The sequence below is a fragment of the Lissotriton vulgaris genome, chromosome 6, assembly GCF_964263255.1.
Source record: "Lissotriton vulgaris chromosome 6, aLisVul1.2, whole genome shotgun sequence".
Taxonomy (NCBI): Eukaryota; Metazoa; Chordata; class Amphibia; order Caudata; family Salamandridae; genus Lissotriton; species Lissotriton vulgaris.
In genome coordinates, this window is record NC_141694.1 from 1051507114 (window position 1) to 1051651292 (window position 144179).

General features: G+C 46.7%; 1 pseudogene; it reads left to right on the forward strand.

Moving 5' to 3' along the window:
- Nucleotides 1-8323: 8323 nt before the first annotated feature.
- Nucleotides 8324-69162, forward strand: LOC147708398 (uncharacterized; annotated as a pseudogene).
- The last annotated feature ends 75017 nt before the right edge of the window (nt 69163-144179 follow it).

Below are 144179 nucleotides of genomic sequence, written 5' to 3' on the forward strand. Positions count from 1 at the left end.
CATCATTCCACACCATTATCTCAGTCTTCGAGGCGCTTACCTCATAACCTGAGACTTCCCTGAATTCCAAGGCTAACTTGATGGCTGCAGGAAACGCGGTGCTAATCTCTGATGTCATTATCATAACATCGTCCATGTAAAAGACCACCCTCTTTTCCCAATTTCTATAGATAAAAGGCTTGACGGTATTGTCCTCTCCTAATTTTTGAGCAAAATGCTCAATATAGAGATCAAACAACAGAGGGGATAGAGGGCAGCCCTGCCGTGTTCCTCTTGTAACTGCAAAGGGCTCAGACAGGCCCCATTTACCAATACACAAGCAGTTGGGCTATGGTACAACAGTTTTACCGCTCTACGAAAACCCTCACCCACGTTGAATTTAGCCAAGGCTCCCGACAGGTACATTCAATTGACCCTGTCGACGGCCTTGGTGGCATCCAACGTGAGGATAGCCAATGGGATGGAGTCCTTGGTTGCGATGTCTATAGCACCTATTAGGTCGGAGGTTAATTCGAAAAGTTCGCGACCCCTGACAAAACCCTTGTGGTTAGGATGTAAAATATCGGGGGCAACCTGGCCCAACCTATTTGCTAGAAGGGATGAAAAGATTTTGTAATCTGCTTTCAAGAGGGGGTGCGAGGCGTTGGTACCATCGATCCCAACAGCGCACCCCACTTGCTGGTTAGTCTTGGTGTTTCTCTCGGCTGAGAGGGACACATTCACCAGACGCCTTGTTGAGTTCACCAGAGGGTTGTTGGGCCATCTTCGGCCACAGGGATAGAGACCCTTGTGTTTGCGGCCACACCCGGTGATAACTACTTTTGCCCTAAAGAATTATTCATTTATTTCCTGTGTGGAACAGAGGAGAAGAGTGGTGCGATAGGACTCATATGTGGGATATTAACACTGAGCCTCGCAGTCCATCAAAAACTCAGCACATGTGAATACAGAACTATTGTGTGTTCATGTTTCATAGGGGGAAGTAAACCTTTGTGTGAAGCTATAACACGAAGGAAATTACACGCCTGCATTCTCCTTGTGGGCTCTTAATTTATGCAGGGTTCATTATTCTTTCCTTATTTCATTTCTTCAGGAGACATGAGGGGTATTGCAGTATTGGAACAGAGAAGTACCCATATTAGGAGAATTGTTGCATAGTAAATGGTATGTGTCATATGCTTTCACATATGTGTTTGGACTTGTGGTTACTTAGCAGAGAACCTTGAATGTGTTTTGTTTTATGTTCACAGTTGGGTATAGTTCCAGATACCTCCTCAAACAACTGTCTCCATTGGATTTGGCCTGTTGTATTTTCCTTTACAGGTATAGGCTACGCGCCTTGGGGGTTATCTTATAAAGGGCTTAAGGAAGGTGACATTTGTAGATTTAGGGAGGTAGGGTGTTCTAATTCCCTGTTCTTTGTCATTTCAGATCTCCCTCCCCGCTGTCCCCTTCCTTTCCCGCGACGTCAGCATTGTCTCAGTTGTCTGTATTCTTGCATTCGGACTCTGAGGCGGTTCAGAGGGGGCGGGTATTGGACTCTCAGCACTGCCCCGAGGAAGACGGAAAGCGGAGCCTGATAAGGACAACAAGGAAGGGAGATATTTCTACCACCAGATTTTTATAGATCTCAGCTGGCAAGCCATCAGGGCCTGCAGCCTTGCCCCCCTTGCTGCCCTGTACAGCCAACACGGCCTCTTCCTCTGTAATCACTTTATCTAAGAAGGGACTTTGTTCAAAGGATAGTGATGGTAAAGAGATACCATCCAGCCATCTCTCTATACTATCCAAAGTGATGTTCCTGTCCTCCTGATAAATGCTCTGAAAGAAGTCTTTAAAGGCTGTTCTAATATCTACATCCGAGAGAAAGGTACCTTGACTCGTTGTAACAGAATCTATGATGTTACGTGCCCGGTTATCATAGATTCTGTTACACCGAGTCAAGGGAAGTAGATACTGAGACGTCTATCCACCTATTCTTCTTGACCAACTCGAGCATCTCAGCCTCAATTAAGTGTGTCTCCTGGAGTATAATGACCTGCGCATCCGAATCTTGCAGATATTGTACGATCCTATTTGCTCTTGGTTTGGTGCGCAGGCCATTTACGTTCCAGGAGAGGATCTTAAGATTGCTCATGAGTCATAAATCGTGCCTTGCCCACTGAGACCACTGAATCTAGCTAAGAGAAAAAAGTCAACTATCCTTGTTTTATCTAAAATATTGTCAGAAACCAGTCCGGTAATGAGGAAAATGTTATGCTTTTTTACCCAGTCCCCTTCACCCCAGTGCCCCAACCCCTCTTCCCCCCTTCTCGCGAGAAACCCTCGTACAGTCTAACCGGATCAGATCTGGTTGGTGATACCCCCTACCCTACCCAACCCCCCGCAGAGTGAGTATTAGAACAACATTTTTTTATATCTTCTTATTTTCTCAGTCATTGTTTTTCCTTTTTTTCCCTTTAATTGGATTACCCTTGTTTGTAAAGGCTCATATTACTTACTATTACTTTAACTACCCCTTTTCTTTAGCCCCCTGTATAACCTAACCTAATCATGATGTACCAAACTAGAAAAATTAGATAGCTAGAAAGCTAGATAGCTAGAAAGCTAGGAAGCTAGAAACATGCAGGGCCTTAGACTATTGAAGTCATATCTCTACCTTTTAACCAGAGCCTCTTTATCCCCCCCAAAGGACATCAGTAGCTCATCTGCCGCCTGAATCGAGCGGATATTAAACATCTTGTTGTTAAACATAATTTTCAAGGCGGCGGGAAAGCCCATCTGGACTGTTGCGCCTAGTTTCCGGAATGCACCATCCTCCTTCCCAGTTCCCATTGCTTTTCCAGAGTTGCCCTGGATAGATCGGATCATTCTGGAAAGTGAACCCTTTACCTGTTAAGGATTTTTGCCTTAGGGCTAGGTTGAGAATTTGCTCCTTAAGAGCGTATTTGTGGAAGTTTACTAAGATCTTTCTTGGCTTAGTCCTTTGGGGGTTACGCCTGAAAGGATCTCTGTGCATCCGTTGGATGTCTTTAGCTAACTCATCTTCGGATTGATCCAGGTTCAGAGACTGCTTTAAAAGCGGAATGATGAAGCATTTAATATCTGAACCCTCGCTACCCTCCGGTACGTTCAGGATTAGAATATTATTGCGCCTTGCATTGTTTTCCAATATTTCCATTCTTTCCGCTATTTCCAGATCCTCCTTCTTGAGTTTCAGTATATCTTCTTTTTCATTATCAAGATGCAAAGATAGCCCACCAACTGTCTCTTCTAAAGCTTCAGTTCTTGAGGTGAGACCGTCTATTTTGCTGTCTAGGGATTCACAGTAGCTTCTGATCTCTCTCTGGTTCGGTGCAGACTCTTCAAACCCCCTTTTAATGTCAGCCGATAAGGTAGTAAACATGAGCTGCAAGGAGGCAACTGAAATGCAAGTAGTGGAAGTAGACATAGAAATGGTATCACTACCGCCTTCTATTGTGAGAGGAGTGTCAGAAGTTCCTTGCAGCGAACTGCCAAGGTTTAGCTGCACCTCCCGAGTTTGCCCCTCCTGACCTACTAGGTCTTGTTCTGTGCTTGCCCTGCTGCATGAATCGATAGCGGAAACTGCAGGTGGTGGACTGAGGGAACCCAGATTGATATTACAAGCTGCATCACCTCCCACCATAGTCACCTTAGTTAGGGGACCCAACGGTACCTCTACCGTAGAGACGCTTAAACCAGTTGGAGGTACTCCAATTTAAGGATTAATATGAGTTATTGACATTAAAATACATTCACAAAGAGGGATATGTTTCCAATCACAGAATGTTCCAAATAAGCTTAAAAGTGGAATCAAAAACCATTTGTCTCCAAGCCATGCAGTTCTGTCATCTGCACTTCTCCTTTTTTTCCACAAGACCAGTTCAAACAGGAATGGCAAAATATCTAAGTTTGCAAATGTTTTCCACATAATTATGGCTTTGCCATATTTGCCACATAATACATCATCAGCTACATAATATGGCGATTTTATCTAAAACATTGTTTGTAGCTCATTCATATCAAAGTTACAAAAAATGTGACTTTGTTTGCTGCGAAGTAGAGGGTCCTTTGCAAAGGTTGACTGGTCACCTTTCTCACTGATGCATTTCAATATTGCACTGCTATTAATGAGGCCAAATCTTTGCAGAGACTTCTATAAAAGTATGTGTAAAAATGTCAAAATAATAAAGTATCAGAAAATGTACCGCATTACGCTGCAGCCTTTTATTGCTGCTCGATTTAGTCAACACTGCAACATAATTTTGTTCTCCATTGCTGTATAATTCTAGTGGCCCTAATCAGGCAGCCCATGTTAAAAGTGCTTGTGCATGAAGCAGAGAGACCGTGTAGTTTGCAAACTTAGTTTGGTGTGCGTGCAAATCCTGCATTGCTGATCCCTGGTGAGTTGCATTGCTACTGCTGAAACAAGGCCAATGGAGGTACCAATGGGTGATTCGGACTGGCCTCAAGGGTCCTGTGAGCTCAATGACATAGTACCAAAAGAGAGTACACAGTTCCCCAGAATTAAAAACTCTGTAGACAGTTGAAACCAAAGTGAGTGAAGGCACATAGGAGGGGAATCCTCCTTGTTGGAACTAGAGTCCTCACACACCCAGCAAGCTAGGTGTCATGCTTCATCATAAGGGCTCGCTCCTCGTCGGGTCAGCGTTGCAATACCCGACGGGCACACATAAAGCGGCTCTTTAGCGGAGATCTTTTGTTCCTGTTGTATGGTGCCGTGGGTGTGAGGACTCTAGAGAAAGAAATGAAGGGTGTAGATGTGTATAAGTGGTTAAAAAAGGTTGGGTTATCCACACTGGACTTTAATAAAGTGGTGACCCACCTCACTAAAAACAAAAAAGAGTGGCTGTTTTCTGGCTAAAGGGTCCAGGGAAGCAGTAACCTACTCTATATAGCAATGGTCGACATGTTTCATGCAATAATGTTCAAATCGATACAGTGCATTTCTTCAGGACTGAACCAAACTATCTACACTATTGGGTTTAAGGTGAGGAATGTTCACACCCGAATGTTCAAAGGATAAACATGGGATCTCGCCATAACTGAAACCCCAGTCAGCAGAAGCTGACGGGGAAACCGTTGAAGCAGACGCTTCTGCTGACTGGGGTTTCAGCCATGGCGAGACCCCATGTTTATTCTTTGAACATTAGGGTGTAAACAGTACTCACCTTAAACCCAATAGTGTAGATAGTTTGGCTCGGTCCTGAAGAAATGCACTGTATTGATTTGAACATTATTGCATGGAACATGTCGACCATTGCTATATAGAGTAGGTTACTGCTTCCCTGGACCCTTAAGCCAGAAAACAGCCACTCTTTTTTGTTTTTAGTGAGGTGGGTCGCCACTTTAGTAAAGTCCGGTGTGGATAACCCAACCTTTTTTAACAACTTATACACATCTACACCCTTCACTTCCTTCCCTAGGGCCCTCACACCCACGGCACCATATAGCAGGAACAAAAGATCTCCGCTAAAGAGCCCCTTAATGGGTGCTCGTCGGGTATTGCACCGCCGACCCGACGAGGAGCGAGCCCATATCATGAAGCATGACACCTAGCTTGCTGGGTGTGTGAGGACTCTAGTTCCAACAAGGAGGATTGCCATCCTTTGTGCCTTCACTCAATTTGGTTTCAACTGTCTACAGAGTTTTTAATTCTGGGGAACTGTGTACTCTCTTTTGGTACACTGTAGTCAGGGCACGTACACTGGACCCGGTAAAACAGCCCTCTCTGTCCCTCTTTTTGTTAGAATAGCTCAGTGACAGAGTCCCTTTCGCTCTAGGGTGTGCTGCTTCGTAGGCTTGCTCGCAAAACTGAAGGTGAACTTCAGTATCGATTATGGTGGCAGGCCTTCAAGGTTTACGTGCTGTTGCCACCGGTAGTGTTCCACTGGTGGTGCAAAGACATCAGGGCTTCAAAGAACTAGTGGGCCTTCTAATGTCTAGCATGGGAATCTCCTCCTTCAGGAGAGTGGTTTGGAGGACTGGTCATGAAGGCTGAATCTGTTTCCCTAGTTCCAAATTCAGCAGCTCTGGCCATAGTACCACATTCTCTCCTACAGTGAACACCATACTGCCCCAATGAGAGAAACTTGCATTGCCAACTACAACCCAATTGTGACCCGCTTTAAACCCCGGGATGTGACTCAATTCAAATTATGCACTAGACAAAAGTAATATGCTGCCAGAAAATAAGTAAAAATGTCCTGGAAAAAAAATCACTATTAGGGATTGCAAGATTAAGTAAAGCTTGTGAAATGTAAGCATGAACAAACATGGTTACCTTAATGCTTTTACACTTATTATTCAGAAATGAAAAAGTGTGTTTGCCTAAAAAGTTAAGGACATGACTGCAGGGCCCAGAAGGGACCCGTTTCTATGCCCATTGCTTATACCCTAACAAAACATAAGCAGTATGGGTTAAAAAGACCACACCCCTGAACATAGACCTGCAGTACACGTTTTATAAACTAAAATAAGGAAAACAGCTGATAAGGATCACATTAAACATTTTCCACTGCTCGAATCACCAGGTATTCCATTACCACCAGAAATGGTGCACTTCCCCACCTAGGGAATACATGCTGTTCAAAGAAAGAGGAGAAAATGAAAGCAGCACTTCACTGGCAAACTCTGTAAAGTGAAAGTAGTGTGTTTGGGTGTGAATAAAACCAATCTGGCCATTTTGCAGCCACTCTGTCTTGCTTTATTTAGTTATTTTTCATATTTTGAACCTTTTTTCTCTTTGTCCCAAGACTGCACTTTGAAATAGAAAGATTTCAGAAAAAGACGGCATTTCCAGCAAAAAATGTTTCTTTCTCTTTTGGATCCATTTCACAGAGGAATGAATGAAGGAAAGGTGTAACGTTGTGTTTACTTAAATATGCACTTTTCCTTTAAGATTCTTGCATCCCTTCTCGGGGACACTTCTTAGAACAAGAATGTTATATAGTTCTTAGAACATGAATGTTACTAGATTCTAGGTCAGTTATGATCTGGAGCTGTTGGTGGATGAGGCGATTAAACCATACTGGAGAACTTCACTTCGTTTCTGTTTAACTTATTTGAGAATACACCACATTAATATTGGCGACGATCCTACCTCGACGACGCCTCAACACACAGCCTTCAAAGAATCCATTTTCCTCCCCAGCGGCTGATTTAAATGAGAAGGAAGCGTTGTCTTCCCAGCGGCAGTTTAAGTGATTGAGAAAGGCGATCATCGAAACAATGGTCCGGTGAGGAGTACAGCGGGAGGATACTTAGTCATAAGGGGACTTTTTTAAGATAAAAGGAAAGAGTAACGCGCTTCGCGTTAACACTACAGTTTGGACTTGCTCGCGCTGCTCGTGTGAAGCCGCGCGATTGTGTACGCAATGCGTTCCAGCTTTCCTGCGTTTCAGTGACGCATTGCGCATACGTGCGTTCCAGTGGCTTTCCTGCGTTTCAGTGACGCATTGCGCATACGTGCGTTCCAGTGATGTAAGACGTTCTGGGCCCTTTGTGTTCCACGGGCAGACTCGGCTTGCAAAAGAACGTCTATTACTTGAACGTTCCCCTCGACAATGGAATAAAGCCTTGCTCTGAGAAACAGAGAAATCCATTATTTTAACGTTCTCCATGTTTATTTTCTCCTCGACAATGGAATAAAGCCTTACTCAAAAAAAAAAAGAGAAATACATTGTTTTAACGTTCTCCATGTCTATTCCAGTAAAGAACAGTGAATATAGAAACTCACAATAAGAATAATAGCTATGTTCTACCAATAAAAAAAAGGAAAATAAAACAGTACAGTGCTTAAAAAAAAAGTTATCTATACATGGCAATATCTATCTGAAGACTAGTATTGGATATTGGATACAAATAAAATCACATAGTAAAGAAGAATTTTAGAAGGAGACCCAATTTAAAGATTTAAAAAGAAAACGAACACAGTCTGCATTCCAATTCAAAATTTATTTTATTTAATTTTATTTTTCAAAAAAAAGAGAGTAAAATGCAAAATGTAACCCAGCCTGCGTTCTTTTTGATAAGTCCTGGTGAGCCAAACGTAAAATGGCAGAAATGGAAGAAAATTTTTGCAAATTATGCAAGAGTATGTGGCACAAATTTAAGTACAGAAAGAAAACACTCATTATTATTGCACTGCCTAGGAGGAGAAGGTCAGGATGTACTAGAACACCTACCAGAACTCACAGCAGCGGAACAGAGGAACTTAAATGAGTATGAAATAGCCATAGAACAGTTAGATCGTCATTACCTCCCAAGGTTGAGCACGATAATGGAGAGATACCATTTTGGACTAAGAGGTCAAAAGAGGGATGAGTCAGTTGAGGACTATGTATCTGCTCTAAGAAAATTGGCTTCGTCATGTAAGTTTGGTCAAACGCTGGAGGAAAGGATCAGAGATCAGTTCGTATTGAAATGTGCTCATGACAGTATTCGTAAGGAACTATGGCTGAAAGATGAACCACCTTTGGAGGAAGTACTTGTAATTGCAAAGAAGGCTCCATGCTTGTAGGCATTTGTCCCTGGCTTACCTACATATGTATTCACTGATGCAAGTGATAAGGGTTTGGGAGCAGTTCTAGTTCAAAACAAACATGGTCATGATTCTTTAATTGCCTGTGCTTCCAGATGTCTTCGTGGTCCGGAATTAAACTATTCCGTTATTGAAAAGGAATCTTTGGCTATATTTTGGGCACTCAAAAAATTCAAGAATTTGGTTTGGGGAACTAAATTCATTGTCAAGTCTGATCACAAACCATTAAAAGAAGTTTTTTGTAAAAAGGGATTAGATTCTATCTCTTCAAGAATTAGAAGGTGGATAATATCTTTACAGGAGTTTGACTTTGAAGTACAATATTTACCTGGTGTGTCAAACAAGGCTGCAGATTGTTTCTCAAGGTTGGTGAGAGGTGATAATTTATGTTGTGATGAGGAATACATTGATGAGGATGACTTTCCTAATGTTTGTGAGGTTACAGAAGGTGTAGTAGGAAAAGATGAGTGGAAGGAAGAATTGTTAAAAGATGAAGAGCTTGTTAGAGTATTAGACTTATTAAAGGAGAATAAACGTCTAGACAAACCTTGGTCTCTAGTCTCCCAGGAGTTGTCCATTTCTGATGGTATGTTGACTCGTGGTTTGAGGCTTGTGCCTCCTTCTTCTTTGAGAAAAAGGTTATTGTTACATGCTCACTCTGGTCATTTGGGCATAGTAAAAACCAAGGAGATGATACGCACTCAATTTTGGTGGCCAGGTATGGATTTAGAAATAGAACGCATGGTCCGAGATTGTGTTGAGTGCTGCGCAAGTGACAAAATTTTAAAAGTCAGACAAATGCCAATGGTTTGTAGAGATTTACCCAATCATCCCTGGGATGAGTTAGCAATAGACATTTTGGGTCCTCTCTCGGGAGTATCTGATACTCCTTATCTGATTGTTTTAATTGATCTATATTCCCATTGGATAGAAGTTTGTGCTGTCAATGACATAACATCAAGTTCTATTATCAAATTTTTATCTGATATATTTATGAGGGAGAGTTTTCCCAATAGCATACTATCGGATAATGGTCCACAATTTTGTTCCACCATGTTTGATGATTATCTTAGCAAATGTGGCATAGTACATAAACGTTCATCTTTATACCATCCGGAAACAAATGGTGCTGTTGAGAGGGTCAACCGTACGATAAAGGAATGTATTCAGTTAGCTAGAGCTAGTGGTTTGAATTGGAAAGAGGCTTTAAAGGAAAGGATTGATGCATATCGTTGCTCCCCTCACGTAACCACTGGAAAATCACCATTTGAACTATTCAAGGGTAGAGTTCCAAATACAATGTGGTGTCCAGGTTGGATGAATCTGAAAAAGGGGTTTGTTGATAATCGTGTTGGTGCTTGGAGAGAGAGAGAGATAGAAAAGCAAACTTGTAGGAAAGCATATTTTGATACGGTTAAACATGTCAAGTTTCATGACGTTAAGGTAGGTGACCTGGTAAAAATAAAGACACCTGTTGGGAGAAGGCCTTGGTCGAAATATAGTAATGTCAGGACTGTCATTAAAGTTTTTGGTAATGCAATCAAAACACAAGATGGGAGGATTTGGAACAAAAGTCGTGTTGTAGTTGTTAAGTCAAAGGACATTGCTCATACTGTCTGTGATTCTGACTCAAATCTTCTTGGCACTATCAATCATTCTCCATCCTGTTCCAACCTTTCACCTAATAATCGTGGGAGGAGTCAGAGATTACGTAGTGCTCCTATGTACATGAAAGATTATGTGTAGACTATGTTCATTCTTTACTGCATTCGTTAATTCTTTTTATTTCTTTTTCTAATTCAAGTTTTTGGTGTTATAAGTTATTGTAAAGAAGGGAGATGTGTAATGTTGTGTTTACTTAAATATGCACTTTTCCTTTAAGATTCTTGCATCCCTTCTCGGGGACACTTCTTAGAACAAGAATGTTATATAGTTCTTAGAACATGAATGTTACTAGATTCTAGGTCAGTTATGATCTGGAGCTGTTGGTGGATGAGGCGATTAAACCATACTGGAGAACTTCACTTCGTTTCTGTTTAACTTATTTGAGAATACACCACAAAAGGCAGTGGCGGGTCCTCCCCTATGGTGGAGGAGCGTCGCCCATTGCCTGATGGAGATGTGGTAAAATCTAATTACCCATGCTTAATTTAAACGGTAAAGTCAATACGAATAACTCAGATACATAAGAGGCAAAATCCGTGATATTGAGGTTTACTCAAAAAGGGTTTTATTCCTTAAAAAGGAATTGGGTATTTGGCTCGAGCCAAGGTGGCATACCATTCCGTCACCACATAGGTTCGGGAAGGGACTGACAGACAACATTTTATTGACAGTTATTCATATATATAGTCAATGCATTACAATACAGGCATATGCAGAAGGCGTAACAGCTGAGAAGAGAGATAAAATGCTCATACGTAACAGAAAAAGGCGTTGCAATAGGCGTGCATGAAGGCGTGTACTAGAAACGTCATTTATCATGAGGTCACAAGTAGGTGGATCCATAAGAGAATCCTACAGTGTCAGCAGAATTACATGGCAGAGATGCGCGCGCAGCAGCATGACGTGCGATTGACGTATAACTGGAGGGCGAAGGGGACTTGACATTTAGCTCTGTAAGTGTAGACATAAGTCTGGGATGTCAGATCAACCTAATCCCAAATCGTATCTGATATCTTATGTTTAAGGAACTGTAGTATCTGGAAGGGAAAGGTCTCTCGGACGGAGGCTTTTCTATACTGGTTGTGAGTGCGTGTATAAGCGTCTTGTGTCTACGTGTCTGCATGAGAGGTGAGGGGGGCATGGGCCTACCATGGCAACGGAGTCTATGAATTACTTGCACGGAGACAGAAAGGCCGGGCCCATTGCCCCGGCAGCTGGGAGGATGTTTACTTGAACGACGAGACAGGAATGTATTTTCGAGGAGTGGAACAGATAATTCAAAGGTTGAAGACAGTCTTGGCAGGCAGAAGGCTTGGTTAAGCGCCGTGAGCCGCGCAAGAAGTAAGGCAGGGGTCACTGGTACAGAGGCAGCCTGGGCTGAGGCCTTTAGAGTCAGAAGGCAGGAAAAAGAGGCTCGATGACAGAATTAGGGCCTACTTCGCCAGAGCTGAAAAACGTGTAAAGTATACCACAAAAAGACGTTGGCATAGCATATTTAGAAACTGAATATTCAATCCGTTCATGGCGGATCTGAAAGAGGACATGTTAAAGATGGACGCAAATGCATTTGCGTCTTCATAGCTGGCACAGGAGGGAAATTACATGCACTTCAAGCTAGTACATGGAGACGGTGGGGTACGCGTTAGGGAACATTACTTGACCAAAAATTTACATTTCCTCCTTCCCTCCTTGTTCCCTACGGACCCTTCATGATACATCGATCCTCATGAATCGATCAATCTGTTCACGTAACATCATTTGCTCTTCTTTCTTCTTTTCGCGTTTTGAATGGGAATTTGAATGCGGAATGCATGATGTGGCGCACAGGCCACAAATCGCCGGCCCACATTGTAAACACAGGCAGCAACTGAATACTATGAGAAGGGCAATGCCTAGGAAGGATAGGATCTTCCATCCCCAAGCGGTCAACGTTGTCCAAAACCAACCGGACCAAGTCCAGGTGCCTGGATTCTGGTGTATCAAACTTGCAATTTTATGAAGACGTGTGATAGCTTTATATACAGTGGGCGCGTTTTCTGGAATGAAAACACAGCAACTTGACCCGATGACCTTACAAGCTCCACCCCTATCTGCCAAGATGACGTCAATAACGAGACGATTCTGAAGAAAAACAACCCGCATGGCGGACTGCTCCTCCGTTAGGTTACCTAGAGCTGAAGTGGTCTCATTCACTACTGCTTCGAGAGTTCTGGTTAATCTGCGTATCAGTTTACTATTAAAAACAGCACCTAGATAGGGGAAGAAACCTTTATTGAAGTCTGTATATTGCTCCCATGCCGTTTCAGTGTAATCGACAAGCGGGAGATCTCTTCGGAGTCGATGATTTACTAGATTAGTATTTCTATGATAATCAGGAGGGGCTAGGAAAACAGGTGGCAAAAGGAATGCAATGTAACAGGTACCATCCCAATCTAGAGGTAAGCGTATGTATGCGGTATGGCCACAAACAAAATAGGAATGACGTGAAGCTCTAAATGTAGATTTGCCTTGGTCACTGAATTCGACCACAGTAGTGCATTTACTATGACCTAAGTGTACTGAACCATTTTTCCGGACACATAACTCGCCTGTGACTGGTAATACTGTCATAGCTGGTATGGCGGGTGCAGCTTCAGATTCAATAGTTAGAATCATGAAATTAACGGTGTAATTACCTAACCCATACACTTCATTTTCTAAATCAGTTCCTGTCCCAACGGGAAGTCCCTCCTTGTCAGGGTAGCAGGCTTTAAGCAAGACTAAGTTCAGGTTTCCCCAAACCCAGCTTCCTTCATATACAGCAGTATCAGGATCTAGGGAATTAATCAATTTAAACCATGCGCCACATGAACCATTGTGAGTGAACGGGTACGGAAAGAGGGGCAGAACTCCCTTGTATTTCTGATAGGGAGGGAGTCGGCCACATATCCAACAATTGGTAGCGTTATTAGTCTGATGGGAGTGATGTAACATACTAATGAAAGTGTTGTTGCGCAGCGCAAGTCTGTAAGACAATTCATGGGGGGGTAATTCACTAAAAGAATGTTCAGCAGTGACGTTATAAGCAGATTGTACATGCTTGAAAATAGGGTAGTAGATGTGCAGCAAGATACTAGCAGCAATAATCAGAAGGCTTAAGAAAAACATAATCAGCAGCGTCACTATACAGTGACTACGAAGTGATTTACAATATGCACGCTTCTTTTGTTGTCTTTGTCTATCTCTCTCTCTATCTCGATCTAGGGGATACATGTCAGAAACTAATTTAACCGATTCACCTAGGGGAGGACTTAAACAATTAAACTGTCTGACTTGCTAGATCGTAATTTTAGTCTATATTCCTCAGAGGCGGTTTTCTCAACCAAAGGGAGTTTTGAATCAGTTTGTGTAGGAGGGCAGGGCTTAGAGTCCAAGTCCGAAGGAAGTCCGTGGAATTTCTTGACGTGGCTGGAATGCAGCCACCATTTCCTGCCCTCAATCTTTACAGCTGTCCTCGTTGTTAGAAGAACCAATTTCGGGGTTTGCCAGCGGGGCTCCAACGGACTTCTCCGATCGAAGTTGCGCACGAAGACAAAATCCCCCGGGACCACTTCATGGGGTTTCACCTCGGTGTTGTCGGGAAAGGCTGCAGCTACCTGTGAACGACAAGATTGTAGTGCAGACATCAAGGAGGCAAGGTAATCTGTCAGCATAATACAGTCAACATCTGTAATTTTACGTGGAATAGGCGTCCCCCACATATTTGGTGGCCTTCCAAAGACCACTTCATACGGGGATAGCCCAGTTCGAGAATGGGCCACCATCCTCATATAGAAGAGGGCAACCGGCAAAGCAACTATCCAGTCAATACCCTTCTCTCTACAGATCTTGGAAAGTCGGATTTTTAGAGTCTGATTATGGCGCTCCACGAGACCTGCTGCCTCGGGATGCCGGACACAGTGGAACTTCCACTGATAGCCTAACAGGAGTGTAATGTGTTTCACAAGCTCGGATGAGAATGGCTGACCGTTATCTGAGTACACGATACGGGGCAAACCATACCGTGGGAAGAATTCACGAACCAGCTGCTTGGCAGTGGTCGGAGCAGTATAATCTGGGACTGGGTATGCTTCTGTCCATCGGGAAAGAGCACATACGACTACGAGGACATATTTGAATCCTCGACAACGTTCCATCTGGATATAATCCATCTGGAGGACTTCAAAAGGGTGTTCGGGAGGCTGAAATCCACCTTTCTCTACGGGAATGCTTTTACCTGGATTAAACTGACCACAAATCATGCAAGTACGTACTTTCTGCTTGGCTGCTGCTCGTAAGTTATGATTGGACCATATGTGTTGAATACTGTCGAGCATTGCTTTCTCTCCTAGGTGTGCAGGACTATGTATCGTGTTAATGATAACCTGAACCATAGAGTCGGGGAGAAACCATGTAGATTTTCCCTTCGTCATCCATCCCTGGTCTGTTTGGATCCCTCCTAGTTCAGTCCACTTTTTAATTTCATCTGGCGTGGCATGTGTTTGTATGTCAATTACATCACGTGCGGGATCCCTGACTGTCATGCAGTGTGTTGGTACTACTGTTTGTGTCTGGTCAGTTACATGAGTATGGTTTTGAGCAGTTTGCTTTGCTGTTCGGTCTGCCAGGTCGTTACCCTGGGAGATGGTATCGATAACTTTTGTATGTGCCTTACATTTCATGATAGAGATTTCAGTGGGTAGATGTATTGCATCTAACAGAGCTTGAATGAGGGGACCATGTTGGATGTTGGCACCGTGAGAAGTTAAGTAACCTCTCTCTCGCCAGAGGACTCCAAAGTCGTGAACGACTCCGAATGCATAACGTGAATCAGTATATATATTGACTTTCTTATTCTTGGCTTGAATACATGCTTGTGTCAGAGCGATGAGCTCTGCTGCTTGAGCTGACAAGGTGTCGATACAATTGGTTTCAATAACATCGGTGTCCGTCGTGACTGCGTAGGCTGCCACTAATTCACCTGTCTTTGTTCTCATACATGAACCGTCCACATAAAGTGTCAGGTCTGGATCTGATAATGGAACATCTGTCAAGTCTTGTCTGGGTTTTGTTGTAATAGTAATGACTTCAATACAATCATGTGCCAATGGATCTACTCCATTGAGTGGTAATAACGTGGCAGGATTTAATGTGCTGCAGCGTCTAATTTCTATGTGTGGTTGAAACAATGTCAATTCGTAACCTGTTAATCTTGCTATGGTCAGGTGTTGGGTCTGAGTTCGATTTAAAAGGACTTCCACGGAATGTGGAACCTGTACTGTCAATGGATGTCCTAACACAATGGAATCACTCTGTCTAATTGCTAAAGCTGTCGCTGCAACTGATTTCAAACACGCCGGGAGGGCCTGGGCTACTGGATCTAATGTGCTAGAAAAGTAAGCACACGGTTTGTGTGAACCTGCTTGTTCCTGAGTGAGGACTGACAAGGCAGTACCTTCACGTTCTGTGACAAAAAGCGTAAAAGGTTTACTGTAACATGGTGTTGCTAAAACAGGTGCTTGACATAGGGCTTTCTTCAAGTCTTCAAAAGCTTGTGTATGTTCCTGAGTCCAAGGGAGGACAGTCGAAGTCGCTGCCTCCTGTGTTGTCAACTGAATGCTAGGAATGCATATTGGGGAATCCATTGTCTGCAGTATGAGGTGAGGCCTATGAAAGCCCGCACCTCCTTTTGTGTTTTGGGTGGTGACATGTTTACAATTAACTGAATGCGATCAGGAGTGAGCTGTCTCCCCACTTTGGACAGCAAGTGACCCAGGTACACAACTTGCTGAACACAGAATTGCAGCTTCGAAGGGGATACCTTGTGCCCCTTGTCCGCCAAGAAGTTCAAAACAGTCAGTGAGGCATGTTCACAATCGGGTTCGCTTCGAGCGGTGATCAGCAGATCATCGACATATTGAAGCAGGGCAGTGTTAACTGGCATGTGGATACTGTCGAGTTGTTTTTTCAACGCTTGACTATAAATACTGGGGCTTTCTGTGAATCCTTGAGGTGCGCGTGCAAATTTGAAAGATCGTCCATTTAAACTGAATCCGAACAAGTATTGGCTTTCCGGATCGATCGGGACACTGAAGAAGGCGTTCTTGAGGTCAATTACAGTGAAGAACGTCGCTTCTGAATCAATAGCTGTCAGTAACGAAGAGATATCTGGGACTACAGGATACTGCGGCACAATGCATTGAATAAATGCATTTATTCAATTCGCGCAGATCAATAACTAATCGATAAACAGGTGGTGCATTTGGGTCAGTACGTTTAAGAACTGGAATAATAGGAGAATTACATACATTGGAGTCAGTTTCCACAACCACTCCTTGTGCAATCAGCTCGTCAATGATTCTCAGTAAAGCCACTACAGCATCTGGAGGTAACTTGTATTGTCGAATACGTGGTAATATCACTCCTGCTTTTAGTGTGACTCGATATGGTGTAATGTGCATACAACCTACATCAGTGGGGCCTTGCGCCCACAAATGTGCAGGGACATCCTGTAACCTGCGATCCATGTCTCTCAATACATAATGGCCTTTGAAATCTCGCAAAAACAATCGCACTCCTTCCGGAGAACAGCATATAATAGCTCCTAGAGCTTTCAATGTCTTTATGCCTAACAGGTTTTCTGGACATGATTTTGTAAGCAATAAATCTGTAGTCCGTGTCAAAGGACCAACTGCAAGAGGAAGAGGTTGTGATACCTCATTAATAATGGGTTTTCCTGAAAATCCAAGGGACACGTTCTGTGAGCCTGAGAGGGGTGCCCCTGGTACTTCATTGTGACTTATCGTGGTTCTGCTTGCCCCTGTATCAATGAGAAACTTTCTGTCTTTTCCAAATACTTGACTGTGTACATAAGGACCCCTTTGATCTACAGGAACCTCAATAAGAGGCAAGCGGAACTCCCTCTCCAGGCTGTTTCATGTGTATCGTTGATAATCGGGGTAATCATTTTGTGCATACTGGTACATCTGCTGTGTCGTGTTTTGTGTTGCGGTGATAGGCTGCTGTTGTGGTATCGCTACGGTCTGTGATGAAGCTGGCATAGGCGGAATATGTTGTATATTCTGGGGTACTTGTTGTTGAACCTGATCTTGTCGGGGTGGACGCGGTCTCTCCTTGGTCTTACCCGTGGCGATATTATGTTTCAGAACTGCACAATCGTTTATATAATGACCTGGCTGTTTACAATAGTTACATATTCCCTTTACAGGAACCATTGAATTACCGGGCTGGGTCGCACCCTTTTTGTGACCGTCGGCAGGAACCGACTGAGCAACTAACATTTTCATTTTCGTATCTTTCATACGTCTTTGTTCGTGTTCTTGTTCTTCTCTAAGTCTATTTTGATGGTACTGTAACATTTGTAACATTTGTGAAGGAGTATTAGCTTGCCAAGTGCTTTCTACTTTCATTACTCTGTTCTTAACCTGCGGCAGGGAATTCTCGACTAATTTCGTTACAAAAAGATATGGATATGACTAGCTACTTGCTTTCAGACCGCTATTAATACCAAAACACTTCTCAAATCGGGTGTAGAAATCACTAGTGTCTTCATCTGGTTTCTGTTTGCAGGCTGAGATTGCACCCCAATCTTCCTTTTTCGTACTCAATAAACGTGGCAATACTTGTACTAACAGCCCTGGTAACGCCTTGACTTTGTCTCCAAGCCCTAGGCCTGGAACTCGAGTATTTTCTTCATCTTCTAATGCTGCCCAATCAATCTTTGTGTCTCCCACCTCCCACTCTTTTTCTTTGAGTTTCTCGTATATACCTGGAGGCAGTAATACTTTCAGTATTTTCATAAGGTCTGGAAAAGTGTAATCGCCCATTAATAACATATCCTTTATTTCACGGTGAAAACCTGCGGGATCTTTATCATGACTAGGTACTAATTTCTTCATCTCCAATAATTCTATTTTAGTTACGGGCGCGTATACAAACACGCGTCTAAGCGTATTGTCTGCGTTCTGTACTGGGTGCACTTCTCGCAACGGATTCTGTCTGTCCATGTAATACATTTTTCTTTCCATGACATGTGTTGAGTTAATCTGTGGACATAAGAAGGTACTATACTTGTGACGATGTTCTAGAATTATTTTAATTAGATCAGTACCCAGACCACTCCATCTGTTCATGAGCAGTTCTATTAATATATCAGGAAGAGGGCCTGGATCGGAATGTTGGCTTCTATACAATAAGAGCAGGTGTTGTATCATGTATGTACCAGCTAAACGCTGTTCACTTGGTGTCAGGTTCAAAAACGTATGTGCTAACGCATCATCACCATATTTCTCAGAATTGTCAGCCCATTGCACGGCTGACCTGGCTAATTCTTGTTCGTCCATAGAATCGAGTACATGGTACCCCATTCGTTCTTGAAGTACTTTATCAGTGGCCTGGAATAAGTGTTCGGGGGTTCTCGGATTACACATGGCTTCCTGAAAAATCCTTTTACTTTCTGGGCGTACTGGGCGCATTGAATTATTGAATGGTCTTCCTTTACCTACATAAGCTATCATTTCTCTAGCCGGTGTCTGTGTTTGCTCTGGTGTCTCTGCTTGATCGTCCTCCTCCTCCTCCGAGGATTCATGTTTGTCTGAATCTACTTCCGGTAGTGGCTGTCTTTTCTCATGCATTTTATTTATTGCAGTTCTGATTCTTCGGTACATATTTTCTATACAGGCCTGTTTATCATGATTCCCATCTGCTATATTCTGGCCCCACCTGTGAAGTGCTTTTACGTCATCCGGGTTCATACCCGGCCTATCCACTTCTCTTATGAAACAGTTTATAAGAAACCGTAATATCTTGGCTTGAGTATCTACTTTCTGGTAGGCCATGGCCTCCTTAATACTTTCAGGCCCTACTCCTGTCTGGACAAACCGATATATTCGATCTAGATGATCTATCATTCCAGGTAGTGTTAATAAGAAGTTCGTGACTCTCCGCAATCGTACTGATGCGAGCAACATTCTTTCATCATTCTTTTTACCAGGTACTGGATCATATCTACAGTCTGCAAGACGATCTCCATAGATGGTAATATCGCCTGTTCTAGGTGTACGTTGTTGTGCTTGTTCTCTAAAAGTCATCCGATGGGTGGGTGGCGGGGTCTGGAAACCTACCGCCCCTCCGGACGCGCCACCTGAGGCGCCGGCTCCGAAGGGGTTAGTTGGGGCCATATCAAGGGGTGCGGGTCCAGGAAGAGGTGGAAGGAGGATTGGAAGACCAGGAGGAACAGCGGGAGGAGGAGTAGCTTGTCGGGGAGGCAGGGGCTGACCATCTTGGCCGCCAGGCGGAGGTGTGCGTGGCGGTACGGTATTAACATATGCAGGAGCTACATCGTCTAGATAGGAAGAAAGGAAAACGTCCTTTGCTGTTTTCTGATGCTTTTTAGTCGGGAGCAGTGGGGGTGGTAGGTTTGTCGGGATTTCCGGGGTGGCTTTAGGCAAACCCTCAGTCAAGAGGGGATACATGCCATTCATGAGTGTGTTTCGCTGTCTGTCTACTTGTTCTAATTTTACTCGGATACCTTCCTCAACTAATGCGTTTTCTCGGGTCTTTTCAGGCTCCTCCTTCTTTTTCTCTTCTAGTCTGTGTGCTTTTTCTGTGCGCCTATGCGATTCTTTACGCCATAACTCAATGGCATCTTTCTGTGACTGTCTGGCTTTCTTTTTCCATAATGCTTCCTCTACTCTCATGATGCAATCTGCATCCCATGTCCCAGCAGCGGGCCATCTCTGATTCTCTGATAGGTCTTTAGTGTAGTCCACCCATAAGTCGAGAAATAAAACGGCATCTAGGCCGTGCTTGTGGTACATAAAGTACCCTGGAGTGTCCCTGGGTGGAATGGGGACGGCTTCTTCTAGTACCCCTTTTCTAGTTTTTATTTGTCTTAACTTGGAGAATAACGGCATTCTGAAATCTAGCTACTTGGTTCCTACTCAGATATGAGCACACTGAACAAGGACACAATAATCACAATAAAGAAGATCGAACATTCACTCATACCACGACATTTGAATGACACATTAAAACATTTCAAAACGAACAACGGTAATTATAATAAACCTACTAACTGCGTGAAACTGGATGTACTGCTAAACAGTACAGATACACTGCTAAACAGTGCAGACCAGGTCTGTGTACCCAAACCTGTCTTGACCGGCACAAACTAATGCGCACGTCTAGATGCGTCCCTAGCAACGGTACTCACCGGGAAGCACGGAAACAGAAGGCCTCGGAAACCCTGGACTGGACTGGATTCGGACTGGATTCGGACTCAACTAGTGACGCAGATACTTCGGAACATCGGAACCTGGTGGGCCTCCGTATACCTCGGATCTTGCTCTCTCAGCTAGGCTCTAGTCGGGATCCTCCGCACTCCTCACCGCCTCGTCTGGGTGTCGATCGCAGCCTCAGTCACCTCCGTTGGCCTGAGGGAGATACAGGAAATCCTGCGGGTACGCGTAGTTGTCCGTCCGGCTATGGCAGGGGGCCAGGCCTGCAACGCACCGCCGGCGCGTGAGATGGGGGAGGGGTCCCTATTCGGGCGCCAGTTCTGTGGTAAAATCTAATTACCCATGCTTAATTTAAACGGTAAAGTCAATACGAATAACTCAGATACATAAGAGGCAAAATCCGTGATATTGAGGTTTACTCAAAAAGGGTTTTATTCCTTAAAAAGGAATTGGGTATTTGGCTCGAGCCAAGGTGGCATACCATTCCGTCACCACATAGGTTCGGGAAGGGACTGACAGACAACATTTTATTGACAGTTATTCATATATATAGTCAATGCATTACAATACAGGCATATGCAGAAGGCGTAACAGCTGAGAAGAGAGATAAAATGCTCATACGTAACAGAAAAAGGCGTTGCAATAGGCGTGCATGAAGGCGTGTACTAGAAACGTCATTTATCATGAGGTCACAAGTAGGTGGATCCATAAGAGAATCCTACAGTGTCAGCAGAATTACATGGCAGAGATGCGCGCGCAGCAGCATGACGTGCGATTGACGTATAACTGGAGGGCGAAGGGGACTTGACATTTAGCTCTGTAAGTGTAGACATAAGTCTGGGATGTCAGATCAACCTAATCCCAAATCGTATCTGATATCTTATGTTTAAGGAACTGTAGTATCTGGAAGGGAAAGGTCTCTCGGACGGAGGCTTTTCTATACTGGTTGTGAGTGCGTGTATAAGCGTCTTGTGTCTACGTGTCTGCATGAGAGGTGAGGGGGGCATGGGCCTACCATGGCAACGGAGTCTATGAATTACTTGCACGGAGACAGAAAGGCCGGGCCCATTGCCCCGGCAGCTGGGAGGATGTTTACTTGAACGACAAGACAGGAATGTATTTTCGAGGAGTGGAACAGATAATTCAAAGGTTGAAGACAGTCTTGGCAGGCAGAAGGCTTGGTTAAGCGCCGTGAGCCGCGCAAGAAGTAAGGCAGGGGTCACTGGTACAGAGGCAGCCTGGGCTGAGGCCTTTAGAGTCAGAAGGCAGGAAAAAGAGGCTCGATGACAGAATTAGGGCCTACTTCGCCAGAGCTGAAAAACGTGTAAAGTATACCACAAAAAGACGTTGGCATAGCATATTTAGAAACTGAATATTCAATCCGTTCATGGCGGATCTGAAAGAGGACATGTTAAAGATGGACGCAAATGCATTTGCGTCTTCATAGCTGGCACAGGAGGGAAATTACATGCACTTCAAGCTAGTACATGGAGACGGTGGGGTACGCGTTAGGGAACATTACTTGACCAAAAATTTACATTTCCTCAGAGAGGCAGCAAACGAGAAAAAAAAGATCCTCTAGCATCGTTTTATTTTTTGTTTTCTGGCTCTGAGCCAGCTTGTGTATGGAGGGGCGGGGCATGGGAGGGGGGAGGAGGAGTGCTTTTGCGCTCTCTAAGTACGCATATGACTTTGTCCGGCTCTTTCAGGCCGGCCAAAACACACATGTGCACTTAGGTTTCTCCAGCCCGGCTGCTGAAATCCCACAAACTCCATGACCTGAGCAGAGTGTCTTTCCTGCCTGCTCAGGCCAATCCCTGCGCTACTCTGCAGCACAGGGATTGGAGGGGGTCTGTCTCAGGGGCTGCTGGGATCTAGAAGGAGGCCAGCAGGAGCGACATGGGCAGTGGTGTCAGGTACATTTTAAAAATTGTTAATATTAACCAGCCCGCCCCGTGCTCGCTCTTCCACCATCCCGTTTCCCCCACCCGCACAACCACCCTTTGTTAGTGGCAGCCGCCACAGAGGAAAGGAGAGGAAAGAGAGGGTAAGAGCCGTTTCTTGAAGTCACGGTTTTCATTCATCAAGTGAGGAGTGAGACAGAGACAGAAAGAGAAGGAATAAGAGGAAGAAAGAAAGAGAGGGAAGAATGGTAGCTGACAGTGACTGAGCAGGTGTATTGAACAATGTACTTGTCTTCTCTGGGCAAGAAGGCAGAGACAGTGTCCTTTTCCTTCTTTGCTCTCCCTGCCTGTCCCCGAACGGACAAGCCTTATCTATAGGCCTTGGCTATTTCTGTCATCCTGGGACACATTTTTAAAACAAAAATAGTAGGAGTGCTATTAAATGGAAAACCTAGGGCCACGCCGTGCCCTGCCTAGCCTGCCAAATTCGACCACTCCTGGCACCACTTAATCCGAGCGCATGACGTGAATGGGCGATGATTGGGTAAATACCAGGCCAAGAGTGGCCCGTCTGCGCCTCTCACAGCCAGGAAGAAGCTGGACTGGTTCGCCCCTCGTGGCTCTGTTACTCAGCAGGTACAGAGAGGGCCTTTTTTCTTTGTCATGCTATGAGTACAAGAAAAACAGTGACTCCATGAGTTAGCAAATCATGTCTCCCAAATAATGATGTGATGAACTTTCTATCTAGTGCCATGAGGGTGATTAACAGGGAGATTAAAGAAGTGGACGAAAGACTTGAAGCAACTCATAAAACAGTATCTGAGTTGCAGGGCTCCTAGGACGACTCAATGATGAAGAACAAGAGGGATCATGATCAGAGTGAGGACCCTCCTACGTCGAAAAAAGGGTCAATGCCTGTGTTTTGGAGTCTGCGAATCATCCAAGACCCGCCATCTTTCACAGTCAATCCTCCCCCAGACGAAAGAAAAAAGAATTTGAGAAGTAACCTGACAGACTGAAAGAACATATGGGAAGGTTATGTCAAAAAACTCAAGAAACTGGCGTGGCTATGTAGGACAAAGAAAAGAGGGCCTTTTGGAACTCCAGTCTAACATTATTATTATTAAGGAAGTTAATGAGTTCATGACCACCATCACAAGGAAGATTATTGATTTTTTTCCACAGGGTCAATATCAGACTATGGACAATGGAAAATAGGGTACTAAGATGTCATGAGGGGGTTGCTGAGGAAACAGGAAATACCATGTTAGCTTCCTTAAACACAGAGAAGGTTTGTACAGTTACTGGTCTGCCCAATTAATACAAATGTTAACAACACCAGCCCGCGACAGGATGCGGAAAAGCCTAATGCTATGTGTACCCCTAAGAGCTCTTCAGTAGGTGCTGCGGAGTTAAGGCGGTTGCATACTACCAATGAAGGGACGAGGGTCCATGTGAGTGACCAAAGTTCCCAGAACAACAATCCGGTCACACCAGATTTACTACTACAAGCAACCCTCCCACGTTCTGGTCCTAACAAATGTCCCCCTGCCACAGAAATTAAAAGTTGAGAAAGGGTTGCAATTAAAAATAAAGCCATGCAGTTGATGGGTAGAAGGATGGGCCTACACTATGGCCTATATAAGGATATTATCGTGGCGTGCAGAGTATCGTGGATTGGGACGGGTGACAAAACAGGCATGGGGGGGGGACTGTGTGATTTTTAACTTTCTATCGCCATTACTAGTTGAATTTCTTCTTTTGCGGCTAACTGGCACTCAGAGTTTACATGCACAAACTAGTGTTGCCCCTCTAGGCTTTTTCTATAAACCTGTACCATCCATAGGGCTGACATAACAGCTGATAACCCCAGGGTTTGGAACTCGAAGCAGGAGGGATTTAGGGTGGTTACCAGCACCAGATTTTCATCCTTAAATGTCAATGAAAAAGTCGAATGACAATGTAAAACTATAAAACTATAGGCGGAGATGGTTGGAAATAAATATATGACCCAGGGTCACTGCTGATCTTGGAATACTTAGCTTGCCTTGTATTCTGGGGGTCTCTAGGGAAGGGGAAACAGAGTTGACTCCTACTGTACCTAAGCAGTCAATTTGCGTGCCAGAGAGGGGGTGGGGCTCCTACTCAGAGTATAAGGTCATCGCATATATATGTGAGCCTACCTAATTTAGAAAAAAAATCTGTTTTGGAATGTAGCCGGACTCAAGGCTAAATTGGCTAACACAGATTGGTTGAATTGCATTGCCAATTTTTCTATAATTTGCTTTCAGGAAACATGTGGCTCCGACACGTTTATGCAATTTATAATACACTAGTAGAACTGGGGAGGGCGGGGGGGGGCAGAAGGTGGCTTTGTACATTAATTTTAAGCATCTTACCTTGACCTACTATAAATTATTCGGGGTGTCACCAGTAAAGGGTCTCTTATTTACGATAAATAACTATTATAATAATCTTTTTTAACAGAATAGGAGGGCGGTGGTAGAAGAGCTAAAGAGTGTTTTGGAGACATAGGCATAGATTCATCAAGCAAAAATCCGCTCTCAAAGGGGCAGATTCTGAGAATCTGCCCCTTTGCGACCGGTATTTTTGCATTTGGGATGCATCATCCCAAATGCAAAAATCGCAATTTAAGAAATCGCAAAATTGCGATTACTTAAATTGCTATTGCATTTAAGTTTAAAAAATAGCGATTTCGCTAATAGGGCTCGCAAATTACCATGAAGTTGAACTTCATGGTAATTTGCAAAAACTTTGAAAAATGCACTAAAGTGCATTTTTCAAAGTTTCATGTTGCGCACACACATGCCCTAAGGGCATGTGTGTGCGCAACATATGTGCACAGATCAATTTCAGGGGTGCAACAGGGTGTCCTTTGGACACCCCTGCACCATTGAAATCGCATTCTCAATTTGCAATTCGCTAATTGTGATTCGCAAATTGAGAATGTTTCCCATTCATTCCTATGGGCCTCTAGGCCCATAGGAATGAATGTGGGGGTAATCCCCAATTGCGACTCACAATTTGCGAGTCGCAATTAAGGAATTTTAAGATATCGCTATCCCCCAGATGCATCAAGAACTCATTTTGCTATTCCTCAATAGCGAAAAATAACGATTCGCTATTAAGGAATAGCAAAATGCAATGCATGAAGAAATCCCTAAAACATAGCGATTTCTTAAAATTCCTTAATTGCGACTCGCAAATTGCGAGTCGCAATTGAGGAATACCTCTCCATTCATTCCTATGGGCCTAGAGGCCCATAGGAATGAATGGGAAGACATTCTCAATTTGCGAATCGCAATTAGCGAATCGCAAATTGAGAATGCGATTTCAAGAGTGCAGGGGTGTCCAAAGGACACCCTGTTGCACCCCTGAAATTTATCTGTGCACATATGTTGCGCATACACATGCCTTTAGGGCATGTGTGTGCGCAACATGAAACTTTTAAAAATGCACTTTAGTGCATTTTTAAAAGTTTTTACAAATTACCATGAAGTTCAACTTCATGGTAATTTGCGAGCCCTATTAGCGAAATCGCTATTTTTTAAACTTTAATGCATTGCATTTAAGAAATCTCAATTTGAGATTCCTTAAATGCAATAGCAATTTAAGTAATCGCAATTTTGCGATTTCTTAAATTGCGATTTTTGCATTTGGGATGATGCATCCCAAATGCAAAAATACCGGTCGCAAAGGGGCAGATTCTGAAAATCTGCCCCTTTGCAAGCGGATTTTTGCTTGATGAATCTATGCCATAGTTTTTAGTGATTTCTTCATGCATTGCATTTTGCTATTCCTTAATAGCGAATCGTTATTTTTCGCTATTAAGGAATAGCAAAATGAGTTCTTGATGCATTTGGGGGTATAGTGCCATAATGAGGACACTGAGACATACATCATCTGGGGTGGCGACTTTCACTCTCATTTATGCAGTATACTTGCAAAATAAGTTTTTGGCTACCTCTAATAATAGTACATTTCATTCATGACGAGTACAGGGAGGCAATACAAAAGTGTTTTATGAACAATTATCACGCTTTTGCCATTGAAGAATGTGACCTGCCTTCACATTTTTTACCAATGTTCAAAGGTCAGGTGAGGGGTCCACATTTGACTTTATTTTGGTGATGGAGAATTGTAGACCTTATGTAATTAACTGGAAAACCCACATAAACTGTGCAAGTGACCCCACTTCCTTAACATCAGTATTCAAGTGGGAAGCAAGGATGTGGTGGTGACCCACAGCATTATGTGGAAGATATTGAGATGTGGAGTAATAATAGAACTACGGTGAAATAGTGCAAGATTAATCCTGTGGGTTTGTCGTAATTTGACAATGGCCGGGTTAGCGCTTAGCTTTGCTACACGTTATTTCCCTTAACTTGGCCTTACTCGAAAACGCCATTTTGTATGTTACGGCGGCCATTTTGGGGAATGAGCGGCCTCGTGGTCAGCATGCCCTTTAGTCCTTTGTCCGTGCCACTGACCACTCGAGTTTGCCCAGCAACAGGCTATTTTTAGTAACGGTCAAGCCTGTGCATGCGCAGTTCTCGTTGACCAGTCACCCCTTAGGAATGTTCCGCCAAAACTGACCAGCGGAGTTATAACCCCTCCCATGAGTTGGCTGTGTTCCAAAAATGGCCATATATGTACCTAAACTCTGTAAACCTTGTACCGCCTATTTTTTATTACCTGTAAATCGTATAAAAGAAGGATTCGCACCAGTGTTCGGTGTGATACTTCTTGCATTACCGAAGGGTGCTGTAGGAATGTACCACCACCCCATGGGGTCTTAATAAACTTGTCTTTTGTACTTTTCAGTTTCCGTGCCAACAGTTCTTTGGTGTAAGTGGGTATTTCTGCGGAGCATGTAGGCCTTGGGAACCCAATACCACAAATTGGCGACCACGAAGGGACTCATCGGCGACTCGGATGCCCGAAGGAGAGGTCGTGACGAAGGATTGGAAACTCGCCATGGACGCGTACGCTGCCACTGAGTGACCCGAGTCTTGGCACCCACGGTGTTTTCTTCCCTTCCTTCTGATCTGACCTTCCAGGTGGCGCCGGTCTCCGACTGAGATCCTGATCGTCTGTGTTGCTGTACAGTGCCCGTTTGGCTGATTCGATTAAAGACCTTGGCAGTTGGAATCTGGATATTTGAGATTTGGGTAAGATTTGTGATCGGTAAGGTAGTCTACGGACGCTTACTGAAGTTCTATGATTGTGACTATGATTTGAGTTAGCTAACATTTTGACTTTGTGAACTTTGAATATATATGTGTAGTGCACTTCACATGGGCAGGCATGTAGAGATGTTTCTCTAATTTCGTTTGTATTCTGAGCGGCACATTTGTGTGAAGTACTGTAGGTGCCATTTTTTACGGTATCACTCTTTCGTGGTACTTTTTGAACATGCCTGTTTTAAGCACACTCCGAGGGATGTGCTGTTTTGGAAATGGTACCACAATTAGGTTAGCGGAATCCCAGCCGGCTCCCCCAGAGGGAACTCCAAACCGTGAGATGTATGTTAAATTTGGCCTTCCCCCTATACTGTACAGTAAATTATGGCATAAATACACTAGAACTGATCCCGAGTTGCAATGGCCACTACATGGGTCGTTTGATTTGCGAAAGGTTCAGTTTGTGGAGCAATGTTTGTTTCAGCGCAGGTCTAGACAGGATATGTTTGATTGTGTACGAATGTGGGAGAAAGAGGTGCGTGAACGTATGAAGCGTAAAGTTGCCTTGGCGGACAAAGAGCAGCGCAAGGCTGCTCGAGATAAAGCTTTACAGCTTGAGGAAAAGGAGGCGCAGGAAAAGAAAGAGAGGGAGGCACGGGAACGTAATTTGCAAACGACCGGTCAATTTCCTATTCGACGACTGCTTTATCCTGTCCTTAATAATGAAATTGATGATTTTTCGTTACTAGATCGGTCTCCGCCTCCGTACGTTCCTCCTACGGCTCCGATTGAAGATTCTGGTGATGAAGAACAGGATAAGTCGGAAAAAGGGGATAAGTCAAGTGTCAGGTTATCTGCGGAGAGATCCGCGGAACTGCGTAGTTGTGCTCGGAAATTGAATTTAAATCATATAACTGTGTCAGACGTTGTTACCGAAAGGGGTAAATGGACAGAACGAGAATTGATGTGTTTTTTGAATACTTTTGCCGATTAAGTTTGTTGGACCTAGTTTACCCAAGTCTACATAAGGTAGCTTGGCACAGTAGTGGCTACAGCTAACTCAAGGCGTTGGTTAAGTACTTACAAGTCTCACTCACAGTAACTCAGTGATGAACCACTAAAATAAAGACACAACACCACTGTTTGGAAAAATACCGTTACCTTTTATAAAAATAATATGCTTTTCTTGTTATACTTTTTAGTCAGGGATAAAAGACCATCAAGTTACACCTTGTACATGAAATTCAGATCACACTTCAATATTTTTCCTGGTCAGAATTTGAGAATCAAAGGTACATTTAAGGTCTGTAGTTATTCAGGTCACAATACACTTCACTAATAAATTTACAGAAAGGAAAATGCAGTCTGACAGTGCAATACGTTTTTAAAGACTCATTAGCAGGTACATTACCCCACAGCTCTTAAGCACTGCTCAACTCAACAGAATGACCTGGTTGTAGATCTTCACAGCATTACCCACCAGTAATGTAACTAAAAGGGAAGACACAATAATATTAGCAAGGTACCCCTCACTCTAATTTACAGGCACACCTATCTGGTAGAGGTTCTACTTCTTCAATTATCAATAAACTATAAGGGTTTTTACTCAGGAACCCTGTGGTTCTCTGCACAGCTTCCACCTCTCTTTTCTGAGCCAGTTATTGATTACTTAAGCCTGGTTTAGGCAGTTCAGTAGCCCGCTTCCTGAAGTCAGGCTTCTCTGGTCTGTTCAGTCACTTGCGTGGGTCATAACCCCACTGTCCTGCTTCCTTCACCCGGTGCTGCCGCCTCCCGTTCCCACACTACCCGGCTTACTTGTAGGCTTGTAGGCGTGTCGCGCTTGGGTCCTCCACACGCGATGGAGCCTGGCAGCAGACGGCTGTTGGGGGAGGTCGGGGAAGGTTTTCCTGGCCCCAAGGCTCCCTACCGCAACGTCCGCTGTGGCGCTTCTGCCTCCTCAGGGGGGGGGTCGAACACCTGAAGCTCCGACGCGGTCGGCTTCCTTGTTGACGCGACCGGCTCTCAGGCGGCACTACTCCGCCGGGCATGCGCGGAAGCGCTCGCTCTTCTCCCGCCTCCGCACTCACTCCAAGGAAGGACGCTGCTCTTCCGGTGACGCTGCTCTCCCGGGCCTGCCCGATCCTAGGCCCCTCCTGCCTCCACAGAAGCGTTCGCGCTCAAGGCATGTGCGGCAGCGCTTCCTTCTCGGATTGACACGGCTGGTGCCCCCGGGTCCCACAGCCGATCGCAGCAGCGCCGCTGCTCCTGGTCAGTCACTTCTCACTCCGGCCTCTCAGGAAGGATGTGCACACACGGCGCCCTCGCTCCTCAGGTCGCTAGGGTGCCACAGACACCCGCCTTCAGTACAGCTGCTCTACAGCACCGGTAAGCGCAGCGCTGGGTGTGGGAAGTCAGGGATACCCTCAGTTAAGGGTGTCCTGAGAGGATTCACTGGGGCTCCAGTGCAGAAGGATCTTCTTCCTCAAGTAGCTTACTGTTCTTATCAGCAATTGTTGTTTTGAGAGAGGGATCGGTCAAAGGTTGAAGGGGGAACAATCCTCTGAAGAAACTGTCAGCCTCAGAGACAAACTAGCTGCTCTCAGTGTGTCCACCTCCTCTCACCACTGCCTCACTCCTCTACTCTGGGGTCAGCACAAAATGGCTGCTGGTCACTGGCCTTATATAGGGTGGCCTGAGACCTGCAGAAGTCTCTAGTTAATTCCAGAAAGTTCCCTAATGTTATCCTATGGACCTGTCCTCCAGTAGTGTCCGTTATGGCAGTTGGTGGACACCATTTTAGGTCTCTGGAGATCCCTAGATTTTCAAGGGGCTGACTAGGCCTCACAAGTTATGAGGGAAAAATGGCGTCATCGCCAAGGAACACCTAGCCCCCTGACAGCATTAAAAAAATTCCTGATGGACATATGTAAAAATAAAAATAGAAACTCTGGGAGTTCCACCCTAAAGTCCATTCCCTGTAGGGAGATGGACCACCTTAGCAACTTGGGATTCTCCCCCTTCATTTGCATCAGCCAACGAAGGGGGCGATGGTCAGTCTGAACTAGGAAGTGCGAGCCAAACAGGTATGGCCGCAGCTTCTTCAGAGCCCAAACCACCGCAAAGGCTTCTCTCTCAGTTGTACTCCACCTCCTTTCCCTGGGGAGTAGCCTTCTGGACAGGAAGACCACTGGTTGATCCAAGCCCTCATCATTTAGCTGCGATAACACTGCCCCAATGCCATGTTCTGACGCATCTGTTTGGACAATGAATTCTCTAGCAAAATCAGGGGCCTTGAGAATGGGAGCGGAACACAATGCTTGTTTCAAGGTCATGAAGGCTCGCTGGCAAGCCTCCGTCCAGACTACCCGTCGGGGTTGCTTCTTGGAAGTAAGTTCAGTGAGGGGTGCCACGATAGTGCCATACCCCTTCACGAAGCGACGGTAGTATCCAGTGAGGCCCAGGAAGGCTCGGACCTCTGTTTGAGTCTTGGGGGGCTCCCAGGCGATGATAGCCTCAATCTTTGCCTGGAGGGGCTGCACCGTCCCTCTGCCCACCAAGTGACCTAGGTACACCACCGACCCCTGTCCGATCTGACACTTGCTGGCCTTGATTGTCAAGCCAGCCTGTTGCAGGGCATGAAGAACAGCTTGCAGATGCTGCAAATGGTCCTCCCAGCTGCTACTGAAGACAGCAATGTCATCCAGGTATGCAGCAGAAAAAGCTTCCATTCCAGAAAGGACCCTGTTCACCAGCCGCTGAAAAGTGGCAGGGGCATTCTTGAGCCCAAAGGGCATCACACGAAATTGGTAGTGTCCCTGAGGTGTAGAGAAGGCTGACCTTTCCTTCGCCTCCTCGGTAAGGGAAATCTGCCAGTACCCTGAAGTTAGGTCAAAGGTACTTAAGTATTGAGCAGCTCCCAGCCGGTCAATAAGCTCATCCGCCCGTGGGATAGGATGTGCATCAGTTTTGGTTACTGAGTTCAAGCCTCGGTAATCCACACAGAATCTCAACTCAGGTGTGGTGCCTGGTGGGGCAGCTTTTGGTACCAGAACCACCGGGCTAGACCAAGGGCTTCCAGAAGGTTCAATCACTCCCAGCTCCAGCATCTTGGCGACTTCACTCTTGATGCTGGCCTTCACCTTGTCCGACAGCCGGTAGATTTTAGACTTCACGGGTGGGCTGTCTCCTGTGTCCACGTCATGGGTACACAGGTGGGTCCTACCCGGGACAAGGGAGAACAGAGAAGAAAATTGCTCCAGGATCTGGCGGCAATCACTCTGCTGTTCAGGAGTTAGGGATGGCGAGAGAATTACTCCCTCCACCGACCCATCCTTTTCTTGGGACGAGAGTAGATCAGGGAGAGGTTCGCTTTCTTCTTCCTCTGCTCCATCGGTTACCATCATTAAGACAACCTCGGGCCTCTCATGATGTGGCTTGAGGCGATTGGCATGCAGCACCCTGTGGGGCTGCCTCGGGGTCTTAAGATCCACCAAGTAGGTGGACTTCCCCTTCTTCTCCAAAACCTCAAAGGGGCCTGTCCAACGGTCCTGGAGGGCATTTAGCTCTCCAGGTTCCATCACCCACACCTTCTGTCCAGGCTCCAGTTCCACTGGGTGAGCGTTGTGGTCATACCACTCTTTCATAACTGCTTGGCTGGCCTCCAAGTTGTCTGAAGCTTGCTTCCACAACTTAGCCATTTGGCTCCGGAAGGCCAGCATGTAGCTCACCACGTCCTGGGGAAGCTTCCTGGGAGTCCGTTCCCATCCGTCTTTCACCAGGCTGAGAGGTCCTCGTACAGGGTGCCCGTACAAAAGTTCGAAGGGGCTGAAGCCCACTCCCTTTTGCGGCACTTCCCTGTAAGAAAACAAGAGACAGGGTAGGAGGATGTCCCATTTCCTCCGCAGGCTCTCAGGTAGACTCCGTATCATACCTTTCAAGGTTTTGTTAAACCTTTCCACAAGACCATTGGTTTGTGGGTGATAAGGAGTGGTAAACCGATAGGTAACTCCGCACTCCTTCCACATAGCCCGCATGTATGCTGAAAGGAAGTTAGTCCCCCTGTCGGACACAACCTCCTTGGGGAAACCCACTCGGGTGAAGATCCCCATCAGGGCCCTTGCCACCACAGGTGCAGTGATGGTCCTCAGAGGTATTGCCTCTGGGTACCGTGTGGCATGATCCACCAAAACCAGTATGAACCGGTGACCAGCTGAAGTTGGTGGATCCAATGGCCCCACAATGTCGATGCCCACCCTCTCAAAGGGGGTGCTAACGACAGGTAGTGGTTCCAGGGGAGCTTTAAGCTTCACTCCTGTTTTCCCACTAGCTTGGCAGGACACACACGTCCGACAATATGTATCAGACGCCACTTTCATTCGAGGCCAGTAGAAGTGGGGGACAAGCCGGGCAAAGGTCTTGTCCTGTCCTAGATGTCCTGCCAATGGTATCTCATGAGCCAGTTCCAGTAGAAAGGCTCTAAAGCATTGAGGGACCACCAAGGCTCTGGCTGAACCATGGCCAGGTGCCTTGGGCTCACTGTAGAGGAGTCCATCCTCCCAGTAAATCCGGTAGCTTCCTTCAATGTTTCCTGCTGCCTGGGCGTTGGCCTGTTGCCGCAGCCCCTCGAGAGTAGGACACTCTTTCTGAGCTTCACAGAATTCTTCCCGGGAAGGACCTCCCTCCACATGCCATTCAGTAGGGATGGGTAGGTTTTCCAGGGAAGCAACATTCTCCCCTGTGGACTCCAGATCCACCTCCGCAGGTGGTCCATCTGTCTCACGAGGTGGAGATGTCGAGGCAGGGTCCTCCGGCCTCCTGTCCTTCTCCTCTCTGGCAGCCGGCTGGGCCATTGTTCCAGGCTCCAGCGTAAGTAAACTCCCCCTTCGGGCAGTCGCTGACCTTGTGCTGACACAAGTCCAGTCAGGGGGTCCCAGCATCTCAGAGTGAGTCTGGTACTCCACCCTCCTCCAAGCATTGTGCTCCATATCATTCCCTAACAGGCAGTCAACAGGCACGGCAGGGCTTACGGCAACTCGAAGTGGACCTGCAACCCCTCCCCACTCAATGGGAACCTCAGCCACAGGGTAGTGGCCCAATCTGCCGTCAGCCATTACGGCGGGATGGAGTACATCTGGGATGACCTGCTCTGGAGACACCAGCTGACTCCTTACCATAGTCATGCTGGCTCCTGTGTCTCTCAGAGCCTCCCCTCTACGGCCATTGATGGTGACCCACTGCTCATACTTAGTAGTATTAGAGGGCAGTTGGGTCTTTGGAACCATCTCCTTATCTCCCAGGGACACTAAAGTGACACCCGCCCGCTCCCCTCCATTAACCAAAGGGATCTCCTCCCCGAGCACTACACTAGTGATTCCCGGGGCTTTTCCTCCAGTGGGAGGGGGTGGTCTTTTTGGGCATCTCACATCTCCTTTATAGTGTCCCACACCACCACACTCAAAACAATGAACAACCCTTGGCTGCTGGCTTTGGCCAGGGGTAGGGTTGCGAGGGGGGTTACTCTTAGGGATGAATCCTCTGCCCCTTCCTTGCGAAGTATTTTGTGGCCCTTTTGAGAACTCCCTCTTAGTTTCCCCTCCCTCTTTCTTCTGGGGGGCGCCCTGTCCTTGCTTCTGGGAATTCCCTCCAGTCCCCTTAGTCGACACCCGGGTACTAACCCAGATGTCCGCCTCCTCAGCAAGCTTCCTGGGGCTGGTCAGCTTGCTGTCCACCAGATGCTGTCTTAGTTCGGGAAGACACTTCTCGAGTAGGTGTTCCTTGAGTATGAGGTCATATAGTCCCTCATAGTCTCCTACTTCGCTGCCTCTTACCCAACCCTCCAGGGCCTTCCTGGAGTAGTCCAAAAAATCTACCCAGTTTTGCGTGCCCAGCTTGTAGCTGCCCCGGAACTTTTGCCTATATTTCTCAGGGGTCAACCCAAACTTCCTGAGCAGCGCTGACTTCATAGCCGGGTAGTAGGTCTGTTCACTCTGATCAAGGGCCAACAAAGTATCCCTGCCAGTGGGGGGCATGTATTTGTATAACCCACCTCCCCAGTGGACTTCCAGAATCCCATGGGCCCTCAGCGAGACCTCGTAGGCGGCTAGCCATTTAGCAATGTCGTCACTGGGTACATAGCAAGCCATAATATCTTTTGGTAGGTACGGTCTGGGTTCCCTGGTGTTGGTCTGGATATCGCTGCCACCATTCTCTGGTTTGGGGGTTCGTAAATTTAGGGCTTGCAAATCCATCTCTTTGATGGTCCGCTCATGCTCCAACCTCTTTTCCTCCCTCATCATGTCCATCCTGGCTAGTTCTATTCTCATCCTCCTCTCCTCCCTCCTATCTTCTAACTCGGCGTCGGTCAGGCCCCTCTCTGACACACTACTGCCCACTCTGGAAGGTGTTCTAGGACCTGTTACAAGGTTCTCCCCTCCCGCCTGGTACAGTGTTGCGGTCTCCAGGACAGTGTCCTTGTCACTCTCCTCAGGATCTATCTCCTCCCCGGAATGAGCCTCTACCCATGCCCGGATACTGGTCAGCAGCTCAACTTTTCTGGCGCCTTTCTTGAAAAACACCCCCTGCTGCTGACACCATTCCTTCAATTGGGTCACAGTATAATTTTCCAGCTCTTCCACATTTATCTCCATTTCTATTTGGAGTATAAACTGCTACACAGGAGAAATCCACAAAGTGACCTGGGGTCAACCTCCACCCACCGCCAGAAGTCAATTTAGAAAAATCAAAATTTAAATTAGGAGGGCCGCAGGGAGAAAACTCCAGGTGAGGTCTCGTGGTTGGCACTGCGTTACTAATAAGTGAGTGTAAGTACAAATCCGTTATCCCACCGCTGAAACACCAATTATGTTGGACCTAGTTTACCCAAGTCTACATAAGGTAGCTTGGCACAGTAGTGGCTACAGCTAACTCAAGGCGTTGGTTAAGTACTTACAAGTCTCACTCACAGTAACTCAGTGATGAACCACTAAAATAAAGACACAACACCACTGTTTGGAAAAATACCGTTACCTTTTATAAAAATAATATGCTTTTCTTGTTATACTTTTTAGTCAGGGATAAAAGACCATCAAGTTACACCTTGTACATGAAATTCAGATCACACTTCAATATTTTTCCTGGTCAGAATTTGAGAATCAAAGGTACATTTAAGGTCTGTAGTTATTCAGGTCACAATACACTTCACTAATAAATTTACAGAAAGGAAAATGCAGTCTGACAGTGCAATACGTTTTTAAAGACTCATTAGCAGGTACATTACCCCACAGCTCTTAAGCACTGCTCAACTCAACAGAATGACCTGGTTGTAGATCTTCACAGCATTACCCACCAGTAATGTGACTAAAAGGGAAGACACAATAATATTAGCAAGGTACCCCTCACTCTAATTTACAGGCACACCTATCTGGTAGAGGTTCTACTTCTTCAATTATCAATAAACTATAAGGGTTTTTACTCAGGAACCCTGTGGTTCTCTGCACAGCTTCCACCTCTCTTTTCTGAGCCAGTTATTGATTACTTAAGCCTGGTTTAGGCAGTTCAGTAGCCCGCTTCCTGAAGTCAGGCTTCTCTGGTCTGTTCAGTCACTTGCGTGGGTCATAACCCCACTGTCCTGCTTCCTTCACCCGGTGCTGCCGCCTCCCGTTCCCACACTACCCGGCTTACTTGTAGGCTTGTAGGCGTGTCGCGCTTGGGTCCTCCACACGCGATGGAGCCTGGCAGCAGACGGCTGTTGGGGGAGGTCGGGGAAGGTTTTCCTGGCCCCAAGGCTCCCTACCGCAACGTCCGCTGTGGCGCTTCTGCCTCCTCAGGGGGGGGGGTCGAACACCTGAAGCTCCGACGCGGTCGGCTTCCTTGTTGACGCGACCGGCTCTCCTCAGGCGGCACTACTCCGCCGGGCATGCGCGGAAGCGCTCGCTCTTCTCCCGCCTCCGCACTCACTCCAAGGAAGGACGCTGCTCTTCCGGTGACGCTGCTCTCCCGGGCCTGCCCGATCCTAGGCCCCTCCTGCCTCCACAGAAGCGTTCGCGCTCAAGGCATGCGCGGCAGCGCTTCCTTCTCGGATTGACACGGCTGGTGCCCCCGGAGTCCCACAGCCGATCGCAGCAGCGCCGCTGCTCCTGGTCAGTCACTTCTCACTCCGGCCTCTCAGGAAGGATGTGCACACACGGCGCCCTCGCTCCTCAGGTCGCTAGGGTGCCACAGACACCCGCCTTCACTACAGCTGCTCTACAGCACCGGTAAGCGCAGCGCTGGGTGTGGGAAGTCAGGGATACCCTCAGTTAAGGGTGTCCTGAGAGGATTCACTGGGGCTCCAGTGCAGAAGGATCTTCTTCCTCAAGTAGCTTACTGTTCTTATCAGCAATTGTTGTTTTGAGAGAGGGATCGGTCAAAGGTTGAAGGGGGAACAATCCTCTGAAGAAACTGTCAGCCTCAGAGACAAACTAGCTGCTCTCAGTGTGTCCACCTCCTCTCACCACTGCCTCACTCCTCTACTCTGGGGTCAGCACAAAATGGCTGCTGGTCACTGGCCTTATATAGGGTGGCCTGAGACCTGCAGAAGTCTCTAGTTAATTCCAGAAAGTTCCCTAATGTTATCCTATGGACCTGTCCTCCAGTAGTGTCCGTTATGGCAGTTGGTGGACACCATTTTAGGTCTCTGGAGATCCCTAGATTTTCAAGGGGCTGACTAGGCCTCACAAGTTATGAGGGAAAAATGGCGTCATCGCCAAGGAACACCTAGCCCCCTGACAGCATTAAAAAAATTCCTGATGGACATATGTAAAAATAAAAATAGAAACTCTGGGAGGCTAAGGGGGACAAAAATAAATCATAATGGTTAGAGTCTCCCCAGAAGCAGACAGGTCTAACAAAGTTGTTACTCGATTTCGTAAACATTCAGATACTTTAGAACCTAAGGCTGTGTCGGTTCATCGTGAGAATTTGGATAAAGGTGTATTTGTTCTTGCAGATGTCGATACCTTTTTCAAACAACTGATCCAGCTACGGGATGAGACGTCCAGGTTACGGGAAGAAAAGAAAAAGGATAAGGAGTCCGTGCCGGGGTCAACAGAGCAGTCTAAGGAGTGTTCTCTCCGGGGTTCAGATAAGAATTCTAAAGTGCATGTTATGCCTATGCGTGAAACTGCACCTTTGTATGTTCCCCCTAAGGGGGACGGTACAGATGAAGATAAAACATCGAAGGATGCAAAGGGGTACTTTGTATATAATTGGGTGTATACGCCTTGGAATAGAGCAGATGTTATGGCATTAAAAAATGCTTTACCCGATCTTCGTAAAAATCCAGCCACATTCTATGAAGGGGTGGAGGGGGCCATTTCTTCTTGTGTTATGACTCTTGTTGATATAGATCTATTTTTTGGGTTAATTCTTCCGCCTGATATGTGGAGGTCGATTCGTAAAACTAATGATCAAGCGACGTTTGGGGCAACTTGGAAAGAACTAAACCAGGCTGACTTAGACAGGGAACCTGCATGTAAGCCATGTGATATGATTTTAGAACTCCCAGCGGCTATTTTAACTAAATTAAAAACACTTGTTCCTCCTAAAAAGATTGATTGGACTATGTTAGCTTCGTGCAAACAAAAGTTAGATGAATCGGTATCAGATTTCTTTACACGTTTCGAAGAACCTTTCACGATTACAGTGGTCAATCGTTAACAGATGATACGGGTAGGCATCTGTTTGTAGATAAGTATGTGGCTAATCTCCTACCGGAGATTGCAAAACGATTAAAAGTGAGTGAAAGTTCCTGGGCCATGGCGAACCCTGCGTCTTTGTTAACTATGGCTCAGTATTATGAGCGGCAGGAATAAGAGGCTAAAGAAAGTGCAGATAAGAAAACGAAGGAATTGAAAACAAAGGTGATGTTGGCACAGGTTCGCGGAACGCAATCTAGAGGTGAATGATAGAGGTAGGCGAGGAGGGAGTAACGCGTCGTACGGTCGTACTGACATAGCGGAGGACCAATGCTCCTATTGTAAGGAGTTTGGGCATTGGGCTGAAGATTGTCCGGTACTTGGTGAGCAGCGTAGTCAGCGTGGTCGAGGAGGTGGAAGGTCGAGAAATAATTATTCAGGAGTGAGAGGTGGCAGAAGTGATCGTGGTAGGTTTGAAACGAGGGGCCGTGGTCAGGATGAACGAAATGCTTTCGATAGTCGAAATCAATATCAGATCTCGGAGGGTGAGAATGTGGAGCATCAGGATTACGTGCATGCATAGGATTGCGTAGGATGGGGTACGGAATCAGTTGAAGTGCCAGTAGATCAAAGAGGTCCATATGTATCAGCAGGCATTTTGGGTTCTACTGATCAGTTTTTAGTTGACACAGGAGCTACTCGTAGTGCTTTGTCCAAAAACTTGGTTCCAAGGGCTCCCCTGTCCGGCGAAACGATAACATGTATAGGGTTTGATGGCACACCCTCTCCTAGCCCATTATCACAACCTCTTGCACTTTGCATTGACAAATTTTTCAGTTTTGGTCCATTTTTGTTGTCACCTCACACCCCAGATAACATTATGGGCATTGATTTGCTCAAATACTTTCGAGCAACGATACGCTGCGCTCCCGAGGGAGTGCGAGTTATTTTGAATGACAATTACCCAGACTCAGACAGATTTTGTACTATACAGGAAATTGAAGCATTAGCCTCTCTCCCTCATACGTTGTGGTCGACTTCAGATACGGATGTGGGACAGATGCTTATTCCACCTATTCGAATTACTGTCAAGGAGGGAGTACTTTTGCCACGTGTACCTCAGTATAAGATTTCTAGGGAAGGTGAAATTGCCCTGACGCACATCGTTCATGATTTGATTGTTGCAGGAGTAGTGGAGGAAGTTCCTTACAATGTCTGTAATAGCCCTATTCTCCCGATTCTTAAGAAAGACACTGACGACAAGGTCTATCGATTTATTATTGATTTGAGAGAAATCAACAAAATTGTCATCCCTCAATATCCCGTGGTGTCTGATATCACGACATTGCTTACCTTGGTCCCTCCAACAGCGACGACATTTACTGTTATTGATCTCAAAAATGCATTCTTTTCCAGCCCCATCCATCCCGATAGCAGATATTTATTTGGCTTTACGTTAAATAATAAATCGTATAGATTTTGTCGTGTTCCTCAAGGTTATACAGAGAGTCCTAGCATCTACAGCCAGGCTTTAAAGAGACAGCTTGATTCTTTCGAATTGCAATCTGGAGTGGCCCTTATACAGTATGTTGACGATCTCCTATTGGCCGCAGACACGTATGTACAATGCGAGGAGAGTACACTTGCTTTGCTTTTCTTTTTGGCTCAGAACAACCATAAAGTTTCTAAGAAAAAGCTTCAATATTGTAGACCCAAGGTGACCTACCTCAGTCATCTTTTGTCTAAGGAGGGGCGTGCATTACCATCAGATCAAATTCAGGCGATTTTAGATACACCAGTCCCCCGTACTCAGAGAGATGTACGCGCCTTCATAGGATTAACGTCCTTTTGTAGACAGTGGATCATGGGGTTTTCGCACATTATAAAACCTTTGTTAGCGTTACTGTCCAAAACTACACCAATGCCCCTTGAATGGACAGATGTCAGAATGCTTTTGAACAATTGAGACAGGCCCTTTGCTCTGCACCCGTGTTAGGTACACCAGATTACACAAAGATTTTCACATTGTACGTGCACGAGAAAGATGGGTGCGCGCTATCAGTGTTAGTGCAAGCACATGGGGACAAGCAGAAGCCATGCGCGTACTTCTCAGCCATTCTTGACCCTGTAGCACGAGGGTTACCTGGATGTTTTCGAGCAGTTGCAGCAACAGCAGTAGCTATACGGCAGAGTGAGGGAATAGTGTTATCGCACAAATTGTTGGTGCTAGTTCCCCATGCAGTAGATGCCCTGTTAAATCAAACAAAGACTCAATATCTTACGAGCGCACGTTTAACAGGATATGAGCTTACACTTTTGGCGCCACATATCACACTGAAAAGATGTTCTACCCTGAACCCTGCCACTTTATTGCCTTTTCCAGTCGAAGAGGGTCAGGAGGAAAAACATCACGATTGTGTTTTCCTGACTGAGGAACAAACAAAGGGTCGTGTCGACTTGCAGGATATGCCACTTCCAGATGTGGATGGGGAACTGTGGGTTGATGGATCGTGTTTGAGGCTGCCAGATGGCACGACTTCCGCAGCATATGCGATCACGACACTTAAGACAGTGGTAGAAACAGCACGAATACCACAGAAATCGGCTCAAGCAGCAGAGCTGATAGCCTTGACAAGAGCCTGCGAGTTGAGTGCTGGCCTATGTGTGAACATCTACACAGACAGCCGGTACGCCTTCGGAGTAGCGCATGACTTTGGCTTACTCTGGAGAGAGCGTGGGTTTCTGACCTCTCATGGAGTACACATTATGCATGGAGAACTAGTGCGTGATCTCCTAAACGCGTTGCTTTGCCCAAAGAAAGTAGCGATAATTAAATGCAGTGCACATAAAAAGGTCACTGACAAAGTGGGACAGGGCAATGCCTTTGCAGACAATATAGCACGACAAACAGCTATGTCTCGAAATGACTCCCCCATGTATGTAGCGAAGTCACAGGCCGAGCGATGGCATGATGTTAGAGCCGAGATACTAGACATCCAAAAATCAGCGACTGAAGCAGAACTTGTCACATGGGCAGCGGAAGGGGTATTGGATGATGAGGGTTGTTGGAGGAGTAAGGACATGGAGAGATGGAAATTGCCTGCAGCTTACTTGCAGGCGATGGTTCAGATGACACATGGGTTAGCACATGTGGGAGCTCTTGCAATCACTCGATTGTTAACACGAGTTTGGGAGCATCCCGAGATTGCCAATACTGCTAAGAGAGTAGTGCAGACCTGTTTGATATGTTTACAGCACAATCCTGCAAAAGGGACACATACTCCGAAAGGAGGGTTCGTTCCACCCTCTGCACCATTCGAGGTACTTCAAATGGATTATATCCAGCTTGAGCGCTGCAATAACCTTAAGTATGTCTTAGTGGTGGTGTGTGCTTTTAGCAAATGGGTCGAGGCCTTCCCCACGAAAGATAATACAGCTTTGACAAAGGCTAAGGTTTTGCTCAAGGAGTACTTCCCTTGATTTGGAGTTTGCAAATTTTTGTGGAGCGATAATGGTCCTCATTTTGTTGGGAAAATTGTGGAATATGTGCTAAAGGGACTGGGGATCCAGCAGAAGTTCCATGCTGTGTTCCACCCTCAGTCAGCAGGTCTTGTCGAGCGGTACAATGCCACGTTGAAATTGAAACTGGCTAAGATTGTGGCGTCCACGTCATTGAAGTGGCCGGATGCCTTGCCGCTAGCATTGCTCTCTCTTAGATCAGTGCCCCACTCTCGAACTGGCCTCACACCGTATGAAGTGGTGTTTGGAAGGCCTATGAACATATGGGGAGTTCCTAAGCCGCGATTGTTACATGATGTGCCTTGTATAATGATGAACGATTATTTGGCACGATTAACAAATGATTTGCTTTCCATTCATCAACAGGTTCGAGAAGCGCTCCCTGATAATTCCATTGGAGAAGCCCATAGTCTCCGTCCTGGGGACTATGTGATGGTGAAATCGTTTGAGAGGGCGAACAGCTTGGAACCGAGGTGGCGTGGCCCCGAGCAGGTCCTCTTGGCGACTCGAATGGCTGTGCGAGTGACCAACAGAAAGCGGTGGGTTCATTCAACTCACTGCCGCCGTGTCTCTTCGGACCTGGTGAATCCTACTGTGCTGTCCGACTACAAAGAGATCTTGGACAAAGACAAGAGCCCAGCTGTGACGTCGGCCGAATCTGAGGGAGCCTTCCCGGACCACACTGTTTCTGGACGACAACGCTACGATCTGCGGCCAAGATAGGAAGAAGATTTTTTTTTGTGCGAGACTGGTTGATTACCGCTCTGGGGTTTGTGAAACGGAAGCCGGGAATCTCAAGGGGGGGGGATCAGTTCTGCCAAGAGTAGCGACACCCGTCTTGACCCTGGAGAAGAAAACAACGGCTACCTCGGAGCTCAGCACCACTGTTTTTAATTTTCGTAGTTGTATATTTGAGACATTGTGAACTTTTGAACTATGGCGTCTTCAGCATCACGAGACAAGAGAATTCTTGGTGCCATCTTGTTTGTATTGACAATTGTGGTGATAGCAGTAATAGCCTGGGTAGTAGAACTTGTGGTGCCTGTACGAGAACATTTGCTGCCGACTACCCCGGCTCCATCTGAACATTTTCACTTCACCTTACCCTACCATGAAGAACGGCACCAACAGACTTACCTGAACAATAGCTTCATTCAGATTTTGCATCATACTCATAATATGACGAACACTTCTAATTGTTGGGTGTGTGGGATGTTGCCTGGACATCAGAAGAAAGGGGGCACCCCGCTCATCCCACTCCCGTTTTCCCACAATGGTTCCTGTAAGAAAGAGGTTCCACAAATTGAAGGTAACAAGTAGTGGTTTATTGGAAGAAAGATCCCATCCACAGGTGAGCATCCAGCCAGCATCAAAGTAGGATAGCAACTGCTTGTGGATCAAAGCATAACATTCCATAAGAGATTCCAGTGCCTCATGACATCAGCACAGCTATGTCACGAAGCACAAATACACAGAACCACGATGCCACACATCTCCCTTCTAACACTAATGACAAAATTACAAAAGAAAATGGGTAAATATTAAAGCATAAATCACACAGTCAAGTAGTCTTTTAAATACTCAGGAGAATGGGAAACCCTTGCAGACTTGCGAAGAGATGAGGAGGGTTCGTCTCTAAGAGTTGGACAATGACGACTGCAAGAAGCCTCCACAAGATCATTACTAACCACCACCACCCTGTTCAAGTTCCAAACACGATGATCTGCAGTTTTGATGGCATTTTTAAAAACTTTGATGACACGAATAGGCTTCCTAAAGGTAGCAGAAAGAGCCTTATTGTTTTTGCAGGGATTTTTAACAAGTACCCAATCTCCCACTTTGACAGGCGTGACTTTTACAGAATTCCTTGCATCAAAAATCCTTTTTCTATCCTCAATTCTAGAAGATTCACGCAACATCCAGTCATCACAGACATCATGTGGACATGGTTGTAGATCATTAACCCATGCAGGTACTACAAGGGTATTGGGAGTACGAGACCTAAAAAGTTCAAAGGGGGTCTTCCCAGTAACAGCATGGGGAGATATCCTGTAAACCTTAACCTTTTTAAAGACATCAGTCCTCCAATCTGTGCCAGCAGACTTGGCCATTCTGATGGTTTCTTTGAGAACACGGTTGAATCTCTCAACCATACCATTGGTTTCTGGGTGGTACAAGGATGACTTTTTGTGTTTAATACCTTGCTCTAACAGAAAACGTTCCATCTCTTTAGATACTAATTGGGGACCATTGTCCGTGAGAATGGTGTTAGGAATGCCCTCCCTTGCAAAAAGTTTGGTTAAGAAAGCCACCACATGCTTAGTCTCGATGCCACGAGTTATGGCAATTTCTGGCCATCTGGAAAAGAAATCAACAAGGACAAGAACATACCACTCACAGCCAGCTGACACAATGGGCCCCAAAATATCCAAACCAACCTCTTTCCAGGGTGCATTCGGTCTGTCTCTAATCACCATAGGTTGGACTTTAGGTTTTGCCACCTTCTCACTAAGAGCACAGTTAATGCAATCCCTAACTTTACGTTCCACTTCCAAATCCATATTTGGCCACCAATATGACCTCCTCAAAATCTCTTTGGTTTTTGAGAGTCCTAAATGGCCAATATGTGCTAAAGAGATAAGCTCGTCCCGAAGAGCTAGGGGTGGAACTAATCTGGTTCCCCTAAAAAGTAAACCATCTTGTTCCGAAAGCTGATCTTTGACATGCCAAAATTTCTCAAGGCCTTCATTGGATTTAGGTTTAATTTTCCATCCAGTCATTAAAAGTTTAAGAACTTCCACAAGAACCAAATCCTCCTGAACCATCTTCAACCACCTGTCTTTATCAATGACAGCCTCCTCTACAACACAAACCATCTCATCGTCTTCATCACAATCTTCCTCATCATTAGCCTCAGAACTAGGAACAAGGCGAGATAACGCATCTGCTACCTTGTTTTCCACCCCAGGTAGGTATTTTACATCAAAATCATAATCTTGCAAACCAACAACCCATTTTGTGATCCTACCAGACACAGCATCAATACCTTTTTTCTTCAAAATTTCACAAAGCGGCTTGTGATCTGTCCTAACCTCAAAGGTCGTTCCCCATAATAAGTTTTTAAGTTTCTTGACTGACCAGTAAACAGCGAGAGCTTCACGCTCAATCACCGAGTATCGAGTTTCAGCTCCCTTTAAACTCCTTGACAAGAAAAGAATGACCCTCTCAGTGTCCTCAAACTTCTGAACCAATACGGCACCTAAACCCTTCAAACTTGCATCAGTAATCAAAATAGATTTCTCAGAGGGGTCAAAACTGCTTAATTTCGGGGCAGAGGCTAACCTCTCCTTGATGACTTCAAATTCATGTTGACATTTTTCTCCCCAAACGAAATCCACTCCTTTCTTCAACAAATATCTCATGTTGGCACACAAAGAGGCAAAATCTTTCACAAACTTACTATAATATTCAGCAAGTCCCAAAAAACTCATCAACTCTTCCTTATTCTGTGGGGAAGACAACTTAGAAATGGTAGAGATCAAATTTTCTTTAGGTAAAATTCCTCCTTCAGTAATTGTATGACCTAGATAGTCAATGGAGGTCTTTCTAAACTTACACTTCTCAATCTTGACGGTTAACCCTGCAGCACATAGTCTTTCTAAGACTGCAAAAAGCCTAAGATCATGCTGCGAATTATCTATGCCAAACACAAGAATATCGTCTTGGTATACTCTGACACCCTGTAAACCTTTTAAAACCTTTTCTAATGCCCTTTGAAAAACCGATGCGGCTGACACTAAGCCAAATGGTAGTCTGACAAACCTAAAAGTGCCATAAGGTGTTACAAAAGAGGTCAAATCTTTTGAATTCTCCTCTAACCTAATCTGATGGTATGCAGACCGTAGATCAATGGTGCTAAAGATCTTGGCACCCTTGAGTAACATGAGCATGTCTGCAATCTTGGGTAAAGGATAGTGATCTGTAACCACACACTTGTTAAGCTCTCTTAAATCAACACAGAGACGAAGAGAGTTGTCCGATTTCTTAGCTGCAACAATCGGGGCAACCCATTCCGTTCCTTCTACTGTTTCTATAATGCCTCCCTTGACAAGCTTGTCAAGTTCAGCTTTAACTTGTTCCCTGACAGCCACAGGTACATTTCACACCTTGCAGCAAACAGGTACAGCATCCTTCTTCAAAATGATACGATGACAATAATCATTCAGGCACCCCAAGTCTTCAGAAAAAACTTTAGGAAACCTCCCTTTCAACTCAGAGGTGAAATCTTGAGAGACCAGTGAGATAGTGTGAGAGGTAGAAGGGAAAGGTTCTTTTAATACAATGGGAGGTGTCGAGTTTGGATCAAGCATCACCCCCAAATCCTTGAGAGCAAACCAGCTTATTATGCTATCCCCCTTTTGAGAAACATAAATTTTTGCTTTGGCCAATCTATTCTTATAATTGATAACACCTTCACAAACCCCAAGTAACTTAATGGGTTGTCCAGCATAGCCAAAGGGCCTTATGTCAGGGCGGGACAACTCAAGCTTTTGCCCTAACTTATTCAAGAAAAATTCTTTTGCTACAATAGTGATTTTTGCTCCAGAATCGAACAAAACTTTTGTGGGGAAACCTTCTACTAAAATCTCGTCAGAAGGCGAATTTTTTGCTTCTTCAGCACTTACAGTCTGTATACAAATTTGGCCACAATCTACATTTTCAACTGGATTGCATTCATTTTCAAAATCATAAAATATCTCATTCACTCTACCTTTGTAGTTTCCCCCTTTACAACATGAGGTAAAATGTCCTTTCCTTTTGCATTTACCACAATACGCCTTCCAACCTTGACACTGTCTATCCGTAGCAAAATGTCCCATTTTACCACACCTATAACACCTTACTTGGGAGAAATCAAGACCGTTCTCCTTTTTTTTATAGGGAATTTTGCTTGAAACATTTTCATTTCTAGATTCCTTCTGGTGATTTTCGCCTACTCTAGGAGTAGATTTTACAACACTCACTGTTTCCTTAGTAGTTTTGCTCTCACCATTTTTTTTAATGACTTCCACACACTTGATAGAATGTTCTATCCTCTTTGCAATAGTAAGAACCTCTTCTAAAGAAGGTTCATCCTTTTGCCATAATTCCTCCCTGACCTTTTCAATATAGCATCCAAGCATGAATTGATCTCTTATGTGTTCATCAAGAGTCGCACCAAACTTACACGAAGAAGCTAACTTCCTTAAGGCTGTAATGTAATTTTCAATTGTCTCTTCTTCCATTTGTGTTCTCCGACCAAAATGATATCTCTCTAATATTGTACTGACTCTAGGAAGATAATGTTCATCCAATTTTGCAATACATATTTCATATTCATTTAAAGTACTATCATCAAGGTCAGGCAAATGATCGAATACCTCTTGTCCTTCTGCCCCCAAACAGTGTAAAAGTAAAGCTGTCTTTCTTTCAGCACTCAAGCTAGATCCACATACTCTCGCATACCTTTCAAATACTTTACGCCATTTTTTCCATCTGATAGGTGGATCCCCAGGTGAGGATAAAAAGAAGGGGGGGGCAGTTACATTTTGCATATTGTTGTTATCAACAAAAGAATACAAGAGAAATAAAACACAAAAATAAATAAGTAAATAAATATCAAATATGTGTGTGTAAGAGTAAGTGCACACAAAAGAATAATAATAATTCGTAGAGAGTAGTGCAGAGGAGGTATAGTGTGAGTGTGTCACAGTAGGAGGACACACAAAAGCAGTTCAAGTATAATGTGTGTGTGTCACAGTAGTAGGACACACAAAAGCAGTTTCAAGTATAGTGTGTGTGTGTCACAGTGGCAGGACACACAAAAGCAGTTTCAAGTGAGTGTTTTCCGAAGGTAAATAAAAGTTTGAAAAGTCAAAACAGTACCTTTAGATTGTCCTTCACTGAAAATGTGGCAATGTTTGTAGAAAACAAAGGACTTCAAGGTAAATTAGAGGATTAGCGATGATTAGCGGTAATTATAGTCATGCAACGCAAAGAAAGCGTAATGCGTGTTCTTTGAGGTGAATATCCGGAAAGTGACCAATCCAAGATGGCGCCCACGTTTGCGTGACTCTCAGAGTACCTAGCGGCACGCTTGCGTCCTTCCCAGCAAGCTTTGCGAGCAGCCGTGAAGAGGAACAAGGCTGGTTTGTTTGTTTCCCGATGCCTGAAAGTTCCGAAAGGCTGCTAGGCAATGGCGTTGGCGTTCTCTAAACGATGTAGCTCGCGAGGACGTTGGGAGGTAGGGGGCTTTTTCAAAAGATGCAGATCGCAAAGTAGATCAAGTAGATCGTGCGCTGAATTGAATTGTAGAATAAGCGCAAAAAGTGTCTGAAATAGCGATCGCAGCAGTGCAAAAATAATAAGATTGGTCAGACCGCTAAAAATGAAAACAAAGAGTTTGTTTTGTTTTTAAAGAAAGAAAAATGTTTCCTCTTACCATGAAAATATGAAATGAAGTCCTTGTAGAAGTCCAAAGCCACAGAAATTTTTTCAATCTTGAAAGTTGAATGCCACAGAGTATCTCATAAAAGTTGTTTTAAATAGTCCACGAATTTCCAAGGGAATAATAGTTTTAAAAAAAAAAAAAAATTAGAGATAGGTGTTGAGATCTTTTCTTCTTCCCATCCTGCGTCGCCAAATGTAAGAAAGAGGTTCCACAAATTGAAGGTAACAAGTAGTGGTTTATTGGAAGAAAGATCCCATCCACAGGTGAGCATCCAGCCAGCATCAAAGTAGGATAGCAACTGCTTGTGGATCAAAGCATAACATTCCATAAGAGATTCCAGTGCCTCATGACATCAGCACAGCTATGTCACGAAGCACAAATACACAGAACCACGATGCCACAGTTCCTGTAACGCCTGGTATACTCTCCTATTCACCTTACGATGGCCAACGAAAGGGGGAGTGCTTTTCCGTTTGAACAAGATATGTTATCATGACCGGGATGGTTATCCATGAGCTGAGGGTACTCGATTTGAATGGGAAGAGTACCATCCCGATAATGTGTCTGCACCCCGAATTTACAGCAATCAAAGGAACATTAATATGTCTAGTTCACATGTCATTAATGTTATAAATACCAAGGCTGATCTCTGTATACGTAATAAAGGTACAATCCTGGTTGGAAAAAGTGAATGTAACACCACACTTACATTTGACAGTCCGAATGGCATATCATTTGTGGCATCCCGAAATACATACTTTATCTGCGGTAATAAAGGCTATCATCAGCTCCCTTTAGGATGGTTAGGCACATGCTATGTATCTTTTGTATTGCCCCCTGTATTCATTGCCCCACCAATGTATCACAATGACTACGTGCTCTATCACGACTTTGTGTTAAATCGAGTTAAACGTACTGTGGTCTTGGACGATATTGACCAGACCGATACTGCCTTACAACAATATGTAGACTTTAATTTGGGATTGTTTTCTTTTGTGGGGGCTGCTTTGAACAGTCGGAAAATACGACGACTGACTTGTGTTGTCGAGGCTGTAGCACTAGGGAATATAACGGAAGAACTTCAAATTTCTAGAATTGTTACGCTCCAGAATCGCATGGTTCTTGATGTGGTTCTAGCTGATCGAGGGGGGGCATGTAGAATCATCGGAAGTAGCTGCTGCGTTTACGTGCCAGATAATTCACCATCTGTTTATGATGCAATTTCCAAACTTCACAAAATCGCTGCTGAAATACACCCGCACAATGGTACATGGACTCTTTCGGGGTGGTTCTGGTCAATGCTTAGCACTTGGGGCTGGAAGCTGCTGACGATTTTATGTATCATAGTTGGGATACTATTCTTTGTATGTTTATGTATACAATGTGGCCCTGCCTTATGTTCTATGTGTTTATCAGCATGTATTCCATCTAGACAAGCTCTTGCTCAAAAAGAATTGATGCTTCATAAAGAAGTAGCTCAGATAATGTCAATAGATATCGAAGATGAGTATCCTGACTACGTCCACTATGCTAAACGCTAAAAGGGTCGTCTGTCGTAATTTGACAATGGCCGGGTTAGCGCTTAGCTTTGCTACACGTTATTTCCCTTAACTTGGCCTTACTCGAAAACGCCATTTTGTATGTTACGGCGGCCATTTTGGGGAATGAGCGGCCTCGTGGCCAGCATGCCCTTTAGTCCTTTGTCCGTGCCACTGACCACTCGAGTTTGTCCAGCAACAGGCTATTTTTAGTAACGGTCAAGCCTGTGCATGCGCAGTTCTCGTTGACCAGTCACCCCTTAGGAATGTTCCGCCAAAACTGACCAGCGGAGTTATAACCCCTCCCATGAGTTGGCTATGTTCCAAAAATGGCCATATATGTACCTAAACTCTGTAAACCTTGTACCGCCTATTTTTTATTACCTGTAAATCGTATAAAAGAAGGATTCGCACCAGTGTTCGGTGTGATACTTCTTGCATTACCGAAGGATGCTGTAGGAATGTACCACCACCCCATGGGGTCTTAATAAACTTGTCTTTTGTACTTTTCAGTTTCCGTGCCAACAGTTCTTTGGTGTAAGCGGGTATTTCTGCAGAGCATGTAGGCCTTGGGAACCCAATACCACAGGTTTTTTACTAACTTGATGAAGGACAATAGGTTATAGGGACAGCTTTCGTGTCTGCCTGGATGAAAACGGAGAAGAGTCCGATATTAAGAGGGTATTTGTGCCGCTATCAAAAAGGGACTAAGAGGCATACCTCTGGTTTGCAACCAGAAAGAGCAAGGATAGTTTGTTAAGAGATGTTCCTTAGCTTACAGAAATTTAAACAGTGCGAATTCTTGAATGTAGGTGTGAGTCTAAGGCAGCTCGGAAGGCAAGGAAGAAGGAGATTAAGGCAAAAGCTTGAGATGCCCTATTGGCGGCCAATGAATTGGGGGACAATTCAGCCTTTTAGAAGATCATCAATCAACTCTTCTAGGTGCCAGACACAGTTGGGATAGATACTGTGCTCACGCCACAGGACTGAGGCGAACACTTTAGCACTATTCATGTCATGCCAGGCCCAGTCTCCGGAACGGCAGGGAAATATATATAAAAAAGAGTCCCTAGGAAGGTCAACTAACTTGTGTAAGGCCAAAGGAATTCACACTAGAAGAAGTTACCCATGCTACTACAGCTAGTCAGAGAAAAGAAATGCCTGGTGTGGATGGGTCAGAGTTCCTCTTTTCAAGGACAACCTGGACCTTTGGGCCCTCCCCCATGGACTATTGAACTATGAGGGGTATGTAACACCGGAAGAAAGAAACATGATACATGTCACTAATCATCTCAATTTCTTTAGTAAAGCTTGGAAAGCCCAGACTTTAGTGAGCCATTTCTCTGCTGGATTCCCTGGTTAAATGGTGAAAATTATCCTGTTAACCAGACTAGAATCCTCGGCAGAGAAGCACAAGATTCTTTCAGAAAACCAATGTGGGTTCGAAGGGGCTTCAGAACAGTTGAACAGTGTTTAAACTCAGCTTCATTGTTGATAAATATACTATGGCAAAAGGAGGTCGCTATACATGGGCTTTAAGGACTTGTTGGCATGCAGAAGGGTGCGCTCTAAGTTTAACACTACTCTACCCGGATTGGGCCCTCCTATGATTAGAGTAGACTTTCTTCTCCTGATGTATTCTCAGTCCATCTAACACAGAGGTGGCGGCCATCTGATGGATCTTGTTCCGCAGATAGGTGGGGTGAAGATTAAGGTTTCCCAGACACATCAGTCAGCTGCTCAATGAGGACCATTAATTGACAGTCAACTTACCAAAAAGTTCCACATTAAATCTTTTTCTAATTGCACAGTTTCAAGAGAAAACAAGTAGGACACAATAAGAGTCTCAGGCAAATGAAAGTTAGTTATTGCATTAAAGATTCAGAATTCAATATAAAAAATAATCTCTTTAGCAATTCAGTTAACAATATCACAGCTTTAATTAAAGCACCCAGAATTTGGGCAATAATGGTTCTAACTCCACTTAAACAGTAACAAAGTCTTTCTACCCATAACACCGAAAGATGGTTTCCAAACTAACAGAATTTATCCTTTAAGGGAATGAAAAAGTAAAATGTATAAGTCTTTACGGGTGAGTCCATTTAGCATAAAGATTTATCAAAGAAGACAGTTCTGGTTCTGCCAAAAAGATCTCAGTCCATCTGTTACTAAATGTAGCATTGGCAGATCAGATAGTCCAAAACCGAAAGATAGTTTGATGCCTCCAAAATCAGTCAGAATGAAAAGAAAAATAATTTGAGTGTGGTGCACAGCAAAAAGGAATTTAGTGCGATCAAAAGAAAAAGAATTTGAGTGTAGTCAAAAGGAAAAATGATTTGAGTGCGCTGCCCCTTCTTTAGGGTTTCTTCTTTTATAAGTTTATGCTACAATATCTGAGTGATGTGGCATCACACCACCATCAAAAGACCATCATGTGTTCAGGATCTGCATTAAGTCACCTAGTTTTTTTTTTTGTTTATTGAGATTTTATTGGTTACAGTCAAGGCAAAGCATACAGCCCATAACACAAAACTGTACATGAAGAATCAGGCACAAGCAACCCAAGATCTCCCCTCAACCCCTCCTAGGCAACAGGTATACATTATCGCCACTTTTCTGTGGTACAATAATTCTTTTTACACATTATACAAAGAACACCCAGTAAAACAAGTACTGGCGTTGCCAATAGGTCTTGCAGTAGGAAAGTTGGAGCTATTACAATTGCAAATAGCAATGCCTTTTATTTTTGTTTTCATTTTAAAAACATAAAGGGCGTTGTCATTTACAAAACCAATAGCTCCAACTTTCCTACTGCGAGACCTATTGTGCACTGCACAGTGTGGGTTAAAGTGGCACTGCGTGGGTGTGAGTGCCTTTGGGTGAGTGGCGTTGCGTGGGTGAGTGGCGTTGCGTGGGTGAGTGGCGTTGCGTGTGTGAGTTGCGTTGCGTGAGTGGCATTGCATGGGTGAGTGTGGCGTTGCGTGTGTGAGAGTGGGCTTGCGTGGGTAAAAGTGGCACTGCGTGGGTGTGAGTGGCGTTGCGTGGGTAAGTGAGGTTGCGTGGGTGAGTGGCGTTGCGTGTGTGAGTGGCGTTGCGTGTGTGAGTGGCATTGCATGTGTGAGTGGCGTTGCATGTGTGAGTGGCGTTGCATGTGTGAGTGGCGTTGCATGTGTGAGTGGTGTTGCATGTGTGAGTGGCGTTGCGTTGAGTGGCATTGCGTGGATGAGTGGGGTGTGTGGATGAGTTGCGTTGCGTGGATGAGTGGTGTTGCGTGGATGAGTGGCGTTGTGTGTGTGAGTGGCGTTGCGTGAGTGAGTTGCGTTGCTTTGAGTGACTGGCGTTGCATGTGTGAGTGGCGTTGCATGTGTGAGTGGCGTTGCGTGGGTGAGTGGCGTTGCATGTGTGAGTGGTGTTGCATGTGTGAGTGGCGTTGCATGTGTGAGTGGTGTTGCATGTGTGAGTGGCGTTGCATGGGTGAGTGGCGTTACATGTATGAGTGCTGTTGCGTGGGTGAGTGGCGTTGCATGTGTGAGTGGTGTTGCTTGGGTGAGTGGCGTTGCATGTATGAGTGGCGTTGCATGTATGAGTGGCGTTGCGTTGATGAGTGGCGGTGCGTTGATGAGTGGCGTTGCGTGGATGAGTGGGGTTGCGTGGATGAGTGGGGTTGCGTGTGTGAGTGGGGTTGCGTGGGTGAGTGGCGTTGCATGTGTGAGTGGCGTTGCATGTGTGAGTGGCGTTGCTAGTAAGCTTGTTGACCTTTCCTTTTTCTCATTTTTGACTGATGAGTCTGACCTCGGAGTTTAATGTCCCAGGACAAGAAGAAAAGATTGTTGCCTTCTCTCAAGTATCCCTTGATCAAAGCCGACCTGCAGAAGGATTGCCAAACGGGCTGTACAAACGCTTTCAAATGTGTTTTCCTACTGTTCCTCGGTGCTCTCGGCTTGTAAGTCAGCTGTGTTTACTGGCAACGAACACAAGGAAAACAAGTAGCAGTACTCGAGGAACTGCTGAGACCCACATCCCGTCGCCACAAGCAATGTGTGATCCTCCCACCTCCAAAATGATCACACGAGTTCAAGTATTGGAAAAAGGCTCTGCAAGTAAAAATAAATGCACGCACGGAGACAAATTGAAAAAAAAATTAGTTCGAGTATTGGAAAAAGGCTCTGCAAGTAAAAATAAATGCACACACGGAGACAAAGTGAAATAAAGAATGGCAGCCGAAGCAAATACAAACAAGCAGCAATTGGCCACGGCCTGCCTGCGAGGCTCAAAGTGTTAGAAGGCAGGTCTTGGGCAGAGGCAGAGTACTGACTTAGGAATGACTGTGAGGCGCATTGGTGTGAAGCACATCAAAGGGCTTCTCCTCCCCTAATTAGGAAAGGAGAAGCCGTTTCGGGAAACTGAAAGTACGGCCGGCCTGTGGCCGGCCATGAATAATTAGGGGAGGAGAAGCCCTTTGATGTGCTGGGCTGGCCCTGAATGCTCGTGCATGTTTAATCATGTGGTTCACGTGAACTGCATGAAAACCGCGGGGCTGAAAGCCCTTTGGTTTGACGATGTTTTCGCCACTTGAATTCTCGCTCCGCTCGATGCGCTTGCGCACATCGATAGGTCGCGAGACCTAAACAGTCGCTGAAGAATCTGCCTGATGGCCTGGCCATCAGTCAAGATAACAGCATAAATTTGTCAGATTCCGGGATATCACAATTTAATTAGAAGACTTCCGCACATGTTACCGCACAGTTAGAATATATCAGGGTGAGACATCAGATAGGATGTGATAGGGGCCCAAAAGTCCTGAGGGCGAGATGACTCCGGTAACTCCTCCTCATACACCTGCAATTGATCTCTACAATAAACCAAATCACGAAGCCACTGCTTCAGAGTAGGAACAGACTTCGATCCCCAACTCTGGGCCACCGCCCTCTTTGCGAACAATGCTTCTGCTAGCAGGTTTCAGGCATTTAACATAACCAAGGAGGCACAGTTCAGGTGCACAACCTACCGGCTCCAGCACCACTTCTGTTAGAATGCGAGCCACCTCAGTCCAAAAGGCAAACACACCACCACACAGCCACGCAACATGATAGAAATCTGCATTCGCAGCACCACACCGCACACAGTCCGCAGTCTCTCTCAGGCCATATTTATATAACTTCAAAGGGGAGTAATATACCTGATGTAGTTATTTGAAATTAATAATTCTAAAGTTGCAATTCGCTGTGAGGCAGCCCATGAGCTGACAACATGCCGTCCTGACCTCCATCGAAATGGGGTTGCCTATCGCCGTGTTCCAGCGCAGGCATGATGGGTGTTCCTCCATGTCTCACTCCCACAGAGAGAAGTTGTAAAGTTTAGTGATAAGCCCCTTGCAACTCTCCCCCTATAATAAGGCCTGCAGCGCACAAAGTGTCGTGGGCTCAGCGGGGAACTCAGGGTACACGTCCCGAATAGCTTGTCGGACCCGAACATACGTGAAGTTAAACATAAAGCTACGGTCTACCCCATTCTGAGCCTCACGAAAAGTCTTAAAACAACCCTCCCTATATAGGTCAACTACCCTGACGATGCCTGCCGTCTCTAGCTCCCTCAGGGCAGAAGACTCCCACGCAGCAGACACACCCGGGTGAGATGCTAGAGGTAAGAGTGGAGCCTATAGATAAGGAAGCTGCACTCTGGAAGCCAGTGCCTGCCACACCCAGGACGTGCTCAACGAAGTTTATTTCAGTCCGGGGCCCACCCGAGCCTCCCAAGAGAACCATCGCCTGTAATGGGACAGGAAGAACAGCATCCGATTCGATAGCCACGTGAGGTTGGAAGCGCTGCGGGAAATGCCATTAATGAGCGAAGTGTGCCTGTGCACACAGGTAATAGAGGCGAAAATCCGGAGCTTCAAAACCCCGGTTCAAAAGGCTGCACCAATAAATCCAATCTACATCTGGGTTGTTCCCTCCCCAAACAAATGTCAACAGGGCCGATTGCAGTGTGCGGAACAGCGCAATGTTCAGTTTTATGGGCATATTAATGAAGAAGTATAGCATATTGGGTAAGAAGACCATTTTAACAACGGCTATTCTATCAACCAGCGAAAGAGGGAGATGCGACCATCGCTCAGCCTGTTCCGTAATTTGCATAATGGCTCTTCCATAATTCTCTGTTATCACCACCGCGGGGTCACGGTGTATCCACAACCCCAGGTACTTCACGGGTTCGGAGGTCCAAGGCAGTGAAAAATCAAGTTCTATTTCTTGTGTATGCTCTGTAAATGGAGAAACCACTGATTTGGACCAATTAATCCTGAGTCCCGAAAATCTTTCAAACTGAACATATTCCCTGAGTAATGGCGATAGGTACACAGAAGGTTCTCTGACATAGAGTATCATGTTGTCCACATATAAGGAAACAATCAACGGACGTTGTCAAAATTGTAATGCAGCAGCCAAATGTTTCTGACGCAGTTTACATGCCATAGACTCTAGCACTGGGGAGAAGAGCATGGGTGACAGAGGACAACCCTGTCTCGTGCCCCTCTCTATAGGAAATAGAGACTACACCCTGCCATTAACTCACACTCGGGCAACCGGCCCACTATAGAGGACCTTAAGCCATTGGACAAAGAAACGGGGGAACCCCATCCTGCTCAAAACCGTGAACATATAGGACCAGTGCACAGAGTCAAAGGCTTTTGCTGAATCAAGCAGCACAGCAACAGCCTGAAAATCCGGTTCGAAATAGTGCAGTATAGAGAACAGCGTGAGCAGATTATGAGTTGTGGAGCATTCCATGACGAAACCGGACTGATCCGGCAGCACTAATAAAGGTATCAAAGGCTGGAGCCTGGTGGCTATCATTTTTGCCAGTATCTTCGTGTCAATGTTAATGATCGAGAGAGGGCGGTACGATCCACACTTATTAGGGGGTTTTTCTGGCTTTAGCAAGGTCACTATAAGGGCTTCACGGAGAGAAGGCGGTAAAATCCCATTGTCGCAAGCCTCTGCATAGACCTCCAATAACCTCGGAGCCAAAGTTGCTGCGTACGTTTGATCAAATTCGCTTGGTAACCTATCTGGCCCGGCGGCTTTACAGGTTGGTAGAGCCTTAATGGCCTCCCGCACTTCATCCTCGTCAAAGGGCTGTACTAAATATTCACGATGTGCATTGGACAGCCATCCCAATGCTACATCATCAAGATAATCATGCATCTCCGCGGCGGAAGGAGAGTCCCTAGCTGCATATAGATCCTTATAAAACTGTAGCATGACATCACAGATTTGCTCTATCGAATGACGAGGCACATCAGTGTCGTCAAGGAGCTCAATGACAGATTCCTGACTTCGGGGCTCTGCAAGTTTCTGGGTGAGAGAGCGACTAGGCCGTCCCCCCTCCCCATAATACCTAGCTATTCTGTGACGTGAGCAGTGCCGTAACTCCTGGTCCACAGTTTCATTATGCTCTGTGACCAGCTCCTTTATTGCTGCTAACTTGTCGGCAGAGGGATCAGCGTCAAAAGCGTGTTCCAGGTTTTAAATGTCGACCGCCAGCTTCCGTATCCGACGTCAGATATCCCTCAGGACACCAGACTGTACCCCGATACAAGCCCCTTGTGCCTTCATTTTCTATGAAGTAATTCCTTATTGCTTCCGCTATCATTTCCCGAAGTACCGGATCTTTAAGCTCCGAGGGTTGGAGCCTCCACGCAACGAGTGGCGCCTGATATTACGGTAGCCGTAACTCTAGGAGCACAGGCAAGTGGTCTGATAAGGAACGGGCCTCTTGCAAAACTTTTGTGACCCAAGTACAAACCACCTCCGAAGTCAACCAAAAATCAATGCGGGACCAAGAACCGTGCACGGACAAAGCGAATGTGCTCTCGCGGGCGGCAGGATGGCGCAAGCATAACACATCATGCACGTGGCCAGCATCTATGAGCCCCCAGTCCGCCGCCCGTTTGGACCAAAGCTCACCAACCCCATGCCTGTCCCTAGTAATAATCAGACACAAATTGATATCCCCTCCCCAAATAATTGCAGCAGGGGGAAATGATGATATCCTGCTCTACACATCGAAAAAAACGAGGGGTCATCAACATTAGACCCATAACTATTTACCAGCAACACACTCTCACCCCCCAACCTGCCATGCACGATCACAAGCCGGCCGCCCTCATCCACATCGTTCTAATCTCCGTAAAGGGGACCCCCTTTTTCACTAAGGTTAACACCCCCTAGCATACGAGGAGTAGGAGGACGATGCTCGCACACTCGCTCAGCGGGCACCTATATTTTTTGCAGAAGCAGTGGTCAAGTGAGTTTCCTTAAGTAAGGCAACCTGCACTCAGATTCGATCTAAACTTGCAAACATCATCCTGATTTTCCTAGGCGTGTTAAGGCCACGTATATTCCACGTGAGGAACTTAATGCTGTTACTCATTACAGGGCTGCCATAAATATATATACTGGATTATGATTTGTGGACAGAACAACCAGAAGTTGGTAATGCTAAACACAACTCTTCTGTGCCTGAGATAAAACCAACAACATGCCCCCGCCCCCCCCCCCATCACTCCCAACCCCCCACCCACTTCAGCACCTCAACCATGCCAAAGCCATCCAAAAACCTATCCCAACTCCCCCCTCCCCCCTCCAGTAGTCAACCAAATTTGGGGAACACCCATATGTCGGGGCACAAATGCGCAACCCTTCCAAAGAGTAGGAGTAGACAAGTAGGCAGTATCATAGCAACACATCCCTTCACCACCAACCAATCCTGTCACTGGGAAAGAAAATAAAAAAAAGCTTGTTATAAAGTAATAGGCACCACTAGTAGTGCTCATGGTTATGGTAACATATACAACAAGTGTCAGTAGAGCCAGCCAACCCGTTAACTAGGTCCCAAAACCTGTTAATTATCAATAGTTATACTAGCTTTCGACTACCTGCAGTACTCCGCACTGGAAGATGTGTAAATGTAAATGTATTGGCATTTATATAGCGCACTACTTACCCGTAGGGTCCCAAGGCGCTTCGACCTCTGCGAAACCCTTCCTGGCTTCCCTGAGAGATGGTCCCTTAATGGGTATCTCCAGGGTGAGACCAGGCATCCCCGGCGGTCTGGTGGGGCCGTTAGTGAAGATGAGGCAAGCTAATGCCCAGAGTTGCCGAGTGTGATCGCTGATCAGAGTGGGCACCGAGGCGAGAGAATTATCGAGTCCGCTGACCCTGGTCCAGAAACCTGCCGCGCCGGGAATCGAACCCTGGTCCCGGGCCGTCCTCTGCTCTCGGGTCTGTCGCCTCTAACCAGTGAGCCACACTACTTCAGATAAAACCTTAAATGGGCTTGAAACAATGAGACCATACAGTGATCACATCATGAACAATGGGCTATGAGAAGTAATCCTAAAACCTCCCCAATAATAATTCTAAGTACGAAGTGCCCCACTACTCCTCCTCGTCAGGCACCGCCGCAGAGTATCTTTTCCTGCCCTACAGTTTTTTAGCATGCTCCATTGTGGCCTTCGGGGAAGAGAAAATCTTGTTGTCCTCCACTGCGCCTATGCGGAGTCGGGCGGGATATAGCATAGCATACGGGACACCTTCATTCCTCAAAAACTGTTTCACTGTGCCAAATTCCCTACTGGCAGCCTGGATGGCAACCGTAAAATCCGGAAAGTAGGCCAACGTGTTGCCTTGATGGACAATGGTGCCCTTCTTCCTAGTCAGTCGCAAGATGGTGTCCCGGTCCCTATAATTCAGGACCCTGGCTATGCGCACTACTCACCCAGAGGGTCTCAAGGCACTTGAGGGAGGGGGGGGAGCTTTACTTATCAAATATCCAAGTTTTTAGTTGTTTTCTGAAGGAGAGGTGGTTCTGTGTAAGGTGGAGGTGGGTGGGGAGAAAATTCCAGGTCTTGGCCGCTAAGTAGGAGAAGGATTTTCCCCCCAAGGTGGATCTTTGGATGCGTGGGATTGCGGCGAGGGCTTGATTGGACGATCGAAGTTGGCGGGTGGGGGTGTAAAAGGACAGGCGCGTGTTGAGGTATTCGGGTCCTAGGTCGTAGAGGGCTTTGTGTGCGTGGGTGAGAAGGCGGAACGTTATTCTCTTGTTGACGGGGAGCCAGTGGAGGTCTTTCAGGTGACCTGAAATGTGAGCTTGGCGGGGAATGTCAAGGATGAGTCTGGCTGAGTTGTTTTGGATGCGTTTGAGTTTTCTCTGTAGTTTGGCTGTGGTTCCAGCTTAAAGGGTGTTTCCGTAGTCCAGTCGACTTGTGACCAGTGCATGGGTGACTGTTTTTCTTGTTTCGGTGGGGATCCAACGGAAGATTTTTTTGAGCATGCGTAGGATGTTGAAGCATGATGATGAGACGGCGTTGACTTGTCTGGTCATCGTGAGGGAGGAGTCCAGAATGAAGCCCAGGTTACATGCGTGGTCCGTTGGTATGGGTGCGGTTCCCAGGGCCGATGGCCACCATGAGTCGTCCCTGGCAGAGGGGGATGATCCGAAGATGAGGACTTCCGTTTTGTCTGAGTTCAGTTTTAGACGGCTGTTCTTCATCCACTCGGCTACTTCTTTCATCCCTTTGTGTAGGTTGGTTTTGGCGGTGTTTGGGTCTTTGGTGAGGGAGAGGATCAGCTGGGTGTCGTCTGCGTAGGAGATAATGTTAAGGTTGTGTTGGCGCGTAATGGATGCGAGGGGACTCATGTATACGTTGAAGAGGGTGGGACTGAGTGAAGATCCTTGGGGTACGCCGCAGATGACCGGTGGCCTCTGATTTGAAAGGGGGGAGGCGGACTCTCTGGGTTCTTCCAGCGAGGAACGAGATTATCCAGTCCAATGCTTTTCCTTGTATTCCGACGTTGCTGAGGCGTTGTATAAGGGTGCTATGACAGACTATGTCGAAGGCTGCGGAGAGGTCAAGTGGGATGAGGGCAGCTGTTTCTCTGTTGTCCAGTAGGGTTCGAATGTCAACTGTTGCTGCGATGAGGGCGGTCTCGGTGCTGTGTTTGGCTCGGAAGCCGGACTGTGAAGGGTCGAGGGATTTGTTGGATTCGAGGAAGGCGGCGAGTTGACTGTTGACGGCTTTCTCAATGACTTTGGCAGGGAATGGGAGGAGCGAAATGGGGCGGTAGTTCTTAAGTTCAGTGGGGTCTGCTGTAGGTTTCTTCAAGAGGGCGCTGAGTTCGGCATGTTTCCAGCTTTCCGGGAAGGTAGCGGAGTTGAGGGAGCAGTTGATGACGTCTCGGAGATGGGGTGCGATAATGAAGTCTGCTTTGTTGAAAATGTGGTGGGGACATGGGTCGGTTGGTGATCCTGAGTGAATGGTTTTCATCAGGCGGATGGTGTCTTTAGTGGTGATTGGGTTCCAGGCGCAAAGGTTGTTGGAGGGGGGTCCAAGTTCGGAGGTGGGTGGGGTGGACTGGTCTCCAAAGCTGTTATGTATGTCAGCGATTTTGTTGTGGAAAAACAAGGCTAGAGAGTCGCAGAGGTCTTGGGAGGGAGTGATGTCGTTGGTGCCGGCGGTGGGGTTGGTAAACTCTTTGACGATGTTGAATAGTTCTTTGCTGTTGTGGGCATTGTTGTCGAGTCGATCCTTGAATGATGATTTCTTGGTGGATCGGATCAGTTGGTGGTGTTTGCGGGTGGCATTCTTGAAGGTGGCCAGGTTGTCAGTGGTTGGGTTTTTTCGCCAGGCTTTCTCGAGGGTGCGGCAGATCTTCTTGGATTTCTTAAGGTCATCATTAAACCAGGGGGCTTTTTTGCTGCCTTGCTTGATTTGATGGTTTTTCAAGGGTGCTAATTCGTCAACGCTGTGGGTGATCCATTGTGTGAGGTTGGTGGCTGCTTGGTTTGGGTCCGATGATTTTGCAGGAGGGTTTTGGTGAAGCGATGTGAAGAGCTGGTTGGTGGTAATTTTGTTCCAGTTTCTTCGTGGGATTGGTTGTGGGTGGTTGTGGGTCGTAGTCTTTTTGAAGTTGAAGTGAACACAGCTGTGGTCCGTCCAATGGAGAGCTGTGGTGTGATTAAAGGAGATTTGCTTGCTGGAGGTGAAGATTGGGTCGAGCGTGTGCCCGGCATAGTGGGTTGGGGTGTCAACAAGTTGTTTGAGTCCGAGATTGGCGAGGTTGTCCAAGAGGGTGGTGGTGTTGCTGTCGTTGTTCTTTTCCAGGTGGAAGTTGAGGTCTCCTAGTAGAATGTAGTCCTCAGAAGGGAGGGCGTGAGGGCTGATGAAGTCAGTGATGTCTTCGCTGAATTGTGTGCGGGGTCCGGGTGGTCTATAGATGAGGGTGCCACTGAGTGTGGTCTTAGGGTCGGTGTGGATCTGAAAGTGAAGGTGTTCGGCGGTTGTGAGGTTGTCATCGGAGCTGGTTGTGATGTGGATGGTGTTCTTGTGGACGATGGCGATTCCTCCTCCTATTTGCTTGATGCGGTCCTTTCGGATGATTTTGTAGTCGTCCGGGATGGCTATGGCGATGTCGGGCGTTGATGAGGCGTTCATCCAGGTTTCTGTAAGAAAGGCGACGTCCGGCGATGTGGTGTCGAGTAGATTCCAAAGTTCAATGGCGTATCTGTGGACCAAGCGGGTGTTGAGCAGGATGCACTTCAGGTGGTTAGTGCTGGAGCTCTGTTTGGAGTATGTGGATTTGCTGTGGGTCTTAATGCAGGCGAACTTGCAGGAGTGGCAGGTGAAGGATCCATGGGTGTGTCCTGGGGCGGCTTGGTACCAGTTGGGGAGTCGGCCTGGGTTAAGTGCAGAGAGGGTAGCGGTGTTGTACGTTATGCGGGCGGAGTGGATTTTGCGGGGACCAGGGGTTTGGCGCTGGGCGCGGTCCAGGCGCGGACGGGCATAGACAGGCTTACCTTTGGCGCACCTTCCGAGCGCATGGGGCGCAACCGCTGCGCGTGAAAGCTGCGCGCAAAAGCATCTGTCATAAGTGGATAGTGGAGGGGGGTGGGGCGAGGGAGGAGCAGCTGGGAGGCGGGAGCGGGGTGGAGAGCCAGGCTGGGAGGCACAACAACAAACAACAAAATGGCAGCAAGCCAAAAGCGAAACAGGACGAGATTGGGGCACGACCTTATTAAGCGCTATGAACTGGGCAGCAATCAGACAAAAATAATCAGAGCAGGCAAAGCGAGTGATACACAATGGCACAGTAAATAACAAAGCACGGTCTAACAGTAAAGCGCTACGATAACTGAATATTCAGCAGTGCGAGCAAGTCTGTCAGTAAGCGCTACGTAGACACAAAATTCAATCAGTGCGAGCAATGCGCGATAGATGGCAATCAGCAGTCTGGCTGTAAGCGCTACGATACGAGGTGGATGAGCATGGAGCATCAAGGGGAGCAACCGCTTCTGAGAAGCTCAGGACGGTCACAGCGCTATTGCAGGAAGGGTAGAGCCTACACTTTCTGTGGGAGGGAGGAGCAGCTGGGAGGCGGGAGCGGGGTGGAGAGCCGGGCTGGGAGGCACAACGACAAACAACAAAATGGCAGCAAGCCAAAAGCGAAACAGGACGAGATTGGGGCACGACCTTATTAAGCGCTATGAACTGGGCAGCACAGTCAGGCAACAATAATCAGAGCAGGCAAAGCGAGTGATACACAATGGCACAGTAAATAACAAAGCACGGTCTAACAGTAAAGCGCTTTGATAAGTGAATATTCAGCAGTGCGAGCAAGTCTGGCAGTAAGCGCTACGAAGACACAAAATTCAATCACTGCGAGCAATGCGTGATAGATGGAAATCAGCAGTCTGGCAGTAAACGCTATGATACCAGGTGGATGAGCAGGGAGCAGCGAGGGGAGCGACCGCTTCTGAGAAGCTCAGGACGGTCACAGCGCTATTGCAGGAAGGGTAGAGCCTACACTTTCTGTGGGAGGGAGGAGCAGCTGGGAGGCGGGAGCGGGGTGGAGAGCCGGGCTGGGAGGCACAACAACAAACAACAAAATGGCAGCAAGCCAGAAGCGAAACAGGACGAGATTGGGGCACAACCTTATTAAGCGCTATGAACTGGGCAGCACAGTCAGGCTACAATAATCAGAGCAGGCAAAGCGAGTGATGCACAATGGCACAGTGTTGGACTTGGCCCTTTTGGCAGGTTCACCCCTAATCTTTTTGCTTTTAATCTGTGATCTGTGTTAATGATCTTTGGGTCTCTGCGCACTTTTTCTCTGTCCCAGAGTATTAGGCTGGCCTGCTCTCCCATAGGGATACATGGGGAAAGTCTGTGTCCCTGGTAGTTCCTGATGCGTGGGGAGTGCAAGCTCGAATTTGGTATGTGCGAGCTCGTGAGAATGAATGCTTCGCAACGATGTATGTGGCATGAGTGTGTCATGTGTAGAAATGCCACTTCTAGGACTTGGCATATTAATGTAAAATATGCCTGCCGTGTGATTGGCTGGAGCTGGCTGGTGAGCCTGGCTCCAGGAAGGCTGGGTGGGTCTGCCCGGTGGGGAGTGTGAGATTAGCATGTTGATGGCTGGGGAGGAGTGTACCTGTGTCCTGAATGAGACTGGGTTTTCCCCATACAATGCTGGCTCCGCCCCCTGTAGTGCGACTGATGACCCTAGCCCTGCCAGTGAATGAAATGGGTGGTTGAGCTATCAAGGGTACTTCAAAACCAGCTGCGACTGGTTTCTCCCCCACCCTGCACCTACAGACAAAGGAATTTACAGTATAAGAAGGGGCTGTGTCCCCATACAATTTGTTCTGCTTTTGGATCCTTGCCAGAGGGGGCTGCTGCTGTTGCTGGGGCCAGGAGGACCGCCACTTGGACTGTCTCCCTGCCTGGAGACCCAGTGTGCTGGCTCTGGGCCCAGCCTTGCCCCCCTTGCCTGCCTAAAAGACTTTGTGCTGGACCTTGTGCTTGGGGAGCGCTCTACCTTGTCCTCAGCGCTGGGAGCGCTTTCTTTCTGCCCTTTAGCGCTGGGAGCGCTTTTTCCTGCCTGTATAGCGCTGAGCGCGCTTCTCTTTGTCCTGAAGCGCTTGGGAGCGCTTTGCCCGGCAAAGCGAGTGCCCACCTCGCCTTATATTTTATTTGGAAGCCGGTGCCCACCTGGCATTGCCCCGTGTTATTTTATTTATTAAAAAGCCGGTGCCAACCCGGCATTGCCCCGTGATCACCGCCGCAGCCCAGGAGTGTGTGCAGCCCCGCCGGGCCGCCGCGCTGCCTGCGACGACCCGGAAGTGCTGGGTCAGTCGGCCAATTGCTGCGCGGCCCAGTAGAGGCGAACCGGAAGTCCCGCCCCCGCAGCCGAGCAGCAAGGAAGAGAAGCAGCCGGCCGTGTCCGAGGCTCCCCGTGAGGAGAGAGGAGCCCCGCGCTGCTTAGGAGAAGCCGTGAGTGGGGCTGGGAGAGCGAGTAGAGGGAGGAGGGCATCGGGGCACATTGCCAGTGCCCGCCCCTCCCCTCCGGTTGTGTTAGAGCCCCGAGAGGCTCGCAGGGGGCCTAGTGGTTTTGAGCCCAGAGAGGCTCGTGGGGTATTGGCCGTTCCTCTTTTGTTTCCCGAGCGGCCCCAGTTGGCAGAGGGCCGCTCCAACGATCCCGGCGGCAGTCATTTGTCTGAGTCCCCCGTGAGGGACTCCATCAAGCCCACATGTGTGATTAGGAGCCCCGAGGTTCCTGGGGGCAATCTGTGTATTTTGAGCCCGAGAGGCTCCACGCCCACAGCGAGTTTGCGGGCCCACAGAAGGCTCGAGGGGGCAGTTCCAGTTACTTTGAGAGCCCGAGAGGCTATGGGGCATTTCTGATCACGAGCCCACGAGGCTCCCAGCCCATCATTGATTAGAGCCCCAAAGAGGCTCTTAAGTGCCTATTTGCTTCACAAGCCCTGAGAGGCTCTTGGGGGGCCAGTGAGTTGGTTAGAGCCCCGTGGCTCCCACGCTGTGTTTCCACCCCACCTGTGTTCTTGAGCCCACATGGCTCCAACGTTGGCATCATCTTTGATTCACAACTGTCCAGCACTTAGTGGACAGTTGCTATGTTTAGGCTTTGTGTTCTTGGCTGCCTGTGCAGCCTCCCTGACAATTTGGACTCAGGGCATCTCAGCCCTTGCGAGGCCAGTTGGCCTGAGGGACAGTTCTAGTGTTGTGCTATGTGCACCCTGCGCATTGTGATTTACTTGCTTATTTGATTCCTGCGCAAATGTTCTACTTGCACCTCTGAATATGTTTGAATGCCTCATGTGCAATGTGTTGATGTTATTACCTTTGCTAAAAGTGACCTGCTTAGGTATTTTATGTTTTATCCCCTTTGCTCAGAGTGACCTGCTTAGAGGATTGTTTATGTATTACCTTTGCTAAATGTGACCTGCTTAGGTCATTGTTTAGGTTTCCTTCCCTTTGCTAAAAGTGACCTGCTTAGGTGATGGTTTTCCTTCTATAGGTCCTGCTGATAAGGTCCTAGTTCCCTGCGTGATTTTCCTACAGTGTTTTAGGGTTGCGTAGGAGGTATTTTCTCTTTACCAGTGATTGCTGGTTGTGTGCTACATTTACTATTTTGGTGCTACAGTCAATATATGTTTATGTGCTAAGTGTTATACCTACAAGTATTATTTCTAACAAGTGCCTACCCCTGACAGTGGTCCATGTGGCCCTGTCCTGTACATAATCCCTTGTAAATTCTGCCCGTGCCTGTTGGCACATTGTAAAGTGTGTGTGTTATCTAATGTGTTTTTGCTATAATACAAAGGCTATTTTTATATATAACCTTGTGTGGAGTTTCCTTTGTGGTGGGCCTTGGGTGTTGTTGCTGGGTGCGCGCGCAAACGCTTTACACATCGCCTCCGAGATTAGCCTTGCTGCTCGCGTCACGTTACCTAGAGGGTGAGCAGGGGTTATCTTAGTGTGTAACTCCCTTGCCCTGACTTAGACTTCGTGATCTCTGACTGACTTTGGCGTGAGCCTTGGCCAGCCCGGGGTCCCCGGTCTAACATTGATGGCAAGAGGTGCGGATTGGACTTGCCTTTGCGCTGTACCACAGTGGTGACAGGCCGCACTACAAAACTCTACATTTTTAGATAACCACATTTTGGGGGTTATTGTTTTTTAGGTGAAAATCAGTATTGCTTCTCCTTAAAGGTGTCATTTTGTATTTTGTCCAGTACCTTGTTCCCCGCCCTGCTCCCAGAGTTTGGTACCTGTATCGCTTGTGGTCAGGTTGAGAATATCAGGGGTGGTAGAAACTGCCTTACCAGTCCGAGGGGAGGGTGTGTGTGAATGAGTGTGTGTTACACTGGACAGAGGAGTGCAAGTTCTCTGAGATAGGAAGCTTGCTGAATTTTGATAATTGCGTACTCCTGTTTAGCTCAGACCCCCAGGTTCCCTGTGTCAAACTTTTCTTGAGAACGTCCGCCAAAATGGAGCCTGCTTTTGATCTCTGTGTTCTTTTTATGTACAGTAGATTAGAGCTGGTCAGATTCTGTGAAAAGGGAGGCATAGAGGTGAGTGAGTTGGATACTCAGTCCCAGCTTAGGGACAGCCTGATCCTATGGCAAAAGGATCAGTGGGATCTTGAGCTCAGTGAGAGAGATAGGGCCCGGGCCGCACGCCATGAGGGTTGTGAGTCTGAGGGGAGCCCTGAAGATTCTGATGAAGAATGTGAGTTGGATGATGATGACAGTGAATGGGCACCAGCAGATAGTGAGCACCCCATAGGTAGGGAGTCTCTTGCTGGGTCCAGTGTCAGTACCAGCGCCCAATCCCTTGTCCTGTCCCCAGAGGATTGGTTGGATAGGAAGGAAGAGAGGGAGCATCAACTAGCGATGGAACAGCTCAGGTTGGAGCATGCCAAGCTAGAGGCTGAGAGGGCCTTGTTCAGGGAGAAGGTAGCCCTAGAAAGTAGGTTATCCCCTGAGTGCAGTTGTAATTGTCTGGATTCCCCAGGGAGGGTGTAGTCCAGTGGTGGCAGCAATTTAAGTGTCAGTGTAGACAGTCCCACTCCCACTCCCAGTTCCCCGAGTCTAGTGCCTGTTTCCCGAGAAGAGCAGTATCGGTTGACATTCAGGAACCTTAGGAAACAACCTCACCAGGATTGGGAGGATTATTCCGATGATTGTGAGGATGCACTGATTGATTGGTTAAGGGTTCAAGGGGAACCAGAGTATTATATGCTGTTCAACCTAGTTGTCAGGGAGCAGCTGCTCAATTGTTTTGTGCCAGAGTTGCGCCAACACCTGTTAGGGTGTGGATTGACTAAGCCATGTGAGCTTGCAAGAGAAGCAGAACGCTGGGACAGTGCGAAAGGTTCTTTAGAGTCACTAGTGAGTGATTCCAACAATAGTGGGTCAGGTTTCCTCCAACCCAGCGTGTTGGAGGAGGGTGAGAGTAGCCCAGCTAGGTCCCAGTATAGTGAGGAGGGTGTAGGGGCTGACTGCCTGTCTCAGTGGAGCGGGAGTGAGTGTGAGACCGAGAGTCCCCAGACGCCCGAAGCCCTGCCTCAGAGCCTGGATGGTTCCTTTAGGGAACACCAGGGTGGGGACCTAAGCTTACCTGTTAGTTCACTTGAGGGAGATCTCCTAGTGTGTGGAGGACCTGGAGCATCTGTGAGCGGAGCTTCTATGGTTGTAGAGTCTGGCAGTACTGCTCCAGTAGGGAGAGTACAGAAGTCCAGCGAAAAGAGTGATTGGGGGATAGGATGTGAGTCCCCAGAAGTCCTGGAGTGCCAGGCAGTGATTCCACCAAAGGTTCTAGACCGGAGGTTGGAGGTCCAGGTTCAGAGTTTGCCTGACCTGAAGGGTGGGAATACTGTAATCAGTGTCCTGACCAGTTCTTCCTCCAGAGGTACCACCCCGGTTGGGAGGGAGCAGGACTCTGGAAGGGGGTGCAGAGGGTGGGAGAGCCCACCTCTGACCCCGGTACCACCTAAGGGGTTAAACCCTAGGTTGGGAGAATGGTGTTTTGAGGGTACCCCTGGCAGGAGGAGGAGGAACCCTAAGAATAGAGGTAAGGGGAGGAGAGCCTTCCCTGAGACTCCTGGTCCACCTAAGGTTGTAGACCCCTGGCTGGAGAACCAGTGGCAGTCTAACCCTGTCTTGCAGTCAGGAACAGTGGAAAATGGCTATTATGTGCCAGGGGTTACTACCCCCCACTTTGTGAGTAGGCAGGAACCAGTGGCACCTGGGTGGCCTAGGGCCTGGTCCGGGCCGAGGGCAGCTGGAGAGTACCAGTGGGGTAGTCCAGTTAGTCCCTACCATAGTTTTAGAAAGAACCCCAGGGGTTCACCGTGGCGTAAAACAGGAGGGTGTCCCTGCAGTTGCGGGCCTGCGTCCATGTTTTATCGCCCCAAGCAGGGAAGCCCATCACGGTGGTGATTGGTCTGCCCTGCGTTTTGGCTGGAAGGGGGTTGTGTTGGACTTGGCCCTTTTGGCAGGTTCACCCCTAATCTTTTTGCTTTTAATCTGTGATCTGTGTTAATGATCTTTGGGTCTCTGCGCACTTTTTCTCTGTCCCAGAGTAAAGTGCGTGCATGTAGTTAGGCTGGCCTGCTCTCCCATAGGGATGCATTGGGAATGTCTGTGTCCCTGGTAGTTCCTGATGCGTGGGGAGTGCAAGCTCGAATTTGGTATGTACGAGCTCGTGAGAATGAATGCTTCGCAACGATGTATGTGGCATGAGTGTGTCATGTGTAGAAATGCCACTTCTAGGACTTGGCATATTAATGTAAAATATGCCTGCTGTGTGATTGGCTGGAGCTGGCTGGTGAGCCTGGTTCCAGGAAGGCTGGATGGGTCTGCCCGGTGGTGAGTGTGAGATTAGCATGTTGATGGCTGGGGAGGAGTGTACCTGTGTCCTGAATGAGACTGGGTTTTCCCCACACAATGCTGGCTCCGCCCCCTGTAGTGCGACTGATGACCCAAGCCCTGCCAGTGAATGAAATGGGTGGTTGAGCTATCAAGGGTACTTCAAACCCAGCTGCGACTGGTTTCTCCCCCACCCTGCACCTTCAGACAAAGGAATTTACAGTATAAGAAGGGGCTGTGTCCCCATACAATTTGTTCTGCTTTTGGATCCTTGCCAGAGGGGGCTGCTACTGTTGCTGGGGCCAGGAGGACCGCCACTTGGACTGTCTCCCTTCTTGGAGACCCAGTGTGCTGGCTCTGGGCCCAGCCTTGCCACCCCTGCCTGCCTAAAAGACTTTGTGCTGGACCTTGTGCTTGGGGAGCGCTCTCCCTTGTCCTCAGCGCTGGGAGCGCTTTGTTTCTGCCCTTTAGCGCTGGGAGCGCTTTTCCCTGCCTGTATAGCGCTGAGCGTGCTTCTCTTTGTCCTGAAGCGCTTGGGAGCGCTTTGCCCGGCCGAGCAAGTGCCCACCTCGCCTTATATTTTATTTGGAAGCCGGTGCCCACCCGGCATTGCCCCGTGTTATTTTATTTATTTAAAAGCCGGTGCCCACCCGGCATTGCCCCGTGATCACCGCCGCAGCCCAGAAGTGTGTGCAGCCCCGCCGGCCCGCCGCGCTGCCTGCGACGACCCGGAAGTGCTGGGTCAGCCGGCCAATTGCTGCGCGGCCCGGGAGAGGCGAACCAGAAGTCCCGCCCCCGCAGCCGAGCAGCAAGGAAGAGAAGCAGCCGGCCGTGTCCGAGGCTCCCCGTGAGGAGAGAGGAGCCCCGCGCTGCTTAGGAGAAGCCGGTGAGGGGGGCTGGGAGAGCGAGTGGAGGGAGGAGGGCGTCGGGGCACATTGCCGGTGCCCGCCCCTCCCCTCCGGTTGCGTTAGAGCCCCGAGAGGCTCGCAGGGCGCCTAGTGGTTTCGAGCCCAGAGAGGCTCGTGGGGCATTGGCCGTTCCTCTTTTGTTTCCCGAGCGGCCCCAGTTGGCAGAGGGCCGCTCCAACGATCCCGGCGGCAGTCGTTTTTCTGAGTCCCCCGTGAGGGACTCCAACAAGCCCACATGTGTGATTAGGAGCCCCGAGGTTCCTGGGGGCAATCTGTGTATTTCGAGCCCCGAGAGGCTCCACGCCCACAGCGAGTTTGCAAGCCCACAGAAGGCTCGAGGGGGCAGTTCCAGTTACTTTGAGAGCCCGAGAGGCTCAGGGGCCTTTCTGATCACAAGCCCACAAGGCTCCCAGCCCATCATTGATTAGAGCCCCAAAGAGGCTCTTAAGTGCCTATTTGCTTCACGAGCCCTGAGAGGCACTTGGGGGGCCAGTGAGTTGGTTAGAGCCCCGTGGCTCCCACGCAGTGTTTCCGCCCCACTTGTGTTCTTGAGCCCACATGGCTCCAACATTGGCATCATCTTTGATTCACAACTGTCCAGCACTTAGTGGACAGTTGCTACGTTTAGGCTTTGTGTTCTTGACTGCCTGCGCAGCCTCCCTGACAATTTGGACTCAGGGCATCTCAGCCCTTGCGAGGCCAGTTGGCCTGAGGGACAGTTCTAGTGTTGTGCTATGTGCACCCTGCGCATTGTGATTTACTTGCTTATTTGATTCCTGCGCAAATGTTCTACCTGCACCTCTGAATATGTTTTAATGCCTCATGTGCAATGTGTTGATGTTATTACCTTTGCTAAAAGTGACCTGCTTAGGTATTTTATGTTTTATCCCCTTTGCTCAGAGTGACCTGCTTAGAGGATTGTTTATGTATTACCTTTGCTAAATGTGACCTGCTTAGGTGATTGTTTAGGTTTCCTTCCCTTTGCTAAAAGTGACCTGTTTAGGTGATGGTTTTCCTTCTATAGGTCCTGCTGATAAGGTCCTAGTTCCCTGCGTGATTTTCCTACAGTGTTTTAGGGTTGCGTAGGAGGTATTTTCCCTTTACCAGTGATTACTGGTTGTGTGCTACATTTACTATTTTGGTGCTACAGTCATTATATGTTTATGTGCTAAGTGTTATACCTACAAGTATTATTTCTAACAAGTGCCTACCCCTGACAGTGGTCCATGTGGCCCTGACCTGTACATAATCCTTTGTAAATTCTGCCCGTGCCTTTTGGCACATTGTAAAGTGTGTGTGTTATCTAATGTGTTTTTGCTATAATACAAAGGCTATTTTTATATATAACCTTGTGTGGAGTTTCCTTTGTGGTGGGCCTTGGGTGTTGTTGCTGGGTGCGCGCGCAAACGCTTTACACATCGCCTCCGAGATTAGCCTTGCTGCTCGCGTCACATTACCTAGAGGGTGAGCAGGGGTTATCTTAGTGTGTAACTCCCTTGCCCTGACTTAGACTTGGTGATCTCTGACTGACTTTGGCGTGCGCCTTGGCCAGCCCGGGGCCCCGGGTCTAACACACAGTAAATAACAAAGCATGGTCTAACAGTAAAGCGCTACGATAACTGAATATTCAGCAATGCGAGCAAGTCTGGCAGTAAGCGCTACAAAGACACAAAATTCAACCAGTGCAAGCAATGCGTGATAGATGGCAATCAGCAGTCTGGCAGTAAGAGCTACGATAACATGTGGATGAGCAGGGAGCTGCGAGGGGAGCGACCGCTTCTGAGAAGCTCAGGACGGTCACAGCGCTATTGCAGGAAGGGTAGAGCCTACACTTTCTGTGGGAGGGAGGAGCAGCTGGGAGGCGAAACAGGACGAGATTGGGGCACGACCTTATTAAACGCTATGAACTGGGCAGCACAGTCAGGCAACAATAATCAGAGCAGGCAAAGCGAGTGATACACAATGGCACAGTAAATAACAAAGCACGGTCTAACAGTAAAGCGCTACGATAACTGAATGTTCATCAGTGTGGTTACCCCAGATTTTTTGCCTTGTATTTAGCTGGTTTTCGACTTAGTTGGCCTGGTTCCCTGCTAATCAGGGCCCCAGGCTATCTGCTCTCTCTGTAAAATGGATTCCATGTACCCTAGGTGCATAACTAAATTGGCTTGGGTCACCTTATCAGCCCCTGTACAGAGCACTATAGGTGCCCAGGGCATAGGTGCGTCCAAGGCCTACCAGGTGCTGCAGCATATCTTTTGCCACCCCTGGCTGGCTATCCAAAATTGACACAACTGGCTGATCACTCAGCTGGGGCAAGGTGGTGTAATCACCCCTTGCTTAGATATAGTATGCCTATATCTAAACCTATCTGGATACATAGAAACCTATAAGCCACTACTATGGCAGGCCTTAACAATCCTGGAGGCAGATGGTGTGAGATGGTGCTCTAGCATGAGCTGAGCCTGTCTGCAGCTGTCGGGACCAATTCCCTTAGCTGTTCCGGGATATTGCCATACCATATACTACTAAGTGCATTATAATCCTCGCGGTTATATGTTAACTTTGGTTTGGCTTTATCAAAACATGTCATGTAAGGTGTCATACGATTTGGAATACTATCTCCTCGACAGTCCTGTCGACGGGGATAGCATTCCACCCCTCTAGAGGGAGACGACATGCTACTTTGCTAAAACGCTGTTGATTTTAAAAGAAGCCTCAGCACCACAAAATGGATACTTCTGCCACAGACACGAGTCTGACCTCCTGCAGCTGACCGAAACTCAGCCAAGGAGGCCTGGACAAAGGGTTTCCTCTCACAGGAAGGTGTCATACAACCCCAGACAGGAGATAGTGGATTGTAGCAGGGAGGTTTGAAAGAAACCAGACAGTGCCTGGGGAGCACAAGGCTTCCCCTTGCATAATCCGGTCAAACCGGTTCTGGGGCACACCAACCCCAGTCCCAGCGCGACCTGGACAAAGGGAAAGGGGTGTAACCACCCCCTTCCTGGGTCCCACCCATAGAAGGGGACCTTACAGGTAATCCAGCCCCCAAGATTGGTATAAGAATGGGAGCAGTGCCAAAGCACTCAGATTATCCTGACTAAAACTTATGAAACGAAACTCTGGACCCTTCAACATCCTACTCGACGTAGAAGACTGAAGAATCTCCCTTGTGGTCAAGGAGTGACCACCCTGTGCAAACAGGCACCATCCAGCACCTCAACGCTTGCTTTGTTGCAGTTCCCGCTGGAACTCGAGCAACAGAGTTCGACAAGACCAAGCGTGCCTGCCTTCTAATAGCCCAATCCACAGTCCCTGCAGAGCTGAGACTCGTGGAGGCGACCTGAAGCTTGGGGCCCGCCATCTTGGAAAGTCCACGAGACGCTGACCATGCAGTCCACGAGTGACCCTCGAAGCTATACATCGGGGTTTGAGAAGCCCCAGCCCTGAGCCGCTCTTGCACTGAAACTCACCCCTCTACACTCACCGAGTGCTTCGTGGGGCCCTTCTGCATCTTTTGGCTCAACGCGTTGGCCCGGTCACTTGCCCGTTGGCTTGTGGCCCCTGTGCCGACGAACCTTGAAATTTGACTTGTGATTCTGGTTGCTCCAGACTTGCTCTCGCTCCTCTGAAAAGGAGCGCCTGCTCTGACCCTCCTGGTCCGAGTACAACGCCATCTTCGAATCCTGCGTGGGTTGCCCTTGCCAAGGGTTGGTTGCTCCAATCCGGAAGCCGACACCGCCAACAGCGAGAACCTGCGTGGGCCAGCTCGTGAGCCACCCCTGGACATCCTTGGTGCCCCAGAGTCCACTTGGCAGTGGAGAGAAGCGAACCGTCAGCGACCTGAAAGCGCCCGATATTGCCTGGTTCCTTCTGGTTCCACGCTGGTCACTGCTAAGTGACCCAGACTCTGTCCCCTCTGCTTTCAGATCATCTTTAACTTCGATCCACCCTTGGATCACACCGGACACTTCTCGTCTCGACGCCTGCAGCATCTTCAACTCCAAGCACCAGCAACCTGCGTGACAAAACCCGACACTACTTCGCACCTGTGCACCCGCTACCTGTGGGTGAGGTAACTCAGCAACGCCGGTGTTCCCACACTTGTACACACCTCTAGTGTATGTGTCTTAAGTTTTGTCCTTCTAGGTTGAGCTGAAGTATCCTTAAACTCTAACTTTATAACTTTTACGCACCATTGACTTTACATTGGTGCATGCCTGTGCTTTAAGCGCTGCACCCGAATCCCGCGGGCTTTTCCCGACTTCAGCATTGCTTGTCCCGACTGCTCCCAGCGATTTCCTAGGCCTTAGGCCTAACCACTGTTCGATTGGTATCTCTTATACCACTTTCATAATATATGGTTTGAGTGGCCACCCGCCCTCATCCATAATTGTGCAACTTTATATGTTTAACTGTGCTTTTGTTTAAATGCTTGTGCTTCTAGACTCATAAAGAGTATAGAGGATTATTCTAGTAATAAATACATATATTTTTATAATATATAACTTGTGTGGTGTCCTTTCATTTGATATTACAGGATTGTGATTGGTAAAACAGCTCGCTTAACACGACCTCATGAGTTAAGCTTTTAAGGCTGCTTAGTCCATGCTACCATTAGGATAGCTTGTCTATAAGGTTGACTTACAACCAGACACCATAGGGGTTGTTTGGACTGATACAAGGTGGTTCCAGAATTGGAAACATCATCTATCAGGCCAACTTCTCACAGTCTTCATCTTCCCCACATTTGTCGATTCGGCAGCCTGGTAAGCCGTTAATTATTGCGCCGGGACCGCGCTTCTAAGTCCTCGTTTTTTGCCTGGATGACGGCAAGGACCTTCTCCATATTCAAAGTTTTGTCTGTAACTGTGGCCAGGCCATCCTCCACGGCAGACCCTCTGTTCCACCTCCCCCATGCAAGAGCTCTGCTACTCAAGTTGTGAGGACATGTGGTCAAGTCGATGATTCACCGTGGCCATTGCACCCTCAATAGATTGCAGAGCGCGCTGCATGGCCACCAATGTGGATTCTAGCGTGGGGGGCTTGTCTGTTTGCACATCTGCCTCCGCGTCAGAAGCAGCTTTCTGCAGAGTCTTGGGAGCCCAGCGCAACTCGAAGTTAAGACGAGACTGATTCTTGTCCGTTCTCCCCATTATTATGTGCAGTGTCTAAACCCGGAGGAGATATGCTCGGGTGTGGTGGGTACAGGCAGCTACTAGGCACCTCCTAGGGCAGCGTTCTCACAGTAGGCAGAATTACTCCTGGTCTGCTCCCCCAAGGCCTCAGGCAAAACCCCAGAGCTAAAAAAATGGCCCGCCAGCAAAAGTCACAGTTACATATATGCACTTCGGGCCTATCTATTAGAGGTAGCACTCAGGCCTCAGGACAGGCGCATATGCTGTGCCAGAAGTTCCAACTACCTCAAAAATCAGCAACAGGGAAACCCCACTCTGCTCAGGCAATCTCAGTGCCCAACATAGCAGAGCCTGTACTAAGTAGGCCCCCACAGGGCTCATGCAAAGTGAAATTATTTCAGTGGGCACATAGCACAAAGAACCAGGTGCTGTTAATAATCTGTATGCCCTGCAACAAGGCGCGATCCCGTCTCCACTGCCCGAGCCTCTGCCGGGACCAGCCCCACTCACCACAGCCAGCGCCGACAGGCGCCGGCAATCCGGTTCTCCGCTGCAATGCACCATCACTCAGGCACAGCTGCTGTTCTCCGGTGCCGCCAGCAAGCACCTCCTTGCGTGCAGTCCCAGCGGCCGGACCCTGGCACCGCAAGGGCTCGCGTCACCAATCAGCCCTCTGAACTGTCAATATTACGCCAGCAGGTCCCGGGAAGCCAGATGACAGCCGCCACAACGTGCAGCCCCCCGTAGCTCAGAGGGGGCCGCGCAGGGAGACAGGCAAAATACCAGATCCCACGCATGAAGCAGGATGACCACACCTCAGCAGCTGCCATTTTCCGCTTCACCATGCCGGGCATAGCAGTTGTTGTACTTTCCCCAGCAGGATAGACACAGCAAGGCCACAAACACCACCATTGGGCGCAGCAAGCGAATTCGGACCCACACAGGGTCCCAGCAACCTCCAGGGGCACGCGATGCAGCAGATAATTGTCGGATTTGAGCTTCGTCAGGCAGAGTCTCACAGCAGTGCGCCCATCTTGCTGTGCACCCTCTAGCGCCCCCCTAAGTCACCTACTTAGTTGCAACATAGACATGATTTCCATATGCTTGTCATGAGAACCAACAGATTCACAAGTCCACACCAGTTATTGATAAGGAAAAAGAAACATAATAGCAATACACAGGATAGTAGAAATCATGGTTCTCAGTCTTGCTATTCCCATGGGAATAGTTTTCAGAAAAGTAAAATAAAATAATGTACAATTGTGGTACATAGAATGCAACACTATACTAAATCACTGATCCATTGTTAAAATTGGGGAAAAGGTCAATACTAGAAACATGTTTCAACAAGAAGCCCTTAACTTGACTTCACATTTTTTCCTTTTATCCGTTCTAAAATATTGTTAAAGGGAATAAAAAATCTTAGTAACCATAAGAAATTACATTTAATATTCATACATTACTATTACAAGACACTAGCTATTGTTAGGATTACTTTTTTAATAGAGACATTCTTTATTTCCTCATAAGTGCACATTTTCCTAGTTTAATGCTTTCAAAATTGAACAAGGCAAGACAATGGTGGTCAGCCCATGTGTGCACTGGAAGGCTATTTTTGAGATTATCAAAGACTAATTCGTTCTCCGTGGGTCCGCTCTACTTGTGGTTCACCGTCACCAACCACTAATCACTGCAATCACTCTAATCTAGAAGGAGCGTTACTATTTTAAAGAAATCTTCCACAATTAAATATAAAAGTCCAAAAGTAGATCCTCGAAATGTCTGCTGTCAACTTCTTTTCTTTATTTTGCATCCAGTCAAATCATCGATGTCAGCCAACTTGAAAAACAGTTAATACTTTTCACAGCCAACGCGTTTCCTCCCCTTCCGGGACTTCATCAGGGCTGGAAAAAGAAAAGAGTACAAAATTGTTTCAACATTTTCATAAACTATATTATCTCTAGTATTAGTCTGTAAAAATTTCAGACTCATTTACATTTTTTTACAATCTATATCACCGATGTTTCTGTGCAACGGATTCTCCACAAAAGCATTTCAATGGCACTAGGCCACTTCACGTATAGCATTCAATCTCACCCTTTTTATATGTATTAGTGTAAAATTGTGTTAGATTTGGGGGTCTCTAGTTGGCAGAAGTAGGTACCTTTGACAAATAGGGACACTTGCGTCTCGTCAGGGTAAGGGGGTACACTCCTAAAATAACCGCTGCTCGCCCCCTTGGTAGCTTGGAACGAGCAGACAAGCTTATCTCAGAGGCAGTGTGTAAAGCATTTGAGAACACATACAGTAACCTAGTGACAACACTACAGATGGACACCACACAATTGTATATTAAAAATAAGTATTCTTTATACAGACTTAACAAAAATCCACAATACTGTACTTAGAAATGGTAGAATTAGCTTAGTTCTCTTTAGATGTTCAATTGCGACACTTTGAGTCAATGTACCTTAGTATGCGTAACACAAGACAATGAAAGTGTTGTAGGGAAGGTGATGCGTTGGTTGCCTACTGCTGCGTAGGGGACGGTGATGTGTCGGTTTCTTACTGCACTTCCGTGGTGATGCGGCTCGCAACACCGTCATGCAATGACGATCCTGTGTGATGAAACAAAGATGGTGTCTTCCTTTTGATGCGACACAATGCTGACCGCGACAGGCCCTGCAACACGCTTCTCTGTGATGCGACGTTGATCCTCTTCTCCGATGATGCGAGGCGCTATGACAACGATGCGAGCCATGACAGGCCCTGGGACATGCTTCCCGGTGATGCGGTGGCGTCTGATGTGACATCGATTCACTTCTCCGGCGACGCGCGGTGCTTCGCCAACAATGCGAGCCGCTTCCCGGTGATGCGGCGACATCTGATGCAACTTCAATCCTCTTCTCCGGCAATGCGAGGCGCTTGGGTGGCCCTGCGATGACTCGACGATTCTTCTGGGCCATGACAGGCTCTGCGACACGCATCTTTGGCAATGTCGGTCCTCTTCTCCGGCGATGCGAGGCACTTTCTTGATGTGAAGTGACAGCGGTAGTTCGGCGTTATGCTTCTTGCTCGTGAGTCGCGCTTCCAGCTCCTTGCGACACGCTGTTCCTTAAAAAGTCCAACACAACTAGGGGAGCTAGTGGGTGAAGTCTGTTGTCTCAAGCTCTTGGAGATCCTTCACAAGTTAATGAAAGTACACACAAAGTTCCTCTCTCCTTTCTTTGGCAGTCAGGCAACCACAGCAGGCCAATCCCCCAAGCCGCACTGCAGCTTAGGGATAGTCTCTCCTCAGTCTCTCGGGTTCGTCTCCTCAGCAAAGGTTTCTTCTTGTTTCCCAAAAGTGATCTAAAATTATGGGGTCTCGGTCCTCTCTTTTATGCACAGTTTCTCTTTGTTTTCTGAAGGCAGAGAGGCCTTTGCTTAGTCCAAACCAGTTCTGGTCACTCCTGGAGCATACATGACTCCTTCTTTCCTTTCGCAGTGCAGGGCAGAGACATCAGATGCACCACAGGATGTGGAGCAGCATTGTGGAGGGAAGGCACAGCCCTATTCAGGTCCTAGGTGCAACACCTCCCACCCATCTACATGTAGCTCTCTATATTCAGTCCTGTGCTGACTCACCCTGTCTCCTGGAATCCCCCAGCCCCTGCCACTCAAACTCTAGACAAGGAATACACAACCTAGAAAAGGCAGGCTTGGATGGTTAGACAAGAAAATACCTACTTTCTAAAAGTGGTATTTTCAAACACAGAATGTTAAAACAAACTTCACCAAAAGATGTATTTTATCATTCTGAGTTCATGCATACTAAACTCGAATTTCTACCCGGTTCCCTGAGTCAGTTAGGATTATAAGAAGTAATAATCAAACTGCCCATTCTGGCCTATGGGGAACAGGTAGCCTTGCAATAGTGACAAACGAAAATGGATGTAATTCACTATTAGGACATGCCACACACAATTCAGTGCTTGTCCTACCTTTTGCCTACAATTCACCCTGCCTTTGGGCCCACCATAGGGGTGTCTGATATGAAGAAACGGGAAGGTTTAGGGACTGGCAAGTGGGTACATTGCTCAGTCAGCATGGCAGTACCAGACTGCACACAGGCTCTGCAATGGCAAGCCTTAGACACACTTTTACAGGCTGCTTCTGTGGGTGGCACAACCAGTGCTGCAAGCCCACCAGCAGCATTTGGTTTACAAGCCCTGGGCACTCCTGGTGCACTGTACTAAGGGTCTGACAGGTAAACTAAAACAGCCAATCATGGAATTACTAATCCATACATCAATTTACAATAGGGAAAGCATATGCATGTTAGCACTGATCAGCAGTGGTAAAGTGCCCAGATTCATAAAACCAACAAAAACACGTCTGACAAAATACAAGAGGCGGCCAAAAAGTTCAGAGATGACCCTGCAAAAAGGCCCAAGTCCAACAATTTGCATATGTATCTCTATACTATGTTTTAAAAGCACTCTTTTACAGTGCTTCTACTACTCTTGTCTCTTTCACATGTGTCCCTTTTAATGTGGGCAACTTGTAATTTCCAAATTCAGGTTCTCAGTTCTGCGCGTATTATGTTTACACATTTTCTAGGCCCTCCTCTGATGGTGAATCAAGCCATCAAGTTATCACAACAGATTTCATCACAGATTTGGATGTGTCGTCTTTAGCGTTTTTCTCCTGCACTCTTCTTAAGTTTTCATTTTATCATAGAATTTGCATTGTACGTCTTCTAATTTAAGATCAGTCCTTGTTCTTTTTACCCCAAGTTTTCTATTTCCTCAGTATCTGGTATGTATGTTCAGCAATGTTGAATCTTCAATAAATCACAGACTCTGCCCTCTTTTGTAAGTAATATATCAGAGCAAGTCAATTTTGAATCACCATCAATATCATCAATATCATCTCTTCATTCACTACAGAGAAACCTTTAGATGTGCTAATAGCTAATGTATCCACTGTAGCAGACAGCTTTCTACTCTTCTGTGGGTTTAGTACAAGTCCTACGGAAGGAATTAGAAATCTTAATATATCCCCTACTATTTCATTTACACTCATAATTCTTTTTATTCTTTTGTCTGCATCTATAAATTCTTCTTGAAATCTTTTCACGTGATACATTTTCAGTAAAACTATTGCCATGTTGCAAAGTCCATACCATTGTCTTGGTAACCTGTAATAAGTGTTCTTTCCACAAATATATAATATATTCCAGGGAAAATAGGATCTACCTCTCCTAAGTATCTTTCCCAGTTTTCATACATCTTGAATGTATGTTCACATTTACTAGTATTAATAATTGATTTCTTTCTATGAAGACAAAATGTACCTTTGTACTGCCAATCTAAGATAAATTAACCTATTCACTCTACTCTTGTGACAAACTCCAAGGAATCATTTTAGGTAAATCATTATCTTCATTAGTAATTGTTGTATTTTGTTGATCACCCTCTGAGGAATTTATCAAATTATTTTCAGCTCTCACTAATTTACACATTGTTATTTCTAAGTGCATAAGCCATGTCAAAAGATTGAGTTGGTGTGAACATGTAACCAATGTTTTATTGTTTGAAACTGCAGAATTTGGATTTAAAGTTTTCAACTCAGAAAGTTCAGAAAAGACTTGATCTTGATTAGAATAATAGAATTGCGACTGAACAGTACCATAAAATAAAATAGCTAGCACGCTACAAGAAATTCCATAAGTTAAAGGCAAGGTATGATATGTTACACCTTCAGCAACTGATGTAGGTATTTGCATACAGATGTGTAGCAATCAGTAACATCCATAGTATTTACATATTCATCAAATAATACAGTATACACATTAGAGCTAAAATCTATTTCCAAAGCAGTGCCATGTAATGAATTGGTGCTAAAATCAACAATGTTATAATCATTGCTTTTGGAGTGTTAAAGGAATTAACATGTTAAGCATCTTTCAAGAAAGCATGGTGTGTCAAATGTAAGAAAATTAGCAATGCAACCAATAGTAAAATGAAAACAGACACTTTCCCGCCTCCCACTCATTGGACGGGCGTGACGGCTTACAGAGGCCAGGTGAGACTCAACGGCGAGCGAGGTCTCTCTGACCGGAGCGCAGAGGCGAGGGACGCTGGGCTCATGAACAGGCGGCAAAAGCCCCAGGGTAGAGCAGGAGAGCGGTGTAGTCCTCGCCCCGTGTCAGATCCGGGGGTGGGATCGGGCCCAGGCCTTGGCCGCAGGGTGCAGACAATATGCTCTGAGGCACAGCGGGTGTGCACCAAGGGCACAGCACCCCCTGGAAAGGCCCGGATACAGAGCACTTCACTGCTGTGCAGTGACCAGGCGGGAATATCCCCTGGGGTGACGAGTCCGGGGTTTAGATCAGGCCCAGGCCACAGCTGCAGGGTGCAGATAATAAACTCAGAGGCACCGCAGGTGTGTACCGAGGGTGCAGCTCCCACTGGCAAGACCCAGATGCAGCACCCTTCACTCCTGGGCAGGGATGAAGCCAGAATATCCCTGGAGGTGATGGTAAACCGCACATGGAGAACGCTGCTGATGTCACACCACCTTAGTTATCTCTGAATACATTGCAATCAACAGTGATGGCCAGAAGTGACTTGAAACCTGTGGTCAGATCCGTTGGCAAGGCACCTGGCTGGAAATCGCCATAAATCCTGTCGAAATTGCACACACTGCTCAAGGGGATCACAACACAGGACAAGCGTGAGGCACTTACACCCGTCCATGCCATTGGCTGCCTACCACTGGCAGCTCGACACAGCCCCACTGGCTGTCGCTCCTAGGAGTGAGGTGTAAAACTATATGTGGTCTGTGCTGCAACCATACTCCATAAGCGAATGCAGATAGCACAACAGTTAGTAATGGGCCACTTGTGCTCAAATGCGAAGCAGTCCAATGCATGCACTGGCAGCTCAGAGCTGATACCTGTGGAGGACGGAAACACAGCAGAGGCATCACACACAGCACTCGTCACTAAATTTGACTCAGTACTGGCGGCGGTAGAGAAGATCGGATCTGCACTAGATCATACACGGTCCTCTCAAGAATACAAGATTGACAAATTCACTTTCAATTTCACCCTACTGTGCCCTGACCACCATAAATTGGTGGAAAAGATATGCCTACAAGAAAACTCCCTCACTGAGTTAAACCCCATCACACAGAGTCATACAGTGGCCCTACAAGAACTACTAGATCAAATATACGCACTGGAAGATAAAATGAAAGATGCAGAAGTGCGCTCCTGCCACAATAATATCCACGTGGTGGGCCTTCCAGAAGGGGAAAAGGGACGCAACCCAGAGGAGTATGCAGAGCACTGGCTCAGAGAACTGCTGCCGCAGGCATGCTGTCGACCCCCCCTCCCGGGTGCCCGTCTGCGCCCATTCCTATTCAGAGTGCTCAACTACAGAGACAGAGATGTGGTATTGTGTGAAACCTGCAAGCTGGAAGACATCAAAGTTCATGGCAGCCAGGTCATAGTGTTCTCTGACTACATAGTACAGGTGCAGCATTGCAGGACCACTTACACTGCAGTGAAATGCCAGCTCCACGATCTCGATCTCAGTTACTACCTGATTTCCCCCGCTAGGCTAATAGTGGCTGCAAAAGGTGTGGTGCGCCTCTTTGACTCACCTTCCGAAGTCTGGGACTGGCTTGAGAAATCGGGGCTGTGGATGGGGCCACATCTATGTAGAAGATGCACTGAGGAAACCTGGTAGGAGAAGACGTCATTTTGGTGGAGGGGGAAGACTCCACACAGACACGGATACAACTTCCATGGCTCCTGATCCTGAGCAGAGGAGAAGGGAGAGGCAGGAGGCAATACAAGTGGCTGCAACAATCGGAACTGCAATGCCACATGTAGATCGGAACTTGAGTCCTACTAGATCATCAGCCACTAATGAATCAACAACGTTCAGATTCGATGACCTTGAAGATTACCAACCGCCGGATGTCACACCACAGACGGCAAATGACATCATATGACTATATACAGGCCCGCTGAACTTTGGGGAGACCTGGAGACACAAGTAACTGCCACTCTGGCAAACTATCCTAACACAACTGACTGATTGATTACATGCCTGCTTTAAAACAATGACACCCTGTATATTGACATGAGTAATACCTACATAGTGCCACAGATGGCGGCGTGCGAAACTCGTTCACACTCCTAAAATAATTGACTGGCTGAAAAGACACATAGATGGATCACAATGCAGGGGGACCCAACAATCTCACCTAGCCACACACCACACATACCTACACTAAACGTTGCACCAACATAGTTGTTGCCGCAGTTGGGTGTCCCAGTTTGGACGAGCGCACCTTTGGAGTTTGCCCTTAATAGTTATGCACGTTCCCGTTTTCAACCGTGCTCTGTTTTTTACTCTATTATTTTGGAGTACACCCACAAACCTCATGAGCCACCACGCCTTGCTCGCCTTTAGCCGCCCTGAACAACACAATGGCTGGACAAGACGCAAGTTAACATAGTTATGTGGAACGTACGCAACACTGGCATCACGCTACTGCAAGAAACACACATGTCCCGAACAGAACTGGAGCACTTGCACAGGAGATGGAGGGGCCAGGTCTTCGGTAGTGCCTACTTAGCCCATGCACGAGGTGTCCTTATTTGTGTAAGGGCTGGAATCCCATTTATAAGCGATGAGGTAATGATAGACAATGAGGGCAGGTGCACAATGTTGAGAGGGAGGTTGAATGGTCAAATGATGTTGATAGGCTGCATTTAAGCCCCAAACATACATCAATCCTCCTTCTCAAACATGTGGAACACCCTCAACCCTGACACACAGGTCTAATTATACTACTCCGTGGTACATGGACTTCATGTGCGCTTGGACCGCATAGTGGTTTCACATACTCTGCTTCCCAAAGTTCGGCAGGCAGAATACCTAGGTCAGACACACTCTGATCATAATCCCAACTGCTGAAACTCATCTGGGAGGGGGCCCCAGGTCGGCACATGGCAGCTCCAGCTGCCGCGCTGGAAGAGCCAGTGTTCCTCTCAACCCTTAGAACGTCGATCTTTGAATACTTCGAGATTAATGAAGGCACAGCAGGGGATATATCAGTGGAATGGGAAGCATTTAAGGTAGCAATAAAGGGACACTGCCTGGAACACACGCAGGCAACTGTCTGATTCTCTTAACAAAATAGAAACACTACTCCTACTGCATGAAACAGCCGGGGAAGGTGGGGGCAGCGACGCACGACGCTTAGAGACATTGCGCGCAGAACATGCTGAACTGATAGAACGCCTCCGCTGCCACAGCTATGCCGCACACATGGCCCGAACGCATGCCACCACAGATCATGCAGGTTGGACTCTAGCCTGGCTAATATGGCAAGAGCTCGCTCGTAGGCCAATAGGCGTGCTGCGCAAAGACACAGGGCTTTTATTATAAACACAACATCCATGCATCCATGACACAGCACCACGCTTAGCTGTAGCAATCCCAGAGACATTGTGATGTGCAATGCCTTGAAGCGTTTTTACGCCATATACAACAGCCTGTGGTGACACTAGCACATAGCGAGATACTGAATGAATCAATCTCATTAGATGAGATCAAGGATGAAATATAGGCCCTGGCCACAGCGAAGACCCCAAGTCCGGATGGAATCCCGACGGAGTACTATAAGTTGTACCAGGTGTCGCTTGCACAACGTCTTCAGGCCCTCTACGAGTCAGTTGCAGAGGGGAGGCAGATCCCTCCATCCTTGCGAGAGGCGCTTCTCTCTCACTGCAAAATAACACAAAACACTTGTTATAGTCAGCCATTCCCAGAGCCTGTGCCTTACAAAGACAACCATTCCCGGAGCCTGTATAGTCAACCATTCCCAGAGCCACTGCCTTACATGGACATTTTCACAACTCTGTGAAGGCTGACATACAATCGGAATCCGAGGGTACCGGATGTGACACATTCTTGTGTGTCAATCTCTGTAGAGGCTTGCATGTCAGGGAAAAATTTGGGATCCATTGGAGGCAATACCCCTTCATTCCCAAAAACATTTGCATTTCCTTTTGTGTGACTGGAGGATCCATATTCAAAATTGCTGAGATTCTTTCTTGCAACACTTTCCTTACTCCTTACTCTATGTTATGTCCTAAATACCAGACTTCAGTTTTGCCAAATTGTATTTTTGTTGGTGATACCTTTTGTCCATTTCTGCCAAATGAAGCTTCACAATTAGCTTTTCCTTGCTGCATAATTTAATCAACCCTGCTGCATAGTTTGATCCTTCTCTGTAAAGGGTCCGTTCAATCTTTCTTTTTCCATGATGGAGAAAATGAGTACCACTGAATTGTGAAAAAAAATGCCGTTATTATGCAGCAGCTGGGAATCTTCTCTTTTGGCAGCTCCATGCCCTGCCTCCATAAACCTGGTAATCAAATAAGAGGTATTGTTCACTAATTCTGATCCTATGTCCTATTCCTTTGTGGAATCCTGGTTTTAGGTCTTCATGTTACACCGGTGATGGCTCAGATGAGGGTTTTGTTGTAAAAATGTTAAGGATGAGTGGTGAGTATCATGCAGGTGATATGATGCAATAGGTGCAGACTGAACAGGTCCGTTTGTCCTGTTGTTTCCTCCGATGCTTAGTGTACTAAATGGTTTCTAGCCTATTGTTTTAAACAGTTTATACGACGCAAACTCGAGTCAAAAATGTTTAGAGCTTTGCATGAATGCTTGAAAAAGTACCTTTTGCCCACTCTTTTTTCAAAATTTTCCTAAAGAGAAACCCCCCCATTTTCCGAATCCCCCTTATGACACTTGGACTCATTCGCTATGCTCCCTCGCCACAGTACACTCATCCCTAACCTTTATGCCCACCTCTTACCAATGTCACCAGCCATCACTTTCTGTCTGAAAATTCTCCAACTCGGAACTTAAGATGCCGTGATTGACACCTGATGTGCTTCCTTCCAAGACAAAATGATTGAGGATTTTATGCCTCACCGAACATTAACCGAAAGTTTTGCAGACCCCACTGAATGAGGTCTGGAAACATGAGTCTTTGCAGACCTTGCTCAGTTGCCTTGCGAAGCACGATAGGTGGATCCCACCTGCCTCCTAGAAACACTATCAGCAAACACAATAATGTTGGGGAAAAAAGACTCTCACAGGTACAGCCAGCATTCCTATTTCTAGAGGCCACATTTCTTCAAATAAAGATAAAAGGGAAAGAGGTTTACAACTGGAGTATTTGTAAGATCTAGGGCATCTACTGGTTGGAGGACTAAAGAACATATTTGTCAGTGACAGGAAGTATAAGGTTATTCTATGTGTCTTTCAAAATACAACATGGAGGCAGTCTGTTTCCTGTGTTATTGGAAGAGGTATCAGCACTGGTTTCCTATATAAGGGCTCAACTTCTGATCCTCCATGCGTCTCAGTGTTCGATAATCCATCTTTGTCATGTTCTTTGCCTACTGCACCTCATGCCCTTATTTCTGCAATCCATGTTCTGGTTAGAATTCTTGAGTTAGGATTGTTGATAGTCTTTTCTTCTGAGTTCTAGTTGGAAGTCTTGTGTTAAGGTTTTCTCTTTCTGTATTTACTTGTGTATCCTTTAAGAGTTTTTTTCTGTAACTTGTTCGCTTTTTCCAACTTTAGGTACCTCTATGTTGCCTCTGTCATCTTTCCCAGCTTTCTATATGCCTTGATTGGTGTTTCTTCACCTCCTGCTTAGTGAATCTGGTGGACAGTGGTGAGACTTCTGACGAAGGGTTCTCTTATCACCCCTCTCTTAAGAAGGTCAATGAAATGTGTCCTGCCTAACAGGTTTAGACTCCAAAGGTTGTGAGTGTCATTTGACTCCAATGTGGATTGAATGCAAGATTTACAGAGAGATCAATCTTGACGGAAGAGAATGATATTTTACGCCAAACAGTATCTGCCAGAGTTAAAATTATGCTAAACCCTCCTATAGCTGCAGTTGGGGGAACCAATTACGATGGGTGCTCAAAACAGCTAAATGAACTTTTAAATGCCTGCACCATACAATTCATGGTTGGACCCCATTAGTTTAGTACTGATAGGTCTTTGGATGGATTGATTTTGTTAATTAATAATCTCTCAATCAATCAATCACACGTTTGTTAGTGCTACTACTCACCTGTGAGGATCTCAAGGCACTTGGGAAGGGGGGGTTCGCATGTTCCAGTCCATCAAGGAGGGGGTCTGCGGAAATTACATGACTCTGCAACATGGTTGGTCAGTATGAATGACGCAGTGCTGGATAACTATAGTGTATTTTTAGTATTATTTAAGAAAATGTTTGATCGCTCTGGAATACTATGTACCATTCCTCTTTAGACACACTTACATAAGTTACCTGGCTTAAACAGATGACATTAGAAATAGATTGGCCGGTTAGTACATCGTCACTCACTCCCGCTCTTCCCCCAGCTCCTTCCTCAACTGTTAGTATTGCTGAGTTTAAAGGGGATTTAGTTGAATGAATTGCGTCACGATTTTTAGGAGTGGCACCAAGTAAGGCATAGAAGGGGTCTGCTCATTTGTACTTTTATTGGATGGATTAGCTGTATTTTTTTTTCTAAATAACTCCGGTATTATAGGCTCTTTAGTAGTCCCATTTGGTTGGGAACTTTGGGTTTCTGTCTCTATTACTGACAACGATGCTGTTGCCGTTTTTTCTGTAACTCCGGGCGCATTGTTTAAGGGGTTAGTTGAGTTAGTAGCATTTTTTTTTGTTCCTCTGCCTTTAGGGGCCATAGCTGATCCCTTAATCGTTGTACTAATATCAGCAGGTTACAGCCCTTATGTAACTAATTAGGAGAAATTCTGTAGCAATTTATAACAGTTTTAGTAAACCTCCAAGACATAAACTTGCAGTTTTAGTTATTGTTATCCCAAGTACAGAGTCTTCAATCTCCTTTTACTTTGGGCTCCTTTTAATCTGCTTTTCACAGACCTCTATCAAGAGTTGCAGCTCTCACCTGCACCTCCGTGATTGTACTCTGCACCACCGTGATTGTGATCTGCCACACCACACTGTGTCAAGCTCAACGTTAATTGTTTTTGCCAAAATTGATACAGCTCACCGCTTAAATTGAATGTGCCTCCAAACGCGATGTTCAGCGATATTCGACAGTTCCTTAAACGCTGATACAATGTTGCAACAAATAGGCACAGAGAGCACCCAACTCAGCTCCCCGGCCTTCGCCGGTGACGGTGCCCCCCGCCTCTCCTGCAGAGACGCCGCGAATCGCGTCTCCGCCCGCGACCTCCAGCCGCCGCACCACACCAGCCTCGGCAGCAGCAGAAATGCTCCAATGAAGCGCCGCGGGTCACGTCTCCACCCGCAGCGTGTAACAGCGTCCGTCCGCCACACCAACCAAACGGCAGCAGTACGGAGACACGAGACACGGCGGTCTCTCTTTCGAACAACGCCGAAGTTCACATTCCGGTACAGCGGTCAGATAGCCCCGCGTACCCTCAAAGTTTTATCCTGAATACTTGAATAAGTTTTAATTCACAGCAACAGTGGTACAAACGCCGGTTAACACCAGGTCGAGTCGGACATCAGGCGGAAACACCACAGCTCCTCACACGGCTGCAGTAGCGGCCGCCATCTTGCTTCTTTGTCATGCTGTAGAGGAAGTCAGAGTGTCGCCTAGGATGAATGAACAGCATGATGCAGACTCCATTGAATCAGGGGGCCAACTTTTCTCCATGTCTGATGTGTCAATAACATCTGAAGGGGACCTTGACGAGGAGTTACTTAGTGAAGGTCATCTGCTTGTAAAAGATTGGGCCGATGACTCTAATCAATTTCCAGAAGAAGACCTGCTTGGCTCTGACTTTTTACTGAACGAAGGAGCCCCAAACACTGTTCGTAGGGTCATAGAGGCCAAAACAGGGGAAAATGTAGGTTCTATGAATCAACAGCAGCGGGAAGGGGCCGGTACGAATTTAGGAACTGATCCCGAATCTCCAGAGTTATTGGAGGGTGATGAAGAGGTTACATTGAAGTCAATATATAAATTACAAACGTCAATGTATAGAATGATCATGACTCACAGAGAGGAACCTAAAGCAGAGGGACTCCGTACTCAAGGAGCGGTGCGTAAGCTCCAGAATGTTGTTCGCCGGTTGGCTAAGTCTAGTACGGATACCAATCTGAGAGTACAGGAGACTGAAACCCGCATATCCGCTGTGGAGGATGAACTAACTTTACAAAAAACCTCAATTAAGGATCTTGATAGTACTAGACAAGATGTCGACTGGAAACTAACTGATTTGGAAAATCGAGCATGGCGCAACAACCTACGTATATTGGGAGTGGCTGAAAAATCAGAAGGAAAGGATGCTCGACGGTTTGTTGTTGAGATGCTCTCAGATGCCTTTCAGGATCTCAAAGGATGGGACTGGGATAAAGAAGTCATAAGAGCTCATCGCTTTCCCTTTAACCAAAAACATGATCAGGAGAGGGGAAACAAAAATCCAAGAGCTATTCTTATAAGCTTACAGAATTACCTACTCCGTGAGATTTTATACGACTTGGCTAGGCCATCTAAAACCAGAAAGGGTCTGGGGCACGAATTTTTTGTTCGACCAGATTTCTGTTTTGCGACAGTGCAACAACGCTGGAGACTCAAACAATTAATGGCACTAATACAATCTAAGGGGGGACAAGCCTTCCTTCTAAATCCAGCTAAACTTAAGGTTGTGCATAAGGGGAGAACTATCTATTTTGTATCGGAGATCAAAGCACAACAATTTCTAGAAACTATGCAATAGTGATTCATAGGATAAAGGTTAAGGATAATAACAATGTTTAGCCTGAGTGGGCTGCCCTTCTATTTGTGCTTTACTTTCTATTACTTTTTCCTTTTTTTGTGCCGGAGGTCTATTACTTTTCAGGTCTGGTTGGCTCGGGCGGAACTAACAGCCCATACTCACTTACCATCAATGAGGGCATTAGCCCTTACGCTTCCGGTGGGGGGGGGGGGGGGGGGGTGTTGGGGAAAGGGTGGGTTGGGAGGTATGAGTTGGGGGTGTTGTGGGTGGGAATTTTTTTTTTTTGGGGTGCAAGGACATACACCTGAAAGATGTTTCTATTCTAAGTTTATGATTTATTTATGGCAGGTGTCGAACTTTGGAATTTTTTGTCATTACATGTTTACCTGTGCTAACTTACTAAAAGAATACAATGGTTAAACTGACGATATGTTCTATTAATGTTTGTGGCCTAAACGACAAAAGAAAAGGGGTATAATGGCTCAGATGCTAAAAACTATGCGGCTGGACTTAGTCTGTGTACAGGAGACTCATATTGCCTGGTCCAATAGAGGGTGGCTAAGAGATCTTGGTTTAGAAGTTGTAGGGTGCTCTCGTCAGAGCTCTACAATAAGAGGGTTGCAATCTTAAAGAGATTTGGATTGGGGGAAACTAAAAAAGTTAAAGAAGACCCATTAGGACGATGGGTTATTGCTGAACTCTAATTTGGAGGATTGACTATTACTATTTGCTCACTATACGCATCTATAATTGACGACCCCACTGCCCTTAATTATCTAAGTGTGGAGTTAGCTCAATGGTCATCCAATATTATATTATGTGGAGATTTTAATCTACACTTGGATGAAACATTTGACATTTACGGCAGTACCCTATATAAAGGAAGGAAGAAGAAGGTGTTTGGGGCACTTAAAGGGATTATTCAGGAATACAGATTGCTAGACGTAGGGTATGAGAAAAGGGGGGAATGTTTGGATATACTTTTTTTTCTGCCCCGCATCAAAGACCCTTTAGATTGGACTACTTCTTCGTATCTAAGTGTTTATATAACGAGGTTACTCAAATGGAATATGGGGTGCTACCAAAAATCATTTCAGACTCTTTGAAAAAGTTATATCATGATTTACCTATTTTCAGTCAAGTCTGGTACTGAGGAGTGGGTATTGAGGGATTTTTAATGATCTTCCCTTATTATGGTGTAAATCATTTTATAGCCTCCAAATCTGTAAGTACGCAAATGCAGACCCTATACCCGATGATTTATTACAGTCATTAGCTCAATTCTTACCGCCACCAGTTGTCACAAGGTGCCACAAGTTGCCGGATTGTTTCTCCACCACTTCCTTGCTGGTTTCTTTACACGCGGAAGATGGACCACAATCCACACACTGCAACACAGCACGCTCGCCAACATCACTAAACGCACCAGGAGGTGCCCAAATAGCGACTAGGACTCCGCAAGCGCGGGAGCTCAATTCTTACCGCCACCAGTTGCCACAAGCTGCCACAAGTTTCTGGATTGTTTCTCCACCGTTTCCTTGCCAGTTTCTTTACGCGGGGTAGAGGGACCACAGTCCCCACTCTGCAACGCGGTGCGCTCGCCTCCAATGGCACTACACGTGCCAGAAGGTGCCCAAAAAGCGGCCAGGGCTCCCGGGCTAAGTGTGGGCCTATCTGCGCCTGTCCGCGGCAGGACGAGGCAGGGCTGGGCCACCCCCTTTAGATTTTTTTTTTTAATTCTTTTTATTAAACAAAATCAATGCAACAAAAGAAAAATTCTTAGGTGAATGCACTTAGTTCAGTCAAATAGATTCAGGCGACAAAATACAGAACAAAATACTCATAGGTTTAATACTAGGGTCAAGGGGATTCCTGCGCTACAGGATCCACACCTGGCGATTGTGGCTCACAGATTCCCCCTCGATGACTATTCCACGGTCCCCATATCTTCCTCCACTTCTGCGGGCAACCCCTGGCCACATATACTGATCGTTCTCTGAACATGCACCAGTCGAGGTCCTCCGCCCATTTGTTGATATGGGGCGGCTGGCGGGCACCCGAAAGCTGCGCTATATTACGTTTGGCCACCATACATGCTAATGTGACCCACTGTTTCTGATACACATTTAAATCGGTCCGCTTCCACACATTTAACAGACATCTCTGGCCTCTGGGCGCAGCTCCATCCCGACAACTTCTCCCAGCTCTTCATGGATCTTAATCCAGTATGCCTGTATCACTGCACAGTGCCAGAGGATATGCATCAAGGTGCCCACATCCCCACACTCTCTTCTACAGATGCCACACTCGGTCTGCCCCATTCGCACCAGACGCGGTCCGGTTATGTAGGCTCGGTGTAGTATCTTCAGTTGCACCAACCAGAGCCGCATCTGTATAGCCACTACCTTGGGGGACGACACTGCCTCCGTCCAGTCCTCATCGTCCAACTCTAACCCATCCGCACTCCACTGAGCTCTAATCTTCACTAACGGGTCTACTGAGTTATTAATCAGTTTTCGATAAATCAATTATATGGTTTTCGCAGGGACATGCCCATCCAATACACGGTCCTCTAGAGAGGATGCCTCTGGGAATTCCGATCCCTTGGGGCCATGGGTGGTGAGAGCATGCCTCACCTGCAGATATCGGAAGTATTCATTTTGATGCAGACTATACTGTTTTGCAAGGGAGTCAAACGTGAGAACAGAATCCTTCCCCCACACATCCTTGATCCGATAAGGTCCCACCTTTCAAACCCTTTGGTTTTCCACAAGCTACCTTACCTCTCAGAGTTGAACAAGGGAGTGGCGAGCGTCAATTTGCCATCCCACCCCAGACGCTTGGTGGCAACGTGCCACACGTGTACCGCATGCGCTGTTGGGTCCGTCAGCGGAAACCTACCTATCCTCGAGTACAGGGCCCTGTCTATCATCCCTCCTGGGGCCTGATGACGATCCATAGCATAGCCCGGATCACCAGTGAGTCCGTATATAACATGATTTACTGCAGCCAGCTGTGAGGCCCAGTAATACCGTCGCAGATCAAGAAGTCCTATCCCGCCATCATACCACAGGAGAGTCAACATAACATGATTTACTGCAGCCAGCTGTGAGGCCCAGTAATACCGTCGCAGATCAAGAAGTCCTATCCCGCCATCATACCACAGGAGAGTCAATTAATTGAAAGCAATACGGGCCCCACCATCCCTCAGGAGCTGTCTCTGAAGCACCTCTATCTCCCTGAAATACACCGCGGGCACCGGGTCCAACGAGTTTTGCAAAGCGTACAACAACCGGAGCAGAGCCATCATCTTAAAAAGCGTAGCTCTGCCGAGCAGGGAGAGAAGAAGGGTGTGCCAGCGCTCCAAATCCCTCCTACATCTGGCCAGTGGAGAAGCCAAATTATTCTCATACCTTAACTTGGGATCAAGCGTAATGAATACCCCCAGATACTTAAATCCAACAGTTTCAAAGTGGATTGGGCATGTCTCCGGGACTGCCGAAGGATCTCCAGCTAATACAAAAATCACTGATTTATTCCAGTTGATGGCCAATCCAAAATACCGTTCAAAAACCGCCAGCACTTCAAGAAAGTAGCGGAAGGAGGCCTTGGGTTTTGTTGGATAAAGTAGGACGTCATCAGCATACAACGAGATCTTATCCTCCCAGTCGGGCGTCCATCGCAAGCCATGTATTGTGATATCCCATCTAACCCATGCCGCCACCAGCTCCATCGCTAACGCGAAAAGCAGCGGAGGCAGTGGGCATCCCTGCCTGGTGCCTCTCCCCAAGGAAAAATCACCGACTTACAGTTGTTAACTACAACTCTCACCAGGGGATTAGTATATAATAAGCACACCCAACAGATGAACTCACTGCCAAAACCCAGCTTCTCCAACACTGCAAACAAATAAGGCCATTCCACCCTATCAAAGGCCATTCGCAGATTCAATGCCGTGTTTCGGCGCAGCATAAAACCGGATTGATCCGGATGAATCAAAGTCGTGATCACCTTCACTAATCTAGTAGCCAGGAGTTTCACCAGTATTTTAGGCTCTGCGTTAAGAAGCGATATGGATCTGTAAGAGGAGCATGACGTCCTCGGCCTGCCAACTTTGTTTATGACCACAATATTACCCACACGCTGGTCATACGGGAGTTCTCCTCTCTCCCTGTTCTTCACGAACATGGCACGGATGTAGGGGGCAAGTTTATTGGCATTCAATTTATACATTTTAATGGGTATCCCATTGGGGCCCATCGCCTTACCGGATTTGACCTGCCGAATCGCCTGGGCAACCTCGTCATCAGACAATGCCGAGTCAAGATAACGCATATCATCATCTGATAGGCGTGGCATGATAATATCTTTAATCATTTCACCATTCTCCTGTTCACTGAAGTCATTGCCTGCCGTATATACCCCCCTATAGTACTCAGCAAACTCATCCACCATGGCCTGCGGGTCTGTGATCTTAGAATACTCTGGTCCCTCCAATTCAGGTACTAACCTAGACGCTCGCTCGCCTCGTTCGAGCCCCGCAATCAATTAGCCCGCCTTGTCACCGTGCTCGTATATACGGCTCTGAGTGATGTTATGTTGAGCCACTGCAATGTCCCTGACAAGATTTTTATATTCCTCCTCTCGGAGTCTCAACAGATGGAGGTCTTCCACCGTGTGTGACTCAGCAACCTTCCCTTCTAGGAGTAGAACCTCAGCCTCCTTTTAAGCCACTGCTGCCTGACCTTCCTTCCTCTTCCTTGAAACTATAGAGAGCACCTCACCTCTTGCCACAGCTTTATACGCCTCCCAGAGGGACCCGGCGAAATCCATTGACCCCGCATGCTCCGAAAAATAGCGATCCGATATCCGGAGAACCTCCTTCTTGACCACAGGGTCTTTCAACTGCCAGGCCCCAATGGGAGCCACCCTACCCACCGTCAGCAACTCAAGAGCAAGACTAAGCCACAGTGGGGAATGATCCGATATCCCCCTCCCAAGATCTCTAACTTCACGGACCGTGGGGGCCACCGCCGCCGGGAGCAGTATATAGTCCAACCGAGACAGAGTGCCATGAGCAGCGAAACATGAGAGTAGTGTGCAGATGTAGGATTACGGACTCGCCAACTGTCCACTAGCCCCAGTGTGCACAGAAAATCAGAAAGCCATCTCTGTGACTGCGCGAGTACCCGGGGCGGGCAACGATCAAACTCCCCATTCAGCACAGCATTAAAATCGCCACCAAGTACGAGGCCGCCAAGAGGCAGAGTAAGGAAGATGGTGCTTAGGTTCCGGAAGGTTTCAGTTTGGATGCCTGGTGGCACGTATCTATATAGGAGAGTGATTGTCTGGACCTCCACTTGCCCCGAGACACCGGCGTATCTACCCCTCTGATCAACCCAAGTAGACTGCACAGATAGTGGAAAGGAATTCTTGACCAGGATCCCAACTCCTCTAGAACCGGGAGTGAAGCCTGCATGTACCACCAATTTGTATCACCCCCTATGGAGGGCCATGCACTTATTATCAACTAGGTGTGTCTCCTGAAGTAAAACCACATCCGGGGAATGCCGCTTAATAAGTTGACTAACCATCCCTCTCTTGATCTTATCCCCCAAGCCATTCACGTTCCGACTCAATACTCTCATCCCCGACCCACGGCTATCACATGATGCTGAACCCATGTACAAAGCATGTCAATACGATTCTATCACCTGAGATAGAGGAAAAATAACACAAAAAACACACACACATCCACAAACATAACATCACGCCCCCCCTCTAACATACTCATCCCACCCCCCCACCTTGCACCCCTGCTCACGGCATTTGCCAACCCCCAACTCGCAGGGTGCCTGTCGCCCCATACTTAAACTAATAACTATCTGAATATAGTTCAGAGGAGGAAGCCTGAGCCCTGCATCCCCGCACCCGCCCACAGGAGACATATCTCGCGCCTGAAGTTAACTATGCAGGAGTAATTAACAAGCAGCACTCCCCCTCAACAGCCCATACAGTCATCACCACATCAGACCATGTCCATTTCCGCCACCTTCCCCTGGGGGGAAAGACTCTCCAGCCAATCCGAGGCAACTTCTGGGTTGTCAAAGAACCAAGCTTTCTCTGCCACTTCAACTCGCAGCTTGGCCGGGTACAACATTGCATACTTAAATCCCCTGTCTCTGAGCCGCTTCTTGACTCCAATGAAGCTCTGCCACTGCCTCTGGACTGCCTGGGTAAAGTCTGGAAAGAAGGTGAGTGTGGAATTCTCGTACTTCAGGGGGCCCCCGGATCGGGAGGCCTGCAGGACAGCAGCTCTATCTCTGAAGTTGATCACCCTCGCGATCATCGGACGCGGCGGTGCCCCCGGCTTGGGCCATCCTCCCGGAATTCTATGAGCTTGCTCGATCGTGAAAAAGTCACTCAACCCTTTCGGCTTCAGATGGTTAAGGATAACGTCTTCGACAAAGAGATCTGGGGCCAGACCTTCCGCTTTCTCCGGGATGCCAAATATGCGTATATTGTTCCTCCGAGCCCGCCCTTCGTAATCGTCCAGCTTGCGGCTCGCCGTGACACTGGCAGCTTTGAGTGCACAAACCTCCCTCTGCAGCTCCGAGCCAACATCAGTCAAGCTTGCAGTTTTAATATCAAGCGACTTGACCTTCTGACTTGTTTTGGTGAGATCAGCACAAATCAGCTTGACCTCAATGGATAAGTGTCCAGCTTATGGTCCAGTGCTGCCATCTGTTGCCCCAGGGAGGTCTTAACACCTTTAATGGCGGCCATCACATCCTGCAGCGTGGGCTCCGAACCCAATTCAGCAGATTCTTTATTTCCTCCCAGCTGCTGCCCCAACACGGTGGGGAGCCCCTGGGCAACGTATGTCAATCCAACTTGTTAGATTGGATGGATCGGGACGCCTTAGTCGACCTGGGCTGTGGCTTCTTGCCCTCCGACCGGGCCGCCATCTGAAAACAGTACGTAGAGGGTCACCGACTCCTGGCCAATGGAGTACGATGAAATTCCGCTCAATAACACCACCGCCGTGCCCACCGATGCCACCGCTCCAGACCCCTCGCTGGATAGACCCAGAAGCACCCCACAGACAGATCAGGTAGGTGTCCCAGGTTCTTCAGCCACTACTCCGGCCTACAGGGTCAACCCACCCTCAGGTGGCAATACAGAAATCGTAGATGTGAGTCAAGTACATATGCCACCAGAGGGATGGTGTCCACCAACAGTCCGGCAGCACAAAGGGCTCCCAACACAGAACTCAACTGTCAATCTCCAGTCTCACCTGGTCAAACGGGGCGCCACCAAGGACACCAAGCCAACTTAACACAATCCACGGAAGGCCACAAGACGCCAGCAGCTCGCACCTCGGGTCTTGGAGGAGATCTCCGCTATCAGACGCCAGCTCGGGTCCCTCTCCGACCATCCAAAGCACCCTCAGCAGTATATGAAACTTCCAGTCTAGCCAGGCGGCCGGTAAAAGCGGCCAAGAGGCCTCAATCCGTAAATACGGGCTGCGATTATGTCCAAAAGCGCCCCGGCCCCAACATCACTCTGCGTCCAGCTTGCCGCTGCACACAACCAGGTCCGGTCAACAGCTGAGCCTCCAGCGCGCAGCACAATTCAGCCCCGAACTCCCCATAGACACCAGGAGGGGGGCCTCAGTCCGGTATCAAGGCACGGCAATCAGCTGGCGGCTCCAACGACACAGAGGATCAGGGGGACCCGCGATCTCCGGGTCCCCAGATCGCGCCACTGCAGGCGAGGCCAGCCGGGGGAAGGGAGACATGCCACTGGGCCGTCACTTGGCCTCCGACAGGCACCTCACAGTGACCGGAGCCCCGTCGTATGCACAAAGGGGTCTCCAGTCAAGTATTGAAGTTAGGACGCGACGCGGCCGGGAGCTTCCGGTCCGTGCCGCCGATGTTGGTGTGTCCGGCGCCGGCCGCCCCTCCACTTTAGTCCCCGGCGTCCGTGGTGGCGGAGGCCCAGGATCCACGGGCACGGCGCTCCCGTTTACTGGCACGCCGCGGGCCCGGAACAACACCGCTGCACACCGCCTGCTCTCCGCCAAAACAGCACCCCAAAAGCACTGCAGGATAATGCCAGGATAATAGAGCGCGAGGCACCGAGAGCTACTGGCCTACGCGGCCATTTTCAGTGCCCGCTTAGCTCCGCCTCCACCCCCCTTAGATTTAATGAAGAATTTCCACTGAAGACATCAGTAAGGAGATTCACCATTTTTGCCTTTGTAACTACTAGTGATTTCACCTTTGTGGGAGAATGGGAAAGAGAATATTACTGCCCTCTGTGGGGAGGCCGCAAACAAACAATGCACCAATTACATTTAAAAACTGCGGTGGGGATGTTTGATAGCAAGATTATCCATGTTGAGGAACAATTGGCAGCTACTAAAACTGCACTAGACGCCGTATTGGTTGAATCTGGATCAGAGGTCGGGCATGATTCAATAGCCCTTGTGAGTAATGGGAAAGAGAAGGACTCTGAGGCAGAGTTAATTAGTAACAACGTAATTAATAAGGACACAGTTCCAAATCTAACCAACCCCTGTATCCTGACAGCTTCACTGGAGATCTCAGTACTATCTAATAATAAAGACCTACGGCTAGATTCATCAAGCGAAATGCGCTCGCAAAAGGGCCAGATTCTGAGAATCTGGACCTTTGCGAGTGTAATTTTTGCATTTGGGATTTATCATCCCAAATGCAAAAATCGCTAATAAAGAATTCGCAAATTTGCGAGGATTAGCATTTAAGGAATCTCTATTAGAGATTCCTTAAATGCTATTCATGAAACATTTAAAAATTGCTAATTCGCAATTTAGGAGCGCTATTTACCACAAAGTCAAACCTCGTGGTAAATAGCGAAAACTTAGAAAAATGCATTTTTCTAAGTTGCATGTTACACACACACGTCCTTTGGACATGTGTGTGCACAACATCAGTGTAAATTCACATTTCAGGGGTGCTACAGGGTGTCCTTTGGACACCCCTGGCACCCTTGAAATCGCATCCTTATTTGCGATTAGCAAATTGCTAATCGCAAATAAGGATTGACTCCCCATTCATTCCTATGGTCCTTTAGGCCCATAGGAATGAATGGAGAGTTATTCCTTATTTGCGATTAGCAATTTGCTAATCGCAAATAAGGAGGCTGTAGGAATCGCAATTTATTTTGCGATTTCTACATGAATCCCGATTTGCAAGTCCTTAATAGCGATTCCTTAATAATCGCTATTAAGGACTCGCAAATCGGGACTCTGATGAATCTAGCTGTTAGTCTCACCACCAGCAAAAAAATAGCGAAACAACTATCCCAAACGAAGAATGGCACCAAGGAGAATCAAGTAGTGAAGGCTAAATCAAAGCCAAAGGCAAAAAAAGGAGAGAAAAATGCTGGGGCGCTAAAGGGGGAGAGCAACTCCACAGACAGCATACAAAGGCCACAAAAACTTGAAATACTATTTAAAAAGTTACATGGTAAACTAGACAGCATAGAGCGATGACTGATGACCAAAATAAAATTAGTTCAAAAAGATGTGACTTTTTAAAGGAATTTGGTTTCTGAAATAATATCTTTGAGAAACTTGAATAAGTCCATTGCTATCAATAACCCACCAATTAGGCCAAATGAAGACTCTAATACTCCTACAGCTGTTGGTGAATTTAAGCTAAGAATGACTTCCTCCATGCCACCCTTAAGGATTTGTACACATTTACAAACTCCCCAAGATCAAATGCCTATTAAGGATGATAAAACCCCTTTTCTACGACCAGTAGAAAAGAACAAGGTGGACAAATCGACTAGGACCACACAACCTGGCAATAATATAGAGGAGCCATTACATCATACTTCATACGTTATTGTATTGAAAAATGTGACTAGATTAGTAGATGAAAACGGCATATCATACGAGTCATTAAAAAACCAAGTGGTACATTGGATTTCCGTAAAAACCAACTTTGGCATTAATGTACTACACCAAAATATAATAATGTTAAGGAGAGTGGACTGGGTGGGTAGCTCCAGGAAACAATGCCTGGGAGATTGTGTAGTGGTGAAATTTCGTAGCAGGGGGTTGGTAGGGAACCTGATGGAGGTATTTCTAAATAGCAGCACAGTGACAGATTTTAACAAGAATGATTACATAACTGCTGTTCCACTAGGATTTTTTTTATAAGCTAAGCTATAGTAATGTAAATTCTTCTCACATGTGTAAATCAATCCCAATTACCCCTTTTATAATAGTTATGAATCACTGAGAAGATGTAGTGAGATTGATTGACACAGGGAGGATGTGGGTAAATTACCTCATAGAATCATGAAGTGTATTTCTATTGCTAATAGGTTAGCTGGGGAGCCCTGCGTACAACCCCTTAGGGAGGTTCTATTTAACGCTGTATTGAGTACACAAATCCACGAATCTAGCCTATAATGGCTTGGAATGTGGCAAGGATTGAAAACAAGATTAATAACGAAGAATGGCTAAAAACGATAGAGGGATGTGCATTAATTTTACTTCAGGAAACCTAGAATACAAGCCCTTTTTTATTAATGGCTTTCAGACAATCTGCACCAAGGCTAATGGGGAGAGCAAAAGGAGGTTTGGCAACTTTAATAGCTGTTATCTCATCTTTAATATTAAGGAACGTTAGTATCAAGTCACAGTATTAACAGCTATTATACCTATATTCGGAGGGGAAACAGACTATAGTTCTAATTAATATGTATGATACTATATTTGATAGCACAGGATCCAGGGTTATTAAGGCATTAGAAGAAGACCTGGACCTTTTTATAAAGGAAGTGAGAGGGGAGTACATACTTTATGGGCGGGTGATTTTAATTGCCAATTATGCAAAATAGAAGCGGGAGAACAATGCGGATACTGTGATTGTTTTGGTGACCGAATTCCCCACTTCCCACACGATTCTAATGGGTAAGCAATAAATAACAGTATTCATAAGTACAATCTAGCAGTCATGGAATCATAAAAACTCAGATGGAGAGATAGCTATACATACCTATGTAGGGGTGGGGTCATCTTCGAATATTGACCACTTTATTGTATCAGCGAAGTGTAAGGGTCTGGTGGAGAAAAAAAGATAATTTGTGCAAATTTGCTCAGTGACCATCACCCACTAACCCTGTCTCTGATGCTTAGCCTAACCCAACAAGTTAGGGGAAGGCAGCAGATACAGATATAAAGCCTCAAGGTAACAGTGGAGTTACCATTAAATGGCCAGGAGTAAACCCAACAACCTTCATGGTTAATCTGAAAGGGAAAATGCAAGATGATATTAACATTTGTATGGCTAGTTCCTCTATAGATTCGGCAATTATTAATGCTTTTGGCAATATTATAACCAAAACAGCGGGAGTCCTAACATCTAAAAAGAGGAAAACTGCCTGTGACCATAACCCCAGATGGTTCAACTAGGAATGCTCAAGGCTAAATAGGGAATTAAAAACAGCCCTTAAAGAAAAGCCAAGGGATAGTGTTAAAATTAGCACCCTGAGGAAAGATTATAAAAAAAATGTGAGTCAAAGGAAAAATGTAATTTGTGAGGATGCTTGGGAAAGTTTAGTGCAGGTTGGAGAGACAAGAGATGCAGCCTTATTCTGGAAGACAATCAAACATCCATTTTTTAAAGAGAGTACTACAATGAAAATTGAAAACGCTGTACCCCGAAGATTGGATTACGCACTTTCAGCGTATCTTTAACCCAGAAGCTGTTAAAGTCACCAAATCTAATAATAGTATTTTTATATTAGTTATACTCGTAAAATCTCTACCAATTGCACTAGATGTAATTAAATCCGCCCAATAAAAAAGTGCCAATGGGCAAACCACTGGTCCGGATGGGGTACCCATTGTCGTTTTTAAAAGTAATACTGATTTCTGGATTCCCATCTTATTAAATGTTTTTAATGCTGCTTTAGGGGGGGTTTTGCCTGCACCCTGGGTAGAAAGCATTATTGTAGCCATTTTTAAAAAAGGAGACAGAGGAAAGGCTAATTACTACCGTCCCATATCCCTTCTTAATTCAACCTCCAAATTGATGGGTAGATTCCAGCTGGAGAGATTAGAACACTGGGCCAATGAGAATAACATTCTCTCCAAACCCCAGTATGGCTGTAGAAGGGGTATTGGAAAGGGGGAACAATGCCTAAATCTGGAGCTATTAATAGGGAAATATATCCTAGCTAAGGAAGGGGTTTTACATCTTTGTTTTGTAAATCTCACTAGCGCGTTTGATCTTGTCAACCATGCCAAATTATGGCAAACCTTGAAAGGGCTAGGAGCACCAACTGATATTTTTATATAACTTTCCCAGATTTACACTCTTTTAACCTTCAGAGTACGGTTCGGTAAAATAGGTGAATGTACTCCGGACTTCAAGGTTACATAGGGAATACGCAAGGATGCGTATTGGCCCCCCCTCCTTTTTTCTTTATATATTAACAACGTTGACTCTTTTTTACAAAAGCAAATTGTAGATGCCACAAAAGTTGGAACACACCCTACCCCAGTACTCCTCTATGCAGACAACGCTGTCTTATTATCAAGGAGAGCAAACAGTCTACAATGCCTAATAGAAAAATTTACACTGTACATGTCAGAAAAAGAACTTCAGCTAAATCTTACCAAAACATTCGTTATGACATGCGGGAGCAATAGGCTGAAGAATAGGTAACATCATGTGGGCGTAGCAGTTATAAGTAGAGTCTCAACTTTTTCCTACCTGGGTTTACTTTTTAATAGAAAAGGTACCTGGAACATACACATTGAATCTTGTAAATTGAAATTTTTAAGAATTACCCAGGGTATTTTTAGATTTTCAGCTAAAATGGGAAAAAAAACCTGTACAGAAAATTCTTGCTTTGTATAGAAGTAAGTGTTTTACGGGTGTTTGTTCTGGGGCGGCCATATGGGGGAGAGCAAACATCACTTCCTTACAAATGCAAGTTTTTTTTTTTTAAGAGTGCTGGAAGTCCCAAATTCCACAGCCAATTGCATAGTACACAAAGAATTGTCTGCAACATATATAAGCGATTTTTTTACAAACAGCTGGACTTAATTTTTGGCGAGGAATATGGGGGAAAGAAGAAGTCAACCTTACTAAGGATCTAATTATGGATTGCTTAGCACTGGACCATAGTTGAAAAATCCAGGGGTGTGGAATTTATTGAAATATCTATTTGTCCATGGGGCAGGTTGCTTCATAAATCTACTTGTCCTGTAGCTAAATCCACTTGTCCCTTTGGTGTCATGTAGGGCTGCCACAAATTATGGCAGCAATCTCATTATATAAGCGCTCTTATATAGCCTCTCGGATTATGCCAGGGCATAAACCATAGTAGTGTTTAAATACTAGTAATCATTATATGTAGCCACCTTTCCACAGATCTACATACTGTGACTGAAGATTGTGGTAAGCAGTAGTTCCAGGGTTAAAATGCCCTTTTGAGTCTGTGCAAACCTACTAACTTGCATGTTTTAAGGGTTTTCAACAAATCTTCTCTAATCTTTCCTATACTGAGAAATGTTGGAAATTTACTCCTGAGAGTGGCAGACGTAAACCTTCTTTCAGAGTTGGGAAAAAAGTAGTTGGAGTGAAAATGAACTTTCAAACATCCAGGTTTTCAAATGAGAAAATCTACACATGCATATTTGCTCATGCTAAAATGCAGTTCACAGATATTTTGTAGAAGTACAATTTCTTGCCCTACTAATGTAAATTCTTGCGAATTCACAAAAGCCATATACCAAAGGTGCACTTTTGAGACTTCTTTAAAAATTGGGCCCCTAATTTGGTCTGGCGTTAACTATGACCTTTTGTGTTTATTAAAATTCTCTCTCTCTCTCTGAATCGGCTGGCGTCCCTGTGAGTGACAGCATTCTGCTCTTTCACAAGGAGCATATTGGTATACAAAGTAGTTTTGTTCAGTGCCAGTAACTAATGTAGCAGTGTGTGCTGTTTTGAGACCAAAAACTATTTTTGTGTTTGCCAATGTTTGTTATAATGGTGAAGGCCTGGCAGCTCTTACATCAATAAGGCAATGCGTGCTAAGCATGGGCGGAAAATCCGTTTCGCTCGCGGATTTTGCGGATTTTCGGTAAATTCGCAATCCGCGAGATCCGCGAATCTCCCGCAAAATCCGCAAATCCGCGAGCAGCGGATTTTATGGCTTGCTCGCACTGTTCGCGTGAGTTCGCGGCTTGCCAGTACAACTTCGCACCCCGCGAGTAAGTGCTAAATTGCAGAAATACGATCTTAGCAAAACTGAAACTACTTACCAGGTTCAAAAGTTCAGGCTCATCATTAGTAGCCATTTCCTGTAGTGCTTCCTGAGGGGCCCCTCCAGAGTTCAGTTGCCAGTTGCAACTATTATGTGACCCTGCTCTGAACCTCAGACTAGTTACACATATGCCACAAAGGTCCTGAATTACAGCTAAGGGAGACAAGCAGGAGCCAGGCTGGAAGTTAAAATCCATTAATCAGCCCCTAATTCATTATTGTCAGTTGGGGCAGGGCAGGTGTTGTAACTAATTTTGCAACAATGAAAGCACTTAGCAAGTGCAAAAGATCACTAATCAGGAAGCACTAAGGAAGCAGGTGCCAGCTAAAAAAATATTCTGTGACACATTAATCAGCCCCAAATTAATTCAGGTCACTTAAGGCAGGGAAGGTGTGCTTTGCTTTGGCGAAAATAATGTACACTGGACAACCAGAGGGTGTGGTGATGAAACAGAGGGTGGCATGGGTGGGCCAGAGGGTGGCATGAGTAGTCAGAGAGTGGCAGTGGTGACAGAGAGTGGCAGTGATGAAGAAGAGTGTCCCAAACAGGCTGGACACGTAGAAACAACAAGTTCGCAAAACTTGCGACCCGATAGGTAAGTTCGCAAATTGCGAAATTGTAAAAACCCTCGCGAACTGGCAGAAACACGCGCGAACACAAAAAAAAAAATTCGCGGGAATTCGCGGATTTTGCGGATTGCGAGTTCGCAAATCCGCAAAATTCGCGAACGCGAAATTCGCAAAATTCGCCCATGCTTAATGCGTGCCAAAACAAGTCACGCATTGCCAAAACTAAAAAGCTGACCACCAATGTCAGACCTGCTGGCTTTGCCAAAACTTGTTTAGTTTTGTTTCCCATAATCTTATTGAAACTGGTTACACGAATTTTCCAATATGAATATTTTTGGGAAATACTAGCATGCATCAACACATTTTACTAAATAATGCTGCAAAGAAATGGTACCTGAAATTTTACAGTAGTTTAGCAAAAAGTTTTTTTCCCTACTTTCACTTTTTAGGAACATTTTATATTGAAAGCAAAGAAACATTAATCTTGCTTTCAAGCTTCTTCAAATATTTGCATCTAATCAGAGAGCATTCTGTGAGCATCATGCATAGCCTCATGTTGCTAATCTTTCAAACCGTGTGTACACATTTTCATACTGGAACCACTATCAGTAGTGCATTCAGAACGTACATTTAATTGGAGCGCTCACCCCAATAAAGAAGGCTTTCAATTAATGAACCATTAATACAAGTTTGAACAGCATTAAAACATGCACACAAATATTAACTTAACTACAGACAGTACCCTTCCCTGATCCTTAATGTGGTAATGCAAAGTGACAGCCAAAGGGTTTGTGCAGCAGGGGGTTGGGCCTACTTGTTCCAAGGACAAAATACACATTAAAACTTGTTGCCCTTGACCCCAAACAATTTGTTCTGGGCGTCGGGCTATAGGAATTCCACATCCCTGAAAATCCCCTGGCTTGTGCATATCCATAACCTTTTAACAAGTTGTAAGATAGACTTTGATATAATGAATCCGGAGCTCATGCAGGACTACAGTAAAAGAGATCTAAAATTAAGATATATCGCTGCTAGGGAGTGTGATAGAGGGGTTGATGTAAAACGGAAACAAAGTGTTATTACCTATTGTGAACTCCCTTCTATGACGGGCAAACAAACTTATTTAACTTTGGTAAGAAACACCCAACATAGATTTTACCTAACCAGGCTAAGAACTGGTACATTACATTACATAACAGCATTCCCAAGCATGGAAAAGTGGTCTCATAAACTTCCGAACTGTCAGTGTGACGGAAACACCCCCCCCCCGTCCACGTTGCATTTTATACTCTTTTGTATTTTTATAGGGGCATCTGGAAATCTGTTTTAAAACCACTTTTTTTTTAACTAAAATGCTATTTCATTATAAACATGCTTTTAACTTTTTATGTAGCCTGGATAATAGAAAAATTATGAATTATGTTATTCTTTTTATACAAAGGGCAATCAAGGAAAAGAATGTATGTATGAAAAATCTGATGACTGTATTTAGGTGTGTCATTTATATGTTATTCAAATACAAATGAGTACTCTGATTTTAAGTATTATTTTTATGATATAGTTCACTATACACTGCATTTTATGTGATATTTATCCTCTTTCCCTAATATATGACAACATTTTGCATATATATTTTATTCTTATGATAAAGGCTATTTTTGTACCCAGATGCATTATAAAGTCGTATACCTGCTAATAATGTTTAGAGTGAGACAAAACATTGGTATTGATGTTTTTAAAATTGCATGGATTTGAAAACTGTCTTTTAATATGAATATTGTTATATTTCAAAGAAAAAATGTACAATTGTACTTCCTGTTTAGTATTCTTTTATGGTTGTACATTTTACACGAATAAAACTGATTTGATTTGAATCGACTTGACTTTAGTCATTAGAGGTTCCAGATGGGGGGGCGTGGCTAGAAGCCAATGGAGTAATTGGTAAAGGCTTGAACTACCGCTGATCGATCCCCATTTGACCACATCCGGGCAAGACTGAGGGTTGGAAACTATGGAGACTTACAAGCAGAGAGGCGGGAGCGACGGAAAAAGCGACCTCCCACAATGCTGAAGATCCAGTTGCAGACGCGGCGAGCTGAGGCGTGGAGCGAGTGGTGAATGCCTATGAAAAATGGCGCCCATTAGTAACCAGTCTGCAGCATTGCTGAATAGACATATCTGATGACCTGCAGGAGACCAGGGAATGCACGTACTCCAGAGGAGAGTTCAGCAACCTGCATTATAGAGGCAGCCGTGGCCAGGCCATGACAGCATTCGGCCCTGGTACCTATTTCAGCCTGAGGGAATCTGGCCTGGGCACTGAACTGGAGGGCACTTAGGGATCAGCAGTCAAGCAGGGCTGAGGAGCAGGACCGCGGAGCTGGGGATCGGTGCTGCGGCCCACGCAACTTCCCCTGGAACCACAAGAATGGGACTGCAGCCCACCCAGCACTGTGCTGGGAGATTGCGATGATCTGCTCCATCAACAAAGGAGGTGAGCGGGGAGTCTGGCAGCAGAGGGGGGCTATCAAGCATACTCACCCTGAATGAATGCCCCACTTACAGAGGGGCTTCCCTGAAGGTCCTGGACTGGGGTTCTCGCCCTCCCCCCTTTTCCTGCTGAGGTGGTTGCAGGAGCGGTCCAAGGAGGCAGAAAGCAGGGCCGACTACATTGCACCGGCCTGGAGGAGGCCTCCAAAGGAGAAAGGCTTGACCTCACCTGGAGGCACACACGAGGGCCAGCAGCTGGAGGATACTGCAGACGAGGGGATAAGAGGCCGCCAGACCCACTGACCAGATCACAGCAGTGAGGGGAGCCTTACAGGACAATGCTTTGGCACTCTGACCAAAGAAAACAGAAGGAACAGAGTACCAACTTGCCTCACACTCTTCACACTGGCACTTGATCACGAGGCAAGAGAAAACTTTCACCCAGAAAACTTTCAGCCGAGGGGCAGTGGATAAGTGGATATAGGAGCTAAGGGCATCATCCCCCTCCCCCAAGCCTTCAGACTATATAATAAATACGAAGGGAACACGGAAGCCCACAGGGACCCTCCCAGTGCTTCCATACTTAAAAATCAGCTTGCGGGGTGCAGAGGAACCCCAGAGACCACACCCTTAAAGAAGACCCTGGCTACCCCGTCGGGGGAGCTAGTTTGGACAGACGGTCCGCAGGGAAGCAGAGAGAGAACCTAAGAAATCCAAGAAGGGAAGACCACGCAGCGACCCTTGGCAACCCCACCATAACTATACACACAAAACCGAGGTAGGAATGGAGGATGTGGCTTAGCAATCTAGTGGAAGTGGCATGTGCTCAGTGCAAAAAACACGAGATTACCCGGCCAGGGTAATGAAGGAGATCTAGAGGTCCTGATGAAACAAGTGCAGACCTTTTATTAAAGGCTAAGGTAAATCAGCAGGAACATGTTGATGCACATGCAGTAAGGAGGGGTGAATGGGTAGTAATAATCTTCTTTCACCACCGTCCTATTCATTTTGAACCCTGGCCGGGTAATTCAGGAATAAAGCATAACCATGGACATACCTGAGCTAGTTTTAAAAATCACTAACTGCACATTTATTATTTTGTTGATCCTGTTATTATTTCAATGTTTGTATTGTCTTCCCCTCCCCTTTGATCCACTCCAGGAGTTGGTCTGTACAGGGTGTTGGTAAGAAAGCCCGATGATGAAGCATGACAATTTGTGAATGAGGGCAGTTTTTTTACACTGAGCACACGCCACTTGCACAAGATTTTTAAGCCACATCCTCAATTCCTACCCCTCTTTTGTTTGGATAGTGATAGTTTGAGGAGGCTGGGGTAGGAAGTTGTCCTCTCTCCCCTTTAGATTTATTAACCCGGGTGTGGCTAAGATGGCGAGCGATAGGACGCGCGTTGCTGCGGCTCCCCACCCGCAGATGCCTAGTTCGGCCCCAAAATAGCAACTAATTCCCCAAGAAGCGGCCCCAAGGTAGCGGAACTGCCCCTCAGTCGAAGTGACGCATACCTGAGGTGATATACCGGTTGGGGGTTGCATATTGACTCTTACCTGTGAAGGACGGCGGAGCCCGATGGAGCTTAAGGTTGCTCCCGTATACTGAGCGCTGCCGGGAGCTCAGAGCGTAGATCCGCCGCGTCAAAGCTCGGCCATAACCCTGCTGGGAAGCATCAAGTGCACCCCTGACTACACCGGCGAGTTGCGCATCTTTGAAAGACCACAGGCGGGCCCCCAGAGTGGCTCCTGGGACAGCTGGTGGTGGACCCGGCCCGCGACTTAGCGCTGCGGCCGGAGGGACACCCTGAGGGTGGCGAGCGGCCATAACATTCAGGCCTGACTGGCAGTCCTTGGTTGGTGGCGGGTGGCTGGGAGCCTTTGCCACGGTGTAACGGAGGGCGTCCTGGAGCTGCGGCTGTATCCTGCCCGGTGCGCACGCATCCCCGGAATCAAATAGGCGTAGATGAGGACGAGCGGCGCCGATAATTGTTTCCCGTTCCTGGCTGTCGGTTTGTACCCTGGAGTAGCGGTAAGGTTGTTCCCCCTTGCCCTTACGAAGCCCCGGTATTTGCTCTGACTTGTGCACGGACTGTCTTGGTGTTGGGTAACGAGGTCCCAACAACGTGCATTAACGCTGTGAGACTTGGTATTTCCTCTCGGCTGAGAGGGAAACGCTGCAGCCGCTTTTCTTAGCTGACATTTGTGTACTTACAGCGATGCTCATTCCGCTTTGTAAAGACGTTCCTGAACTTTGGTAAAACCCTCAATCCGCTGCTTTTGCCACAGACTTCACGTGCAAGATCCAGGGTTATTGGCTAAGTGTGCAGAGGTAACGGTGTGAATTCAACACCCCTGGGAACTGCACCATCAGTATAAGCAAACACATTGGAACAATCAGAGAATACTTATCTGTTGCTATGTTCTCTCGAAATTCTTCCACAACCTTGTTTGTTCTTTTTCATTTGGAGTAGGAGGCAAGAGGGGTACCATATCAGGGATTGTTTCATGCCCATTGAAGTGTGTTTATTCATAACTAGGGTACGTGAGGAAATCTATGTGAACAATCGCACAGCGTGCTTAGGTTTCAGGTTTTCATTGCATATCTTTCTGTTTTGTATCTGCAGTTGGGTAGAGTCCCTGGTATCTCCTCGCCTTAAGTCCATTGTATTTTCCTTTACAGGTACCAGGGGGCTCCTTTGTATTGTTTAACTTAAGGGACCGCAGTAGGAGGGTCAACGTGCAAGGTCACGGGAGGGGTGTTTTCTAAATATCTGTTGTTTGTCATTGCAGATCTCCCTCCCTGCTGTCCCCTTCCTTTCCCGCCCCGGCTGAACTGACTTGATAGCCTGTGTTTATGCTTCAGACTTCGAGGAAGTTCACTAGGGGTGGTTATAGGTCTTTTCAGCACAGCCCCGAAGAGGCCAGAAAGCAGAGCCTGACACTGATCCTCCCTCGACATTCTCTGTGGAGAAGGTGCATGTAGGCCTGGAGGGGCCCTGATCCGCTACGTAGATAGACTGTTCTGCACGGGAGACAGGAGACGTCACGAATTTCCTAGACCTACGCCAGGGGGCATAGCGCACGGAGTGAAGGATCTTGGCACATTCCCCTTGTTGGCGTCACCTTTGGGGCTCGCTGCCCCTCACCAGCCCGGTATTGCACCTGAGAAATGGGACATTGCATCGGGAGCCCCCTGCAATTTCTTCAGGGCACTACCCTCCTTGGCTGGAGCGAACGCGATGACATGTCCAACCAAAGGGGACGGAAAGAGCTCATGCTCAAGGAGATGCTGGCTAAACCTTCCCAGGCTAGCGAGGGCACTCCTATCAGAAAATCTTTTCTGGAGACACTTTTTAATACCCTTCATGAGGACTTCCACACTCTGAAAAGCTAGGTAGCGGGGGAGGTGCGCGCGCTTCGGAGGGAAGTGGACACTCTCGGAGATAGGGTGGTGGCTATCGAGGACCAGGAGCGGTCCTGTCATAAACAAAGGCAGGTTGACTAACCTTGCGTAGCCGTGTACAGCAGGAGCCATGATGATGCTAGTTCTTCCCTTCCCTATAAGCTGTGCCTCAGGGTAGCTATATATATGTGTACACACTCCACAAAGAGGACCACCCAAGGGGAAGGGGAAAAAATGGAGAAAGAAAATATAACGGCCTGGCAGCCAGAAACCATCTACAACAAGAGATGACAGGGTAGTTGATCACTCTAAATGTCTGTACTGCATGTACTATATTAAAGGTGTATGAATGTCCACTCACTTATGATGGCTGCCACAAACGTTCTGGTGCAAAAAGGCACAAAAGGTAAAAATAAAGCAAAGAAGAAAAAAGAATAGAAGGCACTGGTATCCACAGTTCTGGCAAGGAGGAGCCCCAGCTACACAGTATCTTAAAAGTCGACGAGAGAAGGAGTCTACTTATCTACAAACAATGTCTCCTCCAGCTCTTGATGCATCGAGTACAGGTAATGCAAAAAAGGGGAACACCACATCTTTCCAAATGCCCAGTCTACTGTATGTAAGTAATCCGAGCCTCTCAACGGCTCTGTGTGGTATGCAATGCCAAAGAACGCCACTAGCTCAAAACGCCAGTAAAATTAAAGAAACAAAGTAAAAAATGTCTCACGCGCTAGTTGCAGCAATAGCGGTGTCATTCAGAATCCAGAGAACGAATCCGTTCCGTAGCGCGGCTCGTGCAGCGTGGTCCACAGCTGAAGGAAGGCGAAAAAGGTCACGGAAATGCACAGCGCGTTTTGCGAATATCTTCCAGCAACGAGGTATCACCACAGAACATACGGCTTCACAACTGCTTTTGCGAGAGCGGTATGGTTTCAAACTTTCAGGGATCCCCAAGGCTCGGCGGAAAGGCAAGTCAGCTTCACTCCAAACACGAACAGCGATAACTCAGTTGACAAGCACCGAACAACGAGAAGGAGGAGCAATTATAGGAAGTAGAAGGAAGCGGAGAAAGAGAAACAGAAGACAGATCATACAGCAGGCATTCTGGCATATCTAGTCAATGGGGCGGAGATCGTGACAGAACCCCCTCTCAATGACCGACGTCTCGGCGGGTCACCAGGTTTAGCAGGGAATAATGCATGGAAACGTCTTAGCAGCTCTGGACAGTGTAAGTTGGAGAGCAGTTCTCAGGACCGTTCTTCCGGCCCATACCCTTTTTCAATCAATCAGATAATGCAAGGTATCCCGCACCCTCCTGGAGTCAAGAATAGCCCTTACTTCATATTCCACATCCCCATCAATTTCCACAGGGCGAGGCCTAACAGAAGCCCTAGTTCCCTGTACATATGGTTTCAGAAGGGACACATGGAACACAGGGTGTATGAGCCAGGAAGAGGGGTGTTTCAGCTTCACTGCTACTGGATTGATAATAGCAACAATGGGATAGGGACCTACATATTTGGGCTGTAACCGGGTATTCCCCTTGAACTTCAAATGTTTGGTACTCAACCACACCTTATCACCCAGAGTGAATGCTGGTTCGGGGGTTCTCTTCCTGTCTGCTTGTAGTTTGTCACGGTTTCTGGCTGCCTCCAAGTGTTCCTTGGCGTCATGTAGTATAGATGTGAGATGTGCATGGTGTTCCTGAATGGTGGGATGTGTGGAAAGCCCTTGCTGCTCAAATGGCAGTATGTTGGGATGAAACTCATTGAGACAAAAGAAAGGTGAACATCCCAAAGAAGAATGGGTAGCATTATTGTAGGCGAACTCAGCTGTCCACAAAAGCGTACTCCATTCCTCTCCCTGTTGAAGGGTGAAACACCTTAGGTACTGCTCTAACGTCTGATTAAGCCTCTCTGTTTTACCATCTGTCTGTGGATGGTAACTAGTTGACAGACGAGCGTCTATCTTCATAATCACACACAGAGCCTTCCAGAACTTGGAAGTAAACTGCGTTCCTCTATCCGTGATAATAACAGAGGGGATAACGTGCAACCGCACCACGTTCTGCAGAAAGACTGTGGCTAATTCCCCAGATGTGGGCAATTTGGTCAGTGCTATGAAGTGACCCATTTTGGTCAGATGGTCTATCACTACTAGTATGGTGTTGTTACCGAAACTGAGAGGCATTTCCACTATGAAATCCATAGACACGGTGTGCCATGGAGCAGCAGGTATAGGTATAGGCCGTAGCAGTCCACTACTTTGTTGATGCTGTACCTTGGCTTGAGCACATATAGGACATCGGGACACATACTCTTCCGTGTCGTTCCGCACCATTTCACACCAAAAGTATCTAGATACAGCTTGCAATGTCTTTTGCACACCCAAGTGTCCACTTAAGGGTGAATCATGAGTCCATAACAAAGCTTGCTTCTGTAGCTCTTTATCAGGTATATATAGCAACCTGTTCCTGAAGAGTAACTTGTCTCTTAGTGTTCTCAGTAATGGTTCCTTGGCGATCCAGGCTTGTTCGTCCAAGGATTCTACCTTCTTCTCTACTTGATTCAGGAAGTCAGAGGAGCTTGTGATTGCCATTACATAGGGAACAAAGGAAGCCTTTTGCAGGATGTTGAGGGGTTCTTCTGTGGTTATTGGAATGTCCTTTTGTACAAGTTCTGGTCTCGATAGAGCATCAGCTTTTCCGTTTTGTGGACCTGGATGATATTTAATCACGAAATCAAATTCCGAGAAAAACAGGGACCACCGTAACTGGCGAGGAGTCAGAGCTTTCACACTTTTCAGAAAGTGTAGATTACGGTGATCAGTGTATATTTCCACTGTGTGTCTTGCCCCCAGAAGATGATGTCTCCATTCTTCACACGGCCTTTATTGCCAATAATTCTTTATCCGTGATGCTGTAGTTAACTTCACAGCTTGACAGTTTACGGGAAAAGTAGGCCACGGGATGGAGTTGTCCTGTTTCAGGGTGTCTTTGCGATAGTATGCCTCCTATGGTGTAATAAGAGGCATCTGTTTCCATCGTGAAGGGCTGACTGGCTTCAGGATGCCGTAATATGGGTGCTGTAATGAAGCGTGCCTTGAGAGTCTGGAAGGCTTGTTCTGCAGGGACAGTCCAGTGGAATACCGCTCCTTTCTTCAGGAGATGTGTTAATGGCTGTATTATCTTGGAGAACTCCTTGATGAATCTCCTGTAGAAGTTCGCAAAGCCGAGGAAACTCTGCAGAGCTTTGACACAGGAAGGGGATTCCCACTGGATGATGGCGTGTATCTTCTTCTCATCCATGCATAAGCCATTTGGTCCAATAACATAACCCAGGAACTCCACTTCTGTTGCATGGAACAAACACTTCTCCAATTTGACATATAATTTGTGTTTCTTTAGGTGTTCTAAAACTTCCACAACATGCTTAACATGTTCTTCTTGTGTGGTGGAGTAGATCAAGATGGCGTCTTTATAGATGGTGCGCGAGACGTCCAGCAAGCCCCTTAGCACCTCATCCATAAAGAACTGGAATGCTGCAAGGGCATTGCAAAGGTCGAAGAGCATATCTTGATATTCATAGAGCCCAAATTTAGTGCAAAAAGCAGTTTTCCATTCATCTCCTTGTCTTACTCTTACGAGATGGTATGCACCCCTTAGATCCAATTTGGTGAATATTTTAGCGTCCTTCAGTTGATCCGGTAGTACTGGTATTAACCACATCAGTGCTAACACAATTCCCCTTGAGTGCTGTTACTCCAGATTTCCCATTGTTCATGACAAACTCAGCTCGTCATGAGCACACGACCAGTGTACTGCATGACGAGCTGAGCTCGTCATGAGCAGCGAAGGGGTTAAAGGGAGAGGGTACCTGTTCTTTCTGGTGACCTTGTTAATGGCTCTGTAGTCTATACAGGTTTGCAAGCCCCTTCTCGTTTTGGGATAAAAAAACAAAGGCGACGAGGCCGGGGAAGTAGAGGGCCGAATGAAGCCTGACTCCAGTAATGTTTTCAAATATTGCTGTAGGTAGGTTGTTTCCACCTCCGTGAGGGCATATATCCTACTACAGGGGATGCTAGCCCCTGGTTCTAGTTCTATCACGCAATCATATTCCCGGTGAGGAGGCAGTTTACTGGCTTCTTTTTCACTGAAGACCTCCTGGTATTGGGCGTAGACGTCGGGCGAGAAGTGTTGAAACAGCACAAACGCTCAGTTCTCTCCCTCCGCTTGCTAGCATACCTGCCGGAGATTCAGTTCTGCTTTCTTCGAGAACTTGATGCTGGGTACAATGATCCAGACAATAGTCCGAATTGAGGGTAATGGTACGTGCCGCCCATTTGACTATAGGATCGTGTTGTGTCAACCATGGCATCCCTAAGATCAGCTTAAATTGGGGAGCATCAATCAAATCAAAGTAAATTTGCTCGTAATGATTCTGGCCGACTTGCATAATGAGTTGGCGTGTATGAAAATACACCGGCCCAGACGTCAAATCAGAAACGTCCACTGCCTTCACAGGTTCAGGCATCCCTTACTTTATGCACAGAACTCCCAGCCTCAGAGCATATTGCTGATCGATAAAGTTGCCAGTTGCCCCGGAATCCACCATGGCGTGTACCATCACAGGCACTTCTCCTGGCCATTTAATGGTGACACACAAGTTCATATTGGGCACTGAGAATTGGATGGTATTTGCTACAGCATGACAGACCTCTTTCCTCTCTTCTTGGCTCAAACAAGGGGTCTTCAGCTTGTCTGAGCATCCTTGTTTCCAGAGGTACTAGAAGGATAATCCACCACCGGAATATTTCTAGCACTTCTGTCCTCCATGAATGCACCCTTGGACTTAGATTTACAGTCTTTAATGAAATTCCCGGCCTTTCCGCAGTACATGCAAAGTTTTTGACTGCGTCTTTTGTTTCGTTCCTCGGCACTCAAAGGGCCCCGTACTCCTCCTATCTGCATAGGCTCTGTACTGTCCATGGATGACGGGGTTCCTTCGTTCACAACTCTCGGTCTGGATGTTGGAAAGCGTACCTCATAACGATGTTTGTCACCTTTCCGTTCCTGTAATCGATGATCCAACTGTACGGTAAGATCGATTAGTTCTTCACAAGTGGTAGGCATATTCACCACTTGGGCCAGTACATCCTTTAATTCCCCTCTTAACCCTTGGTAAAACAAGGAATCTCTTTTTTCAGCTGGCCAATCATTTCCAATAACAAGACGGTTGAAATTAGTTATATATGACAAAAGATCCTGCGAACCCTGTTTAAGCGTGATAAGCTCTTTGTCTAAAGAAAGCATATGTGCCTTGCGATCGAACAGTTTGCGCATTTCATCACAGAAATTAGAAAAAGTGGACAAAACAGGATCATTCTTTTCAATCAAAGGGAACGACCAACTAGCTGCATTGCCTCATAGATAAGATGACATAAATGCGGTCTTTACCTGATCATCATGAAAGACAGTGGGCTTGCAAATGAAATGTAGTTTACATTGTCCTAAGAACGTGCCAAACTTTTTTGGGCCTCCTAAGAACCATTCAGGAGGTGCCAATGGCAGTTGCACAGGTTGGATAACATGGATGGTAGTAGGACCCAGACCCCCTGGAGTTAAGAGGGGAGTGGAAGGTACAGGGGGGGTAACGTAGCATCCCTGATATAGTGGGCCCCTCTAAAACTGGTGGGATTAGATCGGGCCAAACCCGCAACCTCTTGTCTAAGGGTACCCACTTTGTTCCTCATGTCCTGGTTCTCCCCTCTGAATGCATCCACCTCCAGCCTCAATGTTGTAAGGGTTTCCAAGACAGAAGTTAAAACTGTGTTGGTGTCCATTGCTCGGGCTGTAAATAACTGTGGGCTTGTCACTCTGTCATAAACAAAGGCAGGTTGACTAACCTTGCGTATCCGTGTACAGCAGGAGCGATGATGATGCTAGTTCTTCCCTTCCCTATAAGCGGTGCCTCAGGGGAGCTACATATATGTGTACACACTCCACAAAGAGGACCACCCAAGGGGAAGGGGAAAAAATGGAGAAAGAAAATATAACGGCCTGGCAGCCAGAAACCATCTACAGCAAGAGATGACAGGGTAGTTGATCACTCTAAATGTCTGTATTCTGTTTCTTGCAGAAAAACACAAGGAACGCACATCAGTACTCCCCCCTGCCCCTAACTGCATGTACTATATCAAAGGTGTATGAATGTCCACTCACTTATGATGGCTGCAACAAACGTTCTGGTACAAAAAGGCACAAAAGGTAAAAATAAAGCAAAGAAGAAAAAAGAACAGAAGCACTGGTATCCACAGTTCTGGCAAGGAAGAGCCTCAGCTACACTGTATCTTAAAAGTCAATGAGAGAAGGAGTCTACTTATCTACAAACAATGTCTCCTCCAGCTCTTGATGCATCGAGTACAGGTAATCCAAAAAAGATGAATACCACCTCTTTCCAAATGCCCAGTCTACTGTATGTAAGGAATCCGAGCCTCTCAACGGCTCCTTGTGGTATGCAATGCCAAAGAACGCCACCGGCTCAAAACGCCAGTAAAATTAAAGAAAGAAAGTAAACAATGTCTCATGCGCTAGTTGCAGCACTAGCGGTGTCATTCAGAATCCAGAGAACTAATCTGTTCCGTAGCGCGGCTCGTGCAGTGGGCCCACAGCTGAAGCAAGGCGAGAAAGGTCACGGAAATGCACAGCGCGTTTCGTGAATATCTTCCAGCAACGAGGTATCACCACAGAACATACGGCTTCACAACTGCTCTCGTGAGAGCGGTATGGTTTCAAACTTTCAGGGATCCCCAAGGCTCGGCGGAAAGGCAAGTCAGCTTCACTCCAAAAACGGACAGCGATAACTCAGTTGACAAGCACCGAACAACGGGAGGGAGGAGCAATTATAGGAAGTAGAAGGAAGCGGAGAAAGAGAAACAGAAGAAAGACCATACAGCAGGCATTCTGGGATATATAGTCTATGGGACAGAGATCGTGACGGATCCAAAGAGGAGGAAGTCACACAGCTACAGCAGGAGATGATCCGATTGAAGGAACAATAGCTCGACCTGCAGGACCATGCCTAGGACCTTGAAAACCGCTTTCGGTGGAACAATATTCAGGTCCGCTGGGTGCCATCGGACGCAGAAGGGACTGACATCACCGCCTTCCGGCAGGGCCTATTCTGAGACATTCTAGCTGGCCCTCCGGAGATGGAGATCCGCATCGATAGGGCTCACAGGGTGGACCTACGCTGGAGGGCCAATGCACCGCCACACGACATACTGGCTTTCCTCCCAGATTACCCACTAAAGGAGCGCATTATACGGGAAGCCAGATTGAATCATCCCATTCGGTACCAAGGCCTCACTATCACCCTATATCAGGATCTAGCGGCTAGCTCCCTACAGAAACGATGAGAATTTAAGGATGTCACAGCACACTTGCGAGAAGCCGGCATTGCATACTCCAGGGGACACCCTTTTAGGATCATATTTAATTGGCATGGCAGACTGCACCAAATACGCTCCCTTTCCGAAGCACACAAACTCTTGGGCCTAACACACCGGCACCCGGAAACAGAGAGTCTGCCCTAGTCAACGCCAATACCCAGCATGCTGGCAAATGGCAGGGGGGAAACGTTCAGTGGGAGCTACCAGAGTGCCCCACCCGGAGACGCTGGCACAAGAGGGGAGAACGGTGATCGACACAGTTACCAACAACACGTCCTCACAGGATGGTCCTGAAAGGGCTCAAGGGGGCTTTGTGGCTGCTTGAGATGATGGGCCGGTGAGGTGGGCAGGGGGAGATGGAAGGTCTTGCCACTTAGCCTTTGCCACAAGATGCCCTGGACTGCCTTATGTCACCACGGGTACACTGCTTGGTTCAAAGTGGGGGGATGGGTTTGGGAGTTAGGGTTAGGGAGGGGATGGGAGGGAGGGGAACTGGTGTGCTCATGAAGGGACTGTGATTTCACGAGATGGCACTTTGGTGGGAGGATGGTTTTGGGAGTTGGAGTTGGGGTTAGGGAGGGGAGGGGAACTGGTGTGCTCAGGTGGGGTTTTTGCATTTCTTAGGTTGTGGTTTCAGGATTCACACTCACGCGGGTGAGGTCCGGGGTTTACTTCACTAGCTCACAACACGAGCTTAGGGGCGCTCCGCACAACTGCCCAAATTTGCAGGACACTGTACTAATCATCCTCACACTTAACGTTAAAGGCCTCAATAGCACCAATAAGAGACAAGCCATGTTATCCTACTTAGAGAATACAGGAGCGGATATCTGCCTACTGCAGGAAACACACCTGCTAGCACGTGACTGGCATAGGTTGAAGTCCAGGACTTTCCGTTATCAATATCTCTCCTCCACAAATGATAAGAAGGAGTGGTTGGCGATCCTGGTAGTGAGGAAGTTTCGAGGGTCCGAAGACAAGGTAGCGGAAATTAAGGGACGGCTACTGGCACATCGCTTTTGGATTAAAGGCCTTGCTCTAACGATTGGAACGATTTACGCTCCGAATGCGGGCCAGGAGATGTTCCTCAGAACCGCCCTTTCTAAAGTTTTAGAACCACAAGACTGCTTCATTCTGGTGGGAAGCGACCTAAACTTAATCATGGACACAGTACCGGATAGATCTGGCAGCTGACAGTCTCAGGGGAGAGGTCTCGGGAGAGGGTAAGAGATGGCTGGAAGAGAGGGGCTTCATAGATCTATGGCGGGCGTCTCATCCTCCGGCCTCCCAATTTTCCTATTACTCCTACATACATCGCACCTATGTTAAATTAGACTACTTTTTGGGCTCCGTGAAGGTCCAAGCGACGAATGAAGATATCTATATTACGGCGGCAGCCCTGTCCGACCATGATGCGGTGGTGGTCACAGTGGGGGTCCCACGCTTAACCCGGCCTGAGGAGAGCTGGAGGTTGCGAGAGACCGTGCTTCACAAACCGGCGGTTCAGGAGCAAATCCTTAAGTGTATCAAAGACTATCTGGAGACTAATGATACCCCAGACACTTCTGTAGCTATACTTTGGGGGGGCTTAAGAGGTGGGCTGATTTCTCTGTCAGCGGCAGAAAATAGGGAGCGCAAAGTCAAGCGGGAAGAACTTACAGCCCAAGTGCTTGAGCTGGAGAGAGCCCACAGCCGAACAGGAGGACTTCGGATTGGGCGACAATTGAAGAATGCACGAGCCCTGCTGGCAGGGCACGACCTAGACAGAGCAGAATATGCAGCTCTTCGCCTAAAGCATTCTTATTATATAGGAGGGGATAAAACAGGCCAGATGTTAGCTAGTAGGTTGAGGGTGAAGACACAGCAGGGCAAGTTTAAAGAGATCATCGACCCGGAGGGAGGCCAGATCACTGATGATATGGGAATAGCACAGGCCTTTTGGGATGTTTATGCAGCCATATATCGAGGGGGAGTCGCCGTCCACCCATCAAATAGATGCCGACCTTCGACAGGCGCACACGACAGAGCTAAACCAGTCTAATGGTGAACTGCTCAATAATCCCATACGCATTGAGGAAGTGGTGAGAGCTATCTCCCGCCTTAAACTCGTGAAAGCCGCGGGTCCGGATGGATTTTCGGATGGGTTTTATAAGAGGTTCTGTGCCGTCATAGCCCCAGTACTTACCAGACTTTCAATTCCTTCAAGGGTCCAGGTACGATCCCCCCGGAGATAATATTGGCCTCAATAGGTTTAGGTTTTTAGGTTTGGTTTTATTAAGCGCACAAATCACCCTGGAGCATCTTGGCGCTGATTAGCAATCTATCTAGAGGTAAGAGGAGCAAGAGTGTCTATTTACTGAAGAGAAAGGCTTTCAGCTGTTTTCTGAAAGAGCCATAGTTTGGATTGACGCGAAGGGTCTGTGGGAGTTGGTTCCAATATATGGGAGCTAGATAGAAAAACGCTCGACCACCGGTCCGGGACAGGCGAATTCTGGGAACTCTTAGAAGTTCTAGAGTAGAGGATCTCAGCCTCCTACTGGGGCAGTATTTGGTAACTTTATTTTTCAGATATCGGGGGCCTTTTTTTTGAGAGCGTTATGAGTGAGGCAGCACATTTTTAAAAAGGATCTCTTTTTAATAGTGAGCCAGTGCAATTCTCTGAATAATGGGGCCGAAGGAGAGCCTAGCGGACGATTGAGAATCATTTGCGCGGCTGTGTTCTGAACAGTTTGTAATTTTGACAAAAGGGTGGAACCCACCTCTGCCAGCAAAGCAAAGCCATAGTCTAAGCGGTTGGTTACCATCGCATGAACCAAGGTTCTGCGGTGGGCGATGGGAATGAAGGGAAATATTTTCCGGAGTAGCCGAAGACTGTAGAAGCAGGTTCCCGTGGTAGTGGTAATGTGATCTTTCATAGATAGGGAACAATCAATTTATATTCCCAAGTTCCTCACAGATGGCTTGGGAATGGGGGCGGTACCTAGTAGTACAGGCCACCAGTTTTCTGACCAGATATCTGATGCTTTTCCAATAAGCATGATCTTGGTCTTGCCTGGGTTTAACTGGAGATAGTTCATCGTTATCCAGTCTGAGATCAGCTTCATGCCATTAGAGAACTGAGTTTTTTCTGTTTCTGGACAGTTCCTAATGGTGAACATGAGCTGAGTATCACCTGCGTATGAGATGATTTCAAAACCCAGCTGTTCCACAATCTGGGCTAGCGGGCCCATATATATATTAACTAGCAGCCCGTCCCGACGTTGTCCGGGTATGAGTTGCTGCCTGCCAGTAGTATATTGTTTTGTAGGATTTCGTTTTGATAGCATTTCTTATCTGTGACAGGCCTGTGAAACGCTCCGATTCACAGTGCACTGCTGATGCACTTAAGAGTGCACGTTCAGTAGTGTGTGAACTAGAGTTTCCCTACTTTATTTTTACTTGCAATATTATATAGCGCAAACTCGACAACATGGCATGAGCACAATTTACATTACAGAAGAACACATTCATTTGTGGTAGGCACGGGGAGACAAAGCGAGTTGCCTGGAATCACAGGATGTTGAGCTGATGCCGAATTCGAAAGTAGCTCCCCAGCTCTAAAGTTCGCAATTCTAGAACTTGTGGCGGGAGGTGAGTCTAAAAGTGTATGTCGGTGCTGGCCATCAATGAGAGAGACCTGTGCATTTTTCAAATGGGTGGTGAAAAAATATGAGTATGTTGCTGGAGATGTGGGCCGCCGTGCAACCTATGTACTTACCGGGGAAGGGTAAACACCCATTATTCCGCAACTTTCTCACCGCATACCATCACTCCGCATACTATCATTACGAAAGTACCATGACTCCGCAATGCCATTATAACGCATGGCATTACATTTTATATGCTTTTACCACGCATACATTTACAACGAAATTCGTTGTAAATGCATGAATGGTAAAAGCATGTTTTTTTTTAATGTTTGGATAAGGTAAGTATGGGTATAGGGGTATATGTTTTGGGGTACTGAGGTATATGTTTTGGGGTGTTTGGGTATTTTAAGGGTTCGGATATAGTTTTGGGTTATGGGGTACAGGGCTAGTTTTAGGGTTTAGGGATAGGTTTGGGGTTTGGGGTATAGGGGTATTTTTAGGGTTCAGGGGTAGGTTTGGGTTTTGGGGTACAGGGATAAGGGTTCAGGGCTAGGTTTGGGTTTTGGGGTACAGGGGTATTTTTAGGGTACAGGGCTAGGTTTGGGTTTTGGGGTACACGGTTATTTTAGAGTTCAGGGGTAGTTTTGGGTTTTGGGGTACATGGTTATTTTTAGGGTGCAGGGCTAGGTTTGGGTTTTGGGGTACAGGGGTATTTTTAGGGTTCAGGGGTAGGTTTGGGTTTTAGGGTACAGGGGTATTTTTAGGGTTTAGGGATAGGTTTGGGTTTTGGGGTACAGGGTATATTTATAGGGTTAAGATGGGTTAGTGTTTAAGGGTGTTGGGGTTTTTAAGAAGGGTGGGTTATGATTATGGGGTGCAGGGGTATTTCTAGGGTTCAGGGGTAGGTTTGGGCTTTGGGGTACAGTGGTATTTTTAGGGTACAGGGCTAGGTTTGGGTTTTGGGGTACAGGGTTATTTTAGGGTTCAGGGGTAGGTTTGGGTTTTGGGGTACATGGTTATTTTTAGGGTGCAGGGCTAGGTTTGGGTTTTGGGGTACAGGGGTATTTTTAGGGTTCAGGGGTAGGTTTGGGTTTTGGGGTACAGGGGTATTTTAAGGGACCAGGGCTAGGTTTGGGTTTTGGGGTACAGGGGTATTTTAAGGGTTCTGGGCTAGGTTTGGGTTTTGGGGTACAGGGGTATTTCTAGGGTTCAGGGGTAGGTTTGGGTTTTGGGGTACAGTGGTATTTTTAGGGTTCAGGGCTAGGTTTGGGTTTTGGGATACAGTGATATTTTTAGGGTTCAGGGCTAGGTTTGGGGTACAGGGGTATTTTTAGGGTTCAGGGGTAGGTTTGGGTTTTAGGGTACAGGGGTATTTTTAGGGTTTAGGGATAGGTTTGGGTTTTGGGGTACAGGGTATATTTATAGGGTTAAGATGGGTTAGTGTTTAAGGGTGTTGGGGTTTTTAAGAAGGGTGGGTTATGATTATGGGGTGCAGGGGTATTTAAAGGGAGCAGGGTGGGATTAGCACACGATATGAGACATGGCATGAAGGGCAGAACGTACCACACGCCTCCAGCGTTTGTCACGCCCCCAGCACACGCCCACAGCACAACGCAGACACGCCCACAAGGGACTACTTTGCTGGCACAGTTCTTTTACCTTTTAAATGTATATGGTGGGCGTCTGCATAGCCTATGTCCTTCTGCTGCAACTGCCCTTTCCAACGCTGTATTGGGTGTTGTGATTGGTGCTGTGGTTCCTGAGATTACCCTCCTCAAAGGTTTGGTCTCTCTCTTTATTATAATAGTATGGAAAAGGGTAGGGCTTAAGCAAGAGCCCTGCGGCACCCCTTTGTCTAACGGTAGCTTATCTGAGGAGAAAGGACATAGGGTGACCTGCTGAGTTCTCCCTGAGAGAAAATGTTGCAGCCACTTCAGTGATACCACATTCCGATAGTCTCTCCGCTAGCTTGAAATGAGAGATGGTATCAAAAGCTTCGGAGAGATCTAAAAGGATGAGTATCGCTGAGCCGCCTGAGTCAATAGTCTGTCTTAGTGAGTCGGTAACTCCTAGAACCGCGGTTTCAGTACTGAAACCCAGGCGAAAGCCCGACTGTGAGGAATCCAGGATCTCATTTTGTTCTGAGTAGCAGCTCAGTTGTTTGTTTTTGACTTTCTCTAGCATTTTCCCTAGTAATGGTAAGAGAGAGATGGGGCGGTATTTACTCAGGGTAGCGGGGTCCTACGTAGGTTTTTTAAGAATAGGGCGGACCACTGCTTCCTTCCAGGGAGATGGAATAGTGCCCGTGTAGATGGAACAGTTAAAGATGTCACAGATTACTGGGGCACAAATCTTAGTTAAAAGGGCCATAATTCGGGGGGGACACGGATCATTGGGTGACCCAGACTTTCCCAAGGCCAGGTCTCTTAGAACTTCCTCGGTTGTGACTAAATTAAAGTCATGCAGGGAGCAAGTTGGTTTCCTCCGTTTTCCTTCTAATCTTTCCAGACTATTAAAGACTGATGGAGTTATCTGTGGAAAATTGTCATAGATAGTGGATATTTTTTCCTGGAAGAAAGTAGCAATAGAGTTGCATAGCTCCTGGGATTCATTAGAGACCTGGCTACAAACTTTGGAGGACACTAACTCTTTAACAATGCTGAGCAGAGCCTTCTGGGAGTTATTTGACAGTTCGATTTGTTTAAGAATAAAATTAATTTTAGCTGTCTTTAGGTTCAAGTGATAGCCAGCCAGAGCTTGTCTGTAAATTAATTTAGTTTGTGGGTCTTTACAGGTGCGCCACGTTCTTTCTAGACGTCAACATTTTTGTTTGATCGCTCTTAGATCATCAGTATACCATGGGTGGTGCGGGCGCTTGTGAACACTCCCAAATTTCATGGGTATAATCTCGTCAAAAGCCGAATCTAGTGCCGCCGAGAACGCCTCTAGTTTTTGGGGGCTTCCGACTGGATGTAGACTGGGTCATAGAGGAAATACTCATCAAATCTTTCTACAGAGAGATTCCGCCATGGTCTGCGTTTAATTTACTTATTTGTCATAGCTTTTTCAGAGTTTTTTGCAAAGGTTCGAGGAATGGAAAAGGAGATCAACGAGTGATCGGTCCATGTAAGAGGAATAGGAGGACTACATCTCAGATTCTCATCGTTAGTGAACACCAAGTCAAGCAGATGCCCGGCCTGATGGGTTGGGCCCTCAACTTTTTGAGTAAGTCCTAAGGCTTCCAAGGCAGAAAGGCGTTTTCTGACCTCTGGATGAGAGGTGAGTTCTCCATGAAAGTTAAAATCTCCAAGTAGGAGGAATCTCCTGGTTGCTAAGGCGTGTAAAGCAATTTGCTTAACCAGTAAATCAGTGAAGTTCAATTTAGAACCTGGGGGTCGATAAACCAGTGCTCCGTACCAACATTCAGATGCTGATAGGGTGACCTTAAAGATACCTAATTCCATACCTTCATTACAGGTTGAGGATAACCAGTTAACTGAGAGATGGTCTAGAAACGCGATGGCAATACCACTGCCCGTTTTTCCCTCTCTATTTCAAAAGATTAGTTTGTAATTATCCGGGATAGCAAGATTGATCATGATGTTGTTAGTGGGATTCACCCAGGTTTCTGTTAAAAACCATAATAATGGGGTATGGGAGACGATGCTATCCCAGATTTCCAGAGGATGCTTAGTCAGAGATCTAACTTTACATAGTAGGTTAGTTACCTCTGGCGGGCGGGAGCATGGAGCACTCCGGTTAATAGAGGACGGTTGTTCCTGAATAATAGTGGAGAAATGACACTGACTGCATGCTATGGGGCCTTCAAGCATAGCCAGGAGTCCATTAACACACTTAGTAAGAGTAAAGTTATGGTTCCTATTGCAGAGCATCTTTTGAGGGCCTTTAGTGACTCGGCGGAGTCGGAGAGACTTTTCTGCTTGCTTGTGATTTCCGGCCTTAGGACATAGTCCCTTGCCTCGGGCTCATCAGGGCGCGGACGGGCGCAGACGGGCTTGCCTTTGGCGTGCCCGCTGCGCGTACGAGCTGGCATCCTCGCTTTATGTGCCCGAGGAGCGAACAACTAGAGCGCTGTATTCTAGTCCCAGTCCCTGCCCAATATGGCTGCCGCCCCTGGGGAGCTCCGTGTGGGGGGGCGATTCCCTCAGCACCTACTCGGCTGAGTGGAATGAAGGTAAGGAGTTTTAAAATGACAATAAATCAGCAAAAGCGGCGAAAATCAGGAAAAGAAATTAACAGTTTTAAAAAACAGCTCCCGGCTTCCCCCTCAGGAGATAGCAAGCTAGTGGTATTGCCCAAACTGGGTAAGGACGCTTCCAAGTGCAGCTCCTACCGACCCATTTTGTTGCTGAATGTCGATCTAAAATTGTTCACAGGGATACTAGCAGCGCACCTGGGTCCCCTTATGCCAGGCATAATTGACCCAGACCAGTCTGATTTTATACAAGCCCGGCAGTGTAGCGACACACAAAACGTACATTTCATCTTATAGCTAACCGCACTAAAATGGATGCTCTCCTCTTATCGGTGGATGCCGAGAAGGCGTTTGATCGGGTGGATGGCGCTTCTTGGACAGAACCCTGATACATTTTGGCTTTGGGGACAGGTTCCGGGCGTGGATTTCGAGCTGCTATTCTAACCCCAAGGCTGTGCTTAGGGTGAATGGGGTAACTTTCACACTCTGAGACACAACGGGGAACCAGGCAAGGGTGTCCTTTGTCCCCCCTCCTTTTCACCTCCTATATAGAGCTGCTGGCGCAGAGGATTAGGGACAATCCGGAGATAAAGGGCATCCAATGTGGGGGAGAGCGACATACCGTTAGTTTATACGCCAATGATATCATTGCCTCCCTAGAGTCATTGGCTCGCTCGGTCCCTGCCTTCTTACAGGAACTGGAGGACTTTGGCCAGATTTCGGGCCTGCGAGTTAATATTGGGAATTCCTCGATTCTCTGGTTCCGGGAGGAGGGTCCAGTTCCCTCATCTGCTACTAGACGATACGCGGGCATACCCATTTACCCTTCTATCCCCTATTTGGGCATAGAGCTTGCAGCGTCTGTGTCCCACACGGTTCACTTAATTACTCTAAATTCTTACAGTGCACTGTCAAAGATCTGAATGAGTGAAAACGTGACTTGCTCTTCCTGCTGTACAGGGTAGCAGCAGTCAAGATGTCTCTCCTGAACCGAGCATTGTACCTCTTTCAAACTATTCCGGTCTGGCCACCCCCAGGCACACTATAAGCTCTGCAGAGAGCTATCAATCAATTCATATGAGGGGAGAAGAGACCTCGGCTACGCAAGAACCTGGGATACCTAAGACCAGATGAGGGGGGGGATTGGGCATTCCTAATGTTTTAGAATATTTCCGCGCGGCGCGGTACAACTGAGATATCTAGTGGAGTGGAAACGTCCCGAATCTGAGAAAATCTGGCTTTTTCAAGATAGGTCAATTGCCCAACTGGATTTCGGGAAGGTCCCCTTTCTTACCCGGACTCACAGACCCCATGGCTTCCGGGCCACCCCTGTCACAAAGACTATGCTGAGAGCGTGGGACGGGGTGGCGGTTAGACAGGGCTTGATGACATTCCCTTCTCCCATGACACTTCTTTTTGATAATAATAAGAGTTTTCCCCAGGTATGGACGGAAAGGCTTTTTCTGTCTGGAGGGCATCTGATTGCCGGTCGGCAGGCCATTTCTTTGACCTTGAGGGCATCATCCCGTTTCAGGACCTCAAGAGCAGTTCCCCTATTTCCAGCTCAGACACTTGCTCCTCCACAATGATGTTCACCCTAAGGTAGCTAGGAAACGAACTAAGTTTGAGAAGTGGTTATACACCAAAAATACGGACAAAGCAATGATAACTAACATTTACGACATGCTTAGAGAGGGGGCCCCCGTGGAGCCAACTGCAGGCCAGAGGAGGTGGGAGAGGGAACTAGTGAGAGAACTAACGAGTAAAGAGTGGGCGGATATCTATTATCACACGAACCACACAGCACGTAATACGGCTAGCAGGGAAGCAGCAGTTAAGGTGGCCATGTATTGGCATCTGACCTGGCCTGCTTGCAGAGCGGGAATCCAACGCGTAGGCCGCTGTGCTGGTGCGGCTGCGGGGAGGATGGCACTCTGGTACATATTTTATGGGAATGCGGAGAGCTTCAGAACTACTGGAAAGAGGTTCTAGATGATATTGATCGCCAATTTGATACTGAGATTCCGCGTTTCCCTGCCTATGTGATTTTGTGACAGCCCAACCCCATAACATATCCACTCAAGCTACGCAGAACATCTTATCACACTGGGGCTCACCTATGAGAACAACACGGCTGGGGTGGCTACATAAACTATGGTATACCTTAGGAATGGAACGCATACAGGCCTCCCTATCCAATACTATGGCCAGCTTCACAGATGCCTGGTAGCCATTGCTTGCTCTTCTGTTGATGGATATGAATAAGATTACATGACCCAAATATCTTTGCCTTCTCCGGCTCGCAAGCTTGGCTCCCACACCATAACATACAGGGATTTACCCAGGACTTTCCCTTTCAACAAAGCACACCTTGGTACACCAGGAAGGCACACCAGTTTGGGGTGGGAGAGGGAGTTAAGGAATGGGGGGGTGGGGGAAATGGGGAGGTTCTCCTTTTATTCCCTTTTTGAAGGCAATATATCAATATTCCTTACCGTTCAACTGCTTGCACGACAGTTAGTGCGGCAGCAATGGTGGGGTTTGATGCAGCTATGTAGTTCATAGATTTTGGCCAACAGGAGGGGGCTTAGCTCAGTCTTGATATGCACAAACTATATGTATGTTCTCATTGGAAATGTGTGTACTTCTTTTGACGCAAATGCCAATAAAACAAAGGTAAAACTAGATTTATTAACCCCGCACCTGGGCCTGACATTAGGTGGAGGCCCCCTCCCTGGCTAACTAACTACATCCGAATATGGGAAAACCAGGGCGGCGGACTGAAATCGCCTTGGACGCCCCCAACAAAGACAACCGGCCTGCCGGCAAGCCAGATGATGGAGATAGCAAAGCCCCTCAAGACCCCACACTTTAGGACATCATCTAAGCCATTGCAACATCCCGCAAAGCCCTGGAAGCTAGATTTGACCATCTTGTAACCAACATGAGACTGCTAAGAGACGACCATCGGCGCTAGGCAAAGAGAGTATCCACAGCTGAGAAAACTATAAAAGGTTACCGCCAACGATATCGGAGACAACAGAGTGAGTTTCTGCCTTGGAAAATAGAGTCAGAGTGCTAAAATCATAGGCAGAAGATGCGGAAAAAACGATCCTGACGGAAAAAAAAGAATCGTGGGCCTACCATAATGCATTGAGGGAACAATTAGACAGCATACTTACTCTGGGAGGATCTAGCAGGAGATGGCTTCGTTCTTTGCTCTGAAGCAGGCACATCGGGTCCCAGCATGTCCCCGCTTCCTGGATCCCTACCTCGCCTGGTGATAGCACACCTGCAACAGGCCAGGAACAAAGGCTCAATAATGGTCAACAATAGCAAGGTCAGGTTATTTCTGGACTTTTCAAGAGAAGTTCAGAAAATGACAGTCCTTCCTGGAAGCAAAGAAAGTGCTCTGCCAAAAGAACATAAAATACGCCATGCTTTTCCCAACGTAGCTCTGGGTGACAATGGAGCCAGTTTCTTTCATACACACAGGAAGTATGGTATTGGGTGGACCAACACCCACAGCCAGGTTGCAGAGGCAGAGATCATCTAAATGGCCCTCAGAGATCTCTCTCTAGGCGCAAGAGTAAACACCAAATAACAACAGCCTCTACAACAAAAGAGATCTGGCCTGGATAGCTACGAGTGATGAAAGTGGAGGCCTCCCTGAGCAGCAGCGGATCTGGCCCACATTATCTGCAGAGGACTCGGCAGACAGAGACTCAGACTCTGATCTTAGAACTCTCATGTCAGGAGATTCGGCGCCCAGCTTCTGGTGGTCGCTCCAGGCATGTCTGCTGAGATCATCTAGATGACTTGGATGCCAACTAGTAGCAAAAATAAGGGAGGGGCCCGGGGGGGCAGCAATCGATCAGTGCTGAGAACCAACTGGTGCTTAGCATGGATCCTGACTAGATAGATCCCCACAAATGGTCAGAAGAGCAAACTCAGCACAGGGGCCTAGTCCACTGACACCCCTTCCTCCCTTTAGTTTCTAACATACGCAGGTGAGCCTGTGACCAGTTAAGGCCAGAATAAAAGTTTACATGGGGGGCCGTTACCCACTTTTCCTGGGGAGAGGGAGTTGGGGTTTTAGTTGGGTGTTACACGAGAGTAAACTGTTGCGCCGTTCCGGGGAATATAGTGGGCTGCTGGCTGGGTTGCAGAGGAACTCAACCATAGATAACAGTGACCTTCCAACACTGGGAGATGTGGGCGGAGAGTGGCAATCACAGCAATGGGAACCTCTATGAAGTATAAACTGCTCTCCTGGAAAAAGGGGTATGCGTAACATGGCAAAGAGATATAAAGCCTTCTTTTTCAATAGGAGCAGCAACCATATAAGCCACCTCCACGAGATGCATATCACAACTGAAGAAGGGGCAGCATTGAGAAAGCATTGGAGAGGACAAGTTTATTTTACAACATACTCTGCATACGCACAAGCTACACTCATCAGGATCAGCGTGCGGTGACCTTCCAACACACAGGACACATCATTGACCCAGAGGGAAGATACGTCGTACTTACTGGGCGGTTTTAGGGGTGGAACATCACGTTAGTCAATGTATATGCTTGGAATACTGACCAGGGGACCTTCCTTACCGGCCTGTCAGGCCCTCTAGCCCAGCATCTTATCCATTCGACCATTATTGGCGGTGATTTTAACTGTGTGGCGGACCCTGGACTGGACCGTTCATATTCCCCACTGCGGGCAGCTCCTGTGGCCCGCATAGCCAAGGCCTTCCATGAGTGGCAGGACAGATGGGGTCTGGTAGACTCACAGCACCAACTAGACCCCCCAACAAAGGACTATTCCTTTTTCTTGCACCTTCATGAACTACACATAAGGTTGGACACCTTTTTGTGCTCACCAATAACCATGCACTCACTCAAGATGCAGACTACCTATCCCACACCATTTCAGATCATAACCTGGTTTTACTTCAACTGACCTGGGAATGCCTAAAACCAAGCATCACCACTCAGCAATTGAAAACTGAATCCTTATACGAACCCCCCTTTGAGGCAGAAATCAGAGACAGTATTCTCAATATTTTCACTGATAACACTGGGATGGCATCCTTGCCATTAGTCAAATGGGACGCATTTAAGGTAGTCAAAAGGGGAAACTGTCTTCCAGAATCCTCTGGAATCTTTGCCCCAAGGGAGGTGGAGAGGAATAGACCAGTGGCCCCTGAGCTCCATCAGCAGCTCATTGAAAGTAAGAAACACAATGCAAGCCAAATGGAACACCTCCGGTGCTTCCACCACAGGAACTATATGGTCAAGGCACATGCCTTAGAGGGACTGCACTGGCATGCTCCGCTCATGGCTGGCTAACCCTGCAAAAAGAGGCTTTATTATAGCAGTAATCCAGACTTACAAACTAACATGAATATACAGGCAAACCAAGATTAACCACCACATCCTTACCTACTATATGCAACTATACACAAGCACACTAGGTCCGAATGATGACCTGGTGAGGGATTATCTAAGTCATAAGTCAGATGTTCTTGTAGAGCGCACATTTCACAGTGAGGTCTCAGGGTGCCTAGCAGTAAAGAACACACAAACCTGAACGAAAGCTAGGGCCTGATATCGCAGTGGTTATTTTGGGAAAAGCCAGGTTTTTAAGTTTTTATGGAAAGATAGGTGATTAGTGATTAACAAAAGATGAGGAGGTAATTTATTCCAGAGTTGGGGGGCCACATAGGAGAAAGACCGACATCCATTGCGTGACGTCTTAACCTGTGGCTGGACAAGGAGGGATTTTGAGCTGGATCTTAATGATCTTGTAGGACGATGCCAGACCAGTCTTTTCGCAAGATATGCGGGCCCGGTACAGTAAAGGAGTTTGTGGGTAAGGCTTTGTATTTTAAAATGGCTTCTTTGGCGGATTGGTAACCAATGCAGTTTCTTGAGGCTAGGAGCAGAGGCTGATCTGGGGGGAAGGCCTAGCACCAATCTCGCTGCAAGATTCTGCAGAGTTTGCAGTTTGGAGAGTAAACTCTCATTGATTGCTGCGAACAGAGCGTTGCCGTAGTCCAAACGGCTTATAATTAAACGCTGCACCAGTGGCTTTCTGGTTTCTAAAGGTAGCCATTACATTTTTTTTCGAAGTTTATGCATGATCCCATAACAAACGCCGGATACTTGATTAATATGGGTTTTCATAGAAAGAGAGCTGTCTATGGTGATTCCTAGGTCACGTACCGCCTCCTTGGGAATGGAGCAAGGTCCGAGTTCTGGGGGCCACCATTCCTGGGACCAAATTTCTTTTGCCTTTGTTGAGATATAAAATCATATATGTAATCATGATTGGCCGCTATGTACCATATAACCGCATATACGCATTAATAACCGCATAGAAATAAACAATGTATGTCAGCTTAATGATAGGTTTATGAAGGTCCGTTCAGACCTATTGGTATAGTCGGGCCACTGTGTTTCGTTTTCTCTCGTTCATGTACTGTTTCCCAGAAGTCACATGGTTTAGCTCAGGATATGAAACCAGGCTAAATTGCTCAGTCTGCTTCTCTGATTTTCTGAGTGTAGCTCAGGGAAACTCAAGGTCACACCTGCCTTCTTGTGGGATGCGCACATTCTAGCAGGGCCTGTTCCTGTACTCCCTGTGTTTTAGATAGACGACAGGGCGCCTCACTGACCTACCCCCGGAATAACTTTAGCTTAGCTACCAACAATTAGTGGTGCCTTATATGGGTCTTCCTGCTGGCTTACTGACAACTTGTGTTCTTCCTTGTAGGGTGTTAACCTGAATGTGTGAAAACGTATATATGCTTTGTATCACTTGTATTTAGTCAGTCTCCTCTGCGCACCTCCATGGGTCTTGTAGACCGAGGCTCCCCTGTCAGGGCTTGTATTTGATTGAATAAACGATTCGACCTTCTCCATTGCCGACTGCCTTATTATTCCTTGATGATTTATATATATATATGGGCTATTGGTAAGTATAGTCCGGCTTTGTAAAATTCGGTTCCTTCAGTTGGTGACTCCACCGGGACTCCGCGTTAGGGTCGTCCCCTCCTGTAGACAGGAGCAGAAGGGACAGGCAGGAGTTCTGGCCGAGTGGGTGGACAAGAAGTATTTTTGATCCGAAACACCCGTTAGTGGTTAGACAATTGGAGAGTCCGCCCTCGAGCCCAGTATCCCTCCCGGCTGCTGAAGACCCTACGCCGGAGTCCTACGGGCTTAACCCGAGAGAAACACAGACTGTGTCGGTCTGTCTAGAAATCGGCAGTGAAGAAGTGAACCTTTTGATTAAAATTGGAAACGGACGCTGGGAGGAAGTGTCCACTTGGAAATAGAAGTCTGTTTTTTTTGTTGGTGGCCGGGGAAGCTGGTCCACGAGGGAATCAGAAAAAGGGTCGGGCGTTGCGGTGCAGGGGCTGCACGGGCAGACACCTTTTGGATTTGTCTGGTTTTGCTAATCATACTTGGTGCCTTGTGGAGCACGGGGTGCTCGCTCGGCCAAACTCACTCAGGGGAAGCCCTGGGAGCAGCTGGGTAAGCTAGGGTTCTGGAGCTTTGTGCCCCGAAACACCGGCCCAACCAGGATGCGACCAGGGGATACCTAGGAAGTGGGTTTGTGGTTTTCCTACCGAGTGGTTTATTTGTGGTCGAATTTCGGATTGGTCTGGAATTCTTTTGAATTTGATTCCCCGAACGGGAGTCGACGGACTCCGTTGTTATTAAAAGACTTGTCATTTGCATTTGAATTTGTATAGAGCTCATTTGAAATTTGTATGGATTAAAATAGGAAGAGTATGAGAGAGTGAATGGTGAGGAGGGTGCGTCTGCATGAAATGAATGATTGAAAACTTATAAGAATTGTGATATCGCTGTTATCATGCCTTGTTTCAGCAAAATATGTTTTGGGTGCTGCTGTCGGAGAGGTGCTCGGCTGGAAGAAAGACAGCCTGCCCCTCCCGAGGAAAGCCCCAGTTTTGATATGTATGTTAAACATGGTCTTACACCAATTTTGTTTAATATATTATGGCACAAATATACAAAGGATAATACTGAATTGCAATGGCCTTTAACAGGGTCGTTTGATGAAAAAAAGATTACGTACTTACAGAATAAAATGTTTATTAAGAGAAGTCGCCAGTCAATGTTTGACTCCTTGAACCTATGGCTAAAGGAGGCCAAACGACGGCGAATAAGGGAAAAGAAACTGGGAAAGATTAAATCTGGGCAAACTGTAACCCAAAAGGCCATAGCTTATGATAAAGGAAAAGTGGAGGAAAATATTGCCCAAATGGACAGACAGTTCCGTTTAGAGACAGACAAGAGCTATATGGCCCGACCCGATATTGGAGATGAGATAGAGGATTTGTTAGAAACTCATCCACCTCCTCCTTATGCTCCAAAGGGTTAATACCCAGCAGTGCCCTTAGTTCGAATAGATCGCCCAGGGACTGCGTCGGTCATTCAGGATCTTACGGGAGCAGCGGCTACAGCCCCACCTGACGGGTCTGTACGGAGTGCGCTGCTTCCCCTTCCTCACTCCGACCATCTACTTCACCCTTGGTTTCGTTGCAACCAGATTCGGTTGTCCCTTCTATGTTACGCCCAGTATTTCTCTCCCCTCCGGCTCGAAGCACTATAGATCCTCGAGCTTTGGCTACCTTAGACACTACACCTAAACGTTTGGGGTCTGATTCGAACGACCCACGGATTTATACCAGATCCTCGTTAGGTATGGAAGAACGGAAGGCTATAGTAAATCAGGCATCCCAATGGATGCGGAATGCCATTTATACAATGGAAGATAATTGGAGTACTATGAAAGATTACGAGCCTGTTGCGCAACAATTAGCTATTGAAAATATAACGATCCGGTTGATTTCGCTATGGGAACAGTGTTTTGAGGAGGGGCTCGCTCCACAAATATTGAAAGACATAAGGGAACGAGCCCACAAATTCTAACTGCAGGCTGATTAAGTATATCAGAATGTAGCAACTCTCTTGCAGTATCGAGAGCGAATGCATCGGAAAAGTGCCGATTGGGGAACACAGAATCCTATGAGAGAGTTACATCCTCTTTTCTTTCCAGAATTACCTGAACTTAAGGATAACGGGGGCAATGTAATTAGAGCACAGGAGGACACAAGGCTTCAGGAACAATGGGTTTATACCCCTTGGAAACGAAGCAAGGTCCTTACATTGAAAGCCCAGCTCCCTGACACTCGTAAGAATCCCACTGCTTATTACAAAGAATTGGGCGAGGCTGCCAATTCCGCGATCATGACCATACCCGATATTGAGTTATTTTTCGGCCTTTTGATCCCGGTCGATATTTGGAGACAGATACATGACACGGATCACGTTCCTCAGCTAGGGGGAACGTGGGATCAACTGAAAACTTGGGATAAGGAACGAAAGCCTGGAGAGAAACCGCGAGATGAAATTTTAGCAGTACCAGATAAAATAATTACATACATGCAAACCCTCCTGCCTCCTAAGAAAATAGAGTGGGATAAGTTAGCTGCCTGTAAACAGAAGAAGGTTGAGAGTGTCTCGGATTTCTTCACCAAGTTTGAGAAAACATTTATAGATTTTAGTGGTCAGGGTTTATCCACAGATGGGGGAATACGATTGTTTGTAAATAGATTTGTGACGAATCTGTTACCGGAGATTATGTCATGCCTCCAGGCAGACGAAAGTACATGGACTACGGCCACCCCATCCGTGATCCTCAGTATGGCTCAGTATTATGAGCATCGAGAGAATGAAAGCAAGGAAAGGGCTGAAAAGAAAACGAAAGACTTAAAGACTAGAGTCTTGTTGCAGCAAGTTAGTAGAGGACAGAATGCAGGACGAGGTGGGCGCGGTTCCTTCCAAAGAAGAGCAGGCAGAGGAAGAGGAGGTCCCCCGAATGTTGGTTTGAATCAATGCTCGTATTGTAAGCAGGAGGGGCATTGGAGGGCGGACTGTCCTTTGTTGATGGCAAGAAATGGCCCCAGTATGGGACGAGGACGGGCCGGGGAAATATTGATAGAAATAGCATGCGGAGGGAAGACGAGGATTCCCGGAAGAATTATTTTGATAGTCCACAGAATAGGGGGTGGTGATGAACAGAGTGTCTGAATTAAGCAGACCACTCTTACCCAGTCCAAAGATCAGGGCTTGATCCATCATTATTATTTATCTCACTGCACCATCCCAGCTCAGAAACTGGCTATATGCAAATCAGTCTGTCCCTGGCCCAGTGCATCATGGGAACAGGGCAGACTAAACTACCAAGCCAATTCTTCACCAGAAAGGAGACAAGCTACCGGGGACCGGTTTCTGGCATTTCAGCCTTTTTCGGCCCGACTTGCTTGAATCCTGATGGTGCAGTGAGAAAGGGACTCTTGTCTGAGTATACCCTGCCACACCTATAGTGGCCAAAAACGATTCAGAAAAGGGGGTGGTGATTCAAGCAAGCCGGGCCGAAGACGGCTGAAATGCCAGAAACCGGTCCCTGGTAGCTTGTTTCCTTCCCAGTATAAGAATTGGCTTGGTAGTTTGGTCTGCCCTGTTCCCATGATGCACTGGGCCAGGGTCAGACTAATTTGCATATAGCCAAGTTCTGAGCTGGGATGGTGCAGTGAGCTAAAAAACGGTGATGGATAAAGCCCTGATCTTTGGACTGGGTAAGAGTGGTCTGCTTAATTCAGACACTCTGTTCATCACCACCCCCTTTTCTGAATAATTTTTGTCCACCATAAGCGTGGAAGGGTATACTCAGATGTGAGTCCCTAGCTCATTGCACCATCAGGATTCAAGCAAGCCGGGCCGAAGACGGCTGAAATGCCAGAAACCGGTCCCCGGTAGCTTGTTTCCTTCCCAGTATAAGAATTGGCTTGGTAGTTTGGTCTGCCCTGTTGCACTGGGCCAGGGTCACACTAATTTGCATATAGCCAAGTTCTGAGCTGGTATGGTGCAGTGAGCTAAACAATGGTGATGGATAAAGCCCTGATCTTTGGACTGGGTAAGAGTGGTCTGCTTAATTCAGACACTCTGTTCATCACCACCCCCTTTTCTGAATCATTTTTGTCCACCATAAGCGTGGAAGGGTATACTCAGATGTGAGTCCCTAGCTCATTGCACCATCAGGATTCAAGCAAGCCGGGCCGAAGACGGCTGAAATGACAGAAACCGGTCCCCGGTAGCTTGTTTCCTTCCCAGTATAAGAATTGGCTTGGTAGTTTGGTCTGCCCTGTTCCCATGATGCACTGGGCCAGGGTCAGACTAATTTGCATATAGCCAAGTTCTGAGCTGGGATGGTGCAGTGAGCTAAAAAACGGTGATGGATAAAGCCCTGATCTTTGGACTGGGTAAGAGTGGTCTGCTTAATTCAGACACTCTGTTCATCACCACCCCCTTTTCTGAATAATTTTTGTCCACCATAAGCGTGGAAGGGTATACTCAGATGTGATATGTCACCTCGTTTATGCTACTCTAATCTGAATATCCTGAATTGCACTCCCTGTAAATAACCTGACTAAAGCTCCAGATATAAACCACTAATGCTATACAAATCACAGAGGAGATAGACTTAAGACCTTCATGTATCCGTCTTTTCTCTTTTATTTAATAATTATCACCGGGTTTACCTTTTCCAAAATAACTCCTTAATTAGAAACCTATACTATAAAATCACGCTAGTCTCTATCTAGCTCACATTTCTTCACCCTTTCTTTTAATTTCCATCTCACTGGCACTGGGGTCAAAGGCTAACTTCCCTCAATTATTTGCGCTTACAGATGTACTTTTGATCTCTTACAGCCTTGAAAAAGCCCCGGCGCAAATCGCCACAGGGGGCGAAACACGTGTCGGCTGTTCATGTTTTAACCTAAATTAATAAAAAGCAATTTTTCTATATAATATGGACTCTTGATTTTGATTACATGAGCAAGGATTCAGCCTAAGGATATCAACAATTTGGTCAAACACACTCATCACCCCCTTCAAATATACTCAGATGTGAGTCCCTAGCTCATTGCACCATCAGGATTCAAGCAAGCCGGGCCGAAGACGGATGAAATGCCAGAAACCGGTCCCCGGTAGCTTGTTTCCTTCCCAGTATAAGAATTGGCTTGGTAGTTTGGTCTGCCCTGTTCCCATGATGCACTGGGCCAGGGTCAGACTCATTTGCATATAGCCAAGTTCTGACCTGGAATGGTGCAGTGAGCTAAAAAACGGTGATGGATAAAGCCCTGATCTTTGGACTGGGTAAGAGTGGTCTGCTTAATTCAAACACTCTGTTCATCACCACCCCCTTTTCTGAATCAGTCCACAGAATAGGCAGTACTATAATGAAAATTACAGGGACGATGGGTACGATGGACAAGATTATGCATGAGACTGCCAAGGACAGAGAGGGGGCCACATTACAGTACCAGTTGACCAAGAGGGACCTTATGTACAAGGGGAACTGTTGGGTGCATCAGGAAAATTCCTAGTGGATACTGGAGCAATGAATAGTTCAGTTGCTCATACAATGGTCCCAGGGGCTGCTCTGTCTGGCCAAAATAATGTATCAGTGGGATTCTCTGGAATACCTGTGGTAAGCCCTGTTTCCAAGCCTTTGCCTTTTACTGTAGGTCCTATTTCTATACAGTCACCTTTTCTGTTGACATCTAATTGTGGTGAGAACCTTTTGGGTTTAGATATCTTAAAGAAATTACATGCTCGGATTTACTGTTCACCGGATGGCGTATATTTGACAATGCAGAAACCTTCTTTGACGGACGCTCAATATTTTGCGAAAAATGAGCGTCTCCCCCCTGAATTCCCTACAATTCCTCAGACTTTGTGGGCAACAGGAGACACTGATGTTGGTCTGTTAAACATAGCCCCTGTGTCCATTACCCTGAAACCTAATGCGCGGCTGCCTCACATTCCACAATATAAAATTTCACCTGAAGGTGAACGGGCTATGTTAAACATTATTCGCGACCTTATTAAGAAGGGGGTAGTAGAAGAAACAGCATCAAATACTTGTAATAGCCCGATTTTACCGATTTTGAAGAAACACCAGTTGATGGTGCTCCAGATTATAAGAACACATATCGTTTTGTGATTGACCTTCAAGCAGTTAATAAAATTGTGGTTCCACAGTATCCAGTGGTACCTGATATAACTGCTATTTTAACTATGATTCCTCCCACAGCTCAGTATTTTTCAGTGATAGATCTGAAGAATGCCTTCTTTAGCATCCCGATTCATGCAGATAGCAGGCATATCTTCGGATTCTCATTGGCTGGCCGAAGTTTCAGATTTACACGCGCTCCTCCAGGCTATACTGAAAGTCCCAGTATTTATAGCCAGGCATTAAAAGCAGTCCTTTATGAATTAATTCTGCCAGCTGGAAATTCCATTATCCAGTATGTAGATGATATATTAGTGGCCTCTGATACTAAAGAGGGATGCAAAGAGGCTACGGTGAAATTCTACACCATCTGGCTAAGAAAGGAAATAAAGTGTCCCTTTCTAAATTTCAATATTGTCGACAGGAAGTGACCTACTTAGGCCATTTTCTGTCGAAAGTGGGGAGGCGATTAACTCCTGAACGAATATCTGTTATAACTAACATGTCTGTACCTCGTACTCAACGTGATGTTCGTGCTTTTTTTGGAATAACCTCTTACTGTCGGCAATGGATTCCTAACTATTCACTTTTCTCTAAACCCTTGTTGCAATTGACAACCAAAGATGTGCATGAACCCCTACCCTGGACGGATGAATGTCAAGAAGCTTTTGAATCTTTAAAGTCTGCTCTTTGTTCTGCACCTGTGTTGGGAACTCCAGATTACCGGAAACCTTTTTCACTTTATGTGCATGAGGTAGACGGTTGTTCATTGTCAGTGTTAACACAGACGTTTGGTGGGAAACAGAGACCTTGTGCATTTTTCTCTTCAGTTTTGGATATTGTTGCACGCGCCCTTCCGAGCTGTCTGAGGGCCACTGCTGCAGTAGCACTGGCCATTCGACAGTCGGAAGGGATAGTCCTTAACAATGATCTCACAGTCATGGTACCGCATGCTGTGGATATCCTTCGGAATAGGACTAAGACGCAACACCTTACGAGTGCTAGATTGACAGGATATGAATTAACATTGTTTGCCCCTCACATTACTATTAAAAGATGCACTACTTTAAATCCCACCACGTTATTGCCTCTCCCTGAGAAAGATGAAAGAGTTGATGTCCATGATTGTGTGTTTAGAACAGAAGAAGAAACAAAAGGACTAGTGGCTTTAACTGACACCCCTTTATTCGAACCAGACGGGGAATTATATGTGGATGGCTCTTGTTTTAAGTTACCAGATGGCACTGCAACAGCTGCATATGCCATTACCACTTTGAAGACCGTAGTGGAAACCGCAAGGATTTCACACCACTCAGCCCAAGCAGCTGAACTAATAGCCTTGTTAAGAGCCTGTGAAATGAGTGAAGGTCTAAGGGTGAATATTTTTACAGACAGCCAGTACGCCTTTGGCATTGCCCATAGTTTTGGGAGGCTGTGGAGGGAGCGGGGTTTCTTTACTACTCATGCCCAGAAAATTCAGCATGGTCCCTTGATTTATCAACTTTTATTTGCCCTAACCTTACCAAAGAAGTTAGCCATTATTAAATGCAGTGCACATAAGAAGGTTGTAGATTCTACTGGAAAGGGGAACGCCTTTGTCGATTCAGTAGCAAAAGAAATGGCTCAGGCTAAAGGAAGTCCCATGTTTCTTAGTACATCTGCCCAATGGCCCACCGGAACATCTCTTTTTGATAATACCCTTGAAAGTGTAAAAGAATTACAGAAAGAAGCAACTGCCGAAGAAATGCAGAGGTGGGAACTGGAGATTGAGAAATTAGATGAGAATGGGCGTTGGATAGACCGATCTGAGAAACAGCGATGGTTACTCCCTAATGCACTGGTATATGCAGTAGTCATCATGGCGCATGGCCCGGCCCATATCAGTGCTAAAGGAATTAGCACTGTATTAGACCCAGTATGGAATAACCCCAACATTTCCAAAATAGCAGCTCATATTGTCAAATATTGTCCGGTGTGTTTACGACATAACCCTGGAGGTAGAGAATCTGTTTTGAGTGGCGATTTTGCCCTGCCATCCTTACCCTTTTAAGTTCTACAGATAGATTTCATACAAATGGAACGTGTGAATAATTTGAAGTATGTATTGGTGGTGGTATGTGCTTTCAGTAAATGGGTTGAGGCCTACCCCACCAAAGATGCTACTGCAATTACCACTGCCAAGGTTCTGATCAAAGAGTTTTTCCCTAGATTCTGTTTGCCCCGAATTATCTGGTCGGACAACGGCCCCCATTTCAATGCCACACTTGTACAAAGTGTTTGTGATGGACTAAAATTTAGACAAAAATTCCATGCCGCTAGGCATCCACAATCAGCAGGACTGGTCGAAAAATATAATGGCATACTGAAGCTTAAAATGGCCAAAATCTGTGCAGATACTAGATTAAAGTGGCCCGATGCCCTCCCATTAGCATTGCTATCCCTTAGAACGACTCCTCATTCTAGGACTGGTCTGTCCCCCTATGAAGTCATATTTGGCCGTCCTGCAAATGTGTTGCGAGTCCCTAGACCCAGATCTTTTAGAGATATTGATTATCCATTGATGACAGATTACCTTTATGCTTTGACTAAAGATCTGCGTTCTATTCATCAACAGGTATCGGACACATTGCAGCCACTACCGGAGGGTCCTGGACATCGATTGGAGCCTGGCCAGTGGGTACTGGTGAAGAATTATCAACGAACCTCGAGTTTGGAGCCCAGATGGTCTGATCCCTATCAAATTCTATTGGTGACGAGGACGGCGGTGAAGGTGCACGGCCGCAAACACTGGATCCACGCGAGCCACGTCAAGCGCCTCCCGCTGCCCCTGCCCTCTGACCAGCAGAACAAAGACGGAGTGCCGAGTCAGGAAGGAGAACTGATTCGGAGCTTTGTGCTCTTTTCGGATGCTCGAGAAAAAGGGCAATCGAGTGCAATGTTGCCTGAAGGGGAAGGTGAAATAGCTCAATTAGAAGCAACTGCCTGTCCCGAGGCAGCACGAGAGGTGACAGAGTCTGTTACCCATGCCACTGAATTGTTTTCTGACCAGGAGCAACCTGGTTGTTGTCGATACGATCTGCGGCCCCGAAAACAGCGCGGCACCCCACTCTCTCATGGAAGAAATTAGATCGAGACTTTGTGATAAACGACGTCCAGTAGAGTGATTGGGGTGCTGAGCGAGACACTGGACTGAACTCGCAGAGAGCTTGGAACATTGTGTAATAGGCTCTGTTCAGAAAGAAAGACTGAGTTAAGGGCCGCGATCGTACCTTTGGAATCTGAAAGTTTGTTTTTTCCTTGGATGAGAGATAAGGGTCTGCCTGTGAGGCTCTAAAAACCGTCACAGGGAGAAGATCCCTTGGTGGGAAGAAGAAACCCGCTGGTGGTTGGCGTGCTTTGTGGATACAAAGATTAGTTGTGGACTTTTAGCAAGGGACCGAGATAGATTTGGACTTTTCAAGTTCAAGTTCAGGCATTTGTATAGCGCACTGCTCACCCAGAGGGTCTCAAGGCGCTAGGGGAAGGGGTTCATTATTTGTCGAATAGCCAAGTTTTAAGTTCTTTTCTGAAGGAGATGTGGTTCTGAGTAAGGCGGAGGTTGGTGGGGAGTGAGTTCCAGGTCTTGGCAGCCAGGAAGGAGAAGGATCTGCCACCCATGGTGGATTTCCGGATGCGCGGGACTGCGGCGAGGGCTTGATTGGACGATCTTAGTTGGCGGGTGGGTCTGTAGAAAGGACAGTAGAGTATTGAGGCATTCGGGTCCTAGATTGTAGAGGGCCTTGTGTGCGTGGGTGAGAAGGCGAAAGGTAATTCTTTTGTTGACGGGAAGCCAGTGGAGGTCTTTTAGATGTCTGGTGATGTGATCTTGGCGCGGGATGTCTAATATGAGTCTCGCTGACGCGTTCTGGATGCGCTGGAGTTTTTTCTGTAGTTTTGTTGTGATTCCGGCGTAAAGAGTGTTACCATAGTCCAGCCGACTCGTGACCAATGCGTGGGTGACAGTCTTTCTTGTCTCGAGGGGGATCCAGCGGAAGATCTTTTTGAGGATGCGAAGTACGTTGAAGCAGGAGGACGAGACGGCGTTGACTTGTCTGGACATCGAGAGAGGAGTCTAGGATGAAGCCAAGGTTACGAGCATGGTCTGTGAGTGTGGGTGCTGTCCCAAGCTGAGGGGGAAGATCCTAGTATGAGCACCTCCGTTTTGTCTGAGTTGAGTTTTAGGCGGCTCTGGTTCATCTATTCGGCTACTTCTTTCATGCCTTCGTGAAGATTGGTTTTGGCGGTGTTGGGGTCTTTGGTGAGGGAAAGGATCAGCTGGGTGTCGTCGGGGTAGGAGGTGATGTTGAGGTTATGTTGACGCGCGATGGAGGCGAGAGGGCTCATGTAGACGTTGAAGAGGGTGGGACTGAGTGAGGATCCTTGAGGTACGCCGCAGATGACTTCGGTAGCCTCTGAGTAGAATGGGGGAAGTCGGACTCTTTGCGTTCTCCCAGCGAGGAATGAGATGATCC